Source organism: Ornithodoros turicata, chromosome 3, assembly GCF_037126465.1.
Source record: "Ornithodoros turicata isolate Travis chromosome 3, ASM3712646v1, whole genome shotgun sequence".
Lineage (NCBI taxonomy): Eukaryota > Metazoa > Arthropoda > Arachnida > Ixodida > Argasidae > Ornithodoros > Ornithodoros turicata.
In genome coordinates, this window is record NC_088203.1 from 100,651,689 (window position 1) to 100,795,867 (window position 144,179).

Here is a 144,179-nt window from a genome sequence, read left to right on the forward strand (position 1 = left end):
TTGGTTCCTCGTGCTCCTGTTCATAAAACGAGGGAATTCATAAATCGAAGGTTCATAAATCGAGGGTTGACTGTATTAGTATTGGAATACCTCTACATATATATTCTGAACTATATTTTAGAGACTTCAGAGATACTTGCACACAATACGGAGCATTTATTCAAAAGTATAGTACGTAGTTTCCTTGAATAACGTGGTTTTCACGATTGTTGCTCACGCTTGCGATTTGCAAGTCACCATGAGCAAAAAGAACTGTGCTTCCTCTGTTTACTCTATAGTATTTACTTATATGTTCCAGTTTGATAGTTCATTTTAGCTTTCCTTCCTCAGTTAATTTTAGTTCGCTTCATTCAGCTTTATTTCATAAATTTATCTAAATCATACGGTAAAAGATCGTAATAATTCGGGGCCTGCAGTACCCGAATTATTACCCGTAATTATTTTTGTTTCCGTTTCTGTTTCTGTTACCGTTACTGGCTATATTTCCGGTATAATACCGTTTCCGTTTCTGTTACCTTTCCCTGACTTTCGACTTCCACAAAATAGACGACGTTTGCATTGCATTGCATATGCAATAAAACTTCTTTAAACCTAAATAGGATAAATAATTTCATGGATATGTTGATAACTTATGCCTGTATTGATGTCAAGGTAGCAGGTTCCTTCGAACACTCAGGCGGGAAAAACTAATCCGTTCACCAAGCACTGCGCCGTCGCTCACAATCATTATTGTCTGCCGACGCAAAGTCACGAATTATAATTCATCGGGTTCTCAACAAAAACTGAAAGGAAGATGCCTTTTTTATTGATCTTTGCTGACTGACTTTGCACTTGTGACAGCATACAAAGAATAAAAACATGAATGCGGTAAACAAAAAAACAAAACAAAAAAAGAACGAGTAGATCAAGACAGCGCAAGTCTTTCTTTTTTTTTTTTTTTCAGATCGCTCTCCGTGTTGCGGGATCTATAAGCGTCTCTTCTGCTATAGAAACTGTTTACTCCCGCTCCTTAAAGCACCGGAAACCCTGGAGATCTTATCTCTCTGGAAGAACGTCTCAAAGAGTGACAGCCATCTGTCAGATTTATCCTTGGGATTTATTTGAGAATGAGCTGCTCTCGCAACGAGAACAATTTTCTTCCATCGCTGCTCACCTACACATAAAGAAGCGAAGACTTTCTCGGAATCTTGATCCTCGCAGCTAAGTACGTACTTATCCGCCTCTGATCCACACACGAAGATTAAATACGGGACGACTTTCAGGCTCCGGGCATGTCGTACGCTTGACAGTGTTGTTACCGATACAGGGGATCGGGCTTCAAAATACCTCACGAACGAGTATGTTTCATGAGGCGGATTTTCCGTTACTGCGAAGTAATATCTTGCAGTGGCGTGTTTCTACCCGCGTAATAGCGCGCTATGAAGTATGTAGTACATTGGGTCGTTACAAGTGTGCTTGAAAAGTTGCGGAACAGGACAGGGGGGCAAAATGTCTTGATGGAGTGCCGTACGCGAAACTGCGCGCAAAATGTGACTACCTGACTTGCGGTTGTTTGTGAGCAGGGAAGAGGTGTGAGTGATCAATCCTTGGGCGGGATATACGATGTAGCAAAACGGGCAGAATGAGAGGAAACGCCCAACTGCCCCGAAAAAGTGTGGTGAGACGTGGAGATGTGCTTTATGAAGCTTACTTAATTTCGAAATCAGTAACGTGTGCAGCATGCAAAATCACCTCAAAAGGCGAGCGGGGCCTACCCTTATGAAAATGGCTTATGGAAATTTTATAGAATTCTATTCAAATAAGCTATAGTATTTGTATACGCCTTGGTGTATAGACTTATGCATTTCTTATAGCTATTTTGGACTAATTGTATACACTTTGTATACACTCACCCTTATACAAATGTACACACAGTTCTCTATACAAAGTGTACTGAACTCTGACGTTAAGAGTATCTATTGATATGTCTATTTTTCTGTCTTCGTGCGTATCTTCGTGCGTATGTGTATCCAATTTCTGATTCAGATGAGCTGTGCCCGTAGAGTTGCCCCACAGGCAGTCGCGTTACACAAAAACAAAATAATAATAATAATAACATAAAATAAAGCAAATGCACCACGGCCATGGAATACGTAACACTAAATTTTATTGGCGTGCACATACCTTTAATCTGGCATCCAGTACATCATTATTTGCTGAATAGAAATCATACACGGTTCACTTAACGCCAACGCACACATATGGAACACATGGAACACGTTGCACGGACACACAACTCATTCAATGTGTACCAGGCAGTCTCCGAAACTTCAAACAGGCGGTCACCGCAAAGCTCCATCAAGACCATCCTCAGTGACGAACACGACAGTTCCTCAGACGAAATGGACGTCGAACGATTGTCCAAGGATGTGACACCAGACACGCTTCGATGTAAGAAGCTGTTTCAATTTTGCACACATGAGTGACCGTTGAGACGGAGAACTATCTGCAAAGAAACCGAAGTTAATACCAGCTCGCAGCCGTCTCACATTGTACAAAGCTTGTATCACACAAAGCTTGTACGGTACGCCATTTTGAAACTTACGTCCTTGCAACTGATACAGTCCCACAGTCAGTTATGTACGCCGTCCCTTCACCCATGTATGAGATCCTCGTCTGCTGCCATTTGCAATGCGTCCACGAATGTCTGCAAATGAACTAGTAAAACGTCGGTGTCGTACGATGCATCACAGCTAGGTTGACCTACCTTTCTTGTATTTAATCAAACATTAAACCCAGTGAAAAGCACGGTTGTCATCCTTGTCAACGACGAGGTGCAACGCAGACAACGGGCGTGAAAGCAAGGAGAGCTCTGCGGAAGAATACGCGGTGCCATGTCACTCCTCACCGGCGGGGCAATGTAGTACGCTGCAACAAAGGGACACATATATATTCAGCGGGCACACAAACTGCTGAAGAAGCACACGAGTAACAAATTATTCAAAAGGCACGGGACGACGACATTGTCAAACTACAGGCAGTTTCTGTGTATTGTTTTAGTTGCCGTAGTGTTCCTTGCCCATGCGAGAATGTTGTGCTTGTGACAGAGTAGCTCATTCTACCAATATTGAAAATGTGTTGTTCAGACGTGAACACATGGGAAGTGTGAAAAAGACATGTCTCCGTGCAATCTTATGCCTATATCATATGTAATCTTATGCATTCTATATACAACTTTGTATTCAACATATATATAAATTTCTGTACACAATTTTTATAAATTTTTAGCCGTGTATGTGTATAGACTTCTGTATACAATTTTTATACATTTTTAGCCGTGCTTTTCTATACAGGGTGTTCAAAATTAAGCTTTCACGAGAACTACGCAAACACAGCAATGACAGGAAACCGGATGACAACTTTACGCTACTTGTGTAAGAAACAGGTGCTGCTAATTATGTAGCACCTGTTTCTTACTCAAGGAACAGAAAAAGTAACGTCAGTTTTCTTTTGTTCGCCTATTTATTGTCGCGTAGTCGGCGGTTAGCGACGAGATCAAGCAGGCGTGACTATCCAGTCCGGATCAGAACGTTTATTCTATCAATCCTCGTGTAGCATGCGGTGGCGCGTGACCACCTGTCGTTCGTCACATTGTCGTCGTCATGTAATACAACATATAATATGCACACAACACCTCCCCCTTTCCGAAAGCCGCAAAACCATTCCCAAATGTCCAAACCAACGAATAGTCTCAGTGTCCTGTCACTGGTATCCGAAACGCTCGGGCGGTCTAACAACTCTCCCTGAACGTGTGGTCACGCGTCCTGGACTTGATACGACGCCTTGTGGTCCACACTGCGGCAAAGCGACTGTTGCTCTTGCAGGTGCCGGCTAGTGCGCCTGGTAATCCCCGTTGAAGTTGCCACGACGTAGGACCTGGGTGTAGAGGCCTGACCGACGATGGCCCCATGTGCTGCCGCTCCTGCGAGTATTCTCACGGCCGTTCGGTTTCTGAAAGGCCGGCGAGATGAGGCCCTGTGCCTCCAGTTGTAGTGCCTTGCATGGACCGCTTGGTCCTGGGCGTAGCTCCTTCGATACTGTTCCAAGTACGGCCACTGTGGCTGCAGGGAGCTCTGTGGAACTGGTACCGTGGATTGCAGACGTCGTCCCATTAGCAATTCCGCCGGTGAGTATCCGGTCTTCCCTGGGGTCGTCCGCTGCGCCAGAAGAGCGTCGTCGATGTCCGACGACTTGGCTACAAGAGACTTTGCCGTTTGAACCGCCCGCTCTGCCTGGCCGTTACATTGAGGGTAGTACGGGCTGGACGTCACGTGGACCACACCGATACGTTGCAGATATCGGGCGAACTCCTTCGAGGCAAACTGCGGCCCGTTGTCAGTCCTTATCACCGCTGGAATGCCGTGACAGGCAAACACCGGACCCAATGCCGTTATGACGTCAGCCGTCGTAGTCTTTGGAAGACACCTCAGCTCGAAGAACTTTGAGTAGTAGTCTACGATGACCAAATAGTTTTGTTTGTCTTTGTAGAAGATGTCCATGCCCACGGTATGCCAAGGTCGCGGCGGAAGTTCGGTCTGAAGCAGGGGTTCCGCCCGGGATCTCCTGTGTGCTTGGCATGTTGGGCATCTGGTCACAAAATTGGCGATGTGTTCACCGATACCGGGCCACCAGACGGCGTCCCTCGCTCTTGCTCTGCATCGGACAACACCTTGACGGCCAGCGTGGAGCCGGTCCAAAATTTCTTGTCGCATCACTGATGGGATTACCAGTCTCTTCCCCTTGAACAGGAGTCCTTGGACGACAGAGAGCTCACTGGAAAAGCTGGCGTACCGGCGCACCTCATGGCTCATCTCGTCTGCTGGTGGCCATGTGTTACCGCAGTACGTCATGACCTCTGATGTGGCGTCATCACTCTGTAGAGCTCTCCGGAGACGTGCTTGCAGTGACCCGGATGCTGGGAGTAGCTCAACGGTGAGGAGCTCGTACTCCCGCAGTAAGGTGTCCAATGATGCTTCATCGCTGCTAGTAACCGGAGCGCGCGAAAGAACATCCGCCGTGTATAACAGTTTGCCCGGGACGTGTGCAATCGTGAAGTCATACTCCAGGATTCGTAGGCGCATCCGTTGTAATCTTGGGGTCAGCTCGTCTATCCGTTTCGTGGAGAAAATAGGGACCAGTGGTTTATCATCCGTCTCTACGTGGAACTGCAGGCCCAAAATATACATCCTGAAGCGCTCGCATGCCCATGTAATAGCTAGGGCCTCCTTTTCGACTTGCGCATAGCGCTGCTCGGTTGGTGAAAGTGCCCGGGATGCGTACGCGACCGGATGTCTGCGGTGCTCGCTGTCCTCTTGTAGGAGAACTGCACCAAGGCCGTAGGACGATGCATCTACAGAGACTGTGAGCGGGTGTTTCCCTGTGTAGTAGGCGAGACATGGAGCCTTTGTGAGGTCGTCCTTAATCTGTTCAAAGGCCTGTTGCTGACTCGGGCCCCAAAACCAGCCTGCGTCCGACGTCAACAGGTCCCTTAGCGGCTTTAGCTTTTCAGCCAGACGGGGGAGAAATTTCATCAAGTGGTTGACCATGCCGATAAAAGATCGGAGCTCCGCGACTGATCCTGGCGGTTTCATGGCCCTGATGGCTTCAGTCTTCTCCGGGTCGACGGATATGCCACGCCCGTCCAGTACATGTCCCAAGAACTGGATCTGGTTTACACGGACTTCGCATTTGTCCTTGTTCAATGTGATGCCACTGTCCTGTAGACGGCGAAGTACTGCGTCCAGACGAGCATCGTGTTCCTGCTCATGCTTGCCGTACACGAGGATATCGTCCATGTGGCATACAGTTCCCTCCAAGCCTTCCAGGATGCGCAGCATTTCCCTCTGGAAGGACTCGGGGGCAGTTGCGATTCCAAAGGGCAGTCTCAGGAACTGGTAGCGTCCCATCGGAGTAATGAAGGTCGTCAGCTCTCTACTTTCCGGTGCTAAGGGAGCTTGCCAATATCCCGCATTCGCGTCGAGTTTGCTGAATACTCTTGCGCCGTGAATCCGTGAGAGATTTTCTTCGACAATGGGCATAATCAGTCGCTCTCTAACGACTTGTTTGTTGAGGTCGGCGAAGTCGACGCAAATGCGCAGCTTCCCGTTCTTTTTCTTGGCGACGACCATGGGCGCGCACCAGCTCGTTGCGCGGTCGACTTTCTCTATGACCTGGAGCTCTTCCATACGTTCCAACTCCTCCTTCACACTTGGAAGCAGTGGGATTGGCACACGACGAGGGTACGAAACAGCATGCGGTACCGCCCCAAGAACAAGTTTGATGTGGTACACAGCCTTCATGTGTCCCAGTGCGCCGAAGAGGACTGGATACTTTGACATTATCGGGTCGACGAGCGAAGTGGATTCCACTGAACAGAGGTGTGGCAGCACGTCAAGGGCCCGGATTGCCGGTCGACCTAGGAGCGCGTGCTCCAGCTTGTCCATGACAAAGATTTCTTGACGGGTCGTCTTCCCGTTCCAGGACATCAGCACTTCCGCCTGACCGACGGGGTGAAGCCTGGACCTTCCCGGTCCATACAGAACTTTCGTTGCCGGACGTATGCGTTTCTTCGTGTTCTCGACAAGTGCAGACTGGGGTACCGCGCTGACGTCAGCTCCAGTGTCCACCTTGAACGAGACTGCCATGTTGTCCACCTCAGCTGTTATGATCCACGGCTCCTTAGCGGTCCATGCCGACAGGACTTCGCCGAGGAAGACTTCTTCCAACTTGGCCGTGGTTTGACCCTTGCCCCGACGACCGGGCTGTCTTCCGGGCTGAGTCCTCTGGTTGGTCCCCTGCACCTGCCGCTGGGCGCTCGACTGGCAAACAGACGCAAAGTGTCCTGTCTTGCGGCACGTGCTGCAGACCTTCTCTCGAGCTGGACAGTCTGCCCTCGTGTGATCCAGGCTGTACCCGCACCACTTGCAGGTTTTGTTTGGTCGCTGCCGGTCACGATCGCTCGCGCCGTGTCGTTGCCGTTGCGCGGCTCCGGAACGTTCCTTTGCTACATACGGAGATTTGGCAGCAATGACCGCGTCCACGTCAATTTTCGTACGAGGTCTTCCTTCGGAGTTGACGTCGGAGTGCAGCAGTGGCTGTTGGCCCTTCACGGCCTCCGAGTTCCTCGCTCTGTTGACCGCTTTCTCCAGCGTCAACGATGAATCCAACTGCAGTTTTTCGCTAAGGCTCTTGTCATGCAGGCCAACCACTAGGCGGTCGCGAATCAGTTCCTCTTTGAGCGCGCCATATTCGCAGGTTGCAGCCAATCGGTGAAGCTCTCTGACGAATTCCTCCACGGTCTCGTGGTCTCGTTGGTGCCGCTGGTTGAAACAAGCCCGCTCGTAGATCACATTTAGTCTGGGTACGAAGTGACCCTTGAAGCCTTCCGAAAGCTTGCCGTAGTCGTTCAGTTCTTCGTCCGACAGGCGAAGCGACGTGAGAATGTCCTCGGCTTCGCTGCCCATGGCGTACAAGAACGTGTTGACTTGTGTCTGCATATCCTGCTTGTGGAGCCCCGAAATTACACGGTATCACTCCCACCTCGTGAACCACTTCTTCCACGACTCCGGGTGGCGAAAGTCAAACTTCTCGGGGAGCTCTATGGCGAAGGCGTTCAAAGCTGGAACGTACGTTGCTGGCGTGGCAGCTCGACTGTTGCCGGTGCCTTCCATCGTGGCCCCATCCCCCGGAGGTGACATGCCGATGTGTACAGGAAGTCGTGGTCAGCCTTCGAAGCGTTTTACCGCTGCCACCATGTCGCGTAGTCGGCGGTTAGCGACGAGATCAAGCAGGCGTGACTATCCAGTCCGGATCAGAACGTTTATTCTATCAATCCTCGTGTAGCATGCGGTGGCGCGTGACCACCTGTCGTTCGTCACATTGTCGTCGTCATGTAATACAACATATAATATGCACACAACATTTATAAAGTGCTAGTGAAAGCTTAATTTTGAACACCCTGTATACAACTTTGTATTTAACACGTGTATAGACTTCTGTATACAGTTTTTATACATTTTTGGCCATAAGCATAGCAAACATATGGAATGATATAGGAATATAGTATAGGTGCTACGTCTATAGGCCATTTTCATAAGAGTAACTTCTCAAAGAAGTAGTGCATCATTAGGCGTTCTAGCCAACGCATTTCAATGCGGTTGCCTCATATGGTCATCTTTCTGTCCTTATCTCCGGGTGCCCGAGCTCGTTTCGTCGCCATTCGAACGTCTTCTTCCTTCTCTCTCTTCTTCTCTCTCCACAACTCTTACGGCAGGCTATTCACGTCGGTGGGATCTTTATTCATGTGGCGAATTTACCCATTCATTACCATTAATTTATTCGTTGTCGTTGTTGTTGTTGTTGGGCTCTTTATATAGCTACTGCTCAAAAAAAGTAATAATATACATGTAGTCTAGAGTTGCATTTGGTAGACAAATCGAGCATTCTATTTGGTTAATCGAACATGAGATGACACTGGCTCGCATGCAGAAGGAGTCAAACGCGGGCACCACAGGAAGAAATCATAACATCTTGTCTATATTCTTGCGCAGGCACTCGTGTCAGATCGGATCAGATCAGCGGGTATTAGATGGTCACAAAGTACCACCGGCTCATCTCATCCGCTGCCATAAATACATCGAGTAGTCGCCTACTTTTTTTTTTCTTCACGAAACACAAGGGTGAAGAACAGTGATAGGATGTGCACGGGTGTGTACATAAACCGAATGAACAATGAATGACTGCTTCTGGGGCTCCAGCACGATTCCTTGCAAAGAACAATTGGCGAGAAACGAGGAAATCGAAGCTATACATTAATTAGGCTAAGGGCCAGACCCCTTTAATGTACTTTCTCTGTTATACACGAAGCTATTCTTTATGTCTTGGGAACGCGTCTGGTAGAAGATCGGTATAGGAGCCAATTAGGGATTGTGGAGGAAGCGGCCAACCAGGCTTAAAACAAGCACCACTCATAATGGTGGCTCGAGGAGGCGGAAGGAAATGATGATGATGGCGAAGGGCGATCGACCGATGCAAAGGAATCTCCGGATACGAGCAGATAATTACTTCTGCTGCCTTAATTTTGCTCACAAGGTGGGTAAAAAAACTACACACACTCCGTTGTGCGAGATAATGAAGCACGGAAAGGAAGGTTATCGCCTCCCATGTAGTGCAGGATCCCAGAAATTGATGATGTGGTAACGTACGTACCTTAGAGACGATGAAAGAAAGTATTCGTGCGTATTAAAGGGGTTATTTCTTCTTGAATTTATTATAAAACTGTACTAGCTTTTATACTAGTTTCAGGGTGGAAGGGAAAATGATCCGCTAATCTAGTTGATTCTGTGAGAGGGAACAAAAGAAATATAGGCTTAATTTTATTTTATCTTTGCTTGTTCATAGTGTAATTTCTGCTGAAAGGGTCAGCAGACGGCAAACAGAGGGCAGCAGACGGCAGGAATGGGCGTGGCGCGAATACACACACACGAGAAGGGCACGACGACCGTGACGAATAACGTGTCGGATTTGTCACGTTGCTTCAGGGGACGAACTCCATTTCCGATCGCAAATACTAAATGCACAACTTTATGGGCCACCGGAATACGTTACTTTTTATCTCACCATGATCCACATCGCTCATGCTGATCTGGCACAGCTGTTCTTTGACAAGGCAAGGTTAGCTCCGTTTGGGGTATGGACAGCCAACCTCGGCTTCACTTCTACACTCTTAAAAATGAACGTCACCGCATAGCACGCTCCTAGCCAACCATTATCTCGAATGATATCGTTATCTGCCCTGATTTGTTGAAAACGGGAGGCGTACGCCTTTTTTGTGACACTTATGCTGTTCATAATTGTCACAAAAAAGGCGTACGCCTCCCGTTTTCAACAAATCAGGGCAGATAACAATATCATTCGAGATGATGGTTGGCTAGGAGCGTGCTATGCGGTGAAACTCATTTTTAAGAGTGTAGGCGGAAGACTTGTCTTCTGTAAAGCGTGCTTTGCCTGCACGACATCTGTGCAACGGAAGAGGCCAACTTTACGATTTGAGAATTATGGTGAGGCAAAGGGCGTGTGGGTCGGCAATCTATCATGATCACGGCTACACTGTTTGACATATCCACACCGTCCGCACTTGACATTGATATTGCAGGAACGGCCCCGGCAGGGCGAGGGAGAAAGGACGCCACTGCGCCTGCGCCAATTCTCCTTGAAGTGTGTAACTCGGTTCACGAACAGGGGACAAATGTCCACACGTAAGGATGATCACAATCGCAACTCGATTGCGGTTCGGTGCGATGTGGATCTTATGTCAGTGCGAATGAGGTATCAGAGGAATGAACGAGAAAGTGGATTATATTAAGGCGGATCAAGCCTGCGCAGAACTCTTAAAGTTGACATCATTTTCACAAGCACGTCTATTATGCACTTTCTTTTTGAGAATGTCTTCTACCGACCTCTAGTGAGCTAAGACGAGGAATACAAATATATGCTCTTCTTGGAATCTTTCACTTTCTGGCTCCTGTCTAAAATACCAAGTGACACCACGGCCAATTTTCCTCTTTATTTTCTTTTTGTTACGCCTGTCTTCGTAATGCGTGGGGAAGGCCTCGCACGCGTACGCCAAACAAAAATACAATGAATAATCGAAGATTATAAAAAAAAATTTCAGGCATGCAGCATAACCTAAAAAGAGCATAATCTTTCTCATAATCGCATTATATTCCAGGAAAAAGGGGAAAATTTGCCCTCACGTGTGCTTCCTTATAGGTCATGCACACAATGTCTTCCCACTTTAAGCCTCTTTTATTTCGCCATTGTCACCCAGAAAAACATGCCATCCTTTTGTGTCACTTAAGAGTTCCACTTTTGAGGCCTGTCGCACGGAACGCTGCCGAGACGAAGAGAAGAGAAATTGCAAAAATAAATAAATAAAGCTTGCACGGGGAAAGTCTGACGAATTCTAGTCCAGAAATAAAATATCCGCGGGCTATATTAATTTGGAAAGAAAAGGCAAGCACGACAGCTAAGAAAAAGGCAAGACGACGAAAGACGTTGCTTAATTTCCCCCACCCCCCCTTTCCGTTCGTGTTGCACAAAAGGAACAACAGCCACGCGCGCTTGTGCGGTGGAGATGACAGGTTAAGAACGGCCGGAAAAATTTAATAGGAAGGTTGAATCTAAAAATAGACGCGGAGAATGAGGGAAATAAAAGGCGACTGTTTGGAAAGATCTTCGTTACGACTGCGATTTTTATTTGTGACCTTAAATTTTTTTTACGAGTGTTTCCTGCTGTGCGGGACTGCGTGTGTACTTTATTCTGTGTATCGCTTTAAAAGTATAGAAGAAAAGAAAAACGATGCCTTTGTCTTTGAGTGCCTTCGCTTTATAGGCGGAGGTCGTAAACTCGAAAAAAAAAAGAATGAAGAAAGGAACGTGGAACGGAAGTGAGATAATGCTTCTGGTGTTCCCTGCTTTGCAGAGCGTAGCTCGCCAGAAAAAGATGGGTATCATAACAGTGATAGCTAAACTGCATGGAGTCCGCATTGTTTAATCGGTTTTAATGGGGCAGTAAACTTTGGTCGTTGACGTTGCGTGACGAGCTTTATTGCTGTGGTCAGAATAGGCCGACCCACGCCGCACGCGCGGATCTCCACTCTGAACAAAGAGCTTCACCGCATAGCACGTTCCTAGCCAGACATCGTCCCGAATGACATCGTTCTTTCCCCTGCTTTGCTGAAAACGGGGGCGGCAATGGTTGCTGGGCGGCTGGTTGCAATGGGCGGCAATGGTTAGTGCACAGAGCGCTCTGCGGCGAAGTTCCGTTTTTAGAGTGCATACTCTTAAAAATGAACTTCACCGCATAGCATGCTCCTAGCCAACCATCATTTGGAATGATATCGTTACCTGACATGATTGGTTGAAAACCGGAGGCGTACGCCTTTTTGTGACAATTATGAACAGCATAAGTATCACATAAAAAGGCGACGCCTCCCGTTTTCAGCAAATCAGGGCAGATAACGATACCATTCTAGATTATGGGTGACTAGGAGCGTGCTATGCGGTGAAGTTAATTTTTAAGAGTGTAGCCAAGGTCATGCTGAAGACTGGGAAGTGACACGGGTTCGAATCCTGTCACCGGCTGTGCTGTCTGAGGGTTTTCCTGGGTTTTCCGAAGTCTTTCCAGACGAATGTCGGCACAGTTCCCCCTGAAGTCGGCCCAGGACGCATACTAACCCCCCTGTCCCCTACTCCTTCCTGCTGTCCTCTCTCCATCTGTCCACATCTGTACGTCGTTTATAGACACAGTTGCTTCGCGGCGCTAACACGGAATATAAAAAAAACTTCTGATTTCTGGAAAGCGCAGGGCGTCCGCCTATTTGTGACAATTAACGTAACTGCATAAGTATCACGAAGAGGCGTATGCGTCTCGTTTCCAACAAGCCAGGAACGAGAGCGATTGCATTAGGGATGATGGTTTGGCTGGGAGCGTTCTATAGGGATGAAGTTCTGTTTTAAAGAGGCACTAAAGTGCAAAAATTTCTCATCTGGGAATTAAAGATGTCGTTACCTCGAAACCAACACAAAAGGAACGAGAATCATCCTTTGCGCCGTTCGTGACTTATGACTTATGAGCGAAAGAAACCGCAATTTACGCGTTCCCTTTTCTTCTTAAGAGACCCGACAATGAACGGGCTCCCATTGGTCTCCTGAAACGAATCGTCGCGGGAGATTGTTTGAGGAGACCAATAGGAAGCCTTCTCGCACTGCTGGACTTCTTGAGAAAGGAGAGGGAGAGGGAAGGCGTAAACTGCTGTTTCTTTCCCTCATAAATCACGTACGACGCAAAAAAGGAATGGATCTCGTTCCTTTTGTCTTGGTTTCAAGGTAACGGCATATTTGATTCCACCAGGAGAAATTTTTACACTTTCGGGTGCCCCTTTAAGAGTGTAATTTATTGTTATTTAACGTTTGAAACGCTTATAGAAAGGCGTCACTTACTTACTTTAAATATAACACTACACTCTTACACAACGCGCACTTCTTAAAACAGAACTTCATCACATAGCACGGTGTAGGCCAACCGCTGCACACAGTGTTATCATTCATGTTATCACGTTATCACTCCTGATTTGTGAAAAACGTGGTGCGTAATCCTTTTTGGAATAGTTAATGACCGCGGTACTGCAGAAAGAGCTAGCGGTTGTCGGTCTCACAGAGCTGGGCAACGTCACGACTAACGCTCTAGGGGAATGTGCGTCCTGGGCCGGCTTCTATGGGAACTGTGCCGACATATGTCTGACAGCCGTCTGAGAAAAAACCCAAGAAAAACCCCAGACAGTACAGTCGGCATCGGGATTCGAACCTGGGTACCTCCCGATGTCGACGTCAGATGGCCAGCACGCTGACCACTCGGTCACACGAGCTTTTCCCTCTCTCTCTCTCTCTCTTTGTTCAAACAAACTTTAATGCCACACGAGCCGGTGGAATAATTAACAACAACAACAATAAATGAAGGGCAAGTGATGATGAGATGGGTTGTTTCCTCGTGGTACCACTCTTAAAAATAAGGTGGTGGCGGGTGGTGACGAAAACCTTAAAAATAAGGTGGTGGTGGTGGTGATGGTGAAAGGGCTTGCCGTTGTCGGCCTCACGTATGTGGGCAACGCCACGAGTGACGCCCTGGGGAAATGTGCGTCCTGGGCCGACTTCTAGGGGAACTTAAAAATAAACTTCACCGCATTGCACGTTCCTAGCCAACCATAATCTCGGATGATATCGTTATCTGTCATGATTTGTTGAAAACGGGAGGCGTACGCCATTTTTGTGACAATTATGAACACCATAAGTGTCACAAAAAGAGGCGTACGCCTCCCGTTTTCAACCAATCAAGGCAGACAACGATATCATTCGAGATGATGGTTGGCTAGGAGCGAGCTCTACGACGAAGTTCATTTCTAAGAGTGTAGCCGTCGAATAATGAACATAACTGCATAAGTGTCACAAAAAGTGGTACGCCTCCCGTTTTCAACCAACCTGAGGGGGGGGGGGGAGCAGACCGATGTCATAGGACGGTCGTAGAACGAGAACGGGAGTCTCGTCATGTGCAGCGTCGAGTATATACAGGATGTTTTCAATGACGCTTGCCTTGTCCGCCAGAGCAGGATGCTTAGGAGGCACGTAATGAGTTAACGCTTGTTGCCGTGGTGACGTAATTGGACGCCGCCTACGAAGATTGCGCCCCACAGTGATGAGAATTAAGGCAGCCCAGTAGTGGAGTCGTGGAAGGTTTTATGACGGGCTTTGTCGGTGTTCTCAAAATGAACCGAAACGTTTGCTCATGGAGTAACTTTAATGTATGCTGTATGTTAATCTGTAGTACGAGTAGTTCGCGAGTGTGTCTTTAATGTACAAGCTTGTACACTCGCTTACAACACAACTTCACCACATAGCACGCTCGTACACTCTTAAAAATGAACTTCACCACATAGCACGCTCCTAGTCAACCATCACCCCGAATGATAACGTTCTCGCCCTAGATTTGTTGAAAACGGGAGGAGGAGCCTATTTTGTGCCGTGCATAATGGCACAAAATAGGCTCCTCCTCCCGTTTTCAACAAATCAGGGGCGAGAACGTTGTCATTCGGGATGAGGGTTGGCTAGGAGCGTGCTATGTGGTGAAGCTCGTTTCTAAGAGTGTAGCCAACCGTCATTACGAATGGTATCATTCGATGTCTTGATTTGTTCAAAACAAGGGGAGGCGCCAATCTGGGACATGCATAAGGTGTCCCAGATAGGCGCCTCCTCTCATTTTCAACAAATCAAGACACAGAATGACACCATTCGTAATGACGGTTGGCTACGAGCGTGCTACGTTGTGTTGTAAGCGAGTGTACAAGCTTCTACATTAAAGACGCACTCGCGAACTACTCGTACTACAGATTAACATACAGCACACATTAAAGTTACTCCATGAGCAAACGTTCCGGTTCATTTTGAGAACACCGACAAGGCCCGTCATAAAACCTTCCACGACTCCACTACTGGGCTGCCTTAATTCTCATCACTGTGGGGCGCAATCTTCGTAGTCGCCGTCCAATTACGTCACCACGGCAACAAGCGTTAACTCATTACGTGCCTCCTAAGCATCCTGCTCTGGTGGACAAGGCAAGCGTCATTGAAAACATCCTGTATATACTCGACGCTGCACATGACGAGACTCCCGTTCTTGTCAGGATTTGTGTGCATTCATTATTTTATGGTTTGTTTGCTTAAGACTCTTACGCGAAGTACTCCCCCGTCGCCTCTAAGCCATGAGTATATTGACGAGATGGCATTGTTTGTGCCATGTCGTAGTTTGGTCGGGATAAGTTAGGCTATAGCGGCGTCACATAAAATGTTAGTTAAAGGGGCTGGGACACTTTGATAGATGTGGTTCGTTACATTAGGGACGCATTGTACAGCACTTCAGAATACTGAGGAAAAATAGTTATTTTTCTACGTGTCGTACTTTGCGGGATACAGATCCCTCGAACACACGCCCGAGGAAAGCACAGACGTCGCAGACCCCAGAGCTGCGGCCACTCCCAATGGAACGCCGGAGAGAATTGACAACCCGAATGCCGAAACTCACCTCGCTCTGACATCACAGCACACGTCGCCGCCAATGAGGCCGTGCGAGAGAGGTCACGTGCTTTACGGCTGCACTCATAAAAATGAACTTCACCGCATCGCACGCTCCTAGCCAACCATCATCTTTAATGATAACATTATCTGCCCTGATTTGTTAAAAACGGGAGGCGTACGCCTTTTGTGCCAATTATGAACAGCATAAGTGTCACAAAAAGACGTACGCCTCCCGTTTTCAACAAATCAGGGTAGATAACGATATCATTAAAGGTGATGGTTGGCTAGAAGCGTGCTATGCGGTGAAGTTCATTTTTAAGAGTGCAGCCGTAAAGCACGTGACCTCTCTCGCACGGCCTCATTGGCGGCGACGTGTGCTGTGATGTCAGAGCGAGGTGAGTTTCGGCATTCGGGTTGTCAATTTTCTCAGCTTCTATCACCATCTTCGCTGTGAAACTTCCAATGCGAATTCACATCGGTACAAAGAACCGTCTTCTACGTTTATCTGGGATAACCTGGGATGACCTGTCGCAACTCATTTAAAGGGGTCGCGACAGGTCATCCCACGTTATCGCAGATAAACGTAAGAGACAGTTCTTTACACCGATGTGAACCAAATACTTACTTACCAAATAGTTAGGAATATATATAAAGAAAATTTATTACATTAGGAATTGACCTCAACTGTTCAAGACGCTCACGACCTTATTGGACTTTCTTGAGTCGCCTGCGCTGCGTGGTGTCAACCTGGAAACCTTTGGCCTTTTCCATTTTCGGTCGTGCATATGTTGCAAATACGTTCTTTGCTTCTCGCATTGGCCATTACCTGCAAGTACTCCCGTGCGCTAGAACACACATTAATACAGTCCAGTGGATCGTTTGCACCTTTATATGGGGTTCGTCGTACGAACCAATGAGACGTAGAAATCTCTTCCGGCTAGTCAAACTCGATGGGTTGGAGTTGTCTTGCCTTTTCGTTCGTCAGTTAGCCTGGCGCGTGTGCTTTGTACTCGACCAGCTGCGCCCTTTCCTCAAGCACTGCACTTCTGCCATTTTTCGTGATGAGCTACAGGAACTGTTACTGTCGACAGTTTATGACACGCCTTTGGTTGTCTGGGGCTTCTACAAAGAGGTAGCAGCCTCATTCAGATTCCTCCTGGCAAGGTTCTCTTGATCTCTCTCTCTCTCTCTCCGTGCGATGTTTGCACCCGGGTGATGATGTTCTCTTGCGTGTGCGGCGCATGCCGGTGCATCCAAAGGTGAAAACTTTCTTCTACCGGTTACACACTGGAACGCTACCACTTCGTACGTGGCCGTGCGACAGAGGGTTTTGAGTACCGTGGAATAATTTCAACTGACGTCTTTGTCCGGAAGAGGAAAACATTGAGCACGCTTTTCTGTATTGTCGAGACGCCATCTTCTTTTGGGACGTCTCCGAGCGCGCCGTTAAGAAGGACATCTACTTAAATTCCCGTGCTATACGCTTCCTTCCCGTCAGGCCTGGATGCGATTTACCTCTGGACATCCTACTCCTGTTGGGGTTGTACGCATTGTGTGTCGCTCGGCGTATATATGACGCAAATGAGTCACCCGTCGGCTCCTGGCCCATATTCTGTCGCATGGTGTTTTCTTTGGCGCACTTTTTACTGTTTACACCCTGCGACGAAGCTGCACACACATGGCTGAACGCCATCAATCTCTTACGACCGGCCCCGTAGATTACTATTTTTGTCTTATCGGTCAGTCCCCGCTGATGTCTTCATGCTCTCACCTCTTATGCGTGTGCGCTGCGCCTTTGTGCGCATTTTAAGGTTACATTACCTTGTTCATGCGGGGTTTTGTGTTTGTAAAGTTTCGCGGGCGTGTGGGTTGTTGTGAAGTGTGCTTTTGTAATGCGCGTTAGTCTCATTTTTTCGCAGTATTATGTTATGTGCAGCAGTTTTCAATGAGTTGTACATAATGTAAATATTGTCATTCATTCACTCATGTCATTCTTGTACGTAGCACCATGAACAATAACAACGAGCGACGTTTTTTTTTTTTTTTTTTTGTGGTTGTTACGTGTTTTCGAGCGTCAAATTATTGTTGAAACATTGTGAAAGATCCTGTATTTGTGACTGAAATGGTGTGTCCATTCATCATCACCAGTGTATTTGTTGTTGTTGATACATTGTTTACATCCGCTGACTGGATCACACGGTACATATTATTCGCGTTCACATTCGCATTCACATCCAGAGGAGAGAAGGATTTGTTTGCAGAGATGACGACGATAAGAACGGACGGTAAAGACGACCGAATTGAACCCCGGGTCTTATGTGTGTACGGCCGCTTTGGATGTACCCTTACGCCAGCCACTGTTTGCACGGCTTGAGTCCACAGATCGATGTTACACCCTGCTCTTTGCTTTGTCTTTGTTTTCTGGCCGCGCCAAACTGCTGTCTCACCGTCGCCGGCTTTCTCTGTTGATTCAGGGCGAGGAGTGTTAAGGTCGCGCCGCAATAAAAGAGGGATATCGCAGACTCGCCTACGTCCAACCACTGGACGCTTCGTGTTGGACTTTTTCTATATCATGCTGATGGAGTCGACGAAGTTGTGTGTAGTAATTGAAAGCAGCGTGACATCTATAGAGAAGAAAAGGAGATCGGCAGAGACTGCAAGTGAACACCCTTCGGTTTGCTCTTACAGACTTGTACGTAACACGTTACAAGTAATTGCGTTACTAGTAATCAATTACTTTTTCGAGTAATCGATTAGCTTTCCGAGCTAGTAATTTTTCAAGTAATCTGATTAAAATTTAGGGTAATCGGTTACAAGTAATCGGTTACTTTTAGACTGATACCCCTGTCACGCGGCATTTTCAATGCATCAATGAATCCGATCTGCATCGAGTTCCTCAAGAGCGTTCGGAGCGCGATGCTGCTAAATAGTCCAACTCAATGCGTATTTAAAGGTTGACTTGTCGACAGGTGGCGCTAACAGCCCCGAGGCAGTGCGCTGGGATTGACAAATATGTTCCTAAAAAGTCGAGAATAACCGCATCCGCTTCCGCATTCTGGTGTTTACTAAGCCTTTACGGAGGGCGCGGTGTCAAGAGTGGTCGAGATTAAACAAATTAGTAAACGCAGTCACCTGTCATACCTAGACTAAAACCGTAACCGTGAAATTCCATGGGCTTGTATAGGAACATTAGCAAATTAGTGTAATGTTTTAGTTCACTACTCTGAGCTCGAGGATACTAACAACGGTCTTCAATCCGTCTCGAGAATTTCAATCCCGTCTCACTCATAGACGAAACTTTACTCATAGCTTTACGAAGCTTTACTCATGGACGAAACCAACCCACAGGCTCCATCACAGCCTTTCCTATCTTCTTTGCTTTCCACTGCCAGGAGTGGAAGTCGTTGTAATAGTATTCCGCAAATGCATTCTGAGTGGCTTGGGACACCTTAATCTCTTCCTACTGCAACCTGCTGCATGTGCAGTAGGTCAAGCTTCAGACATAGTGAGTCACTAGGAATTTCCAAGTTAAAATGTAGCACAGCTGTGCGCTTCTATTGTGAAGAGCTCAATGGTCATTACATTGGAACTTTGGAAGGAGATCCACAGAGAGGAAGTTTAGAACACTGAGTTAGTTCTTCCTCTTCGACACTGCCATGTCGACTAGCTCACCTGATTTACCTCCGTGACTTCAGCTTTTCCAAAATGCTCATGGTGATGGAGAGAAAAGACGAAAACAATGTGCTATTTACATGCGTAATGTGTTTACATAAACAAAGCTCCTATCCCGTGCAAAGGAGACGAACTCCAATCTCATTCAGCGGATCAAGGTATATGTAATTTCACGAACTTTAATTAGTCATATGACTTATTACTATCGAAAGTAACGGTCCAAGCAACGCGTTACTTTATTACAATTGTAGCCGAGTAATTTGTAACGGTAAAAAGTTACTTATGCTACCAGAGTAATAGTAACGGTAACCAATTACCTTTTTCGATTAACGCATACAAGTCTGTCTTAACAACCCCCCCCCCCAACGTAATCTCCAGCTGCACTAATGCACCTGTCCCAGCGTTGCACAAGGGCTTGGATGCCAGCAGCGTAGAAATCCTTACCTCCGATAACAGCCATGGTCGGACCGCATTCTTGACCTCGTCATCGCAGCTGAAGTGGCTGTCCCCAAGGAACGCCTTCAGGGGTCCAAAGAGATGGAAATCGCTGGGGGAGAGGTCTGGACTGTAAGGGGGATGTGGCAGCAATTCCCAGCTAAGTTCCTGTAAGGCGCATGTCGTGAGATGCGCGGTACGTGGGCTTGCATTGTCCTGTAGGAGGAGGACTCCTTTGGTGATGAGGCCCGGCCGCTTTTGCTTCAGCGCCTTATGCACATCCCTGAGAACCTGACAGTAATATGCACTATTGATGGTGGTACCACTGGGCAGAAAATCAACGTGAACAACGCCAGCCTTGTCCCAGAAAACGGTGGCCATGACCTTACCCGCAGACGGGGTGCTTCGGAACTTCTTCGGAGCTGGCGAGGCCGGATGCTTCCACTGTTTTGATGCGCGTTTAGACTCAGGAGTGAAATGGTGCACCCAAGTTTCATCGCACGTGATGATCCGATCAAGGAACGGCTGTCCTTCAGTGTCGAAACGGTACCTTAGCTCTTGGGAGATTTCCAGTCTTCTCTGCCGGTCAAACACGGAGAGCTGCCTCGGGACCTAACGGGTAACTAACTTACTGAAACTGGAGGTGTTCATGAATGATAGTGTTCAACGTTCCCACAGAAAGGTTCGTGCTTCGAGCCAGTTCGGGGCATGTTATCCGTCGGTCCTTGAGGATGAGGCGCTCCACAAGTTAGACGTTCTCAGGAACTCTGACACATGGCTCTGAGCCGCCTCGGCCGGGATCGTCATGCACTGAAGTACGGCCGTCTCGGAATCGTTTGCACCACTCAAACACTTTGCTGCGGCTAAGTGTATCGTGGCCATACTGAGCCTGAAGTCTTCTGTGAATTTCAGATGACTTTACGCCTTCATTCACGAGAAACTTCATGACAATTCGCTGTTCGATGTGCACGCTCACCTCGTTGTCGGCCATCTTCTCCAGCACATGTCTTCTGTTTTGCACAAACTTTGGACCACAAAGTCGTGAACGCGGAGGCCTGTCGCGTGTGAAAATGACGAAAAAGTAGTGCGAGCCATTTGTACACTCAGGAGACAGAAAGTCCCGGTTTGACTTGAACACCCCTCGTATATACTTGTATATACTTGTATACTTGTACTTCTGTACCTGATGAAGCGTGGAACACCACGCGTAATCTTCTTTAGTGTTGTTCAGTGTTCTTTTCACAGTATCAGCTGCTAAAGGGAGACACCGCACCAAAAACGTGTTGAAGTGACTGTGCGACATCAGTCCATACCGTATGACGTTTCAGTGGACATAATTTATCATTCCCAGGCGACACAGATAATTAGAAAACGAACATTTTCCTTTGAGTGATTCGGCGTTCCTCCACGGAAGAGCGGTCCAGCAACACTGGGCTCCACCTCACCGGTATCCTTCACGTGCACCTTTCTCTACGTTCTGTTCTACCAGTGGAGAGCATAGTATACAACGAAATCGAGGAAGCAGACCATGCAAACCATGTCGCACGATGAAATTACCAAGCGCGTGCCAGAAACCAAGTAAACAGCCGACGGCCCGCAAGAGACTACTTGTGGCGTCACACAGAGTCCAGGAGGCTGGAGAGAGGAGCCTTCATGAGTTTCGGTTTCGATATCAACTTCCGAGCTCTTGTAGCAACTAACCAGTCCGCGAGCGCCAAGCCATCTTTGTTTCTCATTTCTGCAGAATGTACCGAACTTATTTACACAGTTACTATAAGAATTTCGAATTTCTCCCTTTAAGGGTAGACCCACCAAAGATCTCGTGGTCGTCCTTAGAAAACGCACGGGCATCACGTGACCTGTCATGTGAAAAGATAATCGTCGTCATCTGTGGCAACAGCAGATATAGACCGCCACAGACGACGTGCCAGTTAGAGTCATTGAATAGCTTCGCTGAATAGCTGAACCTATTCAGTGACTCTAGTACCAGTTAGTCAGTTCCACCGACGTCGTCCTCGCGTGAGCGCTGTCTCCTATGCGGTCCGAGAATTCTGTTGCGCGTGACTTCGCAAAGATTATATCCGCAAATTCACAAGCTGTAAACACTGAAGTATTCCGCCCATACACTTCCGAGATCCAGGAGGTGGTCTCACGAAGAGAACCGGTTGTGAACGAAGAGATGGATATGGACTTCTCATTGGGTGAATTCAGAGACGCGGTGCACCTGTCACGTGTCCAATAGTCGCCAGGTGCAGATGGAATCACGATCGAGCCATCCGAAACCTTTGCGACGACAGTATTTCCTGTCTAATCCACGTCTACAATACATCATGGAAGAACGGCGAAGTGCCGCAGTGTTGGAAAGATGCCTTAGTTGTCCCGTTATTAAAGCCTGGGAAGCATCCATCTGACCTCTCATCCTTTCGTCCAGTTACCCTGACAAGTTGCCTTAGTAAAGTCTTGGAGCGAATGGTCTTGCATAGACAGGAGTGGTGGCTTGAGGGTCATCGTACCTTCCCCGAAGAGATGGCAGGCTTCCTTCAGCATCATAGCTCCCATAGATTCTGTTCTCGATCTCATCACCACCGTCGAGCAAAGAGTCAGAAAAGAATAGTCATGGCAGTATTCCTGGACGTCAAGAGAGCCTACGACACCGTCAGTCATGCCAGCGTTCTGCTCTATTGTTGCAAGCATGTGTTCCCGACAGAATTTTCGTGTGGCTGGCTGAATTTTTGCGACACAGAACACTTTCTGTTCACATGGGAGAAGGGGTCATGTCGAAAGTTGCCTTGACTCATGGCGTACCACAAGACAGCGTTTTAAGTCCTATCCTTATCCTTATATATCTCTCTATGCCGATGACGTCTGCATTTGAACCGTTGGAAAATCGAGACCACCAATCCTGCGTCGTCTTCCGCATTCCCTGAATAACATTTCGCGGTACCTAGCAGAGGCGTGCATGGACATGCCAACTGAGAAAACAGCGGCCTTGGCTTTTACTCGGAAAGATATGCATCGGTATCAGCTCTTCCTCGGCAATACGCCTCTTAGGCAAGTAACACGCCATAGATTCCTGGGTGTCATCCTAGACTCCAACTTGTCCTGGAAGAAACATATCGATCACCTGGACACAAAGGCACACCGGGGGATTTCTGTCATCCGTCACTTTGCTGGGTCCAAGTGGGGAATGAATGAGAAGTCTCTTCTGGCCATCCACAAAGCTCTAGTCCGAGGGACTCTGCTATAACCTACCTGTCTTGCACGGAATTTCACAGACGCAAGAACGACGACCTCGGTGTATTCTAGCACGGAGCTTAAGGGTAGCAGAAGCCCGCGAGATACACATTTACCACACTTACTTTACATTTACATTTACACATTCTTACGATAGAGGGGGACCATTCGCCGTTACTTGCGCCTCAGAGCTCACCAGAGCCGTCATCTATTAATGGCAAAAGTTAGTCGCCGTAAGCAAAGTAATACATACGAATATCTCATGAAAGTGAAACCTAAGGTTCCTCCGTTTTCTGCAAAACCAGCGGTGTCCACGACTCCTCCGTGTTCGCTTCCATTACCATCGACCTCACTGTCGATTCTCGGTCTTAACGTCAAAAGAAGCAATGTACCTACAGCAGTTCTCAAACAGCTAGCAGCGGATGGATGATGCATAGTCGATATACTGACCACACTGCAGTTTGCCCTGACGGATCCACCAGCCATGAATGCTCATCGTCTGCGTTTGTTATCTCAACGGACGATGTGTCGCATGGATACGTCTATCACACCGCACATCATCAACGTCGGCTGAGCTATCCTGTTGTTTCTGCGTAAGACATCGGGTGACGCTCGGTGGACCTGGGTCGTTTACTCAGATTCAAAGGCTGCTCTTCAATGTATAGCCAATATGGGAATACGTGGATCGCTCGCCCCAGTCCTCCATGAAGTTCAGCGTCTAAGCGATCACGGTCATCATATATCCCTGCAGTGGGTCCCGGGTCACTGTGGTTTGAGAGGAAACGAAGAGGCCGACAGAACGGCAACGGCTGCCCAACAGTCTCGGACGGTTGTACCAATAGTGTTGTTAAGAGGAGACAGGAGATCACTTCTGATTGAGCTCATCTGGCCACTAGCTTGGCAGCAGTGGAGTCTGGACATCACTGACAGGTCTCTCATGTATTCGGCGGATCCAACTTTGTCTTTCTCAGTTCCAGACAGTTTACTACGCTATTTTATGTCCCTCCTGCACAGACTTCGTCTCAATGTAGCCTTCACTCCCCAATTCAAGAACCGGATCGGATATTGTGACAGCAGCCTATGCTCCAAATGTGGTGTCGTAGCGAACATTGAGCACGTCCTAACAGAATGTGATCTCTACGAAACGGAGAGGCGGCAACTCTGTGCTCGGTTGAGTACTGCTATAGCAGACAGACATTCAACCTGGCACGGTTTTTCTTGGCCCATGCCAGAGCCACGTGCAACACCGTCGATGTCTTCTGACGTTCTTGGAGTTCCTCTTGTCTACCGGTTTGCTCCAGACGCTCTAGAGTCATACTCTGCATCTCAATGACCACTGGTGCTTCTTTCATGTGTGTTTCTTTTTCCTTCATCTTTCTCTTTGCGGCTTAGTGCAGCCAGTGGAGGACAGCTAAATTGTTGTACTTGTGCATAACTTTAACTTCATTCTCATATCTCACATCTAATGTTTCGCGTGTAATGGTGTAGTGTACTGCTCTCCAGTGGTGAATCACCCCATGTCATAGACACGATTGATTTGTTGTTGTTGTCCCTTCAATTTTTTTTATTGTTATACATTCTCGGACTTGACTCTCTTCGTATACACTCGACAGTAGGAATAAAGGCAAGAGAAAATGTATACGTAGATGTACGAGTAATTACAAGAAAATTACCTATTTAGTCTTTTTAGTGGTAACCATGCATAATGTAATCTCTTGACACGACGGTTGTGGCGTTCTTTCAAATATACGGAAATGCAGATTAAAAGATATTGGGTTACTTGACATTCTGAAAAAAGAGCTCTTCCCCCGCCGCTCAGCAAGAGCGCAGTGTGGAATACACGAAATGAAAGGATTCTGCCGGAGCAGAGCACATCTGTAATCTGGCTATCGAATTAAGCGGTCGAGCGCTGGTGCCGGCTAAGTGGCAACCCACCGACTCAGCTGCTGCCCCCAAGCGACGGTTCGGAAACAAGATTAGAGCTTCTGGCACATACACACAGACGTGCTCACGGTGATTGAAGGTCGACCACGATTGCTGTGAATATATTCGGACACTGATGGAAGTATCAGGCTGACGGAGTGTGTACTTTGTGAATCTGTGGTTGCCGTATTAGGCGCACTCTAATGTGTTTTCTTCTCCACATTAACGACTAGCAGCAACACCGGGGAAAAGCGGTGAGAGATGGATCACAGGGGGGAATAGCAGGGTACCTGTTCGGTTTGTCGCCCGATATGACAATAGCCGAAGCGCCTGCAGTACCCTAGGGAAGGAACCGCAGATTTATTTTCCTGGAGCTCCCGTGGGGGATGTGATCCCTCATGTCGATGAGTAATGAGAAATAGCGCTCACGGCTGAGCCGCCGTACGGATGATATTCATTTGAACAGTGGAGGTGTTCGCAAGGGGATTTCGGACAGGCGATGCTTCTAATGCCGTGCAGTTGTTCATGGGGTTACATGTTTGTTCATGTGGTCACACGGCCCTATGAAAACCGACGTCGCTATAGTGTGTTGTCTCTGTTTTTTGCACACGCTCAGGCTTTTTTCGCTATGGGTCACTATAGCCAAGGAAAGTTTCAAGGTGGAAGTCTGCCATTTTCTTAGTTTCATAAAAGCAGATCGATACGAAAAGCGTTTCAGTACGAACAGTTTCGGAACGAACCTTTCTAGAAAAAAGTGGCGTTAATTCGAACTATTGGCATAAACAAGAAAGAAGCTACTGCTTTCCTCGCAGGTATGACGGGCGAAACATTTTCCGTCACACGAAGGTTATATCGGAAAAACAAATTATATCGTACACCACGTAACTTCTAAGCACAAGCACATCACCTATAGAAGCCTCTCATTTCCTAATGACTTTATCACAGATGTATGCTGTTGAGCGTTCTGCGTTGCCTATACATCAGAGTCTTACCAAGAAGCGCCTGCTCGCTAATTTAGGGTCACTTTGTCTTTGATACACGATTTTAGCGCAATTAGCTGCTACTAATTTCCCAAACGAGCCTTTTGTTTCACCACAGCCGCGTGCCTTATCTTGTTGCTAAACTTGCCCGATGCAAAGGATTAGAAGTTTCTCCTCTGTTCGCGGCATTAGGCACGTGCAATGCAAATTACGTGCGAGCCTAACGAGGAAGGATGCCTCTAAGAAATAGCGGAGGACAAACACATCAAAAGAAGGCATAGCGCTAGCGAACACCAATATTTGTCTTTCACACGACATAGGGCAGACCACCGTGCATTGAACATTAGTATATATATCTGTCAAGTTTCTGTCAGCTTCACAACAACACTTTTCTGATCTGCTATAGAACGTATCGTTTGTTGATGCCTGCCTCTTAATTGTTACGCCAAAAGACTCGAATGAAACCCATTGCGTTATAGACATTATAACTGAATTTGTTTATGAAAAATTGGCTAGACAATGAAAAAAATGGCTAGGAAGCAAGCGAGCTGGTGAAGATGATGCATAATGTAAAAACCTCGAGACTAGGGAAGACGAAAACAACAGACACAACACGAAATCTCAGCCTGTGTTTGAGACTTCGTGTTGTGTCTGTCCCTTCGTGTTCCCTAGTCTCGGGGTTTTTACATTATGCATGAATTTGTTGATTTTTTTAAATTCATTCCCGCGGACACCCGGGCAGGTGGTAGGCACAGTTCTTCAGAAGTCGGCCAGGGACGCATGCGAACACCCAATGTCCCCCTGGTTTCTGTTATACTTGGCACTTCTATCCACGCTTGCACACCTGTCATAGCCCCCGTTGATTCGCGGTGTTCACACGATACTAAAAAAAAAATAACTACGCAAGACTGTTGAAGGTTAAAATTGAAAGTATGGAGAAGTTTCTTTTTTTTTTAGACAGAGTCTGTCTCTAACCTGTCAGGCAACTGCCAATCCTTACTTCAGGATGTGGACACCTCTTTGTAACCCACAACATCCTTTATGTTTAGACTTTGCGGAATGAAATACATTGCGTATCTGGGAAGACGGGAGGTGAAGCCAACTTGAAGGCGAAGTGTCCCTCTGTTCAAGGAAAGGTAGCCATGCAAATTACTTAATCTGGTGCTCTTATAGATGTTTCATTTCTTCTGTTGTGAGACCATAGCGTTCAGAAACCACTAAACGACAAACGCTTGACGACAGACTTAACATGCACAAAAAAAAAAAAGGTAAATGCATCTGCTATAATACCTCTAATATCTTCATTCGTTGAGGCTGTACAGACGCAGAGGCAAAACGATTTCAATTAGAACGTGGCAGAAGGAAGATAATACAGTCGTCCATCAGTTGTCGGGAGCACGACTCATTCGAGCTAATTAGATTTTAACTGCCCCCTACTGAACAAACCTCCTCCAATCTGAATTTAATGGTCGTTTGGAACCTACAGCAACAGGAATAATTCCCAGCAATTCAATTTTTCTTTCATAGCGGGGATTGAGTTTAGTATAAAAGGGCGAGAGAGAGAGGTGGAAGCGTTTTTTATATTACATATTACGGAAGGGAGACACCGCTGCATACGAAAAAAAAAAAAAGAAACGAAAAAGCTCATTAGGACAGTTAAATTTGAGGAGTAATTTTTTTGTATGGTGTGTTTGCCCTTGGGTTTGGGAGAATAATGCTGAGCAAATAATAATCTGAAAAGGCAGAGAAAGAGGAAGAGAGAGGGAAGCAACCCAAGTAGGAGAATCCGCGGATTATCAGTCGCTCCCAAGGCAACATTAATTGCCTCATGCGATGACGTGTTCCTTCGGCCACAGAAATATTGCTACTGGGAATGAACGGACAAAGAGTGGGAAAACGATTAAAATGCGTTAGTTTCGTTGTACCTCGCGTGTCTATATAAGTGCGTACCTTTCGGTGAAGCTTGAAATCCTTTTTTTTTTCTTTGCGTGTGTGTGTGTTTGTGTGAATGGTAACGTGATCAAAGTGTGCTCGTTACGAATAAAATCAGCCGCCCTTATAGGACAACGCAGCGCACATTAGGAGAACGCAATTTGCGCGCTCTGTACTTCTAGACTATATAGGGGCGCGAACCTGGCAACGCGTGAGCACCGTATAGCATCGTAGCGCCACTCATTGCACAGGCGCGGGCGGTGCTACGATGATGCGGTGCGCGTGGGCTGCCAGGAACGCTCCCTAGGTGCGGACGCAAGGAAATATTAAAATCACTTGGTCACCCTCCTTAACCCCGTCACCCCCGGATAACTTCTCTAATCTTGTCTATGTCCATGGGAGAGACTCAAACACATTTTGTTACGTACCTTATTCACTTCTGAGTTCTACGTTGTATGTTTACATATTTTATATATTTTACTGTTACTGTTATCACTATTTTCACTTTTATCATCTTTTTTGCAATTTGTGTTGCTTTGGAATATACCTTTCCATTCTTTGCAAGCACACACGTTCCCTTGTGCAGTTATCTACGCGCATCATATTCATATTACGCCTAGACGCCGAAGTGTACACGTTCTTTTTACCCTGCCTCCCTCGCACTTTGTATATTAAAGCTTCGTTGCTGGTTAGTGAGCCTATGTGTTCGTCTCGTCGTCTCGTCCTGTGTTCGTGCTGTGTTTTCTCTCAAACACGAGGCAATGTTAACATCAAATTAAAAGCATAATTGATAGGTTCTGAACCAGCTACCTTGAGCTCCGTAGACTGTAGAAGGAAGAACATTATGTCACTTAATGAAAGAGCTATGCCTATGCCGTACGCCTTTTTGTGGCAATTACCATATACCCAAATTGCACAAAAAGGCGTACGCTCCCTCCCTCCTCGAATCAAAAGCGATAACCATATCGTTCGCAACAATGATTGGCGCACTACGTGCTATGCGGTGAAGTTCTGTTTTTAGAGTGTGGAGGAAGGACATCATAGGTATCAATGAAACATTATCATCATTATTGCCTACACTTCTAAAAATGAGGGGGGGGGGGTGATGGCAGGATAGGCTCGCCGTTAGGCTTGCCGTCTTAAAAATGAACTTCACTGCATAGCACGCTCCTAGCCAACCATCATCTCGAATGACAACGTTCTCGCCCTAGATTTGCTGAAAACGGAAGGCGGAGCCTATTTGGTGATCATTATGCACGGCACAGAATAGGCTCCGCCTCCCGTTTTCAACAAATCAGGGGCGAGAACGTTGTCATTCGGGATGATGGTTGGCTAGGAGCGTGCTATGTGGTGAAGTTCATTTTTAAGACGGCAAGCTACCTCGACCCCCCCCCCCCTCATTTTTAAGACTGTATGACATGCACTGCGTACGTCCCTTATAAGTTATGAACTGTATTATTGTGATCATTTAAGATTCGAGGCGTTGCACGTTGTTGCATCTGTTGGGCAGGTAACGATATCATTCGAGATTATGGTTGGCTACGAGCGTGCTATGCGATGAAGTTCATTTTTAAGAGTGTATGTCGCATTTCTGTACAACATATGGGTTTCATGTTATTTATTCTCTTCATTCTCGTACATTTCCTAGACATAAATAGTTTCCCAGATAAATGATGTACAAATAGCCTCGTGACGTACTTTATTCTCTCAAAACCGACATGAACTTTGGCCATTTGCAAACCAGCATTTATCAAAACCATTACCCCACATACCCGCAACCTGCGCATCGCTCGCGCGTCCTGCAACCAGTTTTAACATATCGTAAACAACCGCGCCGCATCATTTTAACGAGCCTCGCGCCACCCTTACACGGCAAAGACGCGCGCGGGCGAGGAAAGGAAAAATTCGCGAATTTTGCCTCATTTCCCAAATTAATCGAGGCCCATATCTCTGCGATACGAAACAAATTACGCCCCGCAGGCACGAATGCGAGAAACCACGCCTGTTGACCGTTGTAAACATTAATAATGGAAATCTCGCGCCGGCTCAAACGCAATTTTTCTGGCAATAGTGCGATGACGGAGCTACGTGGCGAGATTTTTTTTTTCTCTTTTTTCCTCTTTGGCCTTTCTTTCTTTCTTTTTTTTTTTATGTCGTCGTCTCGCTGGATTTGGCGCATAAGCGGGCGATAAGGAATGAGTAATGGCGTTCCCTTCACAAACGGAGCGATAACCAAAGGGGGGGGGGGAGCGCAACAGAAAAGAAGTAGTTCATTACAAGGGATTTGCTCTGCGTTTGGCCAAGTGTAAGCGCCGTAATTAATGAGTGGTTGCACTGCGCGGCGCCCTTTTTGTTTTCATTACACTGATGGTGTTGTGCCTCCGAACGATATATATGTATACATCAGAAGGGAAGTATGTGGTAAAACTACACTCTTAAAAATGAACTTCACCGCATAGCACGCTCCTAGCAAACCATCGTCTTGAATGATATCGCTATCTGACCCGATTTGTTGAAAACGGGAGGCGTACGCCATTTCTGTGACACTTATGCTGTTCATAATTGTCACAGAAAAGGCGTACGCCCCCCGTTTTCAACAAATCAGGGCAGATAACGATATCATTCGAGATAATGGTTGGCTAGGAGCGTGCTATGCGGTGAAGTTTATTTTTAAGAGTGTAGAGATGACACGAATCCAGAATTTCGGAATCCGAATCCAAATCCGAATCCAAGAAAGGTCCTTGCAAATCCACGAATCTTACGAATCTCGAATCTTTTCTTAACCCTTTCTTAAAAAAACAGTTTTAAAAACCAGGGGAAAAAACACTTGTACTGAAAAGTATTTTGAAGGAGAATATAATGTATTCGTTTAATGAAAAGCAGATTAGATCATAGTTCACTTTCAGGAGAAAACATGCCCGTATATACATCTTCTTAAATGTAATTTGTTTTTAACATGTTGTTCAACGACTACACTACAGGAAATTCCCTAAAGCTAAGAAATAATCGAAAGCAAAACCGTGCCACTTTTAAATTTGTAAAGTAAGAGTTCTTGCCTGAACTCTTTCAGTCCAGAGCAATGTAGATAAACAAAACGAGAAAACTTCCACCGGCGAATCTGAGCCTTTCGGCGGACTTCACAGGAGCCAATTTTAAAAAGAAGCAAACAAACGTGGTTGGTGCATTCGAAAGATTCGATTCGTCGTTTTCGCCACAGGGATTTGGACTCCGAATCTCGAATCCCTGCCCAGGATTAGCGGATTCGGTTGACGCATCCCTGGGTAAAACCAATGAAAATGTCTTGCATAATAAAAGTGGAAAAAAGAAGATGTGTTTCATCCCAAATGCCGTAGTTGTATCACATTCCATACCACATAACTGCATAAATGGTGAGTCCTCGTGTTTCTCTTGCATACGACAACGCATTTATGATTTCCGGGGCCCAGTATATGTGTGCTTGTGTTCTAGAGATAAATACGGTAAACAAAAGAAAAGCTTTTGACACCAAATTTGCGCAAACGTCACGGGTAACACCCGAAAACCCCCGGAAGGAAGGAAGGAAGACGATTGGATGGTGATGGGGTGGGCGACTCACCGCCACTGAGGCGGCACACTGCCCCCGGAAACGAACGCGCTAAAACGCAAATTCAGCTACCGAAATGAGCACTGGGGAATTCTATACACTGCTCATTCAGCGCAGCTGCTCGGCGTTTAATGTTGTCTGATATGCGTGAAGCGCTGCCTTTTTTTTTTTTGTTTGTTTGTTTTCACCGAGTTCTACTCTACATTTACAAGTTGTGAATTAAAACCCGATTTTTTTTACCGGGCAGTATAAAGCATAAAACCCGAAAACACAGGGTCTAGGTATGAGTCTTGACATATGCAAAGAACCCGACGATGGAGCACAGGATCTTCATATTGGCCAATGAGTGCAGCTAAACTAAGCGGCCTCTTGCTGATACGGGCAAGCTCACCACACAGTATTTGCCTTTGCAGACAGTATAGTACGTACACATCCCATAAGAATGTGCTGGGTGTTCATGAATTTCCTGTCGTCCACTGGATTGCTCCAGACGCTTTAATTTTTTTCGCGCATTTTCATCCTTCCTTCACCATCTTCATATAATATTCCACGTGCAATAGGGTAGGGTACCACACCACCGCGGTGAAACACCCCATATTATCTTCATCATCTATTGTTGTTGTTACATACTTGAGGACTATTTCAAAGCACTATTTTGATGTCCATTCGTTATCAGCTTTTCAGTTATCAGGTTATAAGCAGGTAGGGGTAACGGACGTATTTTCGTTACTGTTTCCATTTTCGTTATCTGTTTCTGATACCAGCTTTGCAATTTCGTTTCCTTTACGTTTCCGTTACTGTTTCCGGTAATGACACGGCTGTTACAGAGCTGCGAGAGGACAGCCCTTTTCTTTCTTTTTGATTTAATAAATATAGCCTCCCCTGAAGTGCTGCTTCCGTGTCACGCGTACACACTACACTCTTAAAAATGAACTTCACCACATAGCACGCTCCAAGCCAACCATAATCCCGAGCGGCATCGTTCCCTCACATGATTTGTAGAAAACGGGAGGCGTACGCCTTTTTGCGACAATTAACATTTATGCATAAGTGTCACAAAAAGGCGTACGTCTCCCGTTTTCAACAAATCAAGGAAGGCAACGATATCACCCTGGATGATGGTTGGCTAGGAGCGTGCTATGTGGTGATGCGCACGTCTTGCAAAAGGTTTTAAAGAAATGTACACTCTTAAAAATGAACTTCACCGCATAGCACGCTCCTAGCCAACCATAACCTCGAATGATATCGTTATCTGCCCTGATTTGTTGGAAACGGGAGGCGTACGCCTTTTTTGTGACACTTATGCTGTTCATAATTGTCACAAAAAAGGCGTACGCCTCCCATTTTCAACAAATCAGGGCAGATAACGACATCATTCGAAGTTATGGTTGGCTAGGAGCGTGCTATGCGGTGAAGTTCATTTTTAAGAGTGTAGGAACATGTCTTCAGTCGGCCGTCTCTCTTCAGTCACTCCGCGTGCAGCATCCCAAGATGGACGTATCCTTAATCAAATATCGCATTCGTAGGCGGACGCTCTCAGTAGCAAAAATGACGAGTAAAAATAAATACATAAATGTTATCCTCGTGCTATGGTGGAGTAGTGTGCGTGGAGTCTAAATTGTGTTTGATGTCATGGGAGTTATGAGGACTGGGAGTATAGGTAGGCAAGGGATGCACCCTCGAGATCCAATATTGCGCTTTGTTTCCATGCTCTCGTGTAAGTCACTCAAATATAATCGCACAACAGGAATAGCCATTACCCGAATTCAATACCGGACGATCATTTTCGTTTCCATTTCTGTTTCCGATAATGGAGGACCGTGGTATGCGTTTCCGTTATCGTTACCATCTCCAATTTCGGTAATATACCGTTTCTGTTTCCGTTATCATTACCGTTAACGAAAGGAAAGTTAGGTAGCAAGCGAGCCGGTGGTGACGATCTATGACTTGAAAACCCGAGACGAGGTAGGGACAAAAACAGACAAACACAAACACGGTCTCAACACGGCCTCTCACGGTTGAGACCGTGTTTGTGTTTGTCTGTTTTTGTCCCTACCTCGCCTCGGGTTTTCAAGTCATATATTACCGTTACCCTTACCTGGTTATAAGGGGAAACACGAAAATAGAACGCTGCATCCGTATAGAGCAATGTTGGCCGCTTTCTTTTTGGATTTCGTGTTAGCACCGCGAAACAACTGTGGCTGTAGCGACGCACAGACGTGGGCAGACGGAGAGAGGACATGAAGGATAGTGGGAATGGAGTAGGTTCAGTATGCGTCTCAAGGCGACCTAAAGTAGAACTGTGATGACGTCCGTCTTTCGAACTCAACCGGGGATTCCAGGGGCAGCCTCGGACGACACATACGGTGACAGGATTCGAACGCAGCACCTCGCAGACTTCATCATTGACTTCTACCGACAGTACCCTTAAGTCTTAGCGCGTCTTGAAGTTTAATATATTTTCCTACAACAACAGGACCCTTACTTCTGTTTCACTAATTATCTTCTAACGAGTTAGTTAAGGTACGTGAAACAACACGTGTTTCAACGACACACTCACACACACACATTAATGGGATGATGATGTGGTGGGTCATTCTCCGCCGTTATGCCATTGCGCTTGTGGAAGGGATGAGAAAGTGATGATGATGGAAAGGTGTCCTATTAGAGTCCGTCCATTAGTCCAGTGCTTCAACGAGTAGTTTTAGTTCCTCTGGAAAACAGGTGCACTATCGTTAAGTGATCGTGATGATGATGGTTAGTATTTTTATGGTGCAGTTTGGCGGTAGGTTAACTACTTTTAGGAGAAAATGCACAGGAGCGTATACTGTATACAGGGTGCGTCATTAAAAACTGACCAGAATTTTTAATTTTTATAAAAAAGCTGTGAGAGCAGCATAGATGTTGTTTTTGCAGTTGAGTTCTACGGCCAGGTGGACATTCATCTGAAAGAGAGTATGTAACTACCAGATGACTAATTACTGATTTTTTAATTAAGGAATTTAGGGCAAAAGCGAGATAGCAGATTGAGATACTATCCTCGTTGAACACCTTTCCACGTTTTAAAAAATCCCGAAACACGCACGTGCGCCGAAATATCCATCCCCGAATTTCGGTATGCAAATGAGCCAAAACCAAAAAAGCGCGCCTGAGGAGCGCATCACCCACTCCGACGAGGACTTATCTGAGCCGGAGAGCGGCTTATCTGCCCAGCTGAGCCGCACCCACTCGAGTTATCTCCACCGCTCCAAGTCACGTGGCCCTCTGACGTGAAATGGGCGCTGTTCTCCCCGCGTTCCCGGTCGCCGCGGTTTCGGCCTTGGCTGATTTGCATACCGAAATTCGGGGATAGATACTTTAGCGTACGTGCGTGTTTCAGGATTTTTTAAACGAGGAAAGGTGTTACACGAGGATAGTCTCTCAATCTTCTATCTCGCTTTTGCCCGAAATTCCCTAATTAAAAAAATAATTAATGAATTTCAGATAATTAGTCATCTGGTAGTCACATACTCTCTTCCAGGCGGACATCAGAGGATATGTCCGCCTGGCCGTAGAACTTAACTGCAAAAACTAAATCTATGCTGCTCTCCCAGCTTTTAAATAAAAATTCTGGTCAGTTTTTAATGACGCACCCTGTGTATATATAAAAGAGGTGGGAAAAGCCATTAAAAAAATAAGTAAAATTTTTTTAATGGCTTTTTCCCCCTCTTTATAATTCACTGGCTTGCACTGTGGCATTGAGGAGTGCTCAGTCACCCTCCCAGGTGTATATCGCTCGCTGAGTGACCCCTGGTTTGCCAATCCCGAGTGATGCGTAGCTACCCAGGGCTGACGAGCCGCAGACACGGCGAAACACGTGTCCTCTGGTGCTGTCGCATCGTTCAATGAGTATCTATGGAGTATAGAGACTACCTACTTGCTGTCCTGGTCAGTAAATTGCAGGCTTAGGGCGCTGCAGTCAGTAATAATTTGCAACCTTGGTGACTGGAATATACTCCTTGGGATAGAAGATAAGATTACTCATTTTCTTGTAAGAGTGTAGAACCTCTCAAAGCGAAAAGAGTCCGAGCTAATTCAGCAAATTGATTTCCGAGAACGGTAGCTCTCAGAACGCGGCAGAAGAAAATAATCCACAAAGGGTGCCACCTCGAAAGTGCGCCATCTCTTCCTTTCCTGTCCATCCATATGACCTGTATCGCCGAGCCAATGAATGGGGCGCTAATCTTTGGCGGGTCAGCAGTTCACAAGTGCCGCCAATTGTCTCCCCTCTCTGGGACGAAATCTTCCAGATCGGAAACAATGCGTTCTTCTTAATGGTCAGAAAGGAAATGTGGCACATCAAAGACATTTCACTAAGTGATCCTCATCTCCACCTTCTGGTCCCAGTTGTGCGAGATATTATGCCACGTTGCACTTCGAAAGCCCGCCAATGAAAGAATTCCTCTTTCTCTTGTCTTCTTTTTTTTCTTCTTCTTGCAAAGCTGCTTCTCTTGAAGCTTCTTCCAGTGGAGTAATCCTGCCTTTTTTTCACGTCCGGGTTAATCTTTTTATTCCACTGCGTCTTTCGTTTTTCTTATGAATGAACTGCTCCTCCAATTAAGGCTCATCTTCGTAATGCCCACGAATTTTTATTTTGTGCAGTGTTAGCAAATTCCAATTGCTTCGAGTGGGGCGTGATGAAGCAACTGAGCCCAAGGACACATTTTGTGGAACTGCGTCACATAACGAGGAATATGTGTGTTGTCCTCTTCAGATACGACGTAATTTATTCATAACTCGAAGAATATGAACCCCAATGAGTGTAATTAATCGAGCGACACACTCTAAGAAAAATAAAGGGTAGTGAATTCGGGGGGGGGGGGGGAGAAATTTCGGTTTCTAGCACTCTAAATTGCAATTACTCACCACGTTAGCCCCATCACCAGAAAATTACTCCTCGTTACGCGGATGGCTATTCCCATAAACTCCTTTGCATTCCCGAAAGGATGTAACTGTTGTGGTAATTCCTCAGCTGAGCTTTCCTCATTTTCCCTTTCTGTTCTAATAAATATACCGCCCCCTCCCCCCCCTCTAAAAAAGGACTAAAATTACCCTTTCTTTCTTACAGTACGCTGCTGGTGGTTGTCTGGGCCGCGCGTTATTTTCGACAAATCTGCTTGCCGGTATCATATACGAGTAGTTGGGGTATGTTGTTGCTCAAAAAGCTTGTCTTGGTTAAGAATTATAAAATAGGGACTCTGTCTTTCTCTGGTACACCATGGACTAGAAAACATGAATTACACTGTTAGAAAAAAGCTCATTAGTTGACCCAGTATCCATGGAAAACTCAGTGTAGAAAGTGGCATTCTCTTCCGTGCTTGTCACTGCGGCAGATACCTTTCGCTTGTCACCTCTGTAATGCTAAGCCACGTCATAAAAGAATGGAACGGAACGAAAACATGGCTTGGAGTCCGGCTTTTGAATCTCTTCATATGCGCCCACTTGGCAGGTGACTGTTGTGCTGCTACGTACTGGGCCAGCTGTATGGCTACCAATTCTGTTGTTGTTGAAGATGTTTTTTGCGACAGTCGTGACATTCCCTGTTTCCTGTGCAGTGGAACCACAAAAGCAGATGCTGAGCCTGATGCCGTCGTCGATCCGCCAGTGAAAATTGCAGTGCTCCTATAGTGATGTTACATCATAGATAGACAATGCTGTCACAGCACTGAAGATAACAAAGTGCACTCCAGGCACCGTGTATTCCAGGCACGGAGATGCAAATCCAGGGTAGTACTAGAGTCCAAATAGGTTTGCTGAGTCGCTCTTGGCACCTGTTTGTCACATATACCATGGCTCTGCTTGGGTGATTCGTCGAGTACGAGTGGTATTTCTCATAGCACGACAGCCTGAAGCTGTCGTTTGCCCTAGCTTCACTTAGAGCCAGTACCACAAAACGATTAACATGAACGAAATCGCGGAAGTCGCCCATTTTCTGCTGTAGACTATTACAGTTCCACGGAAGATAGATAGTGGCAGACTTTGTGCGAAGGTGTCGCTCAAAATGTACAAATGAACCCTTTAAGAGTTCATTTGTCGATTTGCCGGCTCGAATGGCACGATGAGTTGTACGATGCGTCGTACATTTACATGGACAGTACATTTCCATTCCACTACAAGATATAGACAGACCTAACCGCTTTGCACAGGCAGTACATCGGGAGTTGCTGTAGTTGGTCGCGGAAAAGGTAAGACAAACATTGTCTAATCGCTTCTGTGACTTGAAAAGAATACAAGAAATACTTTAGGCCTAGAAACGAAGAGCAGTGAAAATCATCCGACGGCACTGAGTGCTCGTCGTCGTCGTTTGTATGCTGTCGTACCTTGATACCATGTACTTTTACCTTCAGTCACGTTGTTTAACAGTTATGTCCTTGTCACACGGGCAGTCTTAACCGCAGTCCGCTTAACGACCGTTACCCTTTCAAACCGAGGTTATCGTGAACCACGGATTGTTGTTGTCACACTGCAGTTTGTGACATCTTAGCAGTGACCACGTGATTGTGACACAAGCGCCAGGTATATTTTGATTACGCTGTATTGTGGGGCTACGGCTGGGGGAAGAACAGGCGTCGAAGGAAACGGCTCTTTATTGCAGGACTTACATTCACCAAGATGGCACGGCTTGGAATTACGCTTCGTTCTCACGCGCGCTCGTCTTCTCGAGTCGTCGTATTCTACGCTAGAGCACTGCTTCCATACTCACAGCATGTCACGAAAAGAAGAGGGCATATTGGCACTCACAAAGCTTAATAATCATTAAATACACGGTACGTACATGATTATTTGCGGGAAATATCATTACACGCGTATTGACTTCAGGAAATGGGAATCGTGAAACCGTGGTTACCTCGCGAAACCGAAGTCGCCAAGCTCGGTTTCCCATAACCGCGGTTCAGCGGCGCAACCTCCGTTCGGTCGGCCGTGTGACTGCTGCCGCTGCTGCTAACCGCGCTTATCGCTGCCCGTGTGACACGCCGGCTGAAAGGCGCAAACGGACTGCTGCTCTAGTCTGCTTCTGGAAGGACACGAGTCTCATCCTACGCCTTTAACAGGCGTAGTCCCGTGACATCTAAGCAGCTCCTATTTTGCTGGCTCTGAACCGAGCCTTTTTGTCCTCGATGGCCACCCAAGATCGTCACCGCGGAGTGATGTTCTGTGTTGTGTCTTGTGTTGTGTTGTGCTCTGCGTCCTCCTTGGCCGCCATGAGATCAACACTGCGGAATGAACTGCTGCCTGAAAACCCCATCCATCTAACCTCATCCTCATCTAACCATCTACCTCGTCCTCGTGACGTTGCTCGCTACAAGCGCGGCCGACCACGGCGAGCTGTTGCACCACCACCACCACCACCACCACCACCACCTTTTAATAATTTGTACTTTGTAGTCTCTTTGCAACATATTGTTGAGTGAATATTGTAACCCCACACGCTTTGCCTGTCACAAAGGGCCGGTAGCTAGCGAGTAAATCAAGAGAGACGGCAGACGCACGGAAGAATATCGCGTAAATTCTCCACGTCCCGTCATGCATCCTGACGAAGTCCCCTTCGCATGCCTTTACCGCCCAGCTCTATCAGTCTTTATTCTGCTCCACAAAAGGCTAAAAGTCCTATGTGCGAGTGAGTGCCTAGGAACGCGGCCGTTTAGGAGGGACAAATTAAAGTTCAGCCACGTGCTTTTCCAGGATCTCATCGCGGAGTGCCTCGCAGTCCATCAGTTCAAATTAACGTCCTCACTGAGAGCACGACCGCTTGAACGAGCTACCTTGCCGCACGACTGAACGGCAGTTTAAAGGCGAACGGTCTATTGTTGATCTAAGCCAGACCCTTTGACGGCCCGTCCGTGCTTCCAATCTAATTAAGGTGTACCACGTTCGTGTACTTCGGTCGAAGTTCCTTCCTATATCTTATCGTGACGTAATTGCGTTTTTCTTTCTGGAGTGTTGGATCCGGCTTATGGACTTCGTCGAAGTAACATTTCTTTACTGACAATATTCCGGTGTTAATAAATCATTACCGGTCGAATAATATGTGAAACTGTCAAGGAACGTAAGCAGGTCTTCATGCAGTCAATGATCGTGATCATGATCTCGTTTTTCTTTTTTTTTCTGCATAAAACTCTGTAAACGCAATGATCTGAAACACGTCTTCCAATCAACACTTCTTCAGGTAACCTGAAGAAGTGTTGTCTCGTGCACGAAAGTCTTGTCTACCATGTGTAAATAAATAAGTTGCTCCTACCGTTTAATATCACTCTTTGATTTACCGAGTACTACTTCAAGTACTGCCCATCATTGCCTGTCACGTGGGCAGTTTTCAGTGACGATTGAAACCAGTGACCCAGCGTGTGAACCTGTCAAGAAGCATTGGATCTAATGCTCTTTGAGATGTTGTCACGTGGCACGTCTGCAGGCGCTACGCATGGCCATTAGTTTCAATGGTCATTGAAAACTGCCCGTATAATTAGACTGGTAGCCGTAAAACAGCCTGGGTATAATTGTCACAAAGTGTCGTACGCCCCGCGATGGTCCCCCTTTATGTCGCCAATGGTCGCCGCAGCGAGTTGTGCGAAGTTTTACTTTAAGAACGTCGACAGTTTTATTGGTCTGTCTGCAGTCCTGGGGAATGTATGATCGAGTGATCCGGTCTTTTTGATATTATATATTCCAAGTGTTCATCGGAAGACATGATCATATAAGTCATAACACATTCATATATGTATTCAGTATAGCATGAAAGGAACTATACCAACATGCTTAGGAATTTTTTTAAAATCCCGTGTTAGCGCCGCGAAGCAACTGTGGCTATGAGCGGCGTACAGATATGGACATATGGAGAGACGACAGCAGGAAGGAGCTGGGGACAGGGGGTGTTAGTATGCGTCCTGGGCCGACTTCAAGGGGAAATGTGCCGACATTACATCTGGAAAGTCTTCGGAAAACCCAGGGAAAACCTAAGACAGCACAGTCGGTGATAGGATTCGAACCCAGTCTCGGCGTGGAAATCGATCATCCTAACCACTACGCCACGGTATTACACGGTCCCTCTCTCTACATATAGCTCCTCGCAACAAAACGATGAAGTGTACGTTCGCATACGTATGGCATGGTTCTCTGACAGTTCTCACTTAATCCCAATCCTCGGCGTCACATGAAAGGTTCACGAAAAGTATTCCGCGCACATCACCTATGCGTATGACGTCACGCTTTTCCCACCGGTCTAGATCTTGGCGACGACGAAACGTTTCACCAGGTTGGTCTCTAAACATATCCCGCGATAATCTTCCGCACCTGTTGTAAGGCAGCAGCCAGCAGAAACCCATCTGCATATGCATGTTCCCACCAGCGCCGCCTAACGTACGTGCAAAGTGTGGAAGCGCCAGAGCGTGTATCAAGTAATCCAATCAACGTGGATAAGAGTCTCCTCCTCAGTCGCCTCATGCTTTGTTGAGGAAAGACAAAGCATGCGACGACTCTAAGAAACACACACGTGCGGAGAAAGCAAGGGCCGCTACAGAAAGCGTTTCCAAGTGTCTCGCCCGCAGCTGTTGAAAGCGCTGGAGCGTCGAAGGCCAATCGAATGTGCGCCAGAATCGATGCGCTAATTAGCCTTGGGCAGGGCTGGTGGGCCGAAAGCCTATGGCCGTCGTTCAGTCCACAGTTCAGCCTTTGCAAATAAGTTTCGAGAAAGAAAAAAGTTAGTACTGTGCCTTACGCGTTTGATGCTCTGGGTTCATTCTTCGTGCATCGTCGTTAGGTTGGTTATGCTATAACTCCCTACAATTGTTGTGACTTTGCCAACAATTCGTGCCTGGTTGAATACGTAGTGTACAGCGGGACGTTATTCAATCCGAGAGATATTGGAGACCCTTAGTACCCTGTGTTTACATTCTCACCGGCGGTGAGACATTCCGTGTCATGATCGCCATCCATTTGTTCTTGTTGTTGTTTCTCATCCTTTCTTCACGGCTAGAGATGCATGGTGTTCTCAACATTATTGAACAGATATTAAACGCAGATTGACGTTGTGTATGTTTAAACTGAATTGTCTTTACCCTCTAATGTCAATGCAGTGAATCTTTCAACTGTTCATTGACACATGCTTTCATGCAGGACCTGCGCTTCATCACTGAAGTGCAAGTTCTGCAGGAACGCATGAGTCAATAAACATCATCTGGTCATGCGTGTGTCATCAATGTGTCATCTCGTCACGCAGTCACCCATGAGCAAGGAGCCGACCTAGCTACGACACGTCGGGTGTCCCCTTCCTGTACATTGGTTGGAGATTTTCGTTACTATGAAGCACATTTGCCCCACGAGCGATTCTTCTCGTAACCATCAGGCGCAACCTGTCCATCACTTGGCTCTCCTCCGAAGACATCCAATCGCAATGGCTGGATGCCCTGGCGTCATTTCCGAGGCTTAAACTCCGCAGCCCAGCCACCGCGGGTTACGAAGGCGACACTATAGGGTTTATTCAATGACGTAACCTCGCCGCCATATTGTAGGTCCCTCGAAGTCTTGTTGCCGCATTCGTATGCTGCCATACGCTTTTTGGATGACTATTAACGTCGAAAACATGGATATTACTTGGATATGCTACAAATCACACAGCGCAATAATTTTGAAGCGCCAAATATACGGTGACTGCGATACGGGTAGTGACTTGGATGGGACCTACAATATGGCGGCCGATGGCTGCGCATCTGCTTGCTAGCGACAGTGGCGGTCTCCTATGGATGACGTCATGGGAATAAACCCCATAACACCACGGAATCTTTCCCCGCACTTCATGTAAAGTATTTCACGATAATGTGTTCTTGAATACGTTCTTGCAAACTGTCAACCGCATTTTCAGTTCTCGCTCTCGTGCGATTGGACGAAGGGGATGATACTGACATTTTATCGCGCCGTCTCAGCCCTTTCACCACACCACCACCACCACCGCGGTGTAAGATATATATATATAGTTAGGTGAGGAAGCTCCCGGCGCTCGATCGGCTTCATAATCTTTACATCCGCCTCCGTTTTTCCGCGGCTCTCACTAGATGGCGCGAAGAAGAGAGACATGGGATGAGAAGAGCGCGTTGAAGTATATGCGTTCACATTAATTTCAGAGTGGTAGACCCTGGAAATCATGCTATCCATGAAGTGCTTTTCGCAGACACTGTCAGTAGGACGAATGGCTCGATCCTGATTGCATGGTCCCATATTGCCAGCCTTTGAGCGTCTACCCATTACTGTGCATGCAGCCACTCACTGATTTTGCGTCGTCTTCAGAGTGTTGTCACGTTTGGATTTCTCGAGGAAAAACCGGAGGTCCAACGACACCCAGCGACCCAAGACGTCAGCTTATATAAGCACAGAGCATGGGTCCGAGAGTCCGATACCACAGTGAAAGCTACCCTTTATTTCACAAAAATATCTACAAAACAACAGAACCAAGGCTGTTCCCTCGACGATGCCCTGCTTTTACAAGCTGCAATAAAATTCGGGGTGCAAAAGAAAGCGAAAATGAAACGAACTCGTCGTTATGGCCGTTATTGTAACACGTTGCTATTCCAAATCAATACTGTTAAATTAGTAAACGATGTTTTGACAAGCTTCTACAAGATATAGACTCTCCAAAAGCACCAAAACAAGCTATGCATCCTATCACGTCGCTACACTGCGCGAGAGCTCAATTTGAGCAGCCCCGTACTTTGCGATTTTGCCAGTGTCAAGTTTGGAACAGAGAAGCCCACGAATGTCAGCGCCACATCTTGCATAGAGAGAGAACCCTGAACGACCTTGAACCTTATCTGGTCGGCGCCTCGCGGGCAGCGGTGCCGTGATCGCCACTACCTCGCGCCGGGTGGTATATATCGAGTTCCTCACCGCACGAAAGGAGCGTACTCTCTGCTACTTAAATTTCGCTTGTAAGCTATCAAGGGACCGTCTAAAGAATGTTAGTGAAGGGGAAGGGGATGTGGACTAAGGAAGTTCAAAGCCAACCCTCGTACCACAGCGAGGTATCACGGAGGGTTGAATGAGGGAATTGGTGAGAAGGTTGGACACGGCTAAAAGATGCCAACCTCGTAGCAACCATAGTAACTTTTTACCTCACTGCATCCAAGTGGGGCAACAAGCTCAATGCACTGCCATAGGTTACGACAAAGATCTTCAAGGGCCTTCATATCCTTCAAACTACTTTGATTTATTTTAATTATGGGGCCGATTTTCGAATTTTGGCCCACGACGAACAATTAGAAAATAGCTCTCTACCCAAGAAACGCCATCATGACATTGGTAGACAGACTAAAACCGAAACAAATCTGAAGCGGAGTGCTGGGTTCCACGAGTAGGCACTTGTTCGCTGCCCCTTACTGACAGAAAAGTAGGACCGCGAAGGTCGCGTCACTTTCAGGGACCATTGTAATCCCCTCAAAACTGTGGCTTTCGGGCGCGATCTTGTTCGCCCATAGCTTCGAGCGTAGTTCAACTCTACCAAATTGGTGGCGCTGTCGAACACTATGACGTCAATTTTTTACAAACAGGGAGAGCTCTATTAGATTTCTCTGCATTGAAACTGGGGTTCCGCATTTTCGGATTTAATTCAAAAACATCGAAATCAAATTTTAAATTTTTAAATTTCCCTCATTTATTTTTTATCGAAAAACATCGAATACAGTGGAACATTCCAGGAACCATGACAGATAAATTGCTGCACTTATAAACATGCAATAAACATGCCAATATCTATGCAATAAACAATAAACATCCAATAAACAATGCATCTCCTTTATCACTCTTCTTTTCTTAGTAATTGCTATGGTTGGATTATCTGTGATCACATTGAGTGTTCCAGGGTCAATCCTTTTGTCCCGGATCGGGTGCGCTGGTTGGAATCTCATTCTTCTGTCATTGTAGGTGCTCCACCGCGCTTGTGAACCTTTTAGGGACGTGATGTCCAGTAGAATCTCGGTCACCGGCCTTTAGCTGTCTAGTGGAGGGCTACAACAGTACGTACACCTCCACTTTCGACGTACGGCGGTCCTGTCTTTCGGCGGCACCGAGGATGGAAAGAAAAAAGAACAGGCGGGCCTCAGACTACGTTTGCGAGAATCAAGATTTTGAACTCTCAGGGAAGAAAGATGTTGTGGTATGCAAGTATTGTCGCGTGACAGTTAATGTGGGCTGTGGAAGAGGTGCGGCGCGTATATCTGAGCACGTGCAATCGCGGCACCACGTGAATCTGAAGAATACTCGTAACGAACAAGGTGAGCTAACGCCTTCCGGTCATTTCTTGCATCACTTTATAAAACTCGACTAAATAGAAAGACAGGAGCTGTTCCTTTGAGGCACTTAGATTTGGACATGTTAGTCACGTAGTCAACAGGTCATTCCTCCTACCAAGCAGCGTTAGACGCTCACAGCACTGAAATTACATTGTAATTGTTATTCGCCGATAACTGTCGGGTAAACCATGTACACGCAAGGAAAAACATCGAAAAACTCCGATTTCGCGAAAATAAATAAACATCAAAAAACATACGCCGAATCCGCCGAAAAATAAACATCGAAAACGCGGAACCCTAAATATAACTTATGCTCATATGCCCAGAAAAATAAGGTTTGCAGAATCTCATGTGCGGTACTTATACGAGAGGTACCGCGAACCAATGTCACCACATCGTCCGCAAACGATAACGTCCGACAACCTGTGGGCGCTTTAATATTTAACATGGGGTTTGTAGCCATATTCCGAAGAAGGGCACTTAGCGACTACCCCTGAGGTCAGCCCATATCAGTCTGTCCGGAAATCCTGTTTTCCCCCTGGTGTCCGTTTGGAGTATTTTATCTTCCAGAAAGCTCCGAATAGTACTACTAATAATACTAATTAGGTATTTGGGAGCATCTACTTTCCTCGCCTCTTCCATGATCACTGATAAAAGCGCCCTTACTATCGGATATTAGCAGAGAATGAATCCTATGTAACTTATATTCCCATAAATTAGGTGGTTATGTTGATTTGATTTGATTAAAAAAGTGGTTATGTTAAAAAAAAACATTTTTATGGCAGATTTATTATGTATCAACCAAAACTGATTGTCATGTTGTTTACCATGTGTGTGTAACCAATGGCATAAGCGATCTTGGTAGTGTTTCTTTTTTTTTTCTTTTTTTTTTCAGACATGTATACTTTCCAAACCACCGGGTAGTGGCCACTCTTCAACCATCTGTTAAACAGACAACCAGTGGCATGGCAGAACGGATTGAGGCGTCAGGGTTGTGCTGAGTACTGAGAGGTGGTGCGTTCGAATCCTACCACCGGCTGTGCTGTCTGAGGTCTTCCATGGGTTTTCCGAAAACTTTCAAGACTAATGTCGGTACAGTTCCCCCTTGAAGTCGGCCTAGGACGCATACTAACCCCCCTCAGTGCCCCACTCTCTTTCCTACTGTCCTCTTTCCATCTGTCCACATCTGTACGCCGCTCATAGCCACAGTTGCTTCGCGGTGCTAACACGGAATGAAAAAAGAAGAAAACAGACAGAGCAACAGCTCGCTGTGTGACGTAATCGCAGGCACGACAATATTGCAAAATTAACCCCGTCAGGTCCTGGGGCAGCGCTTTTCTGCATGCCACGAAATATTTGTGATAACTCCATCTGTGAAATTTCCGAAAAGGGTAAGATCACTAGAAGCCCCGGAATACTTCGGGGTCAGCAACAATGTATTATAAAGCCGATCATACAACAACAACAACAATAAATGAATACGGTTCCGCAGTACAAGTGGTAAAAGAGGCATCATGATGACTTTTTAACCACGTGAACACGTTGCAGTACATCTCAAATGCATTGTATTGTGGTGATAGTCCTGACTTTACCCACAGTATCTCTATAAATGTCTACAGACAGTCTCCTACCCTGCAGTGAATTCAGCCCTTCCTCTCAGGCCCTTTTCTTGGGAGGGCCTCGATATTCCCGGTTGCAGAATTCCCGGTCTTGAAACACACCTTGTCGAAGCAAGGAAAATCAAGGAGAATCCTCGACTGCTTCGTAAGGTGATATGCTGTTTGTCCCCATGTGATTATGCATCGCTACTTGACCACTTAAATTCACGTATTTTCGGTTTATGTACAAGTCGTTTCAGCAGCCGTTAGGCTTAGCAGGGCGGACGCGACAGAACAGCACGTTGTTTCATTATTAGGTTAGTCCAAGTTCGAGGTGGGGTGGGGAGTGTGCGTCCTGGGCCGACTTCTAAGGGAACTGTGGCGACATATGTCTGAAAGCGTCTGAGGAAAACTCAGGAAAAACCCCAGAGAGCACATCCGGCCCCGGGATTCGAACCCGGGTACCGTCAGTCTCGACGTGACATGGCCAGCACGCTAACCACTGAGCCACGGGAGCTGGTGGTTCGATGTTTGCATTTGCATGTCCAGGTTAGTCTAAGTATATGCTGTTGGCAGTGTCCCGCGCGCGACTGTGTCAGAAACCGTTTATTTTATTTATTCATCCTGGCTCCTCCCAAATTTGCGAATTATTGAGCCCGCGAATTTAACCACTTATACAGTATACCAAGTGTGCCATACTCCAAGACTGCTACGGGGTTCCACCACAATGACCAGCAAGGAGTGTTGAGTACCTGAACAGGGGGGTCTGTATCGTGACAAGACATCCTTATTTGAGATGGCAAAACTTCAGACAAGTGCCTCTGACAAGAATGACAGGGAACAGCAGGAGAAAAATTATTCACAGTAGTTTATTTTGCAACTGGGATTTCGATTTATTTATTTTCCCCTTTTGTTTGCTTGAATCAACACTCTTTTGTACTGAGCTTCAAGTTTGTTTATTTTGTATCCACAGTTGATTGCGTACTTGTCTTTTACGTAGGTGCTGCCAACGCCAACGAAGTCTCCTTGGGACACAGAGAGGGATCAGACATCAGGGCAGTTCCTTTTGTGTACGTGTCTGTTGTCAGCATCATTGCCATCGTCAGCTGCTGCGTCGTGTATCTAACTGTGTATCTAACCACGGTGCGCCACGTTGCGTCCGTCGTCATTCTTACAAGAACGTTGTGCGACGGCCTATTCGACCTCTTACATCCTACAGTTGGCAATACAACGGCCTCTTAGCATCCTAAATTACTGCTCACTTGTATATACCTTCCATCATCATTAAGCGCTACTTCTTGTCATTTCTCGGAATATCGCATCATTATATTAAGAGTTTGGTGGAAGAAGATGGGCAGCTTGCACGAAACTCTTTGAGTGTATACTCAAGCATACTTCTTGTCAATGGGCTCGGGTGAAACACTCGTTGAGCTTTGCGACTTGTTCTGCACGTCATTTTTGAACACTCCTGAGTATGACTCCTGTTCCTGTCATCCCCATATCATTGTCATCATGTATTTCTCTCTCTCTCCTGTTCCTGGGAATCTTTGCCTATCCCCTCTTTTGCGATTCTTCCTATCTACCTCGTACGGCACGAGGCATTGCCTTCAAAATGTCCGACCACATTAGTGTGCAACACGGTCCTTTGTACCGTCTGCAGAAGCTTTCCTATATCGCAAAAGCGGGTACACAAAGAGAGGCAAGTCCAAGACGGCTGTAGAACACTAAAACAATGACACCGAAGCTTTTTTTAAGTTTAGTACCAACGCGAAAAAATAGGCGATGTCAAGTTGCCGGTGACGAGTAAATTAAAGAGTGCTATAAAGCTTATTTATTTACACGTGGTAAACAAGACTTTCGTGCACGCGACTGCACTTCTTCAGGTTACCTGGCTAACTTACCCAAGCAGCAAAATGTACTGAAAGTCGGGTGCAATAGGGGTGGACGGGTAGGTGGAAGGCCTTGAACAGACTCGTGAAACTAAGGAACCTCGATAAGACACATACCGTCCACCCCTATTGCACTCGACTTTCAGTACATTGTGCTGCTTGGGTAGGTAACCTGAAGAAGTGCAGTCTCGTGCACGAAAGTCTTGTTTACCATGTGTAAATAAGTAAGTTGCTCCTACCGTTCAATATCACTCTTTAAGTTTAATAGGTAAAAGCTCTCGCGCAGTGGATCACGCTTCATCAGGTAAAAAAAAAGAACAAGCCCCTTCATTCTGTACCTGATGGTCCATTACGCGGAAGCTTGTACGTATTGCACTTAGAAAGTCATTGTTCCATTTCATTGTTCGTTTCCTTTTTTTTCCCTATTGTTTGTTTGTAAGGAAAAAGAGGGAGCAATCTTTTTTTCTTTCTACTTCTATTCTATTCTACTCAGTGTCATTGTTTAACAACTCTCCTTGCAGAAAAGCAATACATGCAACTGAGGCAGACGAAAACTACCCAGGCAGCACAATGTACTGAAAGTCGAGTGCAATAGGGGTGGACGGGTAGGTGGAAGGCCTTGAACGCAATCGTGAAGCTAAAGAACATTGGTAAGACACATACCGTCCACCCCTATTGCACTCGACTTTCAGTACATTGTGCTGCTTGGGAAGATGCGGTACCCGGCATGATAAGATGTCTGCGTGATTTCGAGTGGAGCGAACCATAGGGTGGTATATCTACCCAAGCAGCAAAATGTACTGGAAGTCGGGTGCAATAGGGGTGGACGGGTAGATGGAAGGCCTTGAACAGACTCGTGAAACTAAGGAACATCGATAAAACACATACCGTCCACCCCTATTGCACTCGACTTTCAGTACATTGTGCTGCTTGGGTAAGTTTTAGACTAAGGGCACCCAAGTGACCTGGTGCCCCAAAGCGATCGGGAGTGGTCACCGCGCATTGCGGAAGCTGCTGCTTATGTTGTGGCCATGCACAGTAACTACTCCTTGTTCGGAAGTGTGTGTGTGTGTGGGGGGGGGGGGGGGGGCAAAGCCGCCTATTCCAGGAGACTATTCTAAAACTCCCTAATTGCGGCGTCTGCTTCCAGAGTAGAGATTACAACGTGCATCACCGTCGTCGAATGCTTTACGGTGTCGCGCTCGAGATAAGATAAGTGCCACGAGCTTTCGCTTCCCTCTTCAAGAAGTGACGCAGCCGCCAATGGCATGATCTTTTGTGCTTATCGCGTTCGGATGTGCGTTCGCGTTTCGTTATCGATCTGTTCACTGCACAGTGGCACGTCGCGCTTAGGGAAGTGGTCTTGGTTTGTGCTAAGGGACCTTAGGGAAGCCCATCAGACATGAAGCGCGGAAAAAGGAAGAACGCAAAAGGTAAGAACGCTACGAAACGCTTAGCTCCTAGAATAATGGTAGTGCCCGCACTGGGATCATCAAGCGAGTAGATGGGCGATGGTAAGCATGTGTCAATGTAGAAATCGCTGTTCCAGCTGGGTCCACTTGCCGACATTATAACCTTGGCGTTCATTTCCGTACCACTTAGACAATTATGGCTATGCGATATATTTCGCGTGCCTGCAAAAAACATCCAAGGCGTATTGTTCACACGCGCTCTCAGATGATTCACGTGCATTCATTATCCCGGTAGATGGAATACGGCGTGGAAACGGCGTGGAGCGTCACCCAGTGCAGCGTCTCGGTACTCCGGCGCACGCAAAAGTCAAAGGCGAATTGAAGGGAGGAAATACTAACCTCACAGGGCGATGATTCGTTGTGGTAACGATTTGAAAGCGGAAAGAAACAGTGAGTGCGGGTTCCGACGGGAGAAATTGCGGATGTAAATGGAATGGACGAGCTGCTTTTCCAACTCCGCGCTCGCTGTCTGCTTCTTTTTTGTTGTGTTTGTCTGTTTGTACCTGTAGCGTGGCTTTGATGTATCTGTAAAATGACAATGAGGAGACGAGGGGGGCGAGACTGTAGCTGGGCCGCACATCAGGATTAAAGAGCAACTTTATTTCGGGATGATGGGTGGGTAGTTCATCAGGATTAAGGAACATAAAGGAGACCGGTTGCTTGCAGAAAATCCGGGAAACTCTGCATCTCATGCTGTCCCGTCGGCATTGGCGCAGTGGGCCACAACCCAGGTGGCGAATTTCCCCATTCATCATCATCATTGTATTGTAGCCAAAGTGGCGCTGCAGACAGGGAGCAGGGGAGGGTTCGAATCCTGCCATCGGCTGTGCTGTCTGATGTTTTCCCTGGGTTTTCCGAAAACGGACGAATGTCGGCACAGTTCCCCCTGAAGTCGGCCCAGGACGCATACTAACCTCCTTTCACCCGCTCCTTCCTGCCGTGCTCTCTCCATCTGTCCACATCTGTACGCCGCTCATAGCCACTGTTGCTTCGCGGCACTAACACGAAATTTTTTAAAAAATTAAACGTGTAGTTCGAAAGGTGCCCATTTACAACCGTGAGATCAACAATATTGAAAACAAGAAACCGCTTATGACACCGTGGTAGTTCTGAAAAGCTTTATATATGGCTCATAAAAATTGAACTAAAAAAAAAAAGAAAAGAGCGGGAACGTGAGAGATGGCGCCAAGAGCATTATTGGCATGTTATTATCAGGGCATTTGTGATAATGTTAACGGTGATGACAGTGTAATTATTAGGTATTATTTGTGATTTTTCGTGAGGTAAGGCAGAGCATGACGGGAGCCCGTACTTAGCTCAAAGAAGACGAAGAGATAGAGTAAACATACGGGTACGCAAACATACGGTCAAAGTTTGCCGTATAAAGCAAAAATTGTACCGATGCGTAGCAGAATCTTTTACGTGCACCCTAATTAGGGTGTGTCAACCGTGTCTTCATGATAGACAGAGCTTTAATCACGAACTGTTCCTACTGCGGATGATAGCTTTCGCTCTCTTTCAAACGCGTGGATCTCCCGTGTGGATATAAATCAGAACCAGCTTCACACAATGAAGGACAACGTGCACGATAGGACGGCATTCATTATTCACGACTCCCTAGCAATAACGGGGGTTTTAGTATGAGAGCCTCGTCCACGCGATAAAAACGCCACCTTTCTGAGCAGACCGGCGAATATGGGCCGCATACTAAAGCAGACTAATTCGTCTCGTCCATGTCGTTAGCTGCCGCGTTTCGTGTCGGTCGTCGTGAATGAGCTCGGCGTCCGCGTACCCCAATGGCGCCGGATTGAGGGGTACCAGCGGCGTGGCCGAGTGGGTACAGCATGCTCTCGTTGCTGGCCATCCTAAATACTAGGAGGTGGCTGGCTCGATCCCACATCCAGCTGTGCTGTCTTGGCATTCCGCAGGACTTTCGAGTCTGATGACTGCACTGTTCCCTCTGCAGTTATGATGTCACTAATCGATATATCTTCTCACTCTTTCCTGCTGTTCTCTCTTAATCTGTCTACGTCTGTACGGCGTTCACAGCTACAGTTGCTTCGCGGTGCTAACAAAAAAAAAAGGTATCCAGGGGTTCAAAGTAAGTTAACCGGAGGTATTTTGTGCCTTAGGTCTGAACCGTTCTTAACCGATTCTAACGTTCTTAACGTCTAATAGCAGCACTTTTTTGGCCTTTTTTTTAATTCAGTGTTAGCACCGCGAAGCAACTGTGGCTATGAGCCGCGTACAGATTTGGACAGGCTGAGAGAGGACAGCAGTAAGGGGGTGGGGGGACAGGGGGTTAGTGTGCGTCCTGGGCCGACTTCAGGGGGAACTGTGCCGACATTCGTCTGGAAAATCTTCGGAAAACCCAGGGAAAACCTCAGAGAGCACAGCGGGTGGTAGGATTCGAACCCACCACCTCCCAGTCTTCAGCACGACCTTGGTACTTCTTTGGAAGTGGGCCATGCTAATTAAGTAGGTAGGCTTTAGTACGCTGTACTTTTCTGCATCTCTACAGTGTTATGGGTTGCCGTTGCATGGATGTATGAAAAATGCAATGGAGATTCTTGTGATCATTGGGGGAGCCGGCTACTTCAGTTCACTTAGAGATGAAATAAAGTAATTGAAATGATAAATGATGCACAAAAGAACGACGAAGGAAAAGGCGGACGCTATCGTAGGTATTGGTGATAGCGTTGCCACTATTGCGTATGCACAGTGGTCACAAGTTTATGGATAGCGTGCGTACGCCCGAAATTTTTGCGGAAAAATCTGTCAAGCTAGTATGGGCTAGTCCTTGAACTTCATTTTTTAAGACCGAAAAGCAAAGTATACTGAGAGTACAAACTAACACCATACATAACAAATCGATCGACTGACTCATAGATCGTGCTTAATAGCGCCTCCTCAGTTCTTTTTAAATTTCGGATGTCAAATTCGTGCGACACAGTCGCAGACGATCACATGGAGGTGACTCTCCAGAGAGCATGGTATTGACATTGTACAAAAACTGACGTTCAGCAGAGCAAGAGCGCGCGGTGATCGAATAAAGGTACCCAAATCTAGTCCAGCTTGCGCGCCCACGGATCTGTTGCCCCCAGGTTGTCTGCTTCGGCCCAAATCTAATATCGCAAAAAAAATATAAAATAATAAAAAAGTAATCCGCCAGTAGCGTCGTAGACGGTTTGTGGCATTTCCACAAATCGAAAGCGAGGCGATGTTAGTGGCGGAGTTTGCTAGGGCTTTTACCGGGCCTTGGGAAACACCGCGGAGAAAGGGGAAAGGGTAAAGTTAAAGAAATGAGGAAGGGCAAGATTGCCACGTGTGCTTCCTTTTCTGTGTGGCTCTTTCGCCGGCTTGACAGGACAGAAACTGCGGATTATTCACTTTGTTTCCTGGCCCGCTTCTCGGCACATACTCCTTCCGCGATGAATAACGTAGGACACTTTCTTGTAACACGTTGCATGCTCTTTACCGATCGCGCGAGGTGTCACAGTTGCGCTTTACCGTTCAGCTGCCTTAAACGTGCTCCATTCGTTATCCGTCTCATTTCTTATTCATTTATGACGCATCCGTTCGTTTTGCTTGTGGGCACGAACTTTGCCACGTGTAGAGCATTTGGCGCACCACGACGTTTCGGTGATTGGACGGTTGGTTGGTGACTTGCAGACTTATACAAGATACGTGCAAGTGCAGCATGTCGCCACAACAGGCTGACGCACCTTACGTGTACAGTCTACACTCGTTATGATGACACTCGTTAATATGACAGCCTCACTCTGGGACCATTTTTCTAGGGAACCGTTATTTTATCGTTTTAGGGAACCGCTTTTCTCGAGGAGGAGGAGGAGGAGGAGTGTCGTTGGGAGGAACCCGAGAGGTCTGCCTGCCTGATTAGGCGGCATGTTTCTCGGGAAGGGAAAGATGGTGGAGAGGAGGAAAGGGTGAAGTGGAAGACCGAGCGGAATCCGCTCGGGGGGAGGATAGCTGCGTCCATGGGCCGACTTCAGGGGAACTGTGCCGGCATACGCCTATTACACATCTGAGGGAAACCCAGGAAAAACCCCAGACGGCACAGCCGGCCCGCGGATTCGAACCGCGGACCTCCCAGTCTCCAAGCGCACGAGTTACCGCTGCGCCACCGGAGCTGGTACCGCTTTTCTCCCCATAGAAGCACCACGCATTTATCCCCCGTTATTATGACACTCGTTACTATGACATTCTCACTTTGTAACCGTTTTTTCTAGGGAACCGTTTTTCTCACCATAGAAGCACTATGTATTTCTCCCTCGTTATTATGACACTCGTTAATATGACATCCTCACTCTGTGACCGTTTTTCTAGAGAACGGTTTTTATCCCCATAGAAGCACCATGTATTTTTCTCCCTCGTTATTATGACAACTCGTTAATCCGACTATGACCGAACTTCTCAGGACGGATCGGGTAGAACACGTGTATTATGCTCCGGTTATTACGACCACCGACTGTTCACCTCACCGACTAACAGAGCTTTGAGGACGAACGGGGGAGAACACTGGCGTTCTGCCCCTATTATGACCACTAACCTTGCAACCCTTCTGTTCCACAAAGTACAGTGGCCCCGGGTGACGCATGTGTGGACGATGTCGTCCAAGGCACAACCCCGTTTTCAGGTAAATCCATTGTGAATCATAGTTCTTGCACAGAAAGCAGTACTTAAAAGGACAGGACCGATTTCTATGGGAAATAAATTGTAGAAAAACCGCTCAATCCTCTGCCTCTCAGGATATGTAGTAGAGCCACACGCGGCGTGTGCGTTTGCGTGTGTGTGAGGGGGGGGGGAGAGGAACTATGTTTTCCGGGTGTTTCTCGTTAGTATGACAATTCACGTTATGACCAAAATCGGCGGGAGCGGACATGGTCACATTAACGAGTTTAGACTAATTCTACTCCAATTACCTCTAATTACGTGTTGCATGTGTACAATATACTCCAAGAAGGTATTTCACTGACTGAGTACCAGGCAAAAAGTAACAGAGTAGAGTACGAACCTTCAAAGATACATCTGAGTAGATTTACTAAGCACTCCCAAAAGTAACTCGTTACTTTCAAGATAACATCAAGTTGCAATTTGTGAAGTTTAATGAATTGACAAACAAATGCGAACGGGGTGAAGAGAAAAACGGTAATCTTTCTGATACTCTCGCTTTCTCGCTATACCTTCTTGGTAATAGACGACCATCTGCTTACAAACATGTGACGTCACGAGAAGACCAGTTCGAGGTTATATTTTGCTGTGGTGGGCAGGAAGCGGGAAAAATGCGTCGGCTGATAGGCCGAAAAGGCTCATAAGTTTGATAGGTGCCCATCAGGACGCTTTGCGCAGTGGCGCAACGTACACGGACGTCTCGCCCGATAAGATAACGCTGCTCGCGCGGATAACCGATGCTGCGCTCAGAGAGGGGGGGGGGGGCACCAAAAAAAAAAACAAGAAGAAAAAGAAAGAAAGAAAAGGAAGCGCGCGATGCACCTTAAACTACACTCGCTGTTTTAATCAACTGTGCATCTCCAGTATTAGTATTTGTAGCCATCCTTGCTCGCTATGACTGTACGACACGCCAGTCCTCTTCCCTGACTCCGACAGACACCGAGCACTCACCATGATGCCGTCTAGGATAACACATTATCCCGCTCATCCACTCTAAACCTATTCAGCGCTTCTCGCTTCTGCGCCGCAGAATGACGGGGGTATCCCGGAATATATGAGATTACATGTATGCACATGTAGCGGCGTAGCGCCCAACAAAACCAGACGAAGTTCATGTTTTCCTCGACCTTCTTATCTCCCCAATAAATAAATAGACATCCTAGGAGTAACTTAAGAAACAAGTACAAGGTACTGCCAAAAAACTATTCGTGTATAAAATAATACGACCACAAAGGAAAGTTAACTATGGAAGGTTAAGTCGGGAACTAAGTCTGGAATCTCATCTAGCAAAACTGTAAATAAGCCCATCCATTTTGAACTGAAGATGCCAAATACCGACTTTCAGAAGTATTTACAACTCCCAAGCGTCGCCACATCAGCACTGGACAGCTGTTTCGGCCTTCTTGGGCCTCTTCGGCAGTGCGCAGGTGGGCAACGCTTGAACGGGTGGCGTCAGAAGGTCACGTGGAAACATGATGTCCTCCCGTCAGGATGAGAGACTCACCCACTGGAAGCGCAGTGAAAAGCCAGTGAAGTACATATGCAGGGGGGAAAGTAGCCGGAGCTCTTTGGCTGCTCGTAACACATGTTCTACGTGCAGCCAAAGAGCTTCGGCTACTTTTCCCCGCATACTGACTTTTAGAAGTATTTGTGAGATACGAAGCTACCCTCCAAAGTACTTAAGATAGAGTAAATTGAGTAGATTATTTAATTTACGTACAAGCTATTTTTCAGAAGTCTACTTGCTGATCTGGTGGCACGTTGTTAGAGGGGATCGTGCCTCCTGGGTCGACTTCACAGGGAACCCACAGAAACCACTCAGACAGCTGACGCGGACACAAAGGAAAAAAAACACACCACACATGCTGGGTTTTCTCCTCTGTGTCCGCGATTGTTCCACTGGTTTTAAACTTTTATAAGCCATCTAGTGACACGTACCAACAAGCCCATCCATTCCCAGTCTCAGCGTGGAACCTTCAACATCGCACGATTTATCTATGGGCCAAAGAATGCCGACAAGATTCCCATTGAAGTCAGTCCAGAACATACTTATACTTACCCCCTAATAACAATTTAATAACCCGTGCCAAACTGTGCATCCATAATAACAACTCCAGCGGAAACGATTTGGCTGAGCGGACGAGGTAGATTGAGAAACTAGAAGCTGTAGCACTTACACGCATGCTCAGATTTCACAGTACAAAAAGCCATTGCAGCAGGAGAAAGTAGGAGAGAGAGAGAGATAAGAAAAAAAAAAGGAGAAATAAAAGAACCTGAAGGACTTGAAGCACTTGAGGGTAAGAGTGCTTACCGTTTCAATAAAGCAACTACCTCTGTACCACACTTGCTAGTCTTCCCGATACCTGCACGCACCAGTGCACTGGCAAACACCCTAGTGTTTTCGCACATGTGACGTTCTGCGTCCCTACAGGCTTAACCACATAACTGCTTTGCCGCTGTTGCGCTAAAACCGAATTCTGCGGACCCTACAAACGGAAGCCCGTCTAGAGACAAGCTTCTGAATACACGTAATAGAAAGCACGCGCTGATCTGCCTGACTTTGGAGTTCTGTCGGGCCCGTCTGTCGGTATACCTGGCGCCCCTCACGCCATAATAAATCCTTTGCACCTGTGCACCTATGTGCGCGAACGGTACTGGTATAAATTAGCCAGGCACGTTCGTTGCCAGGAAAGACACGATGCCATTGTGATGATGCGAATTCCTGCCTCGTTATTTGGGGCTTCTCCACATGCATTGTCTAGTTTCACTTTCGTTGTCACTGCCGTTGTCGTCTTGTCAACACTGGGTCTAAAAATACCCATTTGGATTGATGGCAGGAACATTTATGCAAAGCACATCGCGTAAAATATACAAGTTCTACACTGCGTGTGTACCCCACAAACATCAGTTACAATAGTGAGTTTCAGTATATCGTGCGCTATCGCCTTAGCGTACGCAACAGATAGCGTTGGTGGTTCTGCGCACGCGCAATAGATAAACCGAGATTTCCGCATTGCGCAGAACCATCATGCTGTCCCTTACGTACGCAAAGGCGACAACTTACGATATGCTAACACTCACTATTATCTCGGTCAATCAGTTTCCCGGCACGTTTCGCAAATCATGACTGGAATCTCGTATGCTAATCTCAAGCAGCAGCGCTGTCGTACTGGCCATTGATTTCCCGTCTTAAACTAATTATCGATCAATGTCCACTTCATCTCCCCCTCTCCTCCCTCTCTCTCTTCTTTTTCGTTGATACTGCTCGGACGATCAACAGAGCCTTCTTCATCCTCACATTACTATCTCTCTCTCTCTCTACTTAAATGAACACAAAAGGAAAATGCGAAGAAGGCGTAAAGGAGGCACGCTGCGAACACGAAATAAATCGAAGGGGAAAAAACCTTTCTGTCGCAGTTCTAATTTTATATCGCACTTCATCCTCTGAAACAAGGTGTTTCAAATCCATCGAAGAAGCGACGCTCACAAGAGCTATGCGTCGTATCATGTAAGAGACATCCTTTTGCTTTTCTCCCAACGAAATGAACACCTTTCTATTTCTCCGCGTCTCCCATCGCTCCTGCCAGCTGCACATCGCAATCGAATTTTCTGGCGAGATAAAAATAGAAATAAAAAAGAAAGAAAGAAGGAAAGAAAAAAAGAAAACTATGGGATATCGAGGAATATGCGTCGAGAACGGGTTCGCACGCTCGCGCGCTGTTCTTTTTCCAACATTTCGAGCCCGAATTTTTTTTTAGATGTTACATATTGGGTGCGTTCCTTTCGAATCTTTTCGATTGGAGCATCGCGAAAATATGCAAATTAACTTCCGTCCTTGGAACAGTCGCATATGGTCGCGCGGATTGTGCTTCCGTTTCAGTGGCTATGGTAGCCCTGGCAAATTCAATATCTAACGAAACGACATTTGCCATAGAGGTGGACAGGGGCATAAATTTGGCCGACATTCGGCTGCGCAGTTCGTATGCAAATGACGCTTATCAGCGAAAAGATATTGACGGCGGGGAGCGCATATGACAAAAGGAAGGAGGCGGGGAATGGCTGATTCGATGTATGCTGATCAGCGAGGATGATAGTGCTGATGTTGAAGCTTTCCTGAATAGAGGGGAAGGTCGGTTCGTTAGGTTGCAAATAATGGAATAGCAATTTCGAAACAGATGTACATGTCTCCACGAGAGGGACGTGTTTTTGGCGTCTTTCTTTATCCTTTTTACTCTCGTGTTCGTATATTTTTGCAACATACAAGCGATGGGGTATTACTGTACGTAAAAAGACATAATAAAAGCTTATAGAAAGCTATTTGAGGTTTCCTGCGTTGCGAAAGAGCTGCAGTTACGGGAAAAGCGCAGTAATAGGCCTGTGCGCTAATCTTGTTAACTGTAGGGCGTGCGCAGAAACGTGCATTGAAGCGATAAAATCACTCGGCACCCTCTTAACGTGCTTATAGCGATGTCTTACGCAGGCAACCTATTCCAGCATCACACATAGCGGGCGGTCTCCACAGGGTTTGAATGGGCAGTGGAAATGAATATGGACAAACAAGAAAAAACATGGAGATGTGGGCTGCTCTATAGCAGCATTTAAAGTTGCATGCAATGGCAAAGAAGTAAAAAAAAAGATAAAGTATAGCAATGAAAAGATACACATGCGACAGGATACTTTCATGAGTTACAGGTACCGAAAAGGAAGTAGTAGTCAAAGTAACGAAAAGGGATACCAACGTAAACCGTCAAATTACTTTGTCCGCCCCGATATCTTAAGAAATAACTGCTATATTTCTGATATCAGATCGTTCAGTGCAGCAGCTCAATGAGGTATTAAATTAGTTAGATATTGAATAATTAAAGGGACAGAGGAAGGATAGGTCTTCAGATTATTGTGATCTGTTTCTCTCATGTCGATCGACTGATATGCCAATCAAAGTTTCTGGTCAGGATTACTTAGGTAGATACTGGAAGGTAGACATAACTACACTAAGACACTCACAATCGGATAAACCTAGGGAAACCAGTATACATGCACGGCCAACTGTGGGACGTGTGCCTCTAGATAAAATTGCGTAGACACTAGCAAGCAATTGTTTTGTTATTGTGTTGGTTAAAAGCAAAGTGTAATCTGAGCAGTTACTTGTGTAATTAGATAATTACGTTAATAGAACATTGTGAACAGCTGGCGGATGAACTCCATAACGGCCAACTGTTAGGTCCTCCGTCGTCCGACAAGGCGCTGAGGGCACTTGAAGACTTTCTGCATACAACCGGGCTCATGGACATTCTATGACACGCTGAATGTGTGCTGTGTGTGCCTCCAGCGGTTCCGACATTTTACACTCACTTCGTCGAAACTTTTCAACTTCATGCTGAACTCCATTATCATCTCTGTTCTCCTCTGGTCATCATCTCTTTGTTTTCTCATCATCTTATCATCTGTTCTTTCTGTGTGTAAGTGTACTGGGGTAGCCAGTTCGACTTCGTCGGAACTCACATCCCCATTTTTTGTTTATCACATCACATCACATCACGGCAAAACCTGAGCGGGACAAAAACGCATCGACAACACAACAGAGCAACTACAGCAACACAACTACAACTGCTGCGTTATGTTGTCTATGTGTTTTTGCCCCGCTCAGGTTTTCCGTTATGAAGTGCACCTTTAGCTTCTCAGAAGACGGAAAGAAGGTACATAAAAAGATGGCGGGAACCTTCGAAAGAACTGTTGTTTATTTTGCATTTACATGAAACGCTCGCATGTCCTGCATTTCACAGCTCCTGTTATTGTCGACTAATATCGTATTAAACCATAACAGAATACCAAATTGCCACATTTATTTGCAAACGTGTACCATAGAGCACTAATGCATCGTTGCATTCAACGAGATGAAACGGCAAAACACTACGGTACATTTCATTCCAATAGCCATAATTGGAAGTCGGCACATGCCAATGAGCAAACGGACTGCACGTAGCTGTAATGCACATAACGGAGTGAGCCAATAGTCAAGTAATTGGAGGAATTCCTCTCCGAAGTCCGGTGACGTATCACATAACAAAGACAGTTCCCTTAACTAGGACTTTCACTCAATCGAACCTAATATTGAAATCTGCGGTCAAATTACCAGGGAAACTTTGAGCGCGGTAGACTTTAATCTGGGAGAAGTTCCTTTTGTCTTCTTCTCGAGTTGCCGGCACACGTGTTCTCCTTTTCATTTGATCCGGAAGTCCAGCTCTGGAGGGAATCGAATTCGGTCTCGGACCATAAGCAGCTGTCCGAGAAACGAAGAGGAAAAGCGCGTTTCCTAGAGAGAGTCATCCTTCGGGGAAATGTTCGATCTGACCACCCCCGCTCGGCTTCGCTGAGGTTCGGCTTTGAACTGGAGGTTGAGCGGCGACTCGCAAACAGCATTATAGATATAGGTCTAGTATAGTTTGTAGAGTATACGGTAGAGCACTTGTAGGTTTCCCTCGGACGGATGGGGGCTCTGCATACCAGGAAGAGGGCAAAATGTCATGGTAGTACTTGCTTATCAGTGCACACTGAGGGGTTGCATTTGGTTCAGGGTTCACTTACCGGGGGCCGCACGGCTTGTCTCTCTCTCTCTCTCTCTCTTTTTTCTATTCTGCGTGATTACCGCGAAGGAACTGCCGGAAGATAGGGAGAGGACTGATCCGGAAGGGGAGGAGGGAAGGGTGTACTATGGGCTGACTTGGGTTGGAACACACAACGGAGCTGATGCTTGTGTCTGTTCGGCCACTCATGTGGTGGCTTGTCCTCGGAGGCGGAAGCGAAACTTCAGCGCTAGTGAAAGAAAGCATACAATAGAATAGAAGTAGAACGGGGGAGAAAAAGGAAACGTATGTCGCACTGGTGCGTCCAGGTGTCCCATGGCGCTTGATGTGTGAAGGCACTGAATGATTTAAAAGATTACTTCAGCACGTATGTCCTTGAGGTAGTTCGCCAGGGCACACAGCGCAGGTTGTTGGTGCTGCTAGCTCGCCAGTACCTTCTTAGCACTGAAAGGTCGGCTGTCAAGCTTAGCAAGGGTCTAGCTTCAGTGTTCACCGACAAGAGTCGAAGAGTCGGCAGGTGACCTGCACGTGCTCCGTGTTCTCCGCGGTTCCGCAAGTTGAACAGTTCGGCAATCCAACGACACCTATCTTATGAAAGAATGCTGCCGCGAACGGGACGTTGAGTCGCAGGCGATGGATGACGGACTCTAACGGCCTTGGCATCTTCGATGGGAGGCAGTAGTTGCAGTTGGGGTCGATTATTCGCGCGAGGAACGAGTGATCCACGACGTCGCCTGTCGACATGGTTTTAGGGAGGCGATTACGTAAGGAGGCGAGCAAGTACTTAGCATCAGATTGCGTGAAGCAGATTCTATTAGTGATCCTTCCATGGTGAGCAATTCGAGCAGCCTGGCCCGCCTTCTCATTTCCACTGTCACCGCATTGCCCTGGGTTCCACTGGATGATCATGTTGTGACACTTTGCACTGCAGAGCTGTATGCTGTGCTAACACTCTAGACGACCGGCGCAAGTGAGGATCTCGTCGAACTTTGCATTCTTTGAGGCCAGGTTTTGAGCAAGAGAAAATAACCCATGAAGTCGGGGGGAGGGGGGTATGTTTATTAAGAAAAAAGAAAAGAAGGGTCAAATAGACGGAGGTCGGCTTGCTATTCAAAAAAAAAAAAAGAAACGCGGTCGGGGTCGGGGTGAAGTCGGGGCTTCTTTTGACGCTATGCGTAGAAGAGCTTCCTCGCTGGCGCAGAGCTCTGCAGCAGTGGAGGACGTCCTATGAGACAGACGGATCGCATGGGAATATTTTTTCCTATTATACCTAGGCTGAAAACTTCAACCGCTGCGGGATATAATAGCTCCTTCACAATCACATAGACATAGGATAGATCAACTACACCAACGCATCGCCTCCATATATGTTTCTATGAAACGTGACTGCCGTGTTCGCATGCCGTTGTATAGTACCGTTAAAAAGTGTCTTTCTCTACAAAGAAGGCGGAAGAGGTGTTGCGGAAGAGAGGAGACCGTGCGGTCAAGTCGAGCCATAATCGGTCACTGGGGCGCTCCATGCAGTTTTGGGAGGCGTCTCTGAGGTCGAGCCGAAATAAATTGGCTCGAAGGGGTGCCACCGTGTATCGTCATAATAACGGCGGCTCCGACGTCCTCCCCTATTATTTGAGCCAACTTGCGGTCGAACATCGATCATGTAGACGGGGTACACTTGAGCGCCTATACGAAAAGCCCCGCTGATGGAAGGCAGGTGGCGCTTCGCGTGCTAGGAACGCACAGACGTCATGTTAAGTAGATGCGAGAGGTTTGTGTCTCCGTTCACACGTATTCGAACATAAGCCCAGCTATAGACGAATTTCTCTTTGCCGTGTGTACGCATGAACGGAACGTTGAATCTAACTCGGTCCCTTTGAAGCGTGCAATTTCCTGGGGTTTGCATATATACGATTGCTTCGAGTGTGTGCGCGGATAATGTGTTGGTGAAGAAGTCTGTCTTGCGCGTGTGGGTCTGATTAGTAAAGGGGGCCCCTTTTTTTTCGGAATAGCAAGCCGGCTCTTTGCCTGGCTAACCTTTCCTTTCTTTTTTTCTTAATAAACATTACCCCCCCCCCCGTCACACAAACTCTAAAAGGACACCTTTCCATCATCATCATCCCTTTCTCATCCCTTCCACAAGCGCAATGGAGCAGTGTAACGCCATAACGGCGGTGCATGACCCACCACATCATCATCTCATTTATGTGTGTGTGTGTGGCCATGGCCCAGTTCCAGTGGTTTCCTGGTCCTTCATGAGTTGTTCGTCTCACAAGACGCTGTTTTCGGTAGCCGAAGACACAAGAGGTGATCTGACACAAAAAAATGTTTCTGGGTTGTGCTTAAAAAAAAAGAAAATCGTGTCTTTCTATCTTCGCCGATGATTTGAGTATAGCTTTTTATCGTAGTACTAAGTATCATTAGCACTTCAGATCGTGACCAGCGGTATGGCCGAGTGGATTAAGGCGTTCTGCTCGTTGGTGGTAGCCAAGGTCGTGCTGAAGACTAGGAGGTGGTGGGTTCGAATCCTCCCACCGGCTGTGCTGTCTGTGATTTTCTCTGGGTTTTCCGAAGACTTCCAGACGAATGTCGGCACAGCTCCCCCTGAAGTCGGCCCAGGACGCATACTAACTTCCATGTCCCCCACTTCTTCCTGCTGTCCTCTCTCCATCTGTCCACACCAGTACATAGTCACAGTTGCTTGGCGGTGCTAACAGGAAAAAAAAAAGAAGAAAGAAAGAAAAGAAACTTCAGACCGTCGAAAATCGTTCTCCTTGGCACGTGCGGTGTATATTGTTACGGTCGTAGTTTCCAATGTGCTATGTGACGAGTATAGGCATACACATTTCGTGCAGTTAAGTTTTACCCATAGTTGTATTGCCAACTGGATGAGACAAACATCTCAGTCAGCCAGTTCGTAGTCAGCCGGCCACGGGACGCAAAATCTCTTTATACTCTTACTTTTAGAAAATTTTTTACGTCACTGGTCACTGCTTCCTACCTTCTACTTCCTCTCATTAAGATTTTTCAAGCTTGAATTTATTTTACACTTCGGGAGGTGACCCGGGTTCGAATCCCTTCTTCGGCTATGCTGTTTGGGTTTTCTTCTTTCTTTTTTTCTTAGACGCTGTAAGGAAAACGTCGGCCCTGTGAAGTCGGCTTAAGTCGCATGAACTCTCGAGCTGCACATGCCCGCCGCACCGGCTGCAAGAACGCTCGTTAATAAGAAACGAATTTATTCATTATTATCGTTGCCCTCTAGTGCCCTATTAGGCCGGCGTACTGGATGTCTATAATACAATATAAATTAGGGAATTCTGTAAAGCCTAACACTGAGAAACACGAGACTTTGTGTTCGTTGCGTCCCTACGGAAACATAAGTAAGAAAACGAAGAAGATGAAAACAAACAAAGGCGGGTGATGAGCTGTCGTTACTCTCGTGTTACTGCTGCGAGGAATTCCAGGAAAACGTCTCCCAAGCAATTTTGTTCAAGTTCGTCCTCCATCCAGCTTGTTCTTTTTTTTCTTGTGTTTTTTTTTACAGGCAGAGTTGGAACATGACATTTCATATCGACTCTCATTACGAATCTGGTCGTTGTTAACTAAGTTTTGCACGGTAGAGAGCAGTTTTAATGATGGTAAAAACAAAAGGGAACGACGCCAAAGAATGGGAGAGGCATGAAGCCACATTCCACAATGGCTTGATTGTCAAAGCGTGTATTAAGCGTCCTTCTGACTCGAGGGGGCGATGAAATTAACAACACGATGCTGTACCCTCTTATGGAGGCCGCTGTCATAAGGCAGGAATGTTGAGTTGATGCGTGCTGCTGAATATGTTGAGCTAACGTGAAAACAGTACAGCGGCGATATTAAAAACGAGTCGGGACGCGTCGACGTTTAGTGGCAGCGTTGAACGCTTGCTTTTTGAGCGCATATTTGTCGAAGCTGCGAGCCTCGAAACAGACGCTGTGATGCTGCTTCTATACTGATTCGCGTAAACTCGAATTTAAATTGAACGGGATTTGCATGAAGGTGGAAGCGCATCGTTGTCAATGCCCTTATAGTTCAGTAGTCATCACAAAAGAAATGGTAGTACACCATTTACTGTTTCCGTTTTGGTATGCTCTATGTGAATGCCTATGTGATGGTCAACTGGTTTCTCTGTATATATACCACTGTTGTTCGTTGTATGTTATTAACTGGTTTCACTGTATATGCCACTGTTATTTACTGCTTACGCTGTACATATCAACAGGTTAACGTAATACATTTTCTTTATATATATATATATAATGATGAATTCAGCAAGCAGTATCTCAATCGCTTCGATATATTTCCAACAGGCGTTTCAAATGAAATGACACGCAACTGTGCGTATGTGTACTACTCTGGTGGTGGTACTGCTTGCCGTGTGGTCGGCCACGCTCAAGCAGGCAACGTCACCCTGGGGTAACGTATAGCACTAGCTCTCAAGCCAATGGCCGCGTTATAGAGCCACTCCGGACTCAGAAATCAAGCGTTTATTTTATGTAGTTCATGAAAAGAAGGTGCCTCAAGGATTTTATACACGAAATTTGAATCCTGTTAACGAACGTTGTGCATTTTTGTCAATATTTCAAGATCTCCTGAGCCTCCACAGGTGATGACGCGACGAGCGAGTGACGCGCGTAATCGTAAGCCCACAAATTCCAATGATGTCATGTTCTGGAGAGGGCGCTCATATCCTAGCAACGATGCCGGCGTCTGGGGAAGGTCACGTGGTGGCGAAGTCACGTGACGCCAAGCAGTTCTTCAGTCCAGTGTTATCTGTGTACGCAATCGCATTAAAATTAAACACCTCACCCTTTAGTTTGACTCACAGGCAAACGGGACTCTAGAACAAGCAATATATAGTATCTGTTTTCGCTTCGGGAAGGTATGCCATTGCCTTTCTAAGTTCATTTTTCTAAGACCTTTTTTGCTTTTTAAAGCTTCACGCTCAGTGTCCGTAACGGAAATACTAGGTAGAAACAAAGAGAACCAACTGAGAAAGAAAGATGCAGTGGCCGAAGCTGAAACAAAATGGCAGAAAAAATGCCTAGTAGGAGTCTGTCCACTTACGCAGCAGCTCAATAAACAGTATCAATAATAATGAGAAAATACCGGGCCATAAGCACGTACGCAAGTAAGTCCGTGCCACGTTCCCGGCATCTCCGTGTAACTTCCTGTGAGGACAAACGACGGATATTTGTGGGAAGTCCAAACCATGGCCACTCGTAGATATGGGAGACGTCTGTCGGAAAAATGTCTGTCTCCCAGGGAGATCCGAATTGTCGGGAAAGGATATCCCCAGGAGCACCACTGGAAGTTTTGTTCCGTTTGGGTATTGACATTGCACGCCTACTCCTTCACGGTACCTTTATGCTTCATAATGTCTGGTAAGGTTGCGTTCATCCATGTGAATATGAGTGTGACTGAGAAAACTATACGACAACTTGTGTAGAGGGTGAGTAGGTGTCTTCGTGACCAGCCCGCGTAGGTGAGTGGTTAGTGTGTTGGACCATGTCACGTCGAGAGCGGGAGGTACCCGGGTGCGAATCCCTGTTCTAGCTAGTGCTGTCTGTGGTGAGATGTCAAGGTTTGCAGAAGGGCGATATGTCGCTGTCAGTATTGAAGTCAGAAAATTTAAGTGATGGGTGCAGACTTTTCGACAGGCGCAATTTCTGTTCTGAATCAAAACTGAAGTATCGATGTAAGCTGGGCACCATAGGACTTCGATCCTTATTGTGAAGGGGCTCATTATTTCATTCCCCCAATCACCACCCAGCAATGGGGTAGAGTACCGCCACTTGCGATGAAACTCCCCATTCATGATCTCACAATAAAGTTGTTCTTGTTGTTGTTTGACCTTAGGAAGTCCCAATTATTTCTTCTTTCTTTCATGATCTTCATTACAATCACCGAGGAAGTAGCTCATATATACACGCGGGCAACTGCAGGCATAGGCAAAAATTTTATAGAATGCCGGCATGTCGATTTGTTTCTACGAAGCGGCTAATGTTGCACCCGTTACAAAAGGCCTGACGATCGTACATCATTATAACGTGAAGCGCCTGCCAGACGTCTTTGCATCACAGCCGTTGCCTCCTTCCCCCAACCCTTTTTTCTTCCTCAGTCGTTTTATTACCCTTGAAACGGGCCATCTTGCTTGTCGTTGTTACATCTTTCGCTGGTTCGAAATCCGGATCATTTCTTTTTGCGTCGCAGCGAAAGGTGATCCAACTGCATCATAATCTTAAAAATAACGAAAGGGAAAAGTAGAACGGAGTAACGTAGCCCTTTCTCGCCACGCAGTGCTACAAAGGCAGAGAGAAAAAAAAGGGACTGCTTGGAAAATTTGAAGCGCAGCCATGGCACGATTCGCCACATTCCTGCATACGTTGCTACATATATCCGGATACGGTTGAGACGATGACGAGGCATAACACCCAGAAGATGAACATGAAAAGAAAATTATCTTGGGGATACAAAAGTATCAGATAAATATATCTTTTTGTGACATTGCGAAAGCGGTAGTTCTCGTTGACGACGCATCATACTGTCGATCCTTCCAAAGGTGCCGAAAAATAAATAAATAAAAATAATAAATAAAATAAAAAAACCCGAGGAAAAGGCAATACTCCTGACGCTCGTTCCCTGGATTTGGTGCGATCTGCCGCATTGGATGTGTTGCGACCGTTGGTATCGCGCGGGAGGGTTATTTCCGAGACGGCCTGAAAGGATTCCGCCGTGAGGATATAATACTGTCAGCGGCGAGCTTCCAAGAAAGGCCGCGACCGCGTGAATATTTCAAGGGACGCTGCTATTTTTCTCTCTTTTTTTTTTTTATTGCCACCTCTAAAGTCGCACGTCACTCAGAATTGCGACAGTGATAAACAAGGACGTACGATATAAGGTCGAGGGAAAAATTGGATTTTGTTATCCACTCTGTCACTGTCATTTTGTTTACCAAAAACGACATCGGATTGGCATGTTTTTACATCACGAAGGTTGTAACTCAGGGTCATGCGTACGGTTTATGAAAATGTCAGACTCCGACTTTCAGTATCGAGTGTATAGGAACCCAGGTGGCCTTGAACATTGCATTCGTTGATGGCTTCTTGAAATAGCCCAAACAGCAAAATGTACTGAAAGTCGAGTGCAATAGGGGTGGACGGGTAGGTGGAAGGCCTTGAACGAACTCGTGAAACTAAAGAACACCGATAAGATACATACCGTCCACCCCTGTTGCACCCGACTTTCAGTACATTGTGCTGCTTGGAAGGTGTGCATTGTTGCATTATTAATGGATTGTTGCGTCGCTATTATTATTGTCTCGTTGTATTGCATTATCATTGTATTATTGCGTATTGGTGAATTTTGAGCAGTGTTGTATCGCAATCATGCCAACGTTCCAGAGGGAGTCACCAGTATTTTTAACACAAATACTAGGATGTTTACATGTCGTTGAAACAATGCTCAGGATCTCGGTCTTACTAATTCAGTTCAACTCTCTCTTGTGTATGTAATTCTGCTGCAGTTCGAGCATTTGGGTACATAAAATAAGACTAAATGCGAGAAATATTTATTTTTTATGTGTATTATGTTAAAAGAAACGCACTACTTGGGGAGTTTATCGTTTATGAATATACAGTGCAAAACGCAAAAGTCAAGTTGGTAATTTTCGCAAGAATGTTGCAGTTCATAAGTAGTATGTATATAGTATGTACGAGGGTGGTTCCATAAGTTTCCGGTCCGACCAACTTTTAGTAGTCATAGAGACGAAACAAGTGTATCAGTTTTCAACATAGTCACCCTTACCTTCGATGCACTTTTGACACCTTTCAACCAGCATTCTTATACCCTTGAAAAAAAATAGCCTGAAGTTGTTTCCGCAAAATGCTGGAAAACTGCCTCTTGCATCTCACTATCGTTTTGAATTCTCCGTCCTCTGAGATCCCTCTTCAAGTTTGAGAACAGGAAGTAGTCACTCGTTGCCAAGTCTGGACTGCAGGGTGGGTGGTGGATTTCTTCGAAGACGCACTCCTTCAGTGCAGCCTTGGCAACAGAAGCCGTGTGGACAGGGGCATTGTCCTGGAGCAACCGGACACCTCGACTCAACCTGCCGCGCCTCTTTTCCTTGATGGCGTCTCGCAGTCGGTGCAGGAGTGAAGCCTAATAAGTCGCATTCACTGTGGTGTTCCTCTCTTTGAAGTCAATGAGGAGGATCCCGTGACAATCCCAAAATAATGTTGCCATGATCTTCTTTGTGGATTGTGTGACCTTGGCTTTTCTTGGGGGTGCTTCTCCTGGTTTGCGCCATTCCATCGACTCCTTTTTCGAAAGGGGATCATAGTAGAGCGCCATAGTCTCATCCCCTGTGACAATTGACTACAATACTTCTTCCTCATTCTCTTGACAGAGCTCCAAAAACTCTTTGGCACAGACGACGCGCTGTTGCTTTTGAACTGACGAGAGAAGTCGTGGCACCCATCTCGCACTGACATTTTTCATGTGAAGGCCCTCGCCGACGATGCGAAAAACGGTTGTCTTGGAAAGCCCTAGCCTTTCTGAGATTTCCTTCACCTTCAGACGCCTGTCGCTCAGCACTTCCTCCTCGACAAGAGACAAATTTTCTTGTGTCACCACTTGCACTGGACGACCATCGCGTAGATCATCTTCAATGGACTCTCGCCCCAGTCGAAACTGCTTAGCCCAGTCTTTTACCGTTGTGTAGGACGGAGAGGCTTCCCTGTACACGTTGTCCAGTCGCGCTTTAATTTCTTTAGGCGAAAGTCCCTCTTTTGTCAAGAATTTTATCACAGCGCGGTACTCAATTTTTTTTTTCATTTTAACTGAAGAGTGCACCCTGGCTGTTTGAAATGCCGCTCTCCAACCGACAAAAGCATGAAGATGGTTGAGGGTGGTACTGCGGCCCTCCAACAGATGGCGCCACGCGTCCTTAATCGCATTTTCAAATTCGCGCGCATTTTCTACCTCGGGCCGGAAACTTATGGAACCACCCTCGTATATGTAGTTCATGAGAAGTCTTATTGTTGCGACTGGTACCAACGTTGTTGTTGTTCGTTTTATTACAGAATTAACTGATACGATGGGAAGGAAGGCCCTGTAACAAGGCTAGAAAAGAGTGGGGAAGAGTATGATTCACTGAAGAGATACTGAATGTCAGAAAATGTGAAGAGTTTGAGTCGTAAAAGTTTGAGTGCATGAGCGATGTCTAGATTAATAACCCCCTACAAGACTTTATTACGTGGTACTCCCAGTCTTTGCGTGACCTTGAAGCACCAACCAATGATCAGATGTTGTTGTGGCGGGCAGTGGACAACTCCTGACGAACACTGAAGAGGCGTGCCTGTTCCTCACCAGCTGTGATTATTCGCCAACTTGTGCCGTACCATGACCTGTTCAACCGTGCACGTCATCCACTGTCTCCCTCGCTGTCCTCCCACAGTGAACTCGTGGGTTTCTTTTGATTTATCGTCGCTAAGCGTCTGAGGGGGGGGGGGGGGGCGGTGATGTGTCGAGCAGTGGACAACGACGAGGATTGACACGCGCCTGGAGCACCCGCTCCTCAGTTCCACCGGCGGAGTTCATGGAGATAGGCCATCGTCATCGCCTCTCTGTGGCATACCATCATCGCCGGTCGGGACTCATGTAGAAGGACACAACCTCCTCTACACTGTATCTGCTGGGCCACGCGGCTCGTAGTCCGTAATGTTACAACGCCTTCCTTCCTAGCTACTGTCAGTTATTTGAAAAGAGTAGATCTTTCGGTTTGTTGGCGTTCCATAATGCAACACAGAAGCGCTAGAACGGACGTTGACAGAGAGAAGGACAACAAGTTGGAAGTAGTGCTCCTCTCTTGTCCTTCTCTCCGTCTACGTCTACTGTAGCGCTTCTATGCTGCATTGCTGTTAGTTACCCATATTACGAAGTAGCAAACGTTACAAGCCCTGCCGCCATGTGATGCGATGTGATAGAAAAAGAAAAAAATGGGGATTTAAGTCACGACAAAGTCAGACTGGCTACCCCAGACCACTTAGCCGCAGTTAGTTGAAATAGATAAAAAAAGGGAGAAAAGTTGTTGGGGGTGGGAGACAAGCATGCAGGACTAGTGGGAACACTTGTCATAAACGAGGAACCAGAAAGTGTCACAGAATATCTTGTCACCATCATTATTTCAAACCAATATCTTTATAGGTCCAACCACCATGTACGTCGGTCTGTAGCTTTTATGGGACCACGTGACCACAAACATTTACCGCCAAACGGCGGCCTTATAAAACTGCCGCGTTCAACCGCGTTTGGCGCAATGCCCGATGCTGCAGCCAATGTCTTCCCTTCATTACGATCACTCGTACGAACTCTCTCCCAATACTAACCTTGATTCCGGCGCACGTTCTCGTTCTGCCGAACTTTCTCCCTGTCTCCTGACGAGAGGGAGCTAAGAAGACATGTCAACTGCAGTAGTTGGCCCACAAAAGCGGAGGCGCCAAAAATAAGGCGCACCTCGAGGCGATCTGGGAATAGAATTATCTCATTACGGAGGAATTACGTGAAGGCGCCATGATTACATTGCCACACCCGGGAATCAGCATGCGTGGCCACCAGGAAAGAGGAATGATGCGAGGAAAGTTCCAGCTTGGCAGTCACGCCGGCTGCCTGATTTAATAGCATAAGTTGGTATGAAGTATTTTGGGGCTGCTAATGCACGCGGGTGGCGCAGAAGCTAAGGGCACGTGCGGTGTTAGAAATAAGAGGTGTCGACACATACACATACACACACACACACACACACACACACACACACACACACACACACACACACACACACACACACACACACACACACACACACGCGCGCGCGCGCGCACACACACACGCACACACACGCACACGCACGCACGCACGCACGCACACACACACACACACGCGCGCGCGCGCGCACACACACACACACACACACGCGCGCGCGCACACAGACAGACAGAGACTATAATGAGATGAGGCTGATGCCGGAGGTGTCGAAGATGCAACTCTTTGCTTTGTCGCTTTGTTGTGTCTGCATTCATTTCTCATAGTTGTACGCGTACTAATTGTATGCGTCACGACTAAACCTGATATGCGCTAGCATTTCTTCTCCTTCCTTCCCGCTGACTTCTCTGTAAGGTACACCTAAAATTTGTGATACCTCCGGAAAGGGTATAGGATTTGTTAGGTGTTGTAAGAGAACAAATGTGGTGCCTCAACTTTTAGCGAGAAGCAATTTCGTACCAACTTGATGCTGACGCCGACCTTTTTAACGGCTACATGTTCATTTATGTACATAATTACTTTAAAATTAACACTGAACCCACAACTTAACTGACACCTTCAAGACACCTCGAAGGATTCTGACAGATCACGTTTCGTCGAGAAATTGAAGAAAATGATTTGCTTGTTCTCTTCCTATATAATGCCGAAACGTAAACGAACGAACAAAAGAAAATCCACTTTGAAGTCTCTCCTATATGTAAAAAATAAAATAATAAAAAATTAAAGTAGAGAAAAAATCTAATTGCTTGCTGTGGGAAGGAGCACTTCTTGCCGTGCTTTATTGAGTACGCGTTCTTCAAGGTGGTCTTCTCACAAGAGGGCGTTCGACGTGACCTTCGTGCCTCTTCTAAAATGCCATGTACACGTAACGCTCAATGCTGGTGTAAGCGAGCCAATAACTGAAAGATTCAGCGACGAAGTGCAGCATTTTTATGACCCTCACATTTTACGAGGCCCCCGCCGTACTGATTGTTTATTACTCGTGTCGTTTACTTGGCCGTTAAGACTGTAAAAGGAAGCACCGAGATTGTCCGAAATTGCGCATGCGCCCAGATATATCTCGATAAAATTCTTATGTGCCTGAGCGTCTTTATATTTGCTCTTGAAGTCAATAACGCGCATCACGCGGGAAAAAAGCGATGCGACATATTTTACTTGCCCTGAAGGCTTTGAGCTGGTTGCGGTAACTGCAATGCGGACATGCAACAACCACAAAAATAAATCGTGACTATGACCTGGGGTGATGCGGGGTTGCGGACATGCAAGGTCACAGCGTCAGGTATTGAAAAGGGCACAAGTTTTATTAGTGTCTGCAACTTTTCGTTTTGATTCACAAGCAGTGCGTAAAAAAAAAAAAAAAGAAAAGAAAGATACTGAAGCTTTTTTTCTGTGTCGAGTACAGCCATCTCGGACTTGACTCAGCTTTGTAACCACGTCTGTCATAATGATACATACATTTTTAAAGTTGGCGTCTCCGTGTGCACGGGTGTCATGCAGGCAAAGCACGCTTTAAAGGCGCGACTTTGATTGTCACAAGCGATCTTTGAAAGCTAGCTAGAATGCATTAACTGCGCAACGATTATGATTCCATCATTTCAGCAATTTAATTTAAATTATTTAGGGCAGTCGTTTTAATCAGTGTAAGGTAGTAAGAGGCAACAACGAGAAGGAAAAGTTCACTGACATATTTAACAGCTTCGATATTCTGCATGCAAATGGATGAATACATGACGAGGCATAATGTCTTAATGATAATGTGATAATCGAAATGTATATATATATATATATATATATATATGCCGCGGCTGACTGGCTATGTGACTGACCTTTTAGAGAACCCACCCTGTATATATATATATATATATATATATATATACAGGGTGGGTTCTCTAAAAGGTCAGTCACATTTTCGTGCATGACGTGATACTTCCTGAACCGATACCTCGTTGACGCACAGACTTCCGCTGCCTCAGAGTAAAGAATTTATGCCAGAGAAACCAACAAAAAATTGTGGTTACCAAGCACTGTGTAACAAAATAAATATGACCACGCAAACTTTCGTCTCCATCCATCGGTATAGCCCATAGGAAAGGCACGAAGACGAAAGTTTGTCTGGTCGTATTTATTCTTTTACACACTGCATGGCAACCACGATTTTTTCGTACGTTTCTCTGGCACAAATTATTTACTGTGTGGTAACGGAAGCCTGTGTCTCAAGTAGATATAGCGTCACGCGCGAAAATGTGACTGACCTTTTATAGCACCCACCCTGTATATGCCTGTGTATGCGGTCAGAGGACTCGCATGAGAAACGTCTGAGTTTCGTTGGTTCAAATCGCGATTTTTCGGTAATTATGACCACGATTCTGTCCCCGAAAATTTCGCATTTCGGCTCATCCAACCGCAGGCACGCAGAACAAAAAGAATGTATTGTATTGGAGGAAAAAAAAAGCGAAATTGAGTCGTCATATTTGCACGCTTCGTATTTTTGCGTTTGCAAACAGCACAAGGTAATGCTGCACGCTCTTTCTCGGCATCAAAGGCACGGCTCGTCCGAGACAAGGAAGCTATCGAGAAACCCATCGCCGTAACCTCCTTCACATCGCACTTCAGACGAAGAAAAAAAAAAGAAAGAAAAGGAAAACAAAGGCATAAAATGAAACGTTCGCTAAATCTTCATCTAACAATGGTGCGCGCGACCTATACAGCAAAGAAGGCATGAAAAGAGATGAAGAAGAACTGGCGAAGAAAAGGGAAAACAGTTGAAGGGGAGGAACGCAAGTTCTGCACAGAGCTCGATAACAGTGGAACAGCCGTATCTCTTAGCGTGGCCTAGCACGGAGGGGCAGCCGACTGAGCCATAATGGCCTTAATGGGGTAGAGCAAAGAAAGGGAAGGAACGGATAAAAGGAACTTATTTGATGTGTGTGTGTGTGCGCGTCCCTGGCGCCAGTTCTTCACAGGGTGGCATCGAAAGCGGGAAAGAAAAGAAAGACGAGCCACCGGACGGTGTGAAGAAAGCAAATATTGCCTTTGCTGCTTACGTTGGCTTCTCTGTATATTATGCGCACACTCTGCGTGAAATAATATTAGGTATGGCTGTAGTTAGAGGTAAGGTTATTGTTGGATACATATTGGTTCGAGGTTTATACCTTGTAGTGTATGTGTGATGTACTGTCGTTGACGTCTGCCATTTGAACGAGCATTATGTAATGGTCAGTGGCGACTTGTAGGGTACCATTGCGCATTTACAATAATCGGCACGTGCACTGTTGTGTTGTAGCTGTTGAACAATGTGAGAGGTAGCCGATATTCTTCTCTTCCGTTTTTTCTTGTCATTTTTTGCGCATCCTACCAGTCCGGAGAAGGTAGCGTTAGGGATGTTCTGACGTGATCGATGTTCGTATCATAAAGAACAAATGACACGAATGAGCTATTTCACTGTGATATTTCCAAGGTCCATAGACGACATTTGGTGTTTTTGTAAATACCGAAAGACCACCGAATAAAATCGTGCAATTCTATTGAACATGACCTCCACTTTTCGAAACAAGACATACGCGATTTCGAAATATCTGTCACTGTCCGAGAAGTAATTGGATACAAGACTACCGCCGGAAGATCACGTTTTATTTAACGACAACAAACTGCGTTCACTGAAACGGACTGCATTTTGCATGCCGCACAAGAATATTTTCGTTCACGAATGCATTTGCATGCATGCCGTGCATGCTATTTTTCAAGTTTTTTGAATATGCATGCACTTGCTGGATGAAAAAAATGCTCTCACCCACTGCTATATCGTTTATTCATTAGTAAAGCAAATTAGCGTAACCAACTTTTTGAGAACTGCTCACTAAAACAGTATTTAATTCTGTTGTTCTTGTAGCCTAAGATGCCATTAAAGGAGGCGTAGCCACTGAAGCATCTCTAGTGTCCACCCTATTCAATTTGAATATTAAACACCAAAAGCCCCCCCTTGCAGACTGCAGTACACGCGATACCGCGCTTACGCGACCTTTGCGGTGCACCCGAGTAAATGACGGTCGTTACACGAGCCAGTAGAGTATTATCACAATGCCTTCCTGCTAAGTACGTCGCATTTTACCGGGTAGGTTTAAGAGAGATGATATTAGAGTGAACTTTTGGGCAGTTGGCCTGGCATGCGCTGCACTTGACGAGCACGAGCACCGGTTTCACGAACGATTTCCGAGTGGTGGGGCCTTACAAGTACTCACCCTGAAGCGAAAAATACTCAAACGGTTTTATGGGCAGGTCACTCAGGTCTGATAACACATGACAAACATCTTATTTCGCTATTTCTTGGAGTTGAGTTATGCAAATTAAGAAATACAGGACCATTATATCATGCCCAACTACGTAAAGGACTAACCACACTTTCACCTACTTCAAAGTCATACGAACGTTGCACGGGACCTTTCGGCGTGTGTTATGACTGTTTTCTACTCCTTGCTTGTAGCTTTTTTTAGGGATGCACCTTGCTGCTCTCGCTGGCTGACAGGCCGTCGAACAACAGCAACAACAATAGATAAATTAATGATGATGAATGGGGAAATTCGCCACATGAGTTGCGGCCCACTACCTCAAGGCACAATCGGCAGGATGAGATGTGTCCTCATGATGGGACGATGAACGACGCTGAAAAGGGGTCGACAGTCAGTGGAGTCAATGAGACAACAGTAGGGATGGCGAGAACATCAACAGAACGCTAGGCAAAAACACGGCGCGCGCACACACACACACACACACACACACACACACACACACACACACACACACACACACACACACACACACACACACACACACACACAGCACAAAGGTACGCATGGACATCATAGGATAGAGAGGAGACCGGTGTCACGGAGAAAAATCAGAAAATACTCCAGAGCTTGAGGTGTGTTCGATCTGGTTAGATCGAGGATGGTTGTCAGTGTGAATGGTGCTGCGGCCGCGATCGATTGCAGGCGACACTGCAGAGCTGCATCTTGAGAGTTGTAAAAATGGCAGTCGAGAAGCACATGCTTGGTATCCGCCAAAACAGCACAGCGAGAGCAGAGCATGGAGTCGGAGCGGCCGATCAGCTACTGGAAGTGGGGGTGAACGCAACCCCGAGACGGAGCCTATGCATCAGCGATGAAAAATGGCGAGGCACACGGAAAGGCATGGTGAAGCAAAGGTCAGAATCCACTTCTAGCATCAGAGCTCTTGATGGGCAGGCCGCCCATCTTTAAACGATACAATACAATACAGTACACGATATCCAAATCGTTGCACTCCTTTAGCAAACCCTCATGATGTGTCGCGAACGTCAAAACATACAACAACAACAACAACAATTTATTGTGAGATTATGAATGGGGAGTTTCAGAGCCAGGGGCGATACTCTACCCCATTGCTTGTGATGATGCGGGGAAAGAAATAATGAGCTCCTTCACAATAAGGTTCGAAGTCCTATGGTATCCAGAAAGGTCGAAAGAGCTTTGAGGGCAGATCGTTGATGGGCTGGATGTGGCCAGGGACCAAGCAATTTTGTGAGAGAGATGGGACGAGAGTTCAGAAAGCGAAACCTTTTTCTTTAGAGCAGCGTTTCTAAACGTAAATAAAAGCCAAATAGGACACTTTGCAACAAACTTAGTCTATAAAAACTATAAAGCAAGCTCAAGTAAAACCCAACTCCATTGCACAACCTTAAGGCCCCCGGTCAGTCGACAGTTCCGGCGACTTCATTTCCGTTGCCGAATCGCGGGGATTACAGTCAGTGGCCACCAGGACGGTCTTCCATCGTGCCTTAAAGAAAACAGCGTTATTGAGGCGCAGAGGCAGCACAGATTTCCCAGTCCCTCTCAAGGGAGAATTCGCTTTTCTCTCCCATTTGATCCTCCTTTCCATTAGCATACCTTTCCCTCAGGGGAACGCACGGGGACCTGACCTGTCACGAGTTGAGGGGGGCATCCGGGGTAAATTGGTAATCCCGCGAGGAACGACCCTGCCACCGAAGTGGCCTTCCAGGGAGAATCTTTGTTGCTTTATCGCTCGCTCCTTACAGAGGCAATGTGCCGCGCTGATGGGCTTGCCGTCTCTGTTGACGTACTTTTCCACCACTGCCGTTCGTGTCCTCTGCCGCTCTGTATTACGGCGATTTTTCGCTTCATGTTTACATAGGTTGGAGATGGGACGCGCAGGTAATGGGGAAGGGGGTCTGGTCGTCACATGTAATGTATAGCTAAGCGTTGCTGAGTGTGTGACGTGAGCGGAAAGATTGTAACACGGTCTTCGAAATATTATAAACTCTGACTTAGTTAACGACTTTCGCACTGAAATAATTACCGAGGTCAATTTTCTTGCCAAAAGGATGGACAAATTTAGCCGATTCAGCCGGGTGCTTTATTTTATTTAGTTTTAATTTGTTCCTATCTAGCTGCCTTATATTTTCTCTGTCAGCACACGAATCAATTCAGGAGTTATTTGGCATGTGCATTACGTGGTTTCTACGTGTTATCCTTTTTCTCCGAAAAGGTTCTTGGGTGCTGGCCAGCAAATCAGCTCATACCTGCAATGCGCGCCCTTGTGTAATTTCTCGTCTCGACGGACCTCTTTGACACATTGTGACACTCTTTGTTTTTAGTGCCTTGAGACTTCGCTTTTGGTGACAAGCTCGGTGATGATGTTCTCATTTATTATTTCAAAGCGTTTCAAAGCGTCGAGGTTAGTGTAGTTTCCCTTTCTTTTATTAATAACGCGTCCTGGAGTAGCCAGTCCCGAGTAGCTCGAGACTACCATCTCCATTTTTTTCTTTTAAAATCAATCAATCAATCATCCTTTTTCTCGTTGAAAAGTTTCACTTGAAAGCACGTAAACGCTGGCTGTGGAATCTGAACGAAATATACAGGTTTTATTTAATACAGGGTGTGTGCTGAAAAAAAAACAAAAAAACTAAGTGACATTTCCACACGTACCTCGTTGGTTCGTTGCCGGACCAACTTCCGATGGTGCGTCACGACCGCATTCCTGCGAATTAAACACCTGCTGGAGTCACACTTATCACTACAGTTTTGGCGCACTATAGCCCTAGTTGCTTGTGCGCCATAAAACCTCCAATCATCATCATCATCATCATTCTGAAACGATGACGTATCTGTGGATTTGAACTCTACTATATGACATGGAATGCGCAGCTTTCGTAGGTATGCAAAAGATTGAGGCAAACTTCGCGTGTGCTTTTCTCGTTTAGGCATACGGCTCCTGCTAGAATTCGTAGACCTGTTCTCGATGATCTAGGTTACAGTGTATTACGTTATGGTACAACTTTGTTTGCTCACCGCAGTCGAACCTGGAAAGACAGAGTGAATAGCATTCTAGGTAGTTGTCTGAAAACGACTGCCTACGGTGTTTCAGCTTTTACCCATTCTAATAGCGTTGAGGCATTGGAAAATCTCATTTATCGATCTATTTAAATACGTAACGATATACAAGCACTTGCGGGATTCTTCTTCTTATTGGTTCCCACCAGTAGACTTTGTTCTTCCAGGCGCAAGTGGTTTTGCTTTGTCGTGCCGTTTTCTTCAAATGATGGACTTTGCCGTAGTTGCTGTTATGTTCCGGGTGTCGTTAATGAGTTACCTGCTCAGCCCTCATCCATGGACGGAATTCACGAACTTAAACAGTCATTACGGAAACTCTATTAGAAGAACCGAGACCCAGTTGCGAGTCGGTATTTCACTTTCTATTTTTGCTATCAGGTTTGTATCTGTATTGTTATGGTGCTGTTGGTGTGACACTCTAACGCTTTTCATTTTGTATGCAACATGCTGGTGACTGTCCCAGGGCCTGTGCCAAAAGCCTTTCTCCCTAAACAGGCCTGTTGAGTTGTATTTGACTTGTGGCGTTGCTGACTAATAAATTATTAAATTATTATTAGTTATTATTATTATTATTATTATTATTATTATTATTATTATTATTATTATTATCATGTACAACCAGCTAGCCTGCGTCTTATCTCTCCTTAAATGTTATTAAAGGGACCATGAAATGATTCTCGCAAATTCCGAGTACTCTGCCGGAAACGGTTTCTGCGCTCCATGCACACATATACTTCTAACCGTATTCAGCGCACCGCGGTTGCAGTTGCCGCGCAAAAATATCGCAACCGCCAGACACATTCGTCTAACGCGGTCTTATGTCATTAACATCCAGACCTCTCAGCCAATTGTGGACGACCGCGAGCACACCCCTCCGCGGAACCACGTGTCTGCATGGTTTCGGTTTGGACCCCCCCCCCACACACACACACAAATCTAGGAGACACCCCCTAGAACTTTGTGAGATTACACAATATTTCCTCCAAGAGCATCAAAGTACATGGGAGTACCCCACATGTTGTGACGTCACACCCCACCAGCATTACACTCCCGGTATAGGCTCAGTGTCAACGATTAAATACGATCTTAGCTCCTCCAGGTTGGATTAAAAGATATTTCATAACTAAGTTTGGAAACATGCTCGCATATTTTTCTACTTGGTCGCAAAAGACCGCCCGCCCATCGGCAACGTCACCTGTGTTTGACATCACGGCTAGTTTGCCTCGCAGCCGGGTCGTGGCAGCCGCCGTTCTCGGCCGTGTTTAATCGCGAATTTTTTCGCTATTTGAATGTGAGGCTTATCAAATATATTTTTATGGTCCCTTTCAAGGCTGATCCCTTAATGCCGTATTGACCTCCACGTGCACGAGGACATAAGCGTAGCCACATGCGGCACAAGCGCGCGGTAACGCGCATGCGCAGCCGAAATTCTTGCCGCGGTGGGGGAGAAGCCGCCTCCGCGTACCGCTTTTCTTCGACCGCGCAACGCACGATTTTTAGCGGCATGCCGCGCATTTTCGTCCAATCAGGTGGCCAACGGAGATTGCGTCACGCTCTTGTTTTCTTTCGGCCACCTACGCAGTCTGCAGCACATCGTCCTCGTCGTCATCGTCAACATATTGTGAGCCGCGGAAACCGCAGGCGGTAGCGGCTGCTGAGCGGCGGCAAGCACTCTTTCTTTCCTCTGGTTTCTTTGTTTTCTCTCTTTTCTTGCTGCCTAGCGGCAGCCCGCAGCCGGCTTCCGTGCATGTGTAGGAAGATTTAGAAGGATTAGAAGAGACTTAGCGGATTGAAAGGTCTTGACGACAACGGTTCCGAAAATGTGGTACCCCCCAGCACTTGATTCCTTTTTAGTGGTTTGCATCACGTTGCTCATCTTGTATTTGAAAGCTTCCTGTTTGGTTGTGGCTTGTATCAGTGGAAAAGTTCCGATGTGCTAGAGCTCACTAATGTGTGCTTCCTTTTGATTTCCCTGAACCGCACCCAGCTGCCGTTCTCTCGCAACGCTTGCCCTTTCCACACCGGCGCGCGCACCTATCACTCTCTCTTTTCTTCTTCCCTGACGCGGAGAGGCGAGGAGGGTTTTGCCAGGTCCCCCAAACTCACCTCGGAAAAGCGTGCAACGAAGAAGGCCGCCACTAGATACCCCACTGTTGCCGTTTCGGACCACTTCTGCGCGCTAAGTTTAGCGGCAAAATGTTTTTGTTGTTTCTGCGAATGAATCTAGTCTTTATATGTCAAAATAAAACGCGTATAACAACTTTCTGTGTCGTGTTTCACTTTTTGGTCCGGTTTTGAAACGTGTTGAGCGATCGGAAGGATCTAGTGCACGGCTCCGTGCATCACATAGCGTACCTGTCGTACCAGGCGCCGCAAGCGCGGTCGTCCATTTCTCCTTCGGTGACCTGGCCTGGCTTGGATTGTGCTTCAACTGGATCTTTAGCGCGCTACAATCAAACGCAAGCCAACGTCTGGTAACAATGGGGTATCTAAGGGCGGCCTCCGTCATTGCACGCATCGGGATAGGAGTAAATACATGGGAAAATGGGGACCTGGGTTTTGCCACACGGGCACGGCGATCTCCTGGAACCTTCCTGTTAGCAGCTACCACTGTAAAAATGGAATGAGTAAAAATGTCCGAACGGCACTGTGATGCTTTCATAATACGGAACAATCACAGGCAAAATTACTTTAAACCTGTCACCTTAGGAACACGCGGCCCCCCAACGCGCACTAAACACCCAAGCTACCGAGTAAGAAAACAATAAAGAAGTCATTTCCTATACCGTACCGGAAAACATGGATACCGTAGCCTCCATGCGACACATCACCGTAGGCCATTTACAGACTTCCTTTCATCCGCTTTGTGGATGAAGCTGATGACATTCTTCTTTTCTAGCCCCAATTTTTGCTATCGCAAGGCCGATACAAATAACGGCAGAACGGCGAAGCATGCGGTGTCGAATGCAGTTAGATAATCGCCAATATACAGGAACATAGAAAGAAATGAAATGGGGTAGTTTACGCAGACTCGCCTGTTTGGCTTTGCGTCCCGGTACAAAAGTAAATTCTACTTAGGGCGTTCAGAAATCCTTCCTGAGAGCCCCATAAAACGACGTGAGCCAACGGTAGTGCCTGAGGGATATTTTCTTTTTCCTTGTTCCAGCGTGCGTTTTAAGCTGTATACTATCTAAACTACTTGGGAGCTTGAGAGAAACACAAAGAAAAAACTTCCTTTGTGTGTCCAAAAGAAATTCATTGATCCGGTGGAATGAGATTAAAACAGAACCCTCAGGTCGGAAGCTACTGAACTTCTTATTAATTAATAAAACATCGTTAATAGTGATTTATTAAATATCCCGACATAGGGTCTCTGCTTCAATGCTCTTTCGTGTGTACTGTGTTCACATGAGTGTGCGTTGTGGTTGTACCGCTCAGGTGAAAGTGCGAAAAATGATGGGCTGCAGGAAACATCATGGAAGGGCATCAGATTTTCTTCTCTGAAAACGACTCGATGTACAGCTGATTCCTGTCCCTATGCTTATATATATATATATTTTTTTTTTTTTTGTGTGTGAAGCTTTGTATTAGACGCCCTTGGCGATGTAACTCCCCATTCATCATCTCACAATAAAGTTGTTGTTGTTGATGCACCATGCTCAGCATTTTTAGAATGTAATGTGTATGCTGATACAACAACAACAACAACTACAGGGTTGTTCTAGAAAACGTTACACATTTCGATCGCACCGTAAAAATAGAAGACTAGGTTCACGACTAGGTGCAGACTGAAGTTTCATTCTAATTTTTTGTAAGGTCATGTAGGAAGAAAATTTAAAATAAAGTAAAATCTCGCCCCATGCGTTTTCAATAGCCTGTCCTCCACAAACACCGCCAATTTTTCTTGTGTCTGCTTCGCATTCATATCACTTCACACAGGTAGCGCTGCCTACAACGATGTGACATGCCAATTCTGACGTTATGCACCAATCCTCTTCAGTTCCAGTCTTGTTCTGTATGCTGGTGCCACCTGTGTGTGGTGAAATGAAAATGAAGTGCACACAGCCGAAAATGGCGGCTTTTGAGTGAGATAGGAGATATAGAAAATGCACAGAGTGAAATTTTGCTTGATTTTAAATTATTCTTCTACAGGACCATAATGCTCACAAAAAATTCCGACAAAACTTCAGACAAATGGCTACCAGTCTGCAAAGTTTGGTGTTGGATAAACCCAGTCTTCTATTTTTATGATGCGATCAAAATGTGTAACGTTTACGAGACTAACCCTGTACATGGATGGCGATGGGATGAGCCGACACGCAGGAAAGCACGTTCCTCATTTTGCACTGCAGCACATGTACGTGTGGTGCTCCATCCGTGTGAAGGCACATTGCAGGCGGCTATGCTTTTGCTCTTACTTTTCGAAGCCTTAATTGAAGTTAAAAATCTTCAAATTAAATTTAATATCTCTAAAACATACCGTTCTTACCCAGTGTTACAGTGCGACGTTAATGGAGATGTACTAATAGTTTGATACACGAGCTGCAAACACATGGCATGGCCGAGTGAATACTCGTTTGTGGTAGCTCCAAGGTCGTGCTGTACACTGGGAGGTGCTGGGTTCGAATCCTACCACCGGTTATGCTGTCTGAGGTTTCTCGCTGAGTTTCCGTGCAGACTTTCCTGACAAATGCCGACACAGTTTCTCTGGATGTCGTCCCAGGACGCATACTAACCGCTTGTTTCCCACTCCTTCCTGCTCTCTTCTATCCAGCTGTACGCCGCTGAGAGTCACAGTAGCTTCGCGACACTAACACGAAATCAGTCAATCAATCAATAACGTGACTATACTTCAAGTAATTTTTGTTCCAAGTTGTAAGGCGTTTTGTTTCGTCCAACAGTGCTTTCTGACGGAAGCTTTGATGATACCTTGTGCGAGAAAGAGCTTTCTCTTTTTTCTTCTTCTTTTTCTTTTTCTTTTCTTGTTCTTTCACTAACTCGACGGCTGAAATCCGTTGTCCAAGTTTCTTGGTTCCTGCTTCTACGAAACCGCGGTCATGTAGGAACTTTGAGAAACGAGTTCCGGGTTAAGTGGGCCACCTTGTTCACAGCGATAATCGACCATTCCGCACTCTCACTTTGCTCCGTCCGGCTGCAGGTGGCACACACACACGTATTTATGCGACATCGCTGCACAACCCTGACATTCGTAGAAAGAGAAAAAGAAACACACTTATATGGCCGCTGCCGCAATGCGCCTTGCGCTTACAATACCGTTAGTCGTTCCTAATGGCTCTGAACCATTGCGAGAGTGTCGTTGGAACAGATTCCCATGTGGTGTGGGCCACCGGCGTCTTCATTTGAATACGAAGCTTCGTTAGATCCCTTGCTCTTCCTTTTCATTTTTTCCGCCATCGTGTCTCATCATCCTCTTTGGCTATAGAGCTTCTCCGTTCTCTCACGGAGACTTTTTTTTCCTTCTTCTTTCCGGCAGTTAGCTTTGATCACGGACGCGCGCTATGCAAAAATATGATAATTTAACCGCTATGCGTCAATTTTCCTCGTTTGATTCCGGCCTTGTTGCTCTCGCTCCTCTCATCATACTCGAATTTACCGGAATATTTCGATATCGTTCCTTTATCTCCATTTCCATTTTCGAACTTTGGTTTCTAGCTATTATTATTTTTTCGTTCATACGCGAACACGCACAAAAGTTCATGTTATTTTTCGTGAACGCTAGGAGAGAGAGAGAGAAAAGGAGAGTGACGCAGATCGCGAGGGAACGAGGGTACGAGATAAGGACACCGTTCAATTACGTTCGAGGACGATGATGTAACAGAAAATGAGGATGAGGAAAGAATGGCTGTATAGGAAAGCAGTCCCTAGCTCAATGTCGTCTGGTACATGTCTGGGGGGGGGGGGGGGTCCAAGGAGAATAAAGGTGACCGTCAAGTAATGCCTGTCTTGCGACAGTGACCCTTCCTTTGTTCAGTTCTTCGACAACGAGCGCTGACTTTCCTGGACAGGAAAGTAAAAAGAAACAAATTAAGGTGTGGCGTATGAGCCGCCAAGTGATAGAAAATTGTCTCGCGTTGTTAGCAGCTAAAGTTTCCGGTGGGTGGAGATAATTAGTTGCTATCGTGTCCAAGACGAGACGCTTTGACGCGTTGGAGGTGTCAAGCTCCCGGATGATAACGTTTCCGCTTCAGTGGCTAGTTTTTTTTTACTTTTACTTGCGATTAATTGTCGTTATCTTCTTGTACACGTTGCGACAGTCGTTTCTTTCGCGTTGCGTTTCCAGCTAAATGTCCCAGAATAACTATGGTGCGTAGAGCCAAACGAGTGCGGGTAATGCACGCTCTTGTGCATTTTGTGACACTTTCTTTTCCCTCGTTTGTGTGTGTAATGTTCCCACTAGTTCGGGACGTTTGACTCCCCCCTCCCCCATACACTACTGGGTTTTCTCCCTTCTTTTTCGAACTGACTGCGGCTAATTGCTCTGGGGTAGCCAGTCTGACTTTGTCGTGACTTGCACTCTTAAAAATGAACTTCACCGCATAGCACGCTCCTAGCCAACCATAATCTCGAATGATATCGTTATCTGCCCTGATTTGTTGAAAACGGGAGGCGTATGCCTTTTTTTGTGAGAATTATGAACAGCATAAGTGTCAAAAGTGTGTTAAAACCAAAGAATATTGAGAACAGATTGTACACCATCGCTTTATTTCTGGATTTTAGGAAGGCAGTTTTCAGTAATTGCCGGTATTTGTCATAATATCCTATTAGGCAAATTCTTTCCATGCGCTGTTCGAGGTGTAGCTCACAACTTACTTTCCAGTTACGGTATCTTACCTACAGGTATCAGTATGTTACTCTCCACGGGTGCGACGCCCAAAAGCAGTAAATAAGGTATGGTGTCCCACAAGGAGGACCCACCCTGTTTCTTATTTATATTAATGATATTATCAGAATGCCGCATACAAATGTATGTGGACGATACTAGCGTCTTTTTGTGTCATAGATCCTAAAGAGGCAAATGGTTTAAATTTGAATGTTGTTCCCAAGAACAAACCGATTAACCAGAATGTTCTAAATCTGCGCATAGGAACAGACAGCATGGAACAAGTGCGACAAATTAAATAAAAAATTTTGGGGGTTTGGCTTGAGGAAACCCTGGTTTCGACAACTGCATCTGAAACAGCAATAAAGGAAAATTGGTGAATTACATCGAGTGAAGCACATAGGTTTTTTTTTACGAAGAACACTCTATCACACGCTAAGTTACCCTACGCTACCCAATCATCATCATAAAATAAAGTTGCTGTTGTTAACCTGCAGAAAACTACGATTGACAACTACGACCAATTACAACTGGATCAAAGCACTCCAGATACGAGCACTATCATTAACAATCTGGAAGTATCACAAGAAACATTCCAGGAATGAAATGTTCTACCACTACGGCAGCAATACACTTTAAGGCTTGGTCAATTCGTTTATAAGAGTTTTGATTCAGGAACAACGCAGCGGAAGTCATGCAATACCCCATATGCACTTCGAAATACTTTTTCTTTCTCGCTATTCCGCACTACCGCACAAATTGTGGCACGCAAGCCACGAGTTGTATTCTGACAAAATTTTACAATACCTTTACCCACCTCTTTGTGACATCTCTCAGGTGTCAGGGGTAAAGTTAATCGAGGCATAACTTGCTCATGATATGCTGCCAGATCGGAAAATAAAATTATAATATGCGTCGGTCAGTTCCATAAATTCCTGCAGAGATCAGAAAGAAGCAAGACGACATGCTCTTGTGTGGATAAAATACACCGACTTCACACAACTTGACCAAACAAAAATTAAAAATTAGACTTGTCGTTGCCTATATGGACATCATCATCAGCACATGAAATGAAACGTCCGGGTCGCGTTAGAGAATCAACCATAAATGGAAAACCTAATTGTTCATTCAGTCTCCGCAATTTACGTTGCAAAGCAAATTTACGTCAAAGTAAATCGTGGTGGCTACTTTCCTGTAATCATCAGTTGGGTTTGCACCAACAACTTTGTGATCGATAAGCACACCGAGTGATCCAACGAGGCAGGTAAATTAGGACTTGGCGGCCACTGTTTATCAAGGTTGCATATCTCCTGGGACCTGCAGAGAGCAGCAAAAATCAAAAAGTAAAATCAGGCACTCAAACATATTTTTCAGCAGGTTCATAGTCTTGAAGACAGGTCACAGTTTGACACGTTCATAAGTTTGATCATATTTCGCTTTTTCTTTAATCCTCCTGTTTTTTGTTTTTTTTTTTGGGGGGGGGGGAAGGGTTCGGGACATTTGGAGGATATTTACTGGCTGGACAAGTCGGACAAGAAAGCAACGACAATGACGACAGGAGCCACGTTGAAACTGTCACGTCAGAAATAACGGGAGCTCATCGTCTATATCCCCAACACACATCTCCTTCGGACAGTCGATATGTGTGTGTGCAACGTTCGCCAGCGCTGCGACAGCCGGTGCCCACTTCGATCTCCAGATTTTTTTCAGTGTCCTCCGCCAAATGTAGCGGATATTTTGCGCTTGCTGGTCACCGTCCTTTCGTCATGAGAAAAGAAGCGTCACACACGACGGTGTTTTGTCGCAGATGCGAAACGGAAAGAGCTATAAGTGGCTTTCGTGATAGACTTAAAAAAAAAAAACAAATATAGGGAAGGATGGAGCACAGATCGCAACTGTCTGAAATCGTCCACCAAGTCTGGGTACCGTGATTGTCGATTTCAGCTCGGCGATAAAGATTGGACGCTGGTATGAGCTGGAGTGAAACAGAGAAGTGATATTGGGCCCGGCTAAGGTGGAAAAATAACGAATACTATTTTTTTTTTTTTTTGTCGCATCGAGCTTGTGTAGGTTCGTAATCTCACGAACGAAATTTGCGAAATCATACTTCGACCTCTTGTAATACTTTTTTGCTGCATCAAATGCGACAGATGGGGTTCGAAACATTAGCTGCATTTGCATGAACGCGACAAAAGCGTATGGTATCGACTTATCGCTACAAATCATCTCTGACAGGACAACATCTACCAATCCATCCGGTCGGGATAGGTTCGACGAGATGCGTTAACTCGATAATATAGGCTTTCGTCGCATTCGTGTACAAAGTCACAGAAAATAGTGGACCGCAAGGAAGTATTACTTTTAACGATTAATTAAGAATGACATACCTATCCGCCAGTAACTTAATTTCCGCAGTATGCAGATGCTATAAAACGACACACTCTTTCGCTTCAAATAGAATGCGTCAAAAAGATAAAAATGCGCATATTTTTGGCAGTGGAATTGTTTAAATAAGTTACGGTTGCCATAACGAGGTAAATTGCGCGCGTCTCTTCAACCATTCTTTTATGTCACTTCGCCTTCCGAATTACTCTAGAAATCAGGAAGCGAATCGCGCCTCACTAAGAGTGCTCGTGTAGCCGACCCAATGTAAAGTTTTTTCAATGTCTCCACAGTGTTCTTCTGGCTGTCTCTCTCTCTCTGTTTTTTTTTTTTTTTAAATTAGATCAAATCTTCTGGATCGGAAGCTTTTGATCTTCCAATTCTTGAACTTCCGTCTCTCCATTGAAGGATGCTTCAAGTATGTGGTCTTAAGTAAGAAGCCTTAAGAAGAGAGAGACAGAAAAAGAGCAACCAGCGGCCATTAATAGCACACCATTTCGCAACACTAAGCTGTGGGCACTCATTTCTACTTCGAATAATATAATGCAAACGATGATTTTAATGATGAAACAACAACAACAACGTGATGATTGATTGATTGATTATGTAAAAGAAAACCAGGGAGAAATTGAACTTGTCTCCTGACTAGTTCTGCTACTCTCGAAACAAAACAACAAACAAACAAACAACCCAAAACAAACAAAAGTACATTCCCCATCCCCAACAATTAGTGTGTTAGTACACTAGGTGCAAGTGAATAAATATCACTAGAACATGCAGAGAAACAGATACACACTGCAAGTACACACTAATACCCACTACAAAGATACACATTGATACGAGGCACTCACAAAAAAACCAACAACGTTGTTTTGATTTCGATGATTGACTTTAATGTTGAGTACTTTCTGTACAACATATTTTCTGTAATAATAATATGAAGTACCTTAACACGTTGAGGTGAGTTCACCCCATATCGCCAGTTACATGTGTTGATGTATCAAGAACTTATGTTCTTCTTTTTTATTTCCTTTCCCTTTCTTCTCTGCTTTTTCTTTACTTTTCTATTTTATTTTATTTTATTGTTTGAATAGCAGGCCGACCTTCGTCTTGCTGACCTTCCCCTTCGTTTTTTCTCAACAAACATACCCCCCCCCCCCTGCTACATACAGCCGTAGCGCAGGCTAACCTTTTCCTCTTTTTTTTTTTTTTGTAATAAACATATATCCCACCCCTGCAGTCTAGAACTGCGCGTAATTTGGACCACCGGTCACCACCTTGAGTTCTTCTTCAAAGGAGCCCGAAAATATCCGGCACACGGCGCTGACACCAGTCCTTACCTCCTCCACGCTGTTACTGTCCTCACGCTTGATCGAAACCGCCATCTTGAGCTGCGGGGTTTGGTTGATTATTTCGAAGTGTTTAGAGGGCTTTAAGTGCTTGTGTTGTTCCTTTGGAGGTACTTGTATAAGCAAATTATACTTTCATGGTTCTCAACTTGTGCTTGCCTTCTTTGTCAGGTGTTATGTACCGCCACTACCCTGAGCCAAAATCCGTCAACAACGACCCTGCACGTCGTCGCCAATGTCCATCTTCGATGCTGTAAGTCATTCAGTTTATTGCCATGCGTAGAATTGGGACCCGGATCTGTATAATCGGTTAGAGGGTAATGTGACGATCATCAATAATCGCAATTGTGTCGAGACGAACTACCACGTGCTTTTTGACTGTCGGATTGCAAAATTTTTTTGGCAATTGGCTCGGCGGCATACGAACATCATATGCCCAGTGCCCTTACATCATCGACAGTCCTGCCACCGGATTAGTGCACTTTTAACGGCCTGCGGGGCACAGGTTCTGTGGGAAGCGCGCTGCAAAGCTGTGGCACAACGTCTCCGCAACACCCCTGTTTTCCTATTGGTGCGGAAATTGAGAGTTAGCGTAATCGCCATCCTGCAGCAGGACCTCTTCGCGCTGGGAGAGGAAGGCTTCCGGCGTCGATGCCGTGATCACCCTTCCGTTGTCATTCAGGATGCGTATGTTAGCATCGTTGGTGCACCTCCATAAATGTATAAAGGCCATCTCATATGTGCATAGCCACAGTGACGAATATGGTCGTCATGTGTATATAGTCACAGTTGTGTAGTCATATATGTACAGTCCCATAGTCATGCAACCATATATACATTGTATCTTGTGCATTATAACTAATTCCAACTAGTGTATTAGTGTGTATTAATATTAGTATTAGTACTCGTAGTGTGCTCTATAGTATGAGTCGTCTAATAAATTTTCTCAAACATCAATAATCAGGGACGCACAAACAACACGAAGTTTGTGTGCCCTTCAGCCTCAGGGTTTTGATTATGGATGTCCGTCATCACCAGCTCGCCTGCTTCCTTGCCATCTTGTCAGTAATACGGCGTTTGTGGAACCTGTTAAGCAATCACCTTGCATTTTCTTCGAAAAAAAAATTCGGTGTTAGCACCGCGGATCATCTGTAGCTATGAGCAGCGTTCAACACTGAACTCTACAGCCCATACATTAGTACCAATGTTTAGCCCGCGAAGGCTTTACAATATCTCGTGGATGAAAAATATCTCGTTGTGAGTGCCAGTACTGCAACATCGAACATTTTTCAAGTACCATTAAAGATGAAGCATGAACTTGGGCGAACACGGAGGTTTGAGGTCCCTCCGAGTTCGCGCAGGATCTTCAATGGATTTCGTCCACCGGTTTGCCTATGCCATCGTTCGTGCATGCCGTCTTATCAGTATATCTCGAGCATGCATCGGTTATACCTCGCCCACCACAGCTCACATACAAAAGACATTACGAGATGATATCGTCTGGTGGATATACGTCGGAGAACACCCTCTACGGTACTTGTGGGGCGAGTCATTAGGCAGATGCGTGTGTGCTGTGTGGGGAAGGCTAGACTTGTTTTCGGTGACCTCGCCTCATGTTCTGTGTATAGGTGACCTTTAGAAAGAACGTCATCACGCGTACAGTAAAAAAAAGTTCAAGATGAAAACTACATACAATTGCCGGCTCGTAGTGCACAGCTAGGGGCCGCACCTCATGTGGCGAATTTCCACATTCATCATCATCAATTTATCTGTTGTTGTTGTTCTTAGTGCACAGCTTGTAGCACAAACGTTCAGCATACGCGAACTGACTCGTTAACAAAATGCCGCGAATGTCCTACGATTGAAAAAAAAAGGAAGGAACAAAGAAAGAGACGGAGTAACTTAGGGAGCAATTACAGCTTCTGGTCTTCTAGATTATTCCCCATTCTAGTCCCCTATCCTTAAACTTACTTTCCAGCACTGCAAATAGTTCCTAAACTTCTCATAGACCCCCGTGCATTTAGTCCCGAAAAGGAATTATCGGTTGTGATGCAATACGTGCCTTCCGTAAGAGGACAGAACTTGCTCTTTTTTTTCCTTAGGGTGCATGTAGCCCCGTAACCACCAGAGAATTTCTAAGAACACAACACATAACCCTGCACCGCGTTCCCCGTGATACACTCTACAAAACGGTTTCCTCGAAGCCACATAAAATAAAGTGAAACATTTCAGTCCTGCCGTAGAGCGGCATTGAAGTAATTTTTTATTGCGGCCGATATTGAAAGAGGTAGGCGTCGTAAAGCGGTGGACCGGTGGCTCCCATAGATACGGGGTACTCTTTATCCTAAGCTCCTCCGTCTGCTGGTCGGCTGGAGTGATCCCTGTTTTTGAAGGGTAGCGAGGGTCGAGGCTATAAGAACCTTACCGATGCTGCCCAGATAGACTTGACAGATGAACGTGATCTCGCCAGGGATTAAGGGCGAAGAACAGTCGCTTATGGCGGCAGTAGATTTTTCTTGGCGGAAATCCGTGATGGGAAAAGTGGACTCTGGGATCTGTACGGTGGAGTTACCCTCTGCGGCATCGTAGAAGGGAATGCCTCATTACTTCGTCCTTTTGCTCGTACACTTTCATCTGCTGCGAGTGTTTTTTGTTCTGTGTGTATCTACTCAGGCTCGCTTATAAAGTAACTTCCTTTTTGGAGCATGCTACGGATTGAAAGAGGGGATAGATACAGGTATAAGCGCGTGTTCGCTCTCAGTATTTTTTATTTCATGTTTTTTTTTTTTTTACGCTTCGGCTGGTATATGCCACGAAAAGACAGTTTCTGTGTTTCTTTTTCTACTGGTTACTAAGGGTACCTGAAGAAATCCGCGGGACTATCTTCGAGCTGGTGCCGCACTGAGTTGGTTGTCCTGCGATCAGGTCCCTTTCGTGATAGCCTGTGAGATAACACTGGTACCTCGAGAGTTAGAATATGTTTATTAGAAAGAAAAGAGGAAATGTCAGCCAGGCTGATGCCGGCTTGCTATGCCAAATATAAAGAAACTCAAAATAAACTTTAAAAGGAAATGAGAAAAAAGGAAGCAAAGGGGAAAAGAAAAGGAGAGATGATTGGCCGAATGCATAGTGGGCACATTTATTTGTTATGGACATCCGTGGGCTTAACAGGGCACGGTTACAGCACCCCTTTTGTGAAACACCCCATAGCATCATTATCACATATTTGGTGTTGATGTTGATGTTGATGAAAAAAATAATAGGAAGATATTGAATTCGTCAATCCTGTTGTTCTGTATAGACGTGTTAGTTTTCACCTTCCTCGATTTAACAGAGACGCACTATCCAGAAAGTATTGAATTTCCGTGAGCCTTATATCATTTTTGCCGTCCGTCCTCTTTGCCTTTCTTTGCTGCCGCGTTTCCCATCGCATGACAACAAAAAGCTGCATTACTTAACATATCCGACGTACATAAAAGTGGTCGGAGGATCGATATTGACTCCGCAGGCACGCATTCACGAAATCCAAGCGGTGATTACGGAGCAATACCGAGAGGAACACAAAGAAACAAACCGTCGGGTGATCGCTGTCCCGGGGAACTAATTAGGTATTCTTCGTTGCTGTCGCAATTAACGTTATCCCGAGCGCCGTAACCGTGGTAACATCCGGTTTGTACTTCCACCCCTCATCACACTTCCGGCTCTCACTTCCGACTCACATCCCCTTCCGGTATTTGTACCTTTGCCCGTACAACGTCGAGGCGCCTTCAGTGGCGAGACATAATTCGACGGCAGTTTATCTAAGTCGGGGAAAGAGACACTGGTGCTCTTTACAAGGATTGGAAGGCGACGCGGTCTTTGCTTGCTTAGCAGGTGTGTGTTTGCCCGGTGCGCACTCTGTTTGTTGCTCTTTCCGCTACTGCAGGGGATAGCCCGTCCGTTGTCGATATGCCCGCTGTTTTATTTATTGATCGGGCTTAAATTAGAAAGTGATGAAGGAAGAACTCGATGCTAAATCGATTTGTTGAGGAGCGGCGGCGTGGGGTGAAAATACGTGACTGGACTCGGATCTTCCCGATGAGAGTTTGAGGAAAACCGAAAATGGAAAAAAAAAAAAAAGTTCCGTACACTGAAGTGTACGGCAGTGAAGAGGTATGAATAATGGCGATGAGAACTCGGTGGAGTCTCCGCGTGTGCAGGAGATCACTTCAGCTTTACTCGAGTCATTTTTCGACGTACTTGGGCGGACGACGACTGAGGTGATCAAGCAATGGTATACCGCAAAAACACATCTAGAGAAGAGGCACTTCTGTTACAAGCAGTGTACTATGGTTCGTAGTTTCTATACGATAATCACGGATCATATGTTGCTTATAATGGCGTTCGTCGCTCAGAGCGTTTAATGCTTTTCTTTTAGTTTGCTTTGTTTACGACTCATCTTCCTTAGAACCACATTCCAGACTCAGCTCACGAGCGGCATGGCCGAGTTCGTTAAGGCGTCCGTTAAGGCGTCCGTTCGTTAAGGCGTCGTTGGTGGTAGCCAAGGTCGTGTTGAAGACTGCGGGAGGTGGTGGGTTCGAATCTTACCATCGGCTGTGCTGGCTGAGGTTTTTCCCCGGGTTTTCCCAAGACTTTCCAGACGAATCTCGTCGGCACAATTCCCCCTGAAGTCGGCCCAGGACGCACACTAACCCCCCCTGTCCCCACTCTCTCCTGCTGTCATCTCTCCACCTGTCCACATCTGTACACCGCTCATAGCCACAGTTGCTTCGCGGCGCTTACACACACACACACAAAAAAAAAATCTGGACTCAAATCAAAGGGGAAGAACGATGTCTGCTTTCATGCGGAGCGAAATACATATTGACTTCGCAGCTAGTTATATAACTGAACCAAGATTAGGATGCGGGGTAGTTGTACTTACAAATTGATTTTGATAGAAAACGCTTTTGTCTTCACGCACGATTTCACTGTGAAGAGCATCTGATTTCTCTTCTACTTTGCCACCGGATAGCGCCCAAACTTGGTGGTTACTGTTTATCCCTTCTCAAAACAGCCCTGAATGACCTTTGTCTCCGTCGCACGTTCACGTGACGTCCACCACAGTGCGCTAGCTCATGCTGACGTACCCGTGAAAACGAAACCGAATATGATCATCCTGAGAGACTTGCTAAAAAGCAAGCGAGGTGGTGACTAGAATTCATGTTACTAAAAACCCCAGACTAGGGACAACGAAAACAAACACACACGGACAAATACTTGTCTGTTTTCGTCGTCCCTGATGTCATGGTTTTTTTTATAATATGAATGAACATTCGGTTCAATTTTGTTGTTTATCTCAAATATTATATGCTGCGGTGTAAAATTTTGCTTATGTATCTACTAATAATTTGCTTGTGATATGTCACACATAACTCACAGTGGAATGCAACTTTAATCTCAAAATCAGTATTATTTTCTTTGTACTTTTAATGAAACCAACAGTTCTAGGCCGAGATAAGAAACAGTCTCTGTTCGAAATATCAGCGGCTCTAGTCCTGAGGTCCTTCTTTTAACATTTCCGCACTGGTTCGCTGAATATCGCTATCTTTCTATATCGTATTATATTGCATTGCATTGTAGTCGATGGATTCGCAGACTGCCTACACGTTCTTTTGCTGCCTTTTTTCCCCCGTGCCTTCACGGTAGTAGGGAACGCCATAGGGGCTCTCATTCCTTTTTCTGATTAATTTCCACGCTTCTTGGTCGTACGCAAACGTGACAGGAGACACTCACCCTCCCTGGCCCCGCGTTAACTAAAGTAATTTCGCCGCACGGATGAGAGATCGCGGCGCGCGCTGCGAGATAATTTTGTTCGGCGCGTGCGTCGAGGCTGCCTAGAGCGTGAACCCCGAAGGATCCTGCGCCTTCAGTTTCTGCTGCCTGCATCGTCGAGTGTCCGGCACTAAGTGGCACGCCTTTAAAAAGGATGGAGCGAGACAAAACGAAGGATGGAATGTGCGAAGAGGGAATTGGTTTTTTAGAGGAAGTTTGAGCGACGTCAAAAGAAAGTGGCTGGCGTTGTGTGGATTCTTTTTTTTTTTTTTTTTTTGAAGGTCAAAAGGTGGTCCGCGCACCGGAGAGGGTCACTGTTGGTTGTGGGAGTATGGTCTCACTCCTCTAATTATGAGGCATTCTAAGAAAACAAGTAGTAGTTTTAGTAGTTTTCACTATGACTATCAGATGTAGCATTTGTGTAAAATGACTGCGGTCTATAACTGTGACCCCGGAATTATTCGGAAAACTTCGAAGTACAACCAACGCTGAATTATAAAACACAATTAATCTTTTGCATATCGTTTTTTTAGAGAACACAGTGATGTATTCGTCCTTTTTATACCGCAGTCATGTTCAAGGATTTCATGATAACCGGGACGATACGTCGCGAGCAGTCCAGATAGTCGTATTACCTTTACACAATTTGATCTGGTGAACGACACGATTGGCGTCACCCAGAATTGTGCTGTTTCTCGAAAAAGGTAATTGATAACCGTTATATACCGTCACTTCTACGGAAAAAGTAATTGATTACCGTTACCAATTGCTCGACTCCAAATGTTATTTGAGTAACGAGCAGAAAAGTAACGCGTTACTCCGGTCGTTACTCTGCATTCACGCAAATTATACCCGTCTTTGTGTGCCTCAGAAAAAAAGAAAAAGAAAGGTTCAACAGCGGAACAGCTGGAATAACACGAAAAATAGACACGCGTAGGACAAGCAGATCTGTACGTTTACTGTATTTATCGCCGGGGAAGACGTTGACCCGATTGTGGAAGAACATTGCGTGGAACCTCCCCATGACTCACTAAACATCCAAAGGTTCAGGTACCAACCACCACACTCGTGTAGGAAGAGATTAGGGAGAGGGACCCTGAAATTCCAGAACGTTATTACAATGACTTCCGCTTGGTATAGTAGAACGGCCCAACAAACGACGACGGCACGAGAGGCTTGACTTGCCGCGGAACATCTCAAAAGATAAGTTCATCTCTGCCGAGAAAGTAATCAATTACTGAGTAATCGATCACTCAGAAAAATAATGGATTGCTCGAAAAATTACTTTGACAGTAAAGTAACTGATTACTCGAAAAATTACTCAAAAAGGTAATTGATTACAAGTTACGCAATTACTAGTAATGCGTTACGCACAAGTCTGGTGTTACCCCAATTAATCTTTTGTTGCTGGGTCGTTAGGACAACATTGCGCACTGTGGCAAGGAGGTGACCGGAGTTATAGCTTTTCACTTAGGTTTATCTCAGACGTACTAGGACAGATGTTGGCAGAGTTCCCTATAAAGTCGGTAGTCTGTTTCTGTTCGGAATTCGCGATTCCGTCGAATCGCGCTTCCGCGTAAGCAGACTGCGCGGGATATTCATATCCGAGAGGGTCCTGATGCTCATTCTGGCGCTACAGTTGTCAGAGAGGCCGTCCGTCGACGTCGCTTATTTTATGCGAGTACAACGCTTCCGTTTCGGATATATTCCCGCTGTACGAGATTAGGACATCGTTCGGGCGCAATTCTCCCCTCGCTGACTCTCCCTCTCCTCTGTGAACCGCCGTTTGTTTTTCTCCGCTGTCATTTCGTCGCTCGCCAATTTATCTCGCCCGCATCCCTGCTTCAAACAGCAAGCGACTCGACATAGAACGAAGGGAGGCTATTTTTGTTCAATCCCCGTCGGCAACATTATCGCGTTGAAATAATGGGACCCTGCGGCTAATATAAGGGTAATAATGGCAGGGGTAAAAAAAGTGGAGCGATCGCGCGAAAATACCCGAAAATGCACTCCGGAAAGAGGGGAAGAGAATGCCGGCTGAATTAGGGAGCGCGCGTAATCTATTATAATTAAAAGGGATCGGTGTGGGAAAAAAATAAAGTGGGGCGGCATAGACGGATCGAAGCTGCATTGTCAACGCGAGAGATGAAGGAACGACGTCGTCGCTGGCACGTTGGCGTTAGATTGGGTTGGGTTAGCGCACGCGCTCTCGGCTCCCGCCCACGCTTTATAGGACAGAGTGCAAGGGAGCGCGTGGGAGTGGCAGCGGGGGGGGGGGGGTAAGCAGGAAATATACGGGATTGTCGTGATCACGTTTCTAGAGCACTCTAAAGACGATGCCACCTGCCTGGAAGACGGCAAAATTTTCTACAGCGATGCGCGGCCGCCTGGAATGTCGCGTGACAGCATTTGAGGATCCAATTCGTCTCTGCAGATTAGGAGAAACTAAAAACAGTTGGTTCACGTTCATTGTCAGCGATCTCTTCCGGCACATCTTTCTCGTGCTAACAAAGGTATTGAGGAATCACTGTTACTTTGCATTTAAACGATAACTATGACAGCAGGAGTGAGACGTATATAGTAAGAGACACTTTTATGGGGATTGATCGATTGATTAGTTGATTTCTTTTTGTTGTCTTATCATTTTCTTACATGATACAGTGATGGAATGATACAATGATACAGCAAAGAAACAATAAAAAAACGGGATGTCTGCTCGAAGATGATGATTGTTCTGATTGAGATAAAACGACGACAATGTGTCTAGTAGTTAGGCATTGGGTAAACAGCTGCAAACATTGTAACAAAGCTGACGACACTATGGAAACAGCCACGCCCGCAACGCGAGGCGAATGCTTCAACGTAGTGGTGGTGGTGGTGGTATGATGTTCTAAGGAAGAGCAGTGAGATCTGCCTGTTCAGGCAAGGCGGCAAGTTTCACTACTTTGTGAAAGGGGAGGGGCAGAAGGGGAAGTAAAAGAGAAAGGATAGAGGGTCAGAAATGAAAAAAATGGGAAACATAGAGAGAAAGACACTAGTAGGGAGGGAGAGATAAAGAAGGAAAGCGTTCACGACACCCCCACAGAAGAAGCGAAAGCTAGGAGCGCGTCTCGCGCTTTTCTACGGATGTGGATGGGACCCTGCGAGTACAAAATCTCGTCTAGAGAGCCACAGCTAGGAAAGTGATAAGGCTCTGAAACTCGCGGTAAAGGTGTCTCTGGCTGCTTGAAACTCTGCACAGTCCATGATGATGTGCTCCATGCCACCGAAACAGAAACAAGTCTAACAGCGTTGCGATGACGGGAAGGCCAGTTTGTAGCGAAAGGCTGGTGTCATAACGGACTTGCATCGGAGTCTGTGGAGAAGGGTAGATCGCTTCCGGTTGAGATCCTTTACACGGCATGGTTGAGAGAAGTGCCGCACTTCCGGATAAGCAGTGTGACGGATTTCTCGGGCGTACGCAGAGAACTGCTACATATTATGGCGTGGGTCCTGAGGTGCAGGGACCTCAGGAGGAAGCTTGTGGTAGCTGTTGGCGATCCAGGCAGCTGTTTCGTTGCCAGATATTCCCATTGAAAACCAGAAAGCCATTGAAAACCCACGGCAATACCGTTGTTGTTGAGTTGTTTTCCTACCTCCAGTATTGTATGTGCTATGGGGCCGTCGATGCGGGGGCTACTTATCCGCTGAAGAGAGCACTTGGAGTCTGTAAGCACAATTCCAAGGCCTGCTTGATGGCTACGAGATCGGCTCTTACCCCTTACAAAGAAGAAGAAGACACTTGAGTGTCGATGCGACCGCCCCACGAGTGCTCAAGTGCAGGGCACCAGAGCGCTGCCGTAGTCCTTTCGGTAACGGGATTGGTGGACACGTGGGTGTAGATTTTCCAGTGCACTTCCAATGCACCCGCGAGCGTTCTTTCCCAGTATGGCTTCTTGTACAAGGGCCTTGGCCACAATGCTTGGGACATGTGACTTCTTTCTGAGACCCCGAAGAGCGCAAGGGCACTGCGGTCCCTGTCGAAGAAACGGTGGCTCTTCCGCACTGGAGTTCGGCCCATGGCCAGCAAGCACCTTGTAGGTGCACCTCCCCAGTGTCCTGAAGTTATCCGCGATGGTGGCGTATTCCGCGTATTCGGCCTTTGCTTTTTTTACGCTAAGTTAGTAACGGTGATGGAAATGCTTGACGCAATCGGCCACGCTTAGGTGGGCAACGTCACGACTACCGCGGGGGGGGGGGGGATGTGCGTCCTGGGCCGACCTCACAGGGAACTGTGCTAACATTTGTCTTAAGCCGTCTGAAGAAAACCCACGGACAACGCCCAGACGGCACGGCCGGCGCACGGATTCGAACCCGAGTAACCAAGTTATCGGGTGCAATAGGATAAAGCATAACATATGGCGACGAAACACCCAAACCATAGTTTTTAAAAAAACTCATATTTATTTTCCGTGGTTTATAGTAGAGGAGCTGACCAAAATGCGTATTTTGTGTAGTTTTAGAGGGGCATCAAAGTGCAAATATTTCTCCTCGTGGATTGAAATATGCCGTTACCTTGACACCAACACAAAAGGAACGGCAATCATCCATAGCGATATCTTTCAACCCGCCAGCAGAAGCGTTGCACTTTAGTGCTCTAGCGTCCTTCAACGTCTAAATTTAACTTCGAGGCAACTTTTTAGTGCCCTACTCGTTGCGTTGCAAATGACGTAGCCGACATGATATCGAGAAAACCTGTACATAAAGTCCATACGCGTCCTCGTGGAATCACCGCGTGAATAATAGCACAGCTTTATTGAAAGTGTAATATATTTGCCTAGTGTTCTCTGATTGTTACCTGTAACCTGCAAGATTGTTGAAGGAAGCACTTGCGGAGTGAACGACTATTTATGACTGAACAACCGGAGACAGACGCGAACGAGACAGCAGTCTTAAGGCTCATCCACACATGCGTTTCAAAAAGTGGCGTCGCCTCAGCGTTCGCGGCGCAGCCGAGAGGGGCCTGTCGCACTTAGCCGATCCGCCATCTTGCAGAGGCACTTCGTTGTTGTCGTTGCTACGTCAAGATCGTACCGACACTTGAAGCTCTCTTCCTCCAAGTTTACATTTTGAACCATGTTATCTATTTCACTATTATTGTGAAGCATTTCCGCTGGCGTCATCAATCGTAGAAACGACAGACGTGCCACAATATAGCGCAGATACAGAGAAGGAACGGCAGAGCAAGCGAGACACATGTTTACCTACCGACGACCAACACACGGTCACACACAAGTCGTATTTTCGTCGGTTTCGTTGTTTGCGCAAATTCCCAGCTCATCGTTGACAGCTCGGACCACAAACAACTATTGGTGACGAAGAACTTACTCACAAGGTAGCACCAAACACACACACACACAAAAATGACAAAAGATCCAAGTGTGGTATCAGGAGGCCCGACGGCGCCAAAAAGAAACCACTTCCAGCCATCCGAGCGCTCCGATTGGCTGGATGAAAAAGCGCTTGTGGAACAGCGCTGCAAAGATGTATCACGAAGCGGTTCTCGAAAACCGTCTGGAAACGCCGCGCGACCGCTGCCTCACGGTCTCAGAGCGCGCGGCGCCGCCTGAAGAAACGTATGTGTGAATGAGCCATTACTGCAACTGGTGATATTCTCATATGTGAGAAGGTGGGACAAAGGACGAATGATAAGAGGAGGAGGGTTGAAGGTCTTATCCGGTATCGTGATCATGTCGGGTACAAGGGTGGATTAGGCATGGCTAGGTGTGGCTTTGTCTTGGAAGGCCAGCTCTGCGAGCCATCCGAGTGCTCCGATTGGCTGGCTGAAAAAGCGCTTGTGGAACAGCGCTGCGAAGATGTAGCACGAAGCGGTTCTCGAAAACCCTCTGGAAACGCCGCGCGACCGCTGCGACGCGGTCTCAGAGCGCGCGGCGCCGCCTCAAGAAATGCATATGTGAATGAGCCATTACTGTAACTGGTGATATTCATATATGTGAGAGGGTGGGACAAAATACGAATGATAAGAGGAGGAGGGTTGAAAGTCTCATCGGGTATCGTGATCATGTCTGGTACGAGGGCGGACTAGGTATGGCTAGGTGTGGCCTTGTCCTGGAAGGCCAGCTCTGCGGGAAGGAGAGACAGCAAAGAATGGCTTATACATCTTTTTCCTGCTTTGGTGATCGCACAGGCCTTCCACGTGTCGGAGGTTTTTCTTATGGTGTAGCGCGACATTGCAAACGCATGTGTCGACGTGCTGCTTTAGATGTACGGGATCGTTCCCAGAGAAAGACCGAGAATATTGTTTAAGGCGATCGTTGATACCTGCACCCGTCTGTCCAATGTACGCAGGTCAGTAGGAGTTTCAGATTTTGTAAGCCACTTGCGTTCGGCAGGTCCAAAATTAGTGCAGATGTTTCTTTTTGCCCCGCTGGCTGTCTGGTGTTAAGTAAGCAACTAAGTATTATCTAAAATTAGGAAAACAGCCTCGGAGCAGGGTGGCTGCCACTACAAGCGCGTGCAGCTCCATGTCATTTGATTTGGATTCTGTCTTAGAGACGCAGCGAAGACCCTTCCTAAAAGATAGCGGCATACACTGCCGCTATCTTTTAGGAAGGCACAGAGTGCCTTCAGAGTTTGAACGCATTGGTCCTGTGTAGGCCGTCTCCCCATCACTTTACAGAAGGAGAAAGGCCTTTGGTCGAGGGCTAGGAGGGATTGCTCCAGTCTTGCTCTTGCTGCTGGTGCTATGTCATTTGTTACTGACTGTATACAACCATCCAGTCTTTGATGGTCGCGCAAATGTCATGATAAGGAATTAGAATCCCACCACTTTCTACGCTGGGGTTTTCCCTGGGTTTTATGACACGCTTTGCGGATAGATATCGGCATAGTTTCCCCCGAAATCGTTCCCGTGTCTCCCGATACATTCTGCTGTCATCCCCCCTCTCCGTTCACAGTCACATTTGCTTCGTAGTGAACAAAGCAAAAATACTTGGAGAAGCCAGTCCTCAACCGTTCCGATTCAATAAGTGCGAGTCGAGAGCCATGTTGCCTATTCCATCACGAGACAAGAAAAGAAGAGAGAGAGAGAGAGAGCCCATTTTCGTCTCAAACTTATCTTCTTTCCTGTTTGTGACATTGACGAAAAAGATGACGCATCCCATTACTGCATAATGATTGCTAATCCTTCCGAAGTAATCAATCAGCGCGAGCGACGCTGACCTTCTGTTGACGACAAAAAGCCTGCAAACTACGGGAGCGTCACGAAAAAAGGCGGTGCCCACTCTTACGAGAGTATATGCGGAGGGACAGTCTAGATGACGGATGGCTCCGCACGGACGAAGACGAAGAACTTGATCGGAATACTAATACGCCACAGGCAAAAAGTACTACGACATACATGGACAGGGAATGATGAGGGAGTCAAGTTGATGGCAGGTTGTATGACGAACGATCGTCGTCGACGGGGCGGAGATGCTTCGCTCCTCGTGCAAGAAAGAGAAATAAATAAATAAATAAACAAGTAACACCGAGCGAATAATGGAGCGTTGCTACCGAGAGGAAAGATGGAAACGTCTTCCTCTTAACTGTCGTCCCATCCTCTTGACTCGCACGTGATTTTTTTCGACCTCTTTCGCCCCTCTCCTGTCTAACATCTACCTCTATATAAACGTCACCATATTTTGCGCGGTAAATACCGTTTCCGCATTCCTTGTGTGTAAAGTATTCAGTGACCACCAGCGTAGTGGAACGAATTCAGGATACGCTGGATGGCTGCATGTAGAATCAGCGGTTGCGCTGTCTCCTGTTTTCCCTGTGTGTCTTGTGACAGGCTATCGGAACGGATATCGCCGTTCTTTCCCATGAAGTCGGCACAGGACGCACGGTAACCCCCCTCCCACACCTTCCCGCTGTCCTCTCTCCATCTGCTCACGTCCGTACACCATTCGTAGCAACAGTTGCTTCACGGTGTTAACGCATGCACTGATTCAGCGGTGGTTGATGACGCCTTTGTCGTTTTACCTCCGAGGCCGTTTGCCCCGCTGTCACTCCTCCCTTCTGCATCGACTTCGTCCCAATGTGGCTTTCACCCTGCAGTTCAGACACAGACTAGGGTATGCTTCAACCAGCTCGTGTTCCAACTGCGGCATCGTGGCGAGCATTCAACACGTCCTTTTCGACTGCCCTCTATACAGTTCGGAGAGAGCAATGCTCCAGTCCCAACTGACCCGTATAAAGAACAAGCCGCTCAGCCTTGCCGCAATCTTGGGTCCTTGTTCTAACCCTGTGCAGCACCGTCAATGCCTGCACTCGTTCCACGGTTCTTGATGCTTACTAGCCTGCTTGAACTCCTCTGACCTCAGTGATTTTGCCATGAATGCGGAGATGTGATCTTCACAGCACTACATCTCCGGTGGCCAACCGGATGAACTGCTATCCCCATCAGTTACGACGCACCCGCGTGTGTGATATCTCATTTGCGTGTGTCATGTGTGCGTGCGAGTGTGTATGCCTCATCTTTTTCATCGTCATCTACTCAGGTATTATCCCACATGCACTGAGGTATGGCCCCGCTATTTTGTCCTTGATTTCAGTAACAATATACCAAGTACTATATCTGCGCAGCAGGCCACAGGCTAGTTCTCCAGTGGGTTCCAGCCCATTGTGGTGTCGTGGGGAACGAGCATGCCAACAGCACCGCAGAAGCAGCACTCACGTATCGGAAACGGATCAGTATTGTTCTGCTGAGAGGAGGCCGCCGTTCAATTCTCCGACGCCTAGTGACACCCCTGGCTTCCCGCCCCAATGGACAACATACATTCTTCCCCCTCTATGTCGAGCAGAGTTGACCCAACGCTCGCTTTCCGCATGCCACGAAACACCTCTCGTCGAGATGCTGCATTAATCCACCGAATGCGCCTCGATGTGGCCTTTACAGCTCAGTGGCGTTACCGCTTGAGACAAGTTGACTCTCCCACCTGCTGCCACTGTGATGTGCTTGAGGATCTGGAGCATATTCTTATTCATTGCTCCCACTACCAACCTTCCCGAACCACACTCTCCGAGTCTCTTCCTCAGTTGGACTCTCGCCCCTTCTCCCTATCGAAATTGCTTGGTCCCTGGCCTAATCCAGCCCAGCAACGCTCTGCGCTCATAGCTCTTCTGACGTTTCTGCACACCATCGGACTTCGATCGTTATTGTAAAGGGGCTCGTTATTTTATTCCCCACATTCCCACCAGCAATGGGGTAGAGTATCGCCTGTAGCAAAGAACCTCCCCACTCTCCAAAGCTAAAATAAAGTTGTTGTTGTTCTATCTGTTCAATCCTTTTGTAGATAACAAACGTCTACCGTTTCATTTCTTCAGAGTGACTAGTTGCGTTTGCCTGAATGTCCACAAAAGCTTATCTTATTGATTTATCGCAACAAATCATCTCCCACAGGGCCACGTCACCCAATCGACCGGTCGGGATAACTGCCAGGAAGTGCGATAACTCGACACGATGCGCGCTTCTGTCAGATTCATGTAACCACTCTAATAATGATAACGACTTCAACCTTACTTATTCTTCGTAATCTACTTGGATGCTTCCTCTGCTTTCAAAGCAGCCTCGCACTCAGAGTGTACCTAAGCAATTCCAATGTGCCAAAATCCAATTCACATAAATACTCCCTGGTGAAAACACCACGTGCGTGGGCGACGTGTAAGTCAGAATAGGCTAAACGGAGAGAGCTGTTTACGCAATTTTGCCTGTCATATTAGCACTAGCGAAGTCGGCACGTTGGATCCTACATGGCCTGACCTTATCAATCTCCTCGAGCCCGCGCAAAAGCATTTCACTGCCTCTTCTTCATCTAGCGTGAGAAGATGTCAGTTCGACTGACATGAGCCTATAGCCCTCAAAGGAGACGCTCAAAATCTGGATTTTTTTGTCAAGTTACGCATTAAAAACCCAGAGACCAATTCACTATTATTCACTCGAACCCATCGAGAATGAACCCAATAACAGCGTTCATACCCCAGCAAACCTGATGCGTCGGCTGTTTTCCATATGGAGTGCCTGATGACGTTGACGTACAAACACACGTGTCAGAAACGGCGCCAAGAATGTAGCACAGAAGCGCTGAACGAAATGGAGAAAATGGACAGCACGAACGCCGCGGAATATACTTTTATATCGACAAGAAGCCACTCACGGATTTGATATTCCAATCTCGCGTTGCCTCCTTTGTGATACCATCTGCTGAGACAGCGGTCGGAAAGAACTCCCGTCACTGAACGGATTTCTGTAGCTGAGAAAAAAAAAAGAAAGAAAAAAGGCGTCATAAAAAAAAATGAAACGGAGGAGAAAGACTGTCGCCTGCCTGTGACAGGAAAGAAAGCGAGAAATAATTTTGAAAAAGCGTCGTAAATTGTCAGGGTGGATTTTCCTTTTAGATCGTCTCTGATTGATTCGTTTATCACTTTGCTCCAAACGGACACTTTCAGCTGGGTACCAGCAAATGCTTTTAAACTCGGCAGTGGAAGAGGCTCGCCTTGTCATTTGGAAATAGCTTTGAGGAATAAATCTCGATGTGTGTATAAATATAGAAAGTGAGGACGAGTGCGATGAGTTCACGGTTCTATATTGCTGCGTTGCCCGCCGTTGAACTGCGCCCAAAGCAAGCGCGAAGCACTGAATGTATATATATATAAAAAAGAGTTTTAGAAGTGAAACTTTATCGGAATCTTTCTATCTGTTCTATTCTATATTTTTCTTCTTTATTGTTCTTCTTGTGGGAGGACATTCTCGTGGATTCACTCAACTGCTAAGGTATTCTCAAGATGTCGATGTTCGGCCATTACACGCTAGAATTGCATTCAGAGTTCTTAAAATTATGAAGAGTGTTATCACTCGTTGATTTAGAATTGGCAATGAAAGAAAATTATGGAGATGTTAATCTCGACCCAGTCAGGACTGGCTACCAGAGTTCTTAAAATTATAAAGAGTGTTAGCACTCGTTGAATTGGAATTGGCAATGAAAGAAAATTATGGAGATGTTAATCTCGACCCAGTGGACTCCAAAGGACTGGCTACTCCAAAACACGTTTGCCACATTGGACTGTTTCCTATGATGCATTACACGTGGATTACAGTCAGCGTCGTTAAGAAAATACAAGTATGTCATCAAATGAAAAGACGTTTGGCCGTCTATAGGTAATTTTATTACGCAACTAGTCACCAAATTCGGGTCACGAAATTGTAGAGCAATGAACCACGACAAGAGTACTCTAAATGGAACGATGTTTAATGCCAGATGAAAGTACGTGCACGAATAATGATGCCAGGCAATGGCGATGTGACTGGGACACAGCGGCTACAGAAGATTGTAAAGAGAGGGTGTGTTCCTCAGAACGCTCTGCAAGCCGGTGATTGGGCGTTTATTCTTTTTCTTTTTTTTTTGTGTTGTTCGCCAGTTAGCACCTCCCGTCAGACATTTTTATGGGGAATGTGGCAATATCTGTCTCAACACATGCACTGAAAACCCAGGGAGACAAAAACTGATCTGCGCGTCTGAATACTGGTGGTTAGTTACATGCCATGGGCCACATGATGCTACGTAGCAAATTTTCAAATCCTTTATAGTCACCTTCAATAAACCCAACTCGCTCACCCTCCTGAAAACATGTCTCTTACTTTTCAACAACGTTATCTGTCAACCTGTAGCCCCGTCCCAACATCATACGATATACAGGGTTTTTTATTTTAGCCTTTACAGAAAATTTTATGAAAAAAGCTATGAGAGCAGCATAGATGTGTTTTTTTTTTTTTCTTCTTTCAGTTGAGTTCTGCGGCCAGGCGGACATCCTCTGGAAGAGAGTATGTAACTACAAGACGACTAATTACCTGAAATTCATTAATGAACTCTTTAATTAGAGAATTTTGGGCAAAAGCGAGATAGCGGAACGGGAGGCAATCCTTGTTGACAGCTATTCTGTCTTCTAAAAATCCGGAACAAATCGTCTGCCGTGAAATATTCATTTACGAATTTTGATATGCAAATGAGCCGAAACCGAAAAGCGCGCCTGAAGAGCGCATCGGCCTCGCTGACGGAGGCTTACCTGGGCCGGAGAGCAGCTGGGCGACAACTACTCCAATCATCTTCATCGCTCAAAATCACGTGGCCCTCTAACGAGAAATGAGCACTGTACCAACACCTTCTAGATAACAGGAGGCCTGCGCCCTACGTCAGACAGGGAGGCGCTGCTGTTACGACCGTTGATGCTGCTATGACGTCAATGCAAGAGCGAACAAGAGAAAAGCTCGAAGCAGCTCGCAAAGCTCATGCAGGCCTTCGTGCGTGATGTATTGCGCAGGCCTTCTGCTATCTAGGTTATGTTGTCTGTACTCCCTGCGTTCCCGGTCGCCGCTGGTTCGGTTTCGGCTCATTTGCATATCAAAATTCGTGGATGGATATTTTAACGCACGTGCGTGTTTAAGGATTTGTTAAACGTGAAATGGCTCGCAACTAGGATAGTCTCCCGATCTGCTATCTCGCTTTTGCCCGAAATCTCCTAATTAAAAAGTTAATTAATTAATTTGAGGTAGTTAGTCATTTTGTAGTTCCACACTTTCTTCGAGAGGATGCCCACCTGGCCGTAGAACTCAACCGCAAAAACAACATCTATGCTACTCTCATATCTTTTTTTATAAAAATGCCGTAAAGGCTAAACAAAACAAAAAAAAACACACCCTGTATATCTTTGCAAGCTACCTGTTCCTCATTATTTGACAGGCTGACTAGATTATGCAGCTACCTCTTGTCTCTTCCCTGCTAGCCATTCTGTGCGAGCTTCGTCTGTAATAAGAAGGCCACTCACTTTCTCTTTTTGCAGCCAATGCTCTCTGTAACGAGTACCCATAAAACGAAGGGCACCGTACGCATTAGTGTGGCGACGCACCTGTACGCGCCACACATTTGCGCATCGCGACGCCGGTCTGGAAAAGAAGCTCGTAGAAGATGGCTTCTCTGACACCTCTCCCCGGGTTGCCATGGTTACGGTATAGTTGGATAGCTGCCAAAGAAGATGCGCTCTTTCTCGTGCTCGCCCGTCTTGTGCCACGCTCCTTTTCTTCCCTCTTTTTAGCGTGTTCCGGTGGGCCTTTGGTTAGTAGAAGGCAGGTACGGGGGTTAAGTAGTGCTTTAAATTGGAAATAAAAAGGGATTTCAACACTCAGGCGTTAAAACGTACGCCACTTACTGACTTGGAAGCCCCCCCCCCCCACACACACACACACGCTGCACTCTAAAAATCAGCTCCCGTGGCGTAGTGGTTAGGATTATCGCTTTCCACGCCAAGTATGGGAGGTGACACGGGTTCGAATCCTGTCACCTGCTGCGCTGTCTGAGGTATTCCCTGGGTTTTTCGAAGACTTTCCAGACGAATGTTGGCAGAGTTCCCCCTGAAGTCGGCCCAGGATGCATACTAACCCCTCTGTCCCCCACTCCTTCCTGCTGTCCTCTCTCCATCTGTCCACGTCTGTACGCCGCTGATAGCCACAGTTGCTTCGCGGCGCTAACACGGAATTAAAAAAACTACATTCTAAAAACAGAGCTTCACCGCATAGCACGCTCCTAGCCAACCATGCCTAGGGTGCCTCAATGCTAGTATTCAAGCATCCTAACTATCCCGAATGACAACGTTCTCTTCCTGTGATTTGATGAAAACGTGGGCGTACGCCGTTTTTGTGGCAATTCTGAACTGCATAGTGTAACCTAAATGGCGTACCCCCCCCCCCCCCGGTTTCAGCAAATGAGGGGAAAGAACGATGTCACTCGGAATTATCTTTGGCTACACTCTTTAAAAAATGGTTGTGTTCTTACTCCTTTTTTTGGGGAGTTCACCCTCGCCACATATATCACTCCCTTTGGCGTGTAGAAGTACTCTCTATTACCCTCGTGAAGGTGAGTCTCCTCACTCTCTTCATACCTATGAAGGGAGTGAGGAGACACTTTAAAGGGAGTGATATATGTAGCAAGTGGGTACTCCCCGAAAAGGGGTTGCAACACCCTCCCTTTTTTGTAAGAGTGTAGGAGCGTGCTATATGTTGTGAAGTTCACTTTTAAGAGCGTATAAGGGGGAAAAAAGAGTAATTTCAGTCTTTAGGGGCTAAATGTATTGCCGCAACCATATTAGTCCCTCAGGGCCAGGGTCAGGGGATAAAATAAGGAGTAAGTGCAATCTATGAGACTAGAAGTTGTAGTTGTTCCCAATCTACTACATTTTTTTAGAGTGTGGTGACCACTCTACAATTCTCTGAATAGAATATTTATTTCACTTGTCTATGAAATGTTCAATTGTCTTTCATGCTCTGGACAAGCCCTCTTTGTAGATCAAAAATTAAAGGAAGAATTTGACTGTCAAAAAAGGGGACTGCTTACTTCACTTCATTTGTTAGGCCCCATCGTGAATATTTAAGCATAGAGAAAAAGTATGAAAGAGACATGACCCACTTAGTTGTGCGCGCTTTGAAATTCTGCGTGACATGAATTATAAATCGGCCTTCGGGAAAGACTCTCCCACAGCGATGGCTTCTTGTTTGGACTCCTTCGTATCTTCTTTGTGCGGTTAGTCAATCTGAAAAATGGACCAACTGAGCCGGAAAAAAAGGAAAGACACAGGCATTGTTTACGCGCTTCCCGTACGTATAGTGTGTTTTTCAGCGTCTGTCTAGCGGAAAATCCTACGACGGACTACTTTTCGTACGTAATTTTTATTGATAGAAAGCGCTTTAATTTGTGCTGCACAGACTCGCCTCAGATTTCTGCTGTCCCTCTGTGCAGTGCAGCTGAAGTTTTATTAGAGCACAATGCAAGATGAAAACCCTCCTCGAAAGAATGAGACCACAAAAGCAAGAAAATGTCTGCGCATGTAGGAAAACTATTGTAGTTGATCTAAGGTAGAAGAAAAGAAATGCCGCACTTGAAAAAAAAGGAAGAATAGAAAAATTTGGTGACGTGGGAACCAAAATTTTAGAACCCTTATTGATGAGAGGCGGATTCTGCTTTACACATCACCGTTGAACGAGTGGGTGTGGCATGGATGCTTTGCGTCTTATTCTTTGACGCAAATTTTATGGGCGTTACCCATCGGCATACTTTGCCTCTCATTCAAGTACGGCAGTTCATCAAAAGGCACGAGCTCAAAGGAACTCTCACCCTCCGATTACCATTTGATCGACTGATTTGATCAACATTCGAAATGATCGTTGTGAGGCCGAGGCGTCCGATTCGCCCCGCTGTCTTGCGTTGACGTCGGCTCGTACGACGTGCCTAGAAAGTGTATTCCATTCGGCAAGTTGGTACGTATTAGTTTAGTTTGGAAAGAGCGCAGCAGAGGCAAAGGCAGAGGGGCGCTCACAAGACATAGTACACTGGGTGGGATATGTTTAATGCAAAGTAAAAAAAAAGAGAAGGGAAAGGTTAGCCACGGCGTGGGTTTGCTACTCCCGAAAGCTGTCAAGCAAGACACAAGCAGCTGCGACAGAAAATTATTAAAAATACACTGCTGCGCATGCCATATGCGCTTTTCTCTGCTTTTGTTCGTCATGCGTTGTGTCTAATCGGGGCTACGTGTCTTCGTCTCCGGTTTCTAAAGGACTGTAATAAGCCAAGCAACACGTGTGTCTAGACCCTGCGACATGGTTATTTCAATCATCAGTTTCGTATTCTCAGGTAGTGCACAAGTAAGCTACGAGTACTATCCGCAGCCATAATTTTTTCTTGAAACCCTTCAAAAGAACCTGCTTCCTGCAAAAGCGAAAGTAAAAAAAAGAGCCGAATAACGGTATAACAGCCGACAGCGTTGATAAAGGAAGAAAAACATAAAAACGACGAAGGACGAAAAAATTCGAACGTTGGAGAAAGGCGAAGTTTCGCTCGTCTATGATCCATGACTTTCATATCAGCCGCATTTATCTGCGAGAACGACACCTTTTTTTTTCTCTTCTTTAATTCTTCTTTTCTTTTCTCTCACCTTTTCTTCCCTGGGACCGTTTTCCACCAATCAGTGAAGCCGAAATTCGAGAGATAAGTGAAGCCTCATTTATACACATTCCCTCTTCACCACCACCTCCTCCTCCTTTTTTCTTCTTCTTTTGTCGGGACCTTGGTCGTGGTGATGATGCTTGACGCATGCGCAGATTGTACGATGCCGTGTTGCTCGGCTCGCTTTCACGAAGGTGATTAGGGCGTGAATTATGAGGGCATATTAACGTGTATGAAGGTTTCGTGGCCCTTAATTGGTGGACGAGCCACGGCTAATGAATCCAGGGCGCTTTTCGAGAGAGAGAGACAGAGGTGAGGGTCGGCATAGATGAGCTGTGGCACTCGCAGGTCCTTTAAAACTCTCTGGAACAGATTTTATGGGAAACCCATTTGGTGGCTCTAAACATAAGAGGCCGTAATAGGGGTGTCGGGCACGTGGATGTGGCAGTTATGCGACCATGCCGCTATACACAAAATCGCAATTACTGCTGCCACCCAGTGGCGGTCATAGGAACTGTGCACGTGTGGACAGCCGTTAGCCGAGTTTCTTCGTTTTTCTGCGCGTGTGCTCGTTGATTTTCGTGTTGTTAGCGTTCATTTCATGTTGGTTCTTTTTTTTTCCCCCGATCGGGAACCGGTGTAGAAACAATATCGAATCAGCCAGCACTCCTCACGTGGAAAACTGTGCATATCGCACGCTGAAGCAAGCAATCTTCTTTTTCCTCGATCTTTCCAAGATTCATACTGCCACGAATCATCTTCGAGAAACTTCCAGGGCAGGCACGAAACGGTACATCTCATCCCGGCGCGTGCTGAAGAAGAAGCAAGAAGATTCCAGACACATCGGCTGCTCTGGCAAACGCACGTGCTGTTTCTAGACTTTTCGGCGCGACGCTTAAATGCTTGTGCGCTCCAGGCTGGAGCATTCATTCTTTGGACTCAGTTGTGTTCAGAGAGCTATCGCTCTTGTGTTTTTGCTTACGAGTAGTTTAATAAACCGTTTGCTGTTTATTCGACGACTCGCCGGCCCATTTCGCTTCGTGACAATACGCTGCTCAGATGATTACCGACGAGGTCTATAGCTTTGATCATCTTGTCTTTCCCACGCACTAAAAGGACTGCACCTCATAGCACATTAGCTATATCTGCGCACATCCATAGCCGTGCTATTTTAGCGGACTTTACACGTTTATAGAGTGTAGCAGAAAGCTGTGAGCTTCATCTATCTAATGTGATTCTCAAGATAAAAACTAACCTAGCTGGGGCTGGCACGCGCAGACAGACAAGCACGCCTCGGAGCGCTTACGGATACAAAAGTGTAGTTCCGAATCCCATCTGTCTGTCTGTCTTTTCCGACGACTGCTATATTTCAATATTTTTTTATTCTATAGTGACATTTGAGCGCGTGTACACGATATAACGAAGTCTTGTTCTACAGTGAAAGCATGTGAGAACATATAAAAATGTGAACGCGTTATTTGTTTATTTTTGTCTCCGTTGTACGTGATTGTGGTACAATTTTTACAGTACAAATTGTTATTATGAACTATTTGTTACCATTTGTTATCGCTATCATTACTCGTATTATCGTCTTCGCCCGGGCAGGGGCCATTACAACTTGACCTCGCCGCTGCTCCTTCTTCTAACATTTCTGATGTACGAAGGCGCTATTCTGCAGAAATAATCGCAGTGAGGTAGTCACGCGGCTCCAAGCAACACGCTAAATAAAAATAAAAAAAAGAAAGAAAGAAAGGAGCGGAGTGACTGGGCGAGAGATGCAGCCTTTAATCACTTACATTGCAATTTATCTCCATTTTAATCCGATGACACCGAAACTTACTTCGGTACCTCGTAACGTACTAATTACATTAATTGCAATTGGATTGCATGGGCATTGCATCTGATCTCTACGAGGACTAAGATTATTGTAAGGGTGAATATGTATAATCTCAATTATTTTCTGCGAGAATAGACAGCCATCAGCGTCGTTTGCACATGCGTGTCCTTACTGTCCTTCAGGACCATCTATTTTCTATTTCTTCTTCGTTTACTCAACCTGCAATGTGTGCTACATGTTTTTCTTGCGTAGCCATTATGAATCCGGTGATTTTAATGGTACTGTCGACCTTGCGAACATGAAGACCCTCATATGAAACCGATTTCGCTTCTGCGGATCAAGCTTGCCGAAATACAAAAAGTAATGACCGAAGCAAAAGTTCGGCTGCACGTGGCGCAGAATGGCGTCATTTCATCATTTCATTGACTTTATTGACCTTCTGAAAAAAAAAAAAGCGAATACCCATGTTTAGGAGTACTGAACGGAAACCAAACATATCCGAGCGACACGTGGCGGAGATCGATGAAACAGGGGAAATGAGCAGGGGAAATGGAAAACATCAAGATCCTCCACTTTCAACTGACTCTTACTCAATTTGTTCCTATACTTTCCTATATGCCTATGACTAGGAAGCTTCGAAATTTGTGTCGTATTAAATGCAGGGTCATGACTTCAGCCGCGAGGAGCAGTTCTCCGGTCGATGTTGTCGTCTGCGTAGCGGATTATTTCCTACGTGCGCTATAGATGGAATATTTGTTTCGAAGTTTCGACATTGTACGTACAGCTGGGGCCACTGACTTGAGTTAGAAATCGTGGGTTGAGTAAGGTGTCGTTGTCTGTCCATTCGTGCAACGCTGATGCTGAAGAAATATTTCATCGTTAGTAATGCAGTTCGTGTTGTTCGTGTTCATCGTCATTCGCCATCTTCTCCCCCTCAAGCAATTGGACAGGGTGCCGCCCCAGCGGCGAAACATCCCGCTGCATCATCATCATCACTTATTTGTTGTTGTCCGGATTGTGCTTATTATTTGTGTTTGAATGTGGTTTGGACATGCCACGCTTAATATCTGTTTAACGTACAATTGCGAGACTTTACGCTCTTTATACACGATTATTGCGATAGCGCACGTAAGCTTGAAAACATTCTGCGTATTTCTGCGTTGCGTTCATTGTTTTCTTTTGTTTTGTACTTTCAGAATTCGGTCTTAGCCATAAAACGTAGTGCAGCATAATAAAACGGAGCTTTCAAAACCCAGTCGCAGTTCACATTAACTAGACAACATACAATCCCATAATTCTGCTCTGAGAGGAAATATAACAATCCCGAGCCGAGCACGGTAGCAATGTGTGGGAGGTAATAATATTTAATAATTGGGTGTTTACGTCGCGAGACAACTGAGATCATGAGCGACGCCGCAGCGGTCAGTCTGTGGATTGCTTTTGCCCACCTGAGGGTTCTTTAACGTGTGATGAAAGCATATATCACACGGCACCCCGTATTTAACGTCTTTCGCGGAAGACGGCGTGTCTAAGCAACTTGTACTCTGCCACCAAGTTGCTGGCGTCCTCGGCCGGGTTCGAACCCGCGATCTCGGGATCAGAAGGCGAACACGCTACCGACTGAGCCACCGAGGCCGTGTGTGGGAGGTAAACATTGCATGTGTCGGAATTTTCCGGCGCACGTCAAAAGAACCCCAGGTGGTCGAAATCATCCGGAGTCCTACCCTGCGGCTCGTGCAGCATGTCGCCACACTGGGCTAACTGACCTTACGTGTAAACCTATGTTCCACTTATTATTAATATTAGAAAAGATAATGGCCTCGAAAACGTCAATAAATGTCAAAACAGTCTCAAATGGGACTAAAATGTTGCAACCGAAACTATATCAGTTCTGAATATAATTCACTGTAAATTTGTACGACGGAGGAGAGGCAGCACACCACTCGCAGCACGTTGTTGTTCTGACGCGCATTCAGGCACACCAAGCCCAGAAAGCCTTTTTTCTTCTTTCCTTTTATTTTTCCTTTCTTTCCTTTTCCTTTTGTAACCGGGAATAGCAAGTCGGCTGCTGGAGCCAGGCTAACCTTTCCCCTCTTTCGTGTTTTTTTTTTCTGTTTTGTTTTGCAATAAACCTATATCCCCCCCCCCCCCCCCCAGAAAAGCCTACTTTTCCTGTTTGTGGCACCATAGAGTGAAACAAACAGACGGCTGACCAGGACCCAGGTACTTCCTCGGAATCAGAAGAATGCACGTACATTTATTCGAGGCACCTCAGACGACCCTACTTGCGCTGTTGAAGCTAATATTTCGCGTCTAGCTGTGATGCACGCATTTTTCTCTCGCCACACTGCTCCACCCAATACGGCATCCCACACAGAGGTCTCTGACCAAAGCTGTTTTGATGTTCCTGGGCGATACAGGTCTCATGAACAGCCTGTGAACTCAAGTCTTGTCACATCATTCGTCGGTGTCCCGCCCTCACTTCTCACCCTCATACTCACTCACTCAGACACTCAGATGCTTTCAGACATATGTCGGCACAGTTCCCCTAGAAGTCGGCCCAGGACGCACATTTCCCCAGGGCGTCAGTCGTGACGTTGCCCACATACGTGAGGCCGACAACGGCAAGCCCTTTCACCATCACCACCACCACCACCACCCTCATACACATTACTCTCTTTTTTTTTAAATCTCTTTTGTCTTTAATCTATCTGATCCTTCTTTCACCTTTTGTTACTTTACCCTTTATTTCCTAATTCTTTTCTTTTTGTTTTCCTTTATTGTTCTTTTTTTTTCGATTTCCTTCTTTTTTCATTTGCGGAATAGCGAGCCGACATACCGTTTGACTGACCTTTCCTCCCCCCCCCCCCCTCCACCACCACCACCACCACCACCACCACTTGCGCTAAAGCGCTTGCAGCTCCGTGCAGCATGCTTAGTACGGAACTGTATCAAATGCGCGACCATGGAACCAGTATGCGGACATGCTCCCGTTTGGGTTCATGCTTCGTCCGTTTAATTTTTTTCCCCATCACAGTAGGACTTCGGTAATTATGAAGACAGCTATTAGCACCACAAAATATCTTCTATTAATATTTTATGAACTTATTTTTATGTTGAAAAGCGATGAGAGCAGAAGTAGCATAGAAAAATAAATAATTTTATCAATAATAATAATAAATGAATAAATGAATAATAATTATAATAATAAATAAAAATAAAGAATAAAGAACGGGTAAAAAGCTCCCCACAAACAACGGCTGCAAAAAGAAGCAGCACGAAGAAGCATGAAAGAACACTCATAATTTCTGGTCGTGTCATAGTTACACAACCACGAGACATAACATACCATCCTGCAAACGACACAGGCTCAGAGCGACCGGCACAATACTCTCACACGCTTCATGTAGGACGCGTGAAAGTACGCCGTAACAGTTTAAACGATATAGCGTTTCATAAGACGCTCATCCTTTACTCGCTATATACAACACATAACACCTGCTACGTTCTCACACGGATAATGCAAGGCGGCTTCAGAAAGGGAGAACCTCCTACCGTTTTTTTTACCCTACTCATCAATGCCTTAGAGGTCCCCACTATATATAACAACCTTGCATTAGGAAGGAATGAAAGAAGCCTCCCCACCTAAGGCTTAGTATCACGGCGCGTGCCTTATAGCCAAGCCGGGCCAAGTCTCAGTGTCAGCCATCGTCTAATTGAGCGCATCAATGATTCAGCTTGCTTTCGGATAAGGGAGTATGGCGCTCATCGTTTTTGTGCGATTGTCGCTGCGAGCATTCGCCCCTAGTTAACGTCTGCGTCGTTCTAACGACGTTTATGCAGCCCAGTGTTGTTCTGCTTCGAAATTCGAAAACGCCGTCTGCGTTCAAATGTGGTTGCCTGGGCTCAGCGTTAGGGAGGCCTTTCTCGGAACAGGGTGCCTTTAACCGAAGCGAGTTTTGCACCCGACTGCATGTACTCGTAAACAACGTGAACACGCGCCTAACGTTTATATTTTATTTCAGCTTATTTTAAGCTAAACATGTTACATTGTCCTTCAGAAATACATACGGAAAACTGCGCTGCAGGCAGAAATGGGGAGGTCAAGACAGAAACAAAATCAAAATCGAAAAAAAAAATTTTTTTTTTTTGACTGTTTCTCGAAAGGCAACCTCGGTGTGAAGTCGTGCATTCAACTTCCGAGATGTCGCGTCATTTCCGGTGACAATTCAAAAGAAAGCATCGAAGGAGTGTCAGCGTGGCGACCACTATGAGCGCTCCTTTTCATTTCCGGCGAAGAACAAGCAGCGCTGCCTATCTTTATTCGCCGGAACTGTATTAATTTGTAACATAGGAAGGAACCTCGTGAACTGTTTTCAGTCTTGGAACAGTCGGATGAAAAACAGAGGGAACGTGGCCGCCCCGCGGAGACGAAGCTAGAAGAAATGTTGGCGCATATTTTTGCAGAAATGATAGACGAGATAACCGTGAGACAAAAAAGGAAAAGAGGACTTTGTGAAAAGAAAACGGGAGGGTGACGCGACTAATGCTGCTTTTCGTTTCTTTTCTGTCTTCTTTTTTTTTTTTTTTTTTTTTATGCAGCAGTAGTCACAGCAAGCGCCGCTGCTTCAGATCGTGCTCCAAAATGTGTTTTTGTTTTGTGGTTTCGGCCTAAAGAGAACCTCTAATATGCAAAATATTATTGAAGAAGATGGATGTGAAGAAGAACGAAGGTTCTGACACTTCGCGATGTTTCTGGTTGTGTGTGTGTGTGTCGTCGTCCTGATGGAATTTCGTAGCAGGAGCCTAACGTGAAGGAATAAAAAACGCGTTTCTTGCCGTGCTCAGTATATTGCCGGACATGTTAACGTGGACGTAAACCCGTGGACGTATGTACACACACACCATTTGAAACAGCTTAATCCGTGGCTGAAGACATTCTTTCCAGAAATTACTCTTGAAATGAACAACCGTGCTTCCAAGTTCCAACCTCTCTGATATATTTTCGGACTAATGTTTGCGAGGTAACAGGCATGTTGTAACATTCGCTGCTCGTTACAAAAACCTCTTCTTCGAAACATATTTCACGGTCAGAATTTCACCTAGACACCCGTGTGCCTGTAGAGCGTGCTTTGCCCGCAACATTTTAAAGCGTTCGGTGCAGCCAGCTTTACAAATTCTATTCCTGACAAATGTTTTCAGGAACTTCGCACGCAGTGCTGTCGCCTCCTCCTTAGCAGTGCTTTATGCAAATCCATTCGTGGATTAATAGAGCCTACCATTCACCTGCTCTGTTCCTCGAGGAAACGTCTATTGCAGAATATTCATCAGCGATAAATAAACCATGGATGTAGGGATCCATTTGTGCTCGGTCCACCCGCCGATATATTTTTAATAAGTATTGTAAATTGTATTGACAGCGAGGCCCAAGAGAAGAGGCCTTCTACTCTCATCGGCACAAACGAACGACGCCGCTATCAGAAAAGAAAGGGGCAGTAACCCATAAATAAACATTAAACCACTATTTATTTAGTTTTTCTCGCAAAAATATTCGACCAGTAACCATATATCAACTAAAGCCCGCACTTTTTCTTCCATTTTTAGAACTTCAACGCGATCTGTGAAGCTTCGTGGACTCATCTTTCTCAAGCAAACTTCCTTGCCAAAAATCTGACTGCGTCGTCAGTCATGGTTAGCCTTGATCCTTCCGTGAGCTTCACCAATATCTACACCCTAAGAAGAAAAAAAAGGTATGATTTTGTACCCATTTCGGTAGAACTGCATTGCAACCACATTTCTACTCCAACCAGTTTTACCTTTTGGGTATAACTGCAGAGGAGAAACAAACTACAGAGTAGAAACAAACTACAGAGTAGAATCTGTCGTTCTACCAGCTTGGGTAAGAAATTCTACCATTTTCTCTTAGAGCAAACGTGAGAGTGAGGAGGAAGGGAAAGGGACGCCGCCGCTTACACCCGCGGGAAAGAGGTCGCGTGTTCGACATTGGCACGAAATGGTAGAAGTACCGTCCTGCTGCAACTTTGGGTAGAAAATCCTATTTTTTTGTCTTCGAGTGTATTTCGTCCGATTCCACGGCACACTGAAGCTAGAAACCTCGTAACAGCGAGAACGTTCTCACAATGGCATGTTTAACAACGTGTCGTTTACATTTTACTATCATTTGCACTGCCCCATCTGATATAAACGCCAACGCAGGAACACAGCATAAAGCACGTACTGGTTGAGAACCACCAACACAAAACACACAACAGGAGGAGCTATTCACAACCTCCGCCCAGCAACAGCTCATGAAGCATCATTACAAACTTGGCGGTGTGAGCTGACTCAACAGAGCCTCCGGGTATAGACTTTAGAGGCAGAACTCAGGAACACGTTGTTTCGTAAAGAAAGAAAGAAAGGGATGCAATGTACGTCGCTGCTCCTTTTCTCTCTCCGTGAACTGTAACGCACCAAATATCACCCCTGAATACAAACTGCGACGCAGCGAGCGGAGGTCGCGATATCTTGCACAGCACCCGAGTAAATAGGGTAAAGGACACGAACGCTCGCGGCAATGGAAGGTTCTGCCTGCTTTCCTTTTTTGCACGCGGGAGGGGTGGGAAAAAAAAAACGTACGGGGTCATATTTGCCCTGTTCGCCGGGAGAAAGATGTATTTATGTGCAAGCAAAACGTAGCGGGAAGGGAGGCTATATGTGGCGAAAAAGAGCGAGGTGTATGTTGGAGGAAGCAGGGTAGCAGTGTGCCCGAAAATGTCTGGAGATATAGGAACACTGTATAAAATGAACGTGGGAAAAGAAGGACAATGTTTTGTCTCTATTTGGCTATTTGTTTTTCTTTATATATATATATAGGCAGGAAAAATCAGAAGACGACAAAGAGCTTACAGGAAAACACAAAGGGGAGTTTATTAACACATATAGGGATAGGGGTCGACGTTTCGGCTGTCAGCGCTACCTTCGATAGGACTGGGGTTTGGTGACAAGAACAAGCTTTATATATGGGAGAGGGTTATGTACAAGGGAAAGAGAGCAGCGCATGCGCTTTTGGCATGACTATAGTCACCAACCTGTGTTATAACACATCTGTCTGTGTAGTGGCGGATACTCAACCGCCACTACACAGTCCGGCTAATGTTAGGAACGCTGCCATTGAATGTGACAGTGAGATTTACTGCAGAATTTCCATTGGCTCGAGGAGATCTTTGGAGCAATTGTTGGCGATCTGTGGATCTTGCTCTGGCTATATCGTCTTTAACAAGTTTGTCCGAGTATTCACGATCAATAAAGGTTAGTTCTAGTAGTTGGAGATGGTTGTCTAGTTCGACATCGTTAGTGCATATTCTGCGGTAGCGCAATGCCTGACTATAAGGTATGGCTAACTTAGTATGCCTTGGATGACAACTGCGGAACGATAAGTACTGCTGAGCGTCTGTAGGCTTCCGGTATAAGTTGGTAGAGATACCGCCGTTTTGTAACTTGACTTCCACATCCAAGAAGGTAACAGTGGAGGCGGAGTAGTGGGAGGTAAATTGAATGTTAGGGTGAATTTGGTTGAACCGATTGATGAACGTGAGAAGGTCGCTTTCAGAATGAGGCCATATGATAAAAATATCATCTAAAGATCTCTTGTACACAAGTGGTTTCAATACGGAACATTCGAGAAATGTTTCCTCCAGGGATGCCATGAAGATATTTGCATAGTTGGGGGCCATTCTCGTGCCCATAGCTGTCCCGTTAACTTGCAGATAATGCTTGTTATCAAATTCAAAGTTATTGGAGGTCAAAATCAGTGTTAGCAGTTCGGTGAGGACAGTCGGATCATACGGCTGGTCAGGTTGATTTTTGTATGCTGAAACGGCCGCTGCTCTACCATCTGCGTGGCGAATGTTAGTGTAAAGGGACGTGACGTCTAACGTTGCCAAGAGACAGCTTGAGGGAACGGTTACTTGCGATACAGTTTGAAGGAAATGGTTGGTATCTTTGACGTAGGAAGGTAATTTAGGGGGGATAGATTTAAGAACGTGATCGACGAAGGACGATATATTTTCTGTAGCGGTACCGTTACTGGACACAATTGGTCTTCCGGGATTGCCTGGTTTATGTATCTTAGGGAGCATGTAAAATCGGCCTGGTTTAGGGTCGTTAGGAAGTAAGTATTCGTAGAGCGCATCGCCAATTTTCTTAGTGGCCTTTAACAGTTTTAGTGTTTTACATATATCTGCGGCAATTTCATTGGTGGGGTCGGATTCGAGAGGTTTGTAAAAGTCTGCACATTTAAATTGACGGAGTCCTTCCGCCACATAAGCTTGCTTATCCATTACGACTATAGCACCTCCTTTATCAGCCTGTTTGATGATGATACCTTCGTTGCTTTCTAGCGCGGACAAGCTTTGCTGTTCTGCTTTCGTAAGATTTTGCCGGAATTTCCGATTGGTTGAGTTAGCGTTCACTTCCTCTTACGTAACTAGTAATCAATCGATTCCTATTAGCAAGTACTAACTCGCGATAACTCTCAGCTTACACTCTAAAAACTCATCTTCGCCACTAATTATCATGTATCAAAATTGACACAAAAAGGCGTACGCTGCCCTCTCTCTTCGAATCAGAAGCGATAACCCTATCGTTCGTGGCAATGGCTGGCGCACAGCGTGCTATGAGGTGAATAGTGTGTTGTCTTGTCCCGTGTGTCGCCTCGCTCCAAAGTCATGTACCAACCGGCCCCATATACAGGGTGTTTCACCCAAAGTGTTAAAAAATTCGAACTGGCGACATACTCGCCGGAGTATTGTGGGACTTTCGGCAGTTACCTTCAGGAAACATTTGCCGCCATTTAGGAAGGCTTTGGACAATTTTTTTGATCGAATTCACACGCACAGGTCGAATTTACACGCGTAGTTTTACGAGCTGGTGGCGGCGGTGGCGGTGGTGGTGGTGGTGGAACTGCTTGCCGTCGTAGGCTGGGCAACGTCACGACTATCCTGGAGCAACTTTGCGCCCTGGGTCGACTTCACAGGGACGTGTGCCGGCATTTGTCTCAAAGCGCCTGACGAAAACCCTGCGAAAACACCCAGGTAGCTCAGATGGCGCACGGATTCCAACCCGGGTCACCTCCCGTACGAACTTTCAAATCCAATTCACAAACTTCACATACCGACTGCGTACAGTTTTTCTCTTCTTCCGCTACGTCGACCCGAACACGTTACTCGGAACACATCGATGCTGGCATCCTATAAGCCGATGCATCGTAGACTAACATGGCTTCGATCCGACCGTTCCATTTACCTCGGGCCGGGAGCATTCACCGAATTCCCGCTGCGAGCCCGTTTTCTCGTTTTCGTTTTACCGGGGGAATGGAAATCTCAGGTTGATTGAACTGATTATCTGCGCAGTACCGTCGTACGGTCTCCACAAGAGTCCTACATTGCCGTTATTCACCACACATGTTCGAGGTTATCCAGAAGAATGGGAATGAAACGTCCAAAGTCGTGGATTTCGAGCAGTTGACTGAGAAAAATAAAAATAAAATGAAAACAACAGAAGAGAAAAATAATGTCTTGTTTGGAAAACCCGCCTTAGAATTTCGTCTACCAGTTTCTTAGAAGTAGCAAACAGAGTCCCTGTTACTTTTTCGTATGCATGCGTGCCCCCAACCTTCTTCGCCGCCGACGGGTCGTTATTTTCTTTGTTTTTCGATTCTCGCAGGGGTCCTTGCGCTCAGAGAGATTGCTACTCAGTAGAGCACTCACTTCATTGTAATAATGATTGGCATGTTGTATCAGGAGGGGCGATACCCTACCCCATATTCGCCGTAATTGTAAGATGGAGTCCTCTAAAGTAATGCTCCTATATAGCTCCTGAGGAGCGATGGCGCATTCCAATGGCAGACCTGGGACAAAGTTTTGCCCCGGGAAGGGGGCAAAAACTGATCCATTGGCTGAAGCGGGGCATGCGTTGAATGTTCCATTGGCGGAGCAGGGGCAAAAAATGTGCTCCAAGGAGCATAGTTTTTGACCCAGCGATTATCTCTACGGAACACGACCGATAAGAGGAGGCATGCGCGCGATAAGTGAGGCCGTGACGCTTCAGCTTTCTTTTCTTTTTCATTCTACTCGTGCTTCTCGTGCGCAGAGTAAATACTCCGTGTCCCGCTGTGTGTAACTATACCGGGTGTTCCAGTTAAATCCCCGGGCTAAATAATTCGCGAACCGGTGCACCAATCGAATAACTTTCTTTTTTTTTTTAAAGTATCTGTCCAATACCGCCTACAAGATGCGCACCGCGTGAATGATCGGGAGGCGCTCATTATTTAAATAAAAATTCAAATGAATTTCGTGAAAAAAAAACTAACTTCTAAAGCAGGGCGCCGTCGGCATTAAAATGGGTACTACCCCTTTTGGGACCTTCAGTGGGCACCTTTTAGAGAAAAATCTGCCACCGAAGCGGGTCATTTGTTGCAGTAATTAATTGGTTTCGGTTTACGTATTTTTGTCGTGGCTGGTCGCGGCGAAGCGCAAAAGGACGTAATTCATTGGTGGACATGGGAGTGAAAGAGCGTCCTTTTGCGCTTCACCGCGACCAGCCGCGACAAAAATATGTAAACCGAAACCAATTACCAATTACTGCTACAAATGACCCGCTTCGGTTGCAGATTTTTCTCTAAAAGGTATCTACTGAAGGTCCGAGAAGGGGTAGTACCCATTTTAATGCTGATGGCGCCCTGCTTTAGCTTGTTAGAAGTTGGCTTTTTTCACGCAACTCATTTGAATTTTTATTTAAATAATGAGCGCCTCCCGCTCATTCACGCGGTGCGCATCTTGCAGGCGGTATTGGACAGATACTTGTAAAAAGGAAAGTTATTAGATTGGTGCACCGGCTCGCGAATTATTTAGCCCGGGGATTTAACTGAAACACCCGGTATTGTGGGGGCGCGGACAAAAGCTCACCGGACAAAAGCTCACCGGACATAAGCTCACCGGATATAAGCTCACCGGACAAAAGCTCACCGGACAAAAGCTCACCGGACAAAAGCTCACCGGACAAAAGCTCACCGGACAAAAGCTCACCGGACAAAAGCTCACCGGAGAAAAGCTCACCGGACATAAGCTCACCGGACATAAGCTCACCGGACATAAGCTCACCGGACAAAAGCACACCGGACAAAAGCACACCGGACAAAAGCACACCGGACAAGAGCTCACCGGACAAGAGCTCACCGGACATGAGCTCACCGGACATGAGCTCACCGGACATAAGCTCACCGGGACTGCACCCGTCGAGACTGACCAAGGTTAGGTCAAAAGATCCCTTTACTATTTCACACATTGGAGAGTGGGTCAGTTCATGTAGAATATGCACCCGTCGAGACTGACCAAGGTTAGGTCAGGAGAGCCTTTTACGTATTTCACACGTTGGGGAGTACGGTGCGGTGAGCTTTTGTCCGGTGAGCTTTTGTCCGGGAGCCGGTATTGTGCGATTCCGAAGCAGTTCCGAAGCTGAACCCCACGTGGCCGAAGCAAACCGGAGAAAGCACGCGGGTCACGCGCTATGCACAGAGCGCGCATCGTACCTTGAATGCTAGCACTCCGTTGACAGAGCAAACCGTATGACCCCGCCGGGAGCATGCAGGAAACTCCACCCAGCGCGGGGCAAAAACTGCTCTCCTAATGGAGTTCGCCATAAGATATTGATATTGAAACTCCTATTGAAACTCGAACTCCTATTGACACTCCTACTCATACGTTATCAGATTGCCTTCATCAGAAACTTAGCTTGGAAACATTTTTGATCGACACAGGTAATTATACAGCAATTACTGTATCTGCGCCATCGTATCGGATTTTGGTTCAAGTTCTCGTTAGAGCTGAAGCTACCCATTTTTATCATATGTTCGCCAGTTATATTTCACGAACGATTAGTGCTTTCGAGGTCACAATTGGAAATCAAATGGTCTAATACTCGCTTTACAGAACCAGGAGAGTGGCTGTGCACCATGTTGCGATGACAAACGTCGCGAACGTTTTGAGAAACGTCAATACAGGAAAAAGAAAGGGGGAAATTTCTCTCTTCTTTTCTTCCCTGTTAGCACCGCGAAGCAAGCGTGACTATAGGAGCGGCGGAAAGACATGATAGATGGAGAGACGACAGCAGAAAGGAGTCGGAGATGGAAAGTTACCGTATGTCCTTAGTCTTTCTTAGGAAAACTGTGCAATTCTGCAAGAGAAATTCAGATAGCACAACCGGTGGTGGTATATCGTTCCCGCCACCTGCCAGTCTTAAGTGTGACCTTCGATCTACCTGTACTTTTATCTTACCTACCTACTTGTATCCTCCGCGCTGTTGGTCAACTATTTGATCAATGTTTTTATCCCCTATTCAAAAATCTTTCAGTTTTGCAAAGGGACTTCTTTGAGAAGAAAAGAGAATTCCTTCTGTTTCACTATAGGCTCTTTGATAAGTAAAGATAAAGGACTGTATTTAATAATCACATCTCAAATCCTACCGCAGCACGACCCTACGTGCTCCGTTTGTTTGTTTACATAACACACATGGAGGTTTATACATACACGGAGGCCGGTGTTCGCAGCTTGCGGGTTTGAGGGCGGAACAACATTTACCTTCTCTAATTATAACGAATGAGCTGGAGTTGACTGTTTTAACATATAGTCTAGTTTTTGCCTCTCAAGTTTTGGAAGTGTAAGAGTTCAGTAAGCCAGTGTACTTCACGGTATAAATAGTTTCGTACGACTTTCATTTTTCTTCATTGGAGATGGGGCGATGTGCAGCAACAGCAAAGAAGTTGCTCTTCTGAGTTTCTGTGGCATTTCCTCGTTTTGTAGTAAGGCGAGAAAGAAAAAGTGTTTCTAACTGGGGTATTGCTTTCGTAAACGAGCTCTGCAACCCTTAAATCGTTAGACGCGAACTGCGCAGACGTCTCATTTTTACTGAGTCAAAACGTGAACTTTGAAAATGATAGAAAATAATTATTCTGAGGCTGGAACAGGCAAACTGCATCAAAAGGCCCGAGCTCGCTAGGAACATGAAATACTGAAATATGACAGTCGACTAAAAACCCAGAATAATGGTGCACTCTTCAAAATTAGTTTCACCACATCATCCCGAATGACAACGTTCTCGCCCCCGATTTGTTGAAAACGGGAAACGGAGCCTATTTGCCATTATGCACGTGCATAATGATAACGTTGATAATGAGGACGTTGTCATCCGAGATGATGGTTGGCTAGGAGCGTGCTATGTGGTCAAACTCATTTTTAAGAGTTCACTCTTAAAAATGACCTTCACCGCACGACACGCTCCTAGCCAACCACAATCTCGAATGATACCGTTATCTGCCATGATTTGTTGACAACGCGAGGCGCGCGCCTTTTTTGTGACAATTATGAACAGCATAAGTGTCACACAAAGGCGTACGCCTCCCGTTTTCAACAAATCCTGGCAGATAACGATATCGTTCGAGATGATGGTTGGCTAGGAACGTGCTGTGCGGTGAAGTTCATTTTTAAGAGTGTGAACCATTATTCCGAGTTTTTAGTCGACCGTCACATTTCAAGCAAGATATTCTTGTTCTCTTTCTGAGGAAGGCGGGTCTTGCTCAACGACTCCTTTAACACTTTGCTCTCCCGGACGAACTCATGCACCCTCTACGCATCTCCACCCTTCTACCTCTATCCTCCATCCGTGTTTATTTTAGTTTTTTATTTTTTGGCTATAGTCGCGACGATGCCCACTTCTGTGTTGCCAACAACGGCGAGCCGATCCTGCCATTACCCCCCCCCCCCTCTCCCCTCATTTTTAAGAGCGTGCCGTGATGTTGCACGTAAGGCTTACCTGCATGCCTATAGTATGGTAGTATGGCGACCTGTTGCATGTGCGGCATGGCAGGACTGCGCATAATTTCGACCCCCTGGGGTTCTTTTGGCGTGCGTCGGAAATCTCCGACAGACGGTGCTGCAAGCAATGTTTACATCCCCCACGTTGCTACCGCCCTCGGCCGGGATCGAACCCGCGATCTTGGTCTCAGCAAGCCAACCCGTTACCGACTGATCAATACCGAGGAGTGGGAAAAAACAGATCTGCAAAGAGGTACAAGTGCTGTTTCTTCCGACGTTTGGCTTTTTCGACGGCTCCCATATTTGAAGCTTTGAAGAATCAACGTTGAAATTTCTTCAGTACCAGGGGCAGCTCCTGTCTGCTGTGGCATACTTTTTATCCAGTACTATCTGACCTTAGACTGATCTCCAGGCTTTATTCGTTATTAGGTCTGGCTGTTCGTTTATTTTATTTTATTTTACTGCAAATCATACACTAATAAACCTTGCCGTAGTGAAGTGAACTCATCCTTATCCATGCGTATGCGTCTTGCCAGTGTAAGCATAGCCGCGACTGAGCTTAACTTTTTGTTTTTCTCCATATTCAACTTTCCGTCGTCCATTTGATGCACTACACGAAACTTCCAGTATCGCGCAGTTTCACGCAGGGATCCAGTGTTATGACAAGCTCCCTGTCACTTTACGGCACGAAAGAAAAACACGTCGGGTACCCGCGTAAAGCCGAAAACACTTAGGACAACATTTTTGCACGCGACCCGCGCGACCCCTCTAGCGGTGGGACGCATTCTCGACGACCAACACACGATCTTAAGACGTGATGCACCTTTTCAGGGTCCAATATGAAGAACGTCGATAGAAACGTTGCCGCCCGCACAGCAGCCGCAAATAGTACGGGATTTCCCGCTGTGCCTATCACTTGGCGCGCACCCAGAGCAATGTTTGTGATCGGAGGTAAAAAAGAAAAATAAACGTAGTGCACGGAAGGTCGAAAAAATGTAAATACGACACACGGCAGCGATCGCTTACTCAAAATAGAGGCCATGTTCAAGGAAAAGTGGTTTCGTTGAGGAGGCTTCTTTTTTTTTTCGGAAATATATGCGTTATTTTTAAACGCACTTGATTTAGAATTTATTTTGTACCGTACACGCGCTGTCAGTGGATGTTTCCACTGATTTCGTCGTTATTTATGTCCTAGTTGCTCAACTGTGCAAGAATTTTTTGGAGGACAGGGAGGTCATTAAAGTAGAAGGTTCTGCACGGGTGACATGTTTTTTCCTCGTCCTCAACGTCTCTTTCGTCTTAGTTGACGGTGTTCTTCGATTTTTGTTCAGCATACTAACTAAGTCGTATAAAAGAAAGGTAATCCGCAGAGGCGAAGCAAGTCGTAATTAATAAAGTGTTACTAAGGCTTTGAGGTAGATTATATTCACACGGCGGGTAAAGGATGTGGGGGGGGGGGGGGCATCTTCCGTTGGTGGAGCGGGCCCGCTCATTGGGGGCTATGTGGCAACGTTACGCGGGCTTCTACGCCGAATTTCAGCCGTTTGTCAACACAAATAAACACAATGCACAACATTGTCCAGGAGTATACTACGCCAAAGGGGGCAGCTCTGTTACAGTTACGGCCGTGTTTAACGAAGCAGACGACAGCCATAGCGAGCCAGAGCACGCGATAGGTTCACGTGCAGAAAATACAACAGGTACATGTGACAGCTCCCATGGCCTAATGGCTACAATGAAGTTATGGACACGCAGTCACGAGTGAAGCAGACGGCATCTAGAAGCCGCAGTAGGTGACAGCCAGTGTCTACTTGCGCATTCCAAAAATGTTAATTCAGCATAAGGACCATCACACAAAGATAAAGGCAGAGGCAGGTGTTTGTTTTTGTTTTGTTGTTTTTTTGTTTTTCTTCTTTCTCTGTCTACGTTACTAGGCCTAATTCTTCTGTTAGTACAGCCCAGTGATGGCCACTAACTACTTCTTCAGTAGTTTAACTATAACTACTGTTAGATGGAGTAGTTTAACTAGTAATTCAACTACTTGTCAGGGGAGGTAGTTAAGACTACTTCTTTAACTACCGCAATGTATTTTAACTGCTTAACGTTGTCCATCAACATCAATCCCATTCTATAGTGTTCCTGGACACCTAAATATGAATCACAAGCAGTGATAAACGTGAAGGTTTAGTACACATGCACGGCACAATTGCTCTGCACCTCCGTTCTCATCAAACAAGTAGCTCAAGGTAAAAGTCGGAAGCACAATTGCCATGTAATTCACTGTGCGGTAATTCACTACGTGAACCGGTGATTTTGGATTTTGGCCTTTGGCCGAAGTTATCGCGAAAGTGGGGGTGGGGGGGTTGTCTTTTATATTTTTTTTTCATGGGGGGGGATCTGTTTATGGGAGTAGCCGAATTTGTCGTGTGACGAATTCAACCTCTCCCTAGTATTTTCAACATCAACATCGGAAGCACAATTGTGCCGTTAAGCTTGCGGCAAAATCGGAAGTAATTGGCGCCTGCAGTAACATAACTACTGTAGTTAACTACTCGAAATAGTAGTTTAACTAGTAGTTGCCACTACACTCTAAAAACAGAGCTTTACCGCATAGCACGCTGTGGGCCAACCATTGCCACGAATGATAGGGTTATCGCTTTTGATTCGAGGAGAAAGGGGGGCGTACGCCTTTTTGTGGCAATTTGGATATATGGTAATTGCCACAAAAAGGCGTACTCCTCCCCCTCTCCTCGAATCAAAAGCTATAACCCCATCGTTCGCGACAATGACTGGCGCACTACGTGTTATGCGGTGAAGTTCTGTTTTTAGAGTGTTCATTTCTGCGAGTTGTTGATAACTACTTTTTAACTACAATCAGGTAGTTTAACTAGTAGTCTAACTACATGTACACTCTAAATATTTTCACACCTTTCAATGTGTAAAATTGGTTTATTCTCATGTATTACACCTATTTTACACCCTAGAACCTTGGCTTCAAAATTTTCGAGGGTGTAACTATGGTGAATTACACTCTTTTATGAGACATTGTCAGGAGGGTGTGATAAGGGTGCAACAGAGGGTGTGTTTGGGGGTGGGACAGGCTCCATTACACAGGCTAAATGTGTTCCTGTTCCTGTGCAGTGTTGGAGTGCTTGTGGTACTCAGAACTTAAGCTTGTGATACAAGTTGTGATATAAAGACCAAATGCACAGTTACTCAACATTTAGTACACTGTCAAGGTTAGATGACTAGAAAATATAAAATTACTACTATGTGATAAAGCTGTATTAAGTGATACGTTTGAATACCTTCATGTCTACGTAATGTAGGATATGTATGCTGCATGGAATAATGTCAACCTAATAAAAGCATAACTATTCAGTTCCTGTGATTGTGTCTGATATGTATGATGCCCGCATATACCCACATCAATCACCTATAACATGTGTGTGCTGTGCAACATGTGTCCGCAATGTCCTATTTTTGCTTCACACAGGGTACAGCTGAGTAGTATACTGTACCTGGAAAGTATTACAAGTTCAGTGTGAGAAAAGTATATTCTTGACTTTTTAAAGAATATTTTGCATGGCTGTGATTGAACAGTGATGCCAAGATAGCCACAATGACACTCCAAAGTACCACGCATGTGCCTTCTGTAAAAACTAGAAACGCTATATTTTCGCAGTGAAGCTGTAATAATTTCCAGCTGCCTCTTCTATGGTTTGCAGGTTACATTACACCCTTCCATAGAGTTGCACCCTTGATTTCTTGAGGGTGGTCCGTTACACCTTAAAAGGTGTGCGCCATGCACATGTTCTTTTACACCCTTTAAGGTGTAAAATTATTTAGAGTGATAGTTAACTGGCCATCACTGGTACAGCCTTTTACGGCCTACAGGCCTTCTTCCGTTAGCACAGCTCGTTTACCGCTTCAGCTTTATGCTGTATAACGTTTGTCTAGACCATTGCATACTGGAAAACAGATAGCCTCGCTTTCACGGAATTCTCGTAAGGGATTAGTAAGATTCGTACCGAGAACAGTCTTTCGGGGGCAGGATGTATAACGCGGCTTCAACGTTACTTTCCCACATAAACGGTGCTGCCTTAGAAAAGTAAGTCTTATATGGAATAGCGTGTCGCGTTTTATGCTGGGCTATGGGGAATTACAAATTGCGCGAGCGAAATTGTTTTACCAACTGGGCTATAAATCTGGGGGCTAGAGATTGTTCCGTTGGGCTGGAAGCGGCGTTCCAGCAGGCAACTGCGGGTGCTGAGGCGTGCAACGTCCTTCCACATTTCTTCGCCTCCTCCTTTTGGCTGCCTTTTGTGATTTCTTTTATTTTTTTGTTTTTCGCTTCAGCCGTCAGGATAATAAAAGCAAAAGTCAATGGAAATGCTTATCTTGGATTCAAAGGCTTTTCATAAAGACGATAAATGCCTAGCCTTCGACGTAACGCTGAATAGGCTAGCAAAATTATCTTATTGGATTTGCTGGCACTGGTAAGCGGACACAGATTAAGACCTTGATACGAGGCTCGATTCCACATCAACGCTATGGTAACCATGGTGATAAAGAAGCAATTCTTTCGACTACATTTTGACTACATCAAAAATCGACTACATCTTTGACCATTCTGCCAATCGCATTTTTTGTTTGCTTGTGTGTGTGTGTGTATTGTTGACTGATTACACGAGTCACAGAGTCTACCAAACGCATTTAACTATATTAGCGGTGGTGGCGGTGCTACGGTAGTTTCTTCCCTCGTCCCATCCGACACTTATGAACTGCATAAGTGCCACAAAAAGTTATACGCCTCCCGTTTTCAACAAATCCGGGGAGATAACGATGTCATTCGAGATTATGGTTGGCTAGGAGCGTGCGCTGCGGTGAAGTTCATTTTTAAAAGTGTGATCATCCATACACTCTTAAAAATGAACTTCACCGCATGGCACGCTCCTAGCCAACCATCATCTCGAATGATATCGTTATCTGCCCTGATTTGTTGAAAACGGGGTGCGTACGCCATTTTTGTGACAATTATGAACCGCATAAGTGTCACAAAAAAGGCGTACGCCTACCGTTTTGAACAAATCAGGGCACATAGCGATATCATTCGAGTTTATGGTTGGCTAGGAGCATGCTATGCGGTGAAGTTCATTTTTAAGAGTGTATCCTGATCCTGATCTTGATCCTGATCTTCGGGCGCCCGCACTCGTTTCGGTGTCACTGTAACTTCTTCCTTCTTCTCTTTAAAACTGTCACGGAAGTACCTGGCACGGCTGTCGACGTTGGAGGACCCTATGAAACTATCGCTTTCAAACAGAAAAGTAAAAGACATTACGGTTTCTGCAAAACAAATAGTCATTACAAAAATCGCGGTCCAATCCAATTCAAATCCCCGAGATCAACTCACACAATGAGCACCTATAAAAAGACTGAGTCGGGCATCTGACGTGATATACTGTACAAAGTCACGCGGTCATGAAGCGTAAACCCCGATGCAGTCGTCAGCAGCAAGGTGCATCGTGGCGGCACCCTGAAAATATCTCCTATCCCCCCACATTTTAATAAGCACCCGAATTGGAATCGAACTATGTATAGCTGAGCAGCAAAAATGGCAGCTCCAACATTTTTTTTTTCTGCTCCCCCTACGTTTCTGATTCTCGAGAGACACGGTTCCTCACGAACGAGACTCATTTTGTCACGCGCAGCAACCGATGTAAGCAAACCACGCAGTTACATATATGCAAAAGAGAAGGGACATACTCCTATATTTTCTTGTTCCCATCATCATCATCATCATCATGAGGAGGAGGAAATGGGGTTGTGAGAAAGAGATGTTGATCCACGCATGAACGTAAGAATGATTTGAATACCGGACCCCGCTATGCGCAAAAGAAAGCTTGATTTTCGCGCAGTTATTTTGTAACCAATGAACGAAATTCTAATTTTATTCGCAGGAAGTATTAGTCTGTTCAGATAGTCTGCAGCCGGAATTCGTTCGCGGATTTGCAGGAGATTTGGTTGAACATAGAAACATAAAGAATACATGGGGGACTGTTGGTGATTGTACACTATACGAAACTATAGGGACAGTAAACAAGAAAGACAGTCGCCAACAGTCAGTCATGTACCAACAGGTCCCATATTTTTCGTTATTGAATACATGAGTGCTTGTGCGGACGGGCGTTAGTATGAGAGAACTGATGTTCTGAGGCTGGAACAACATAGAAGGGACAATGATGAAAGATGAAAGTCACTGAAAAGGTTAGCCAGCTGTAGGACTCGAACCCACATCTTCTGGATTGCCGTTAGTAGTTTTCACACCGAAAGCTATATATTTTTAGTTAATTTGTTATATTTGTTGTTTAATTTGTTGTTTGTTATCATTACATACATCAAAATTAACGTTTATAATAGCCAAAAAATTAACAGGTTGAGCTAGGCAGTGCATAGTGCGCGGAACGATGCAGCCTTTCTAACAAACAGAGATTATACTCTTAATCACTCTATGCCAAAATGTAACAGCGAATAATGCGGATTAATGAATTGTCTCTCTCTCTCTCTGCTGTACGGAGGAACTGATGAGTTTCAACTTCTCAGGAGTTTTTACAGGTATAATTCTAGGCAACAAAACAACATGGTAGCGCGCCAAACAATACACGAGGAACAGGAACGACGAGAACGGGACAAGCGCACGTCTCGCAGGATCTCGTCGTTCCTGTTACTCGTGTACTGTTTGCAGGGTTCGCTACCGGAAACGGAAACGAGAAACGGCAATTACCGAAATTCAACAGGAAACGACAATGGAAACGGAAACAAAATTGTTTTAGTTTCCACTACCAGAAACTGAAACGGAAACGAAATTCAAAAGTGGTAACGTTAACGGAAACCAAATTTGCGGGACGTTTCCCTCAGTATTTCTGCGTTAATATGAAAATTATATATGTTCGCACTATTCTTCCAGTCATCATTCATTAGTTTATTTTCGGGACTTTCTTTCGTGTTGAGCCCACTGCGCAGCAAGGTGGACGCGAAAGTTTTGGATGACGTGTAATTTTTGCGCACGAGCGGATACTTTTGAAACTTAAAGGCATGAATTTCCGCAACCTGGAGAGGCATCTACTTGCGGTGCATAAGATTCGTGACGAACTTTGCATTAAAGTATTTAGTGTTTGTGTTTTGTGTGGCTGTCCTTTTGCATCCATTATGTAACTGCAATATCTGACATGAAAAAGCCAAAACCAGACAGTACGAGTTCCGGACGAGAAACAGAAGCCAGTACCGAAATTACCTCGGAAACGGAAACGGAAACAGAAACAGAAATGGAAACCAAAAGCCGAGTTTTTCGCTTACCGGAAACGGAACCGGAAACAATAATAGTGAGTTTTAGTGCATCGTACGCGTTCGCCCTTGCGTACGTAAGGGATAGCGTGATGGTTCTGCGCACTGCGCGAAGCTCTCTTTATGTTTTGCGCGTGCGCAGAACCGCCAACGCTATCCTTTACGTACGCAAGGGCGAACGCGTACGATACACTAAAACTCTCCAATATTTTCCATGACCAACCCTGATTGTTTGGCGCGCTACCATGATGTTTAGTACTGTTGGGGATACGGTTAGATAAAATCGCCTGTCAGTACTTCGCCGTCTCATATTACCTCTGTCGCGCTTGAAAGTGTTGTGCCAATATTGTATTTCAAGGTGTACCATGGCTGCACGTGTTTATTACTCGAAAGAAATAGTCTTGCCACACCTGGAGATTTGTGGAGAGATAAACCACGGATTGCTGATTTTAGACAACAGCGTCCCCTACAGTACATACCAACTAGTCAACTCCACATAATTCTACGGGCTTCCTGTTGCGTTGATTCCATTTAGATTCCTAGGAATTGCGTTTTAATATCGCCAATTAACGAATTGACGACGAGAATCAATCATGTATTTTCCTCAGTTATCGGTGTGACAGACATGTGTCGATATTATGGATTGTCGTTTTTGCCTTCTTCATTTTTTATATATAGCGCAAGGCAATATGTAACATTCTCAACAAGTTGGGAAAACCCAGTATTGTCATCAGTCAGTATTGTCATAACAAAGTACGTAAGAAATGGCGCGATAGAAATTGATTGACCTACACGTCAATGGAGCATGTATGTCAAATGAAGTAAAAATAAACTGAATTCTAAAGAAATCGTAAATAAAATACCTCATACTTTTATTTCATTACCTGGCTCTTTTTTTTTTAAGTTCCTGACCGATGTAACATCTCAGTTCTCTGTTGGTTTGCTGCCAACGCTTCCCTCCCGGTAACGTTTGTTTTGAAGACTCAGTCATGCCAACGCTTTGCGAAAAATAGAAGGAAGAAGGACGCAGAAAAATGAAAATCAGGTCCTGCCTCCGAAATAACCGGAGCCTAAATAAAACCCCTCGTGAAAGCCCTCTCGCGGATAGACGCGGAAAACATGCAGTTAAAGTTGTCCTCTCGCCATCTGCATGTTTATAAGCGCTTCTGCCACAGAGTCGAAGAAGCAAAAGAGGGAGAAAATGTAAGGGGGAGGGGGAGAGAGAGAGAGGGAAAAAAGAAGAACTCTGACAGGCATAACGTCGCTGGAAATAGCATCTCCGGGAGGTGGGTGTCATATCCGTGGCCACTCACACGGTTCCCCATTTACGAGCATCTTCCATTGGCAGTGACTGCAAACGACACGGCTCCGCGTGGTAGAGCTAAGCCCCTGCCTTGTTCCCGTCGTCGTCGAGTTGTCAGGTTCGCTTTTCAAGAACATCACTAAGTACGAGAGGTGCTTCTCTGGCAGACTCTCATCAGTGCCTCTTGGGGCGTGGAGGTCTGAATGCTCTACGGAAAGTCATCGGAACTTCTAAAAAAAAAAGAAAAAAAGAAGAAAAAAAAACACTTTGGAAAGGAACTTGAAAGCAGGCGAGAGAAAGGATCGGGAAATTTTTCGACACATTTTCTAGAATTATTTATCGCGAAAACTTTTCAATTTGTAGTTTCCTTGAGCCAGCCTCGTTTATTGATATTGCTATTAAGCTACCTGAATACACATTGCCGTAGTAGCGTACATTTCTACTATGGCTGCGATGCCGACGCTTGCTTGTTACCGCTTTTCCCTTCTGTTTCTGTAGATCGTAGTACCGAGTGATTGATTTTTTCTTTCTTTCAATCAATCAATCGTACTAGACCCGACCCATTCTGCCTGCTACAGGGCATATTGACGGCAGAGTATCGACTTAAATACAGAAGAAATTGTTAGATTAGTAGTTCGAGTGGAGATAAGCAACCATCATTTAGCCTTCGTGATGATGATGATGATGAGAATAAAAAAGCAATGGAAACGTCAATCCCGACAGCGTTTGACTGGTTACTCTAGCACCCCTTCATTAGATTATGTAATAAAATAAATACAAGAACAACTAAAAGAGGCATGGGAAGTAGAGAACAGTCTGAGAGAGCTTTCCCATCTTCGCGAACACATAAGACGCTACTGATCTATGTACGCACGCATGATTTGGTTTCATTCACTGCAGTATTTTGCTCGTAATGCGATAATCCAAATTCTATCTTCTTAACCAATCACGAACGATGTGACTATCCAAATTCCATTTCCCTAGCCAATGAGACGCAATCCCCCCCCCCCCCCACACACACACGTTCTAATCTGTTCTATACCGCTGCTAGTCATCCCATTCCATCCCTCGCTATCTCTCGGAAGAAACCGCCGCCACCACCACCGTGAAGCCAACTTGCCGACGAAGCAAACAAACCATCCCCACTGTCTAGCTTTCCCCAGAGGCACAACCGTGCTTTTCGCCACCGCTGAAACTAAAGCGACAATCAAGCTCAGGGAGAAAATCCTCTCCGCCGGCGCATCGATTGGGTTGAATCGCGTCCCACCTTCGAGCTCCGTTGCTTTGCCTTTTGACGACGACGACGACGACTACTAGCTCTAGGCGGGCTGTTCTACCTGTATTAGAGCTTCGAAGCTTCATCCCATACTCCCGCTTTTTGTGTGTTTTTGTCCTACTTTTCTGCAATGCATGTAATGTGAGAAGTGTCACCAGACGCAGGCTTTCTCCGAGCATTTGCGTCATGCGTGGAATAGGAAATGGGACACCCGGGTGTCGTTGTGGACGGGAAAGGGGGGGCTTCTTTGCAAACTCTGTAGGATCTGCGTAATTTAATGCGTTCCTCAACTTTCCCTTATCGCTGTGTTGTCGTGAAACTGTGGGGTTCCAGCATGGAAGCACTCCGGCAAATTCACAAACATGCCTCGAGAAGTCCTTGAAAATACTTCGTCTTCTTTACTCGTCATTGCATTTCGCAGACATACTTGAGTTCGCATGTTAAATTTTCTTTGCATTGTTGACTCTATGAGATGAGCCACAGAAGATTGTGTACTCATCTTCCTAAGCTTTCCCTAACCATTTATCCCGCTTGTTACCCCACTTGTTATTTAAATTTTCTTTTATTTAAATTTTCTTCCTTCGGCGCTCAAATAACTGAGCACGGGCCTGGTAGGCATCGCATTGCATTTCACGAACATTGCGGTGCATTTAGGACTTACGATGCAGGACATATGTACCTATGTGTGCACAGATACACGTTGTGTTTCGCGTGCTCGTCGCACAACAGCTGATGGTTGGGCGCACCGTTGCCAGCACGCTTGTCTTTCTGGCTAAGAGTGCGTGTTAGCGGCCCTGTTCACAGTTCTATTTTCAACTTGAGAATGTCATGTTTTTCTTCCTTAATGAATGACTGTCTTCATCCAATTTATTTTGTATTCCGTCTGGCCAGGTTGTTTCCAAAGCAGCTCGACACAATACTGTTCCGTTAAACGATTTTGCAGTACTACAAATACGATGAATGGGAAATATACTCAAAATGTTCGCGCCCACTACCCGAAAAGTATAAGTGAACTATGAAAGCGCGGCACTCTGGTGACTTGCAAGAGTGGAGCCTCGTCAATTTAGGAAAGTCCGAAGTAACAGCATCAACTGGCGTACGGTCCGCAGAGCAGTACCTTTCTAGGTCCCATATCTTTCCTTGAACTCTTCGTCGCTGTAGTACCAACCCAAAGGATTGACGTGTTCAGAAAGTGGTCGCCTCTGCAGAACTTGAACACGATGTTATCGATTAGCAACTAGCCGTGCTTTTGGCCGGCTCAACAAACTTGTCGGCTTCATGTCTGTTGCGTTGCCAAGTAAGCTCTCTGTATAATGTAAGACCCCGACACTAGGGAACACGAAGGGACAGACACCACGCGAAGTCTCAAACACAGTAAGTAAAACAAAGTATGCTCTGTCATGTTTGGAATTTTCGAGGAATATGTTTGAGCGCTGAGCGCTCTCTCGGTTCCTCAATGATACGTATTGGCAGCCGAATAAAAAATATCAAATCTCTTCTTAGCACTCAAGGACGTGCTAAGTGTGTCCCGGAAGCCTGACTCAAGCTGAGCTCCTGAATTCAAGTGAAAGTTTCTCCTTTTGACGACGACGACAAAGACTTCATTGAGGGGGGGGGAGGGGGGATATATTTATTAGAATAAATAAAAGAAAAAGGTGAGCCAGCCAAATGGTATGTCGGCTTTCTATTACACAAAACAAAAAGAGGGAAAATAAGAAGAGAAATTAGCAAAAAGGGAGGCCAAAGAAATAAAGGATAGGAAATAAATGGTAAGATAAGAAAAGGTGAAAGAATGATGAGATGGATTAAAAACGAATATGATTTAGATGATGAAAAAAAAAACAGAAAAGATGAGGGTAATGCGTATGAGGGTGAGAGGTGAGGGTGGGGCACTGAAGAACGAGATGACACGTCTTGAGTTAACCGGCTGTTCATGAGACCTGTGTCGCTCAGGAACGTCAAAACTGCTTCGGCCACAGACCGCTGTGTGGGATGTCGTACTGGGCCGTGCAGAGTGACCAGAGAAAAGTCTGTGCACCGCAGCTCGAGCAGGCGTCGTCTGAGCGTGGCCCCTAGGGGCGTCGAATCTGCGGCAGTAGAGGAGAAGATGCTTCGATGCTTCATATACCTTTTACCGTGTTTTTGTTCCGGACGTACAGTGGATGTAATGTGAGGAGCGTCACTGGACCGGGTTGTTTTCTCGAAAACTTGCGCCATGAACGGAATACGAGAAGGGTAGAGTCAGATGTCGCGGTGACGCAAAAGGTGGCTTGTTATCTTTGCAAACTCTGCAAGACCTGCGTAATTTAATGCACCCCCCCTAGCTTTTTCTTATCGCTCGTTGTGAAACTGCGTGGTGGAAGCATGTAAACACTCAAGCATCACAAACTTTGAGAGCTGTGAGCATATTCGGATTTTTCGGATGCTGCAGCGAATAATCTATTTATTTGAATACGCTCCGGGTCGAAAAACCGATATAAAGCCAAATATACATAATAAAACATAACGTACATCATGAATGATTCATACAGAATTGGAAACGGTTAACAATTACCAAGAATGAATTAGCAAATAACATCGGTTATTCCGTTCTTGAAAGTGACGTGTCCCCCATGGTAATGAGATCACGAGAGAGACTGTTCCACTCCCGTGCTAGATACGAACTGCGTAGTCGATTCGAATTTATTTCGAATCGAAACGATGTCTCTTCCAAACGGAGTGCATTCTAATAGTTCACAATGTGATCGCGTATTCCCAAAAGCGAAAGAAGAGAGGGCGTGCGAAACAAAAGCAGTGTTGTTTCACACGAAGATCCGTATGCATCTATGCAGGGTGCCTGCCTTATATCTCTACATATGATCGGTTTTGTTTTTAACTATTCGCTTCGTATATGCTCCAGTAATGTATGTATTCGCTAAGTTATTAAGCTATTCACTTTTTGCTTCGTGTTTCGCTTCGGTTTTAACATTGCTATTCGCACAGCCCCACAAAACTATTTATAAAAAGGAAGGAGAAAGTGACTTCGACCTTCTGCAACCGTATGAAAAATGTACAAACCGACTCTACAGATACACAACGATTTATGTTCAACATTAGGAGAGACCAGCGGATGCTTCTCATTCCAACCAGAAATGAATAATTCAACGCACTGACTTTAACAAGAACGTCTTACGTCACTGACTGTATACAGCGAATCTCTTTCCGTTTTTGTTCCGCGGCCGTATCGTCGAATTGCGTGTCGAATTCGTCTGACAGAACGGAAGTCAGTCTGCGGAGGGAGTGGACTTGTTTAGTTGCCACCAGACAGGGACGCCATAAATAAGTTCCCGATCTCCTTACTGCTGAACTCGGTCTCTCCATCCCTTCACCCTAACAACCTCCTTTCCCCATCCGTAGTAAATGAACCGTAACGCCGCCAACATGGGAACTATATTGTCCGTGTGGTCGGACCTTCGGCAAATGCTCTTCGGTACTTGCGTGTAGTCACCTCCCCCTATGGCAGTAATTTTTTCATCCTCTTTTTAGGGTTGAGGGGCTCAAAGTCACGAGCTGGTATGTATGCATGGCTCACTTGATGTGGAAGAGGAGGAACAAAGGCGGAGTTTCTTAACCGCGTTACAAATGGTACCTTTGGTTGCAATTTTGACGGTATTTCGTTCCCCGTAAATTGAAGCACTCGAACAATTATATATGCAACAGGAGATGATGACAGGGTGGGGTGCGGTGTGCTAGAACAGAGTTGTTTGTACAGGATTCTATGAGCTTATAAGTTTTTGTGAAGTATATATTAATTGATAGAGCTCTCCTTTATACTAAGACTTGTTCTAATATCAATGTAAACTTAAAAATGAAACAAACTACGTGTAATTCTAACTATCGAGTTTCTAACTTGACAGGTCATTGTCGCATTCGCTCCTTCTTTGTTAAAACAAGCAGGAAAAAAAAGCAATACGATCCCAAAAAATGAAGAAAGGAAAAAAAGAGCAAGGAAAAAGGCAAAGCAATGTCAAAGACAATAATTCGTAAAAGAACACACACACACACACACAACAACAACAATATCAAATGAACTACAAAATGCGTGATTTACGAAAACGAAGTCAATTGTTTATATACCAATTCTAGAGATATTTTTATCATAATGCATTGCAAAAAATAATTATTTGTTCCTCATTTACAGATATAATGATATGCAAGATGTAGAACGTAAGTAACTGCAGGGAAAACGACTGGAGAATCGCTGGTGATAATGGCGTGTGAATGGTCCAGGTGGTTAAGTACTGGACCACGTAGGCCGAGGGAATCTAATGAGTGCGTTTTGTCGATACGGGTGAGAGAACGAATTCCTGTTCGCTAGCGAACGCGCGCTCCTCGCCGTTAATAATATACAGCTATAACAGTTCCCATCATCGCCGTAGTCTTAGAACTGTCGAATGCTACCGTGTGTTTACATTGGACTCAGTCACGACCACGGTCAACTGCTAGTTGGTGCGGCAGCCATACACCAGTGGACGGGTGTCATTAATGAGTTTTAGTATACCGTTGATAAAGTTATCGTCTCTATCGGAACCAATCGCACTCATGCGTGACTCAGAATCTTATCCACTGATTGGTTCCGGGTGATACGGTGAGACGCTAGCCACGTTATCAACGGTCTGCTAAAACTCTCTAATATTACGGTGACGTCATACATCATAACGTATCGATACCCACTGGTGTCAACAGCTGAAATGGCATGGTCCCTCTCTGTAGGGTGTCCACAGGTAGAAAATTATATACGGTCCTGGGGGTGGGGGGTGGGAGGTGGGAGTTGTATTAATAAATCATGAAGCGAGAGATTTGAAATCTTTAATGAAAATTACATCGGTATTCCTTGTTGTACACTTCAAGGAGCTTTTCGTATGTGCGGTGCCTTTTTTTTGGAAATGTTCGATGGTCTCAGTTTGGTGGCTTGATGTGCAGCGTACCACTTTATCACAACGCTGTGTTAGAAAACGAGAGAGAGAACGTCATCACTAACGCTCTGGGGGGGGGGGGGGGGGATGTCCGTTCCGGGCCGACTTCTAAGGGAACTGTGTCGACATATGTCTGACAGCGTCTCAGGAAAACCCAGGAAAAACCCCGGAGAGCGCAGCCGGAACCGGGATTCGAACCCGGATATCTCCCAGTCTCCACGTGACATGGTGGTCCCAACGACGACTTTCGGTGATATGTCCAGTAAGCGCTGGTCGTTACGTGGGTGTCGTGGGGGTCAGGATGTCGTCTTGTTCAGCCAATCGCCGCAGACGAATTCCAACACATGCTTTCTCTGGCTACAAGTGGCTTCCCATGCGGCTCATGGCGGCCCGACTCCATAGCTACGGCAGCCGAAGCGCCTGTGTCATTATTGACACTGCGTATGCACATCAGCGTCTGCGGAGTAAATGCCTCTGTAAATGAAGGAATGCAATGAATGTCTAGGGGCCTACTGAAAGACATAAAGGGGACCGGTGTCTTGCAGAAAATCCAGGAAAAATCTGCATGGCGCGACGGCGTTACAGGATGTCGGTCCAAGGACTGTCGCTAAAGTCAGTGACTTGCTTCATGCTGTTTCGTAACTCTTATCGCTGATTCCCGAGGAGGCCACAGGCCACGATCACGTGCTTGATATCTGTTAGCGCGGCACACCCGGAGCTTAACGTGGTGTCAGAGCGGTGAAGCCCGTGTTTATAGAGTGGGGTGGAGGCCACACCGAAACGGAGCCCCTGGACGGGGACGGATATTCTGGTGTCTGGTATTGTATTCCCCGATTTTCCGAATCCCTGCTTCACTTTTTGCCGACTCGGGCTCTATATTTCTCTATAGAGCTCTATAGGCCATTATAAATCCTTGGGATCGACCAGCGGCATGGCCGAGTGGGGTAAGGCGTCCGTCCGTTCGTGGTAGCCAAGGCCGTGCTGAAGACTAGCAGGTGGTGGGTTCGAATCTTACCGCCGGTTGCGCCATCTAAGGTATTCCCTGTGTATTCCAAAGACTTTCCAGACGAATGTCGGGATAGTTCACCCTGAAGTCGGCCCAGGACGCATACTAACCCCCCTGTCCCCACTCCTTCCTGCTGTCCTATCTCTATCTGTCAACGTCTGCACGCCGCTCATAGCCACAGTTGCTTCGCGGCGCTAACACACAATAAAAAATCATTGGAAACGCACACGGTTTGAAATTCGCGCGCAGAAAGACGTATGATGGGAAAATGTGGGCGTGACATTTGCGCGCGACTCCCTTCTCTCCTGCTGCAGAATTCTTTGCGTTCCGCCGCGGAGAATACGTGAGGAGAAGATGTGGCAGAGGACGCTTACACGTCATTGTGCGGTCTCGAGCTGATGAATATTCTCCGGTTGCTTCTCCCCTTATAGTTGCGGGTCTTCTGCCGAGTGTCACGCCAAACTACTAATACATCTGGAAATATCTCGGTTTCGAGCGGAAGGATTCGTAGGGGAGCTGTTTAGAGTCAAGTGTTCATGTCAGATATACGTATATCAAAGATGTCAGAGAGTGGTCACGTCGTTTAAGTGATTACGCTTTATTTCTAAGTAGCGTTGACACAACGCGTTTTCGTGCCCCGTCGCCATGTATATCTTCAAACTTTCCAAGTGTATTGACCGGTTATTTCAATGCACGCGATTCGCACACATCAGCTTTGTTTACTGCACGAATGGATGGTTCATATAGGCAGAAACAAAGGGAGAGTATCGGGTGCTTCACTACAACACATGTTTCCTCTTACGACTGCTTCGGAGCAATACAATGAAGCGAGATGACGCATATTGATCAATATAGCAAATAATCTAAAGACAAATCTCAAGGGCACCCACAATCCGAAAACGCAACTCGCCCATCACAGTCCCCAACCCACTTTCACGTCTGTATTTCAACTCCCCCACTCACGTGATTC

General features: G+C 45.9%; 1 protein-coding gene and 2 long non-coding RNA genes across 3 annotated transcripts; 1 reads left to right on the forward strand and 2 right to left on the reverse strand.

The window, feature by feature from the left end:
* Positions 1-2,358: 2,358 nt before the first annotated feature.
* On the reverse strand, positions 2,359-3,076 carry LOC135387555 (uncharacterized). The gene is made up of 3 exons (XR_010421192.1): positions 2,747-3,076; positions 2,585-2,697; positions 2,359-2,485 (listed from the first exon to the last, which is right to left on the reverse strand). It is a non-coding gene; the product is annotated as an uncharacterized LOC135387555 (long non-coding RNA).
* A 718-nt stretch (positions 3,077-3,794) lies between these two features.
* LOC135389769 (uncharacterized protein K02A2.6-like) lies at positions 3,795-7,736 on the reverse strand. Its single transcript, XM_064619800.1, has 2 exons — positions 7,579-7,736; positions 3,795-7,494 (listed from the first exon to the last, which is right to left on the reverse strand). Exons 1-2 carry the CDS (start codon positions 7,734-7,736, stop codon positions 3,795-3,797), a joined length of 3,858 nt encoding a protein of 1,285 aa, XP_064475870.1.
* A 41,763-nt stretch (positions 7,737-49,499) lies between these two features.
* LOC135387557 (uncharacterized) lies at positions 49,500-119,201 on the forward strand. The gene is made up of 3 exons (XR_010421193.1): positions 49,500-49,658; positions 89,950-90,031; positions 119,062-119,201. It is a non-coding gene; the product is annotated as an uncharacterized LOC135387557 (long non-coding RNA).
* The last annotated feature ends 24,978 nt before the right edge of the window (positions 119,202-144,179 follow it).

What these genes read in the sequence shown, in the direction of transcription:
- LOC135389769 (XM_064619800.1), bottom strand. Translation starts at nt 7,736, where the DNA reads ATGTCACCTCCGGGGGATGGGGCCACGATGGAAGGCACCGGCAACAGT. An exon ending in TGGAAGAAGTGGTTCACGAG is followed by an intron (nt 7,495 to 7,578) that starts GTGGGAGTGATA and finishes CGCCATGGGCAG; the next exon opens with CGAAGCCGAGGACATTCTCA.